The sequence below is a fragment of the Thamnophis sirtalis genome, unplaced genomic scaffold, assembly GCF_051295495.1.
Source record: "Thamnophis sirtalis isolate CommonGarterSnake01/CBP01778 unplaced genomic scaffold, rThaSir2_p1.2 scaffold_10, whole genome shotgun sequence".
Lineage (NCBI taxonomy): Eukaryota > Metazoa > Chordata > Lepidosauria > Squamata > Natricidae > Thamnophis > Thamnophis sirtalis.
In genome coordinates, this window is record NW_028261390.1 from 55,228,119 (window position 1) to 55,329,058 (window position 100,940).

Consider the following 100,940-nt stretch of genomic DNA (forward strand, 5'->3'; position numbering starts at 1 on the left):
GAGTCCAGCAACAGGACTAGTCCAAAAGCATTTCTTTAGAATTACTCACATTTTGATCTAAAATGTTTGAGTGTATTATTATAATGTCTTTGAAGAGATTCCTGGCTTCACTGTACAGTGTTTTCCCCAAAATAAGACCAGGTTTTATTTTTTTTGGGGGGGGGAAACCAAGACCCATTAGGTCTCTTTTTTGGGGATGTCTTATTTTGCGGCTGCCTGCTCAGCCATCCACTCCTTCTCATCTCCTTGCCCGCGGTCACAACAGCTTACGGGGCGTCCCAGGGGAGATGCACTTTTCGCCTGGACGAAAAAATGGCAGAGACTGGAAGCTTCATTTGTTTGTAAATGGGGTGATTTGAAATGGAGAAGTTAGCTCCATCCCAGTGTCTCTTGGCTTGCTCATAGCCACGCCGGAGCAGGTGCCCAAATGGATCACCTATCTCCCCCTGTGACTCTCCCTCTGCCTGCTGCCGGTGTTGCCACACAAGCCTCCTTTGAGCCAGGCAGCTGTGTATGTCTGGATTGTCTCTTCTCTCCTCCCCTACCTCTGCCTCTGCACTCAGACTTATCTGCACTGTGCCAAGGAGCTGGCAGGCTGCAACTACTGCCAGACACCATTGCCCCCTGCATACTCACTGCCTCTTGTGCTGGCCACACCCAACCCCTAGGTTAATTTGTGGGGTAGGGCTTATATTAGGCCCACCCCAAAAAATCAGGACAGGGCTTATTTTCAGGGTGGGTCTTATTTTGGGGAAAATACGGGAGTAGCTTTCCTCATATTACTAAATAAGCCCTGTTCTCCATATGGGGTGGACATATTATTGATGACTGGGGGCTACCTTGAATTTTCTGTCTCTCTGTCTCTGTCTGAGAAAGGGGGGAGAGAGGGGGGGGAGGAAGGAAGGGCGGAAGCAGTGGTGGGTTTCAAAAAATTTTGGAACCTCTTCTGTAGGTGTGGCCTGCTTTCTGGGTCCACTGGTGAAACCTCTTCTAACCGGTTAGGTAGATTTGACGAACCGGTTCTACCGAATAGGTGCGAACTGGTAGGAACCCACCTCTGGATGGAAGGAAGGAAAGAAGGAAGAAAGAAAGAAAGAAAGAAAGGAAGGAAGGAAGGAAGGAAGAAAAGAAAGAAAGAAAGAAAGAAAGAAAGAAAGAAAGAAAGAAAGAAAGAAAGAAAGAAAGAAATGCAGCAAACATGGTTGTGATGTAAGGAGGTCAGATGTCTGGAATAGATTTATGAATTTCTATTTTGTGGGGGGAGTAGGAACATATTTCTGCAGTTCTTTTTAGGTTTTGATTTTTTTTTAAATTTCCCACTTGTTGGTGACAAATAGTGATACAGAGACAATCTGTGCAGATGTCATTTGGCAGAGGCCTACTGGTTATCCACCATTTGATTGATAGGTTATAAATGGGCAGAAAGAGTCCAGGATATTTTAATGCCTGGAAACAACGGAGCTTTTACCACCTTCTCATTGGTGTTTATCACAATGATTTAGTCCCAGATCTTGATTACTGCCTGACCAATAATCTGCATAGATTACTGCAGTAATGTTTCTGTAGAAAATGTTATGTTTGCAGTATGTCTTGATAAAGAACTACAAGAAGCAAATCCAACACAACGATGGTTAATGTATCAACTGATTCTACATTAAAATGTACCTAAGCCTACTTAGTTTGCAACAAGGATCTCACCATTTTTATATTCAGGCTAAACCACAATAGAAACATAGGAAGGTATGCATGGCAAGCAAGAGAAGCATCTGTTATGTTGGCAATTGCAAACTAAAAACAGAAGGAAGTCTAAGTACATTACTTTCATTTGGTCCTCTCCAGTCTGAGTCCTCCAGTTTTCAACTTCCGTACAACCTCTTGTCTATAGACTGGAAATTGTGAAAATACAACAAGGGCTGGAACAGATGTTCCCAAACTAGCTTTCAACTCTTATTCTTTGATTCTGTGATCTGAGGAGCATTGGGCTGTGGAAGTGTAATGCAAATATTTCAAAGCCTATATAAAGGACATGAATCATAGAATTGGAATATACATTATAGATCATCTACTCCAAGCCATTGCTCAGATCTGCCAGATCCTTTACAGTTTCTCTGGCAGATGAGTATCCAGCTTCTGGTTTAAGATAGGAGAACTCATTATATCATGGAGTGTTTTGTTCCATTGGCTGGCTGCTTATACACTTAAAAAGTTCTTAATGTAGTAATGCAAGTCCTATCTACTTAGTAAAGTTTCCAGGTGATTCCCTTCAATACGACAAGATTTAGTTTCACCCTAGTTAAGCATTTTTACATCTCATATTTAGCAGATGTTCTCCAAATACTTAACCTTAATCATATTCAGCATCTATTAACAAACAATGGTTTGCATAGTTTTCCACCTCTTTTTTTAAAAAAAAACCTGTTCATGGGCATAATAACTCATATATCAGTAGATAAAACAATTTAATAAAACACATCTACCATATTCTTTCAAATCATCAGCCCTGGACAAGTAGATATCATTCTCTCCATTCCCAAAATATCCCCATATATTAGGTTTATAATTACATTCATAATCTTTGTGCTTATACAATCACCTAAGATTCTTTTGCATCTTCTTTGACACAATTCATGGAGAAAATCGATATGGTTGCTAGGAATCAAAAACGACTTGACAGCACATAATTAGTCATCATTCTGACACAATACTCTGCTTACTTACTGGGAAATAAACTCATTGACCCTAAGGAAGGCTTGCTTTTGAACAGTTAGGTATGAGATTGTGCTACTAATATATTTGTTAAAGGAAGATCTGTAGTAACAAAGATCTGGATGAGCATCCAAGTGACAGGTACCACAACTCACACTGGCGTGGCAAAATTAAGTAATGAAAATATAGATATCTACTTATCAGTATACAAATTTAGAAAAAAGCAGAGCATTTCTCACAAATCTGACTTTAATAGCCCATCTCTGTTCTTCTCCATGGCCCAATGTAGTTTGTTCATACAAAATGCCCTTTGTAGAGAGCCTGGAAGACACTATTTATGGCCTCCCCAACTTTTGCTGAGTTAAAATAATCTAAGAATACCTGCCCTTCACTATGAGAAAATGAGCCCAGAGGTTTTGTTTACAAAATCAGTGTTGAGACTCCATTTTTTTTTAAAAAAAACAAAATACTTTTAAAAGAAGAAACTCTGCATCCATACATGTTCAGAATAAACTGTGAGGAGAGGGAGAGAGAAGATACTACATAGCAGCAGGACTACAATAGATTTTTAGTTTTTTCCATGGTGTCCTTGGAAAGATAAACCACCCAGTAGACCATGTTAAATGCTCCAAAAGTGACAGGAAACAAAATGCGTGCATATTTGTCTATCTTACTGGTGCCAGAGCTGCAGGCTGATGGAGCAGGAGGAGAACTGAGGCATGGGGATTTTGTGGGCACTCCCAAAGCATTTGTGGTAGTCTGAATCTCCTCCAGTCTAGATCCAAGTAAATGATGAATGGACGGGGATTCCATGGTGCCCTGTTGGGCAATGTAACCTGTTAAAACTGGGGTGGATGGAGGAGCTGAAGGAGTTGCTCTTGCAGAAGCCAGTGTTTCTGATATATTAATTCGGCTGAATGGGTTTGGACTTGAAGCTGAAGGCGATCGGGGCGTAATGTCCAAGGGCCCCTGAGTTAATGTAGAAGAAGGCAATGAATGATTTCCTGGGTCAATTCTTTTGGCAGTCTCCAAATCTGGTTGTACTACGGTGTTTGTTCTTTTCCTCACATTTGAATTTGAGTCTGTACACTGCAGTATTAAAAGAACATCATCAGTGATTTTGAAAATCAATATTCACACAGAAGCCACAAAATAACAACTATGATTCCCTCCCCCCCACCCCACCCCCCAGCTCTCCTGGGTAAACAACTAGGAAGCACAACTAGCTGAGCTAATAGTAATTTATCATAAGGCTACATTGAAGGAGGGACGCGACAACCAGGATGAACAACTAACTGCTTTATTAACAACAACTAAGACAGCGATTCGAATGGGCGCGGTGCGCGCCAAGGTATTTATATAAACGGTACAACCAACAGGAACCCGGGACTTGGGCAGCAACTGCTGTCAGGTCCCGGTCCAATCAAATGGTAACTTTCGGCCGGCAACAGCTCCTGCTGCGTCCCGGCCAATCAGGAAGCAGCAGGCTGTTGCTGGCCTCCAAGAAGGTGCTGAACTTGCCGAGCCTAATTTACATGGCTCATTAATATTTAACATACATGAATAGAAACTATACACTTTCTACCATCACTTTTAACCATCTGATCAATTAAGGCAGGCCCTTCCTAAATTTCTTCCTTCGACTGCCCTTGGGGATTCCTGCTTCTCTTGTCTGTTTCCTAGGCAGTGTCCATTATATCTGACAATATTCTTTAATAGCAAAAATGGCATAATTTTGATAACTTAGAATAAAAAGGCATTTAGCTGTTCAATGTAAATCTGTTGCTTATCAGATCCAATCTGATCAGTCTCCAGGACCAGAGGTTTCGTCTTCCGAGCTTTCAGACTTGTGCTGGAGTACATCCTCAGCAGAGGTGGGTTCCTACCAGTTCACACCTATTCGGTAGAACCAGTTCGTCAAATCTACCGAACCGGTTAGAAGAGGTTCCACCAGTGGACCCGGAAAGCAGGCCACACCTACAGAAGAGGTTCCAAATTTTTTTTGAAACCCATCACTGGTCCTTGGATATGATTATTCTATACTATCATGCTCATATTTATAAAATTCAGTGCCTCTGTGAAAGGTAAGGATGACTACTGCGTTTGTGGTGCAATCAGAACATTGCGTGTGTTGAAGTTGTTTTAACGCAAACCAAAGATGCCTTTTAAAAAACAAGTATACATCATATTCTTACGCATGCCAGTGCTGTGTGTGAGGTAATTTAAGGTGGTTCTGACAAGTGTCGTCGGCATCTTCATATCCGGTCACATGGGTGGCAAGCCACTCCCATCCGGTCACATGGGTGGCAAGCCACTCCCACAAAAGAGGCCACACCCACAGAGTAGGTTCGAACAATTTTTGAAACCCACCACTGATCCTCAGGGAACTTCTGTCTACCAGAATGTGTGCTTTGGGCTATTCTATGCATAGTATTTATGTGGTGCCTGGTTGTGTGTGGCTTTTTATTTGTTGATTGTGGTGTTGATTGCAAGCTACTAAGTCATTGGCTGTTGTTTTCCTTGGTTCCTAAGTACCTGATAAGCTGGTGGTAAATCAATACTCCTATTGACTGACAAGGGACCCATTTCCTATTTTTCTATTGGTTATCACTAAATCTCTTCATTTTACTACATAAGGGCAAAAAATGCTGTCTTGTTGCTTCCCAGGCCTATTTTATTATGATAATTCATTTGTTTCTAAGAAGTATGTAAGTCACCTTATCACAAACAGAGATATATAATTAAAAATACAAAATCTACACACATCAAGCAACAATTACAGTGGATATACAAACTTTACATGCAATTGTTGCAAACTTTAACAGCAACTAAAATGCCAGATTTTTCAGATTTTAAAAAACCAGAGAAAGATAAATCACTTTAGAATTTTGTCCATCTTTAATATAACATATAACCTATAGAATTCATACACACACACACACACACACACACATACACACACACACACTAACATAGTTGCATAAATGTGCATTCCCTCTTAAAAGTAGGGATGCGGCTATGTTCAGAATTAACCAAACACATTCAGACTAATGTTAAATAGTAGTCAGTAGAAACCTGCCATCAATTAAAGTGACTTTGATCAAAGATAAAGTTAAGCAGTTCTAGTAGGATTTTTCTGATGTTTATTCAGTTGCCTCTTACAGCAACAGCCACGGTCTGCAAAGAGTTTACAAAGCATCAAAGAGTTCTCATATTGTGTAGGGAGAATCCCCACCACCTTTTAATATAAGAAAGCCCCCATATAAGCAAAGAAATACCCCCCCTCCAGTAAGAGAAAAGGCTTCCCTGAAGCAAAATCATTCACATCTCTTCACCATCAGAAAGTGCTCCAAGCAAGTCTCTCTGGAGGCTAAGTTTATGAATGAAATACTTTGAATCCATTCAGGAGACCGGAGCACTCCACTCAAATGGCCAGCCCCTGTGAATGGATATTTAATTTCCCTTTGTAGGAAGTTATCACCCAGCCCTCTCCAGGAAAATGGAATATCCTAGGAAATATTGAAAAGGCAGAATATTTCTCTGGGTGTGAAAAGAAAGAAATATGTTTCAAAAGACAGAATAGCTGCCTATAGCTTCCTGCCCATCCCCACTTTGTCAAGAAGGCCGATCTAGTCCCTTTACATAATAAAGACTTCTCCACTTCAGCTCCAGGGGGATGGGATTAAGGCATGATAATATTGGCCCTTTACTCAACTGACTACATGGCATCTGAGAACTCAACCAAACCTGGATTCAAAACGCAGCCTAGAGAGTTGTCCCTGCATAGCCCCATGGGAGTCTGACAACCAATCAGAATACAAGCTCAAGATCAAAGGCCAGAGAGAGGATAAAACCAGGGACTCAGCGTCTCAGTCCTTCTTTCTCTTCTTCTCCACCAACATTGAAGCATGTGATCACCTTTTCTGTTCAGGGCTCAAGCCATGTGGTCCTGTCCACCAATAAACCATCTTTCTAAACAGCCTCCATGTCTCCAGTGTCTGTTTCCCCACTTGGGGCCGAACCCAGAAGGACATTTCTTTCATCACCTTCACCAAGACAAACTATTTGATTCATAAACAAAATGCTTTCAGCTACAGCTCCACTGAAGGCTGGAATTGACCAGATTAAAAGCAGAGAGACAAAGGAACCTAAAATTCCCTACCCAGCTCCAAGGACAGGGCTACAATAGGAGTCAGGCAACAACAATTAGAATATTAAAATTAAATATTAAAAACACACTCTTGTACAGATTAAAGTTCATTTCGCAATGAACCTGGACACCTAAATCACAAAGTTCCCAATTTTTTTGCAAAAAATGGGCCATAGCTCCCAGGAGCACTATACAGGCCTTCCCCACCCTCTGCATACCCTGTTTTTGCGAAAAACAGGTCTGTATTTACAAAAAATGGGCCTGTTTTTCATGTCCCCAAGCCCCCACGTGTCACATTTTTGCCTTCCCCAGCCCTAGAAGCAGTTTGCAGGCCTGTCAAAATCTCTGAATGCCCCTTTTTCACAAAAAATGGGGCATACAGATGGTTTGGGAGGGCAAAAACTTTTTTTTAAAAAAATTACCTCTTCAAAATCTTGGTGCGTGTTATCCTCTGGTGTGTCTTTTTTTTTTTTACTTCCAAAAGTTTTATTTTCTTTTAAAACAAACATTTCATCATTCCTCAATCAGTGAGACATCGGAGTACAATTTTTTGTGTGTGTGTCAAAATAGTTCTAGTTTACCACCAAATTCTTGTCTAGCCTAATGTATACCCCTCCCTCCCTCCATCCACCCTCCCCCCAGCCCCCCTCCTCCTCCCCCCCCCGACTTCCCAGAACCCGTACACGGTATGGATTTTTAACAAACACAGTCTAAAATCTATTGAGAAAAAAGAAATAAAGAAATTAATGACATCTCTACATTGATCTTAGCTTCTTCTTGCTGAGCTAACTTTAAACAATTTAAATCATTTCTGATCTTAAGCATAGGCTAACTGGAATTTCTTGGTCCCGTATTTATTTTGTATATAGTCACCTCTGGTGTGTCTTATAGTTCGAAAAATACAGTAATAAATGTATCTCTGCCTCCATATACTAAAGAAAAGAATCTAAAAGCATAGTTGATTTGATTGACTAAAACAAATACTGAATGATGCAGAGGTGATGAGAGGTTCTGAATGTAAGACAAATAATTTTGGTAGTGTCAAGAGGTGGTATTGGAAAAAAATTAGTGTGAAATGAAAGCAAGAGAAGAAACAGGAGAGAAAATAGGACGGAAAGGCAAGCATGTCATGTATAAAATGGCATTAAAAGATACTGTACTTGGAAAAGATTGAAAAGAGGAGCACGTACAGTTCATGGGAACAGTTCATGGGAACTATCAGAAGAGCTGCTTGGGGAAATGAAGTGAAGAGACTGAATTTAAAAAATATAACTGCAGAATAACTGCTACAAAATATGAGGATGAAAGATGTTCTGTAACTTGCATATGGAGAAGAAGAGCTGTGAAGAATATAATCAAAGAGAGCAAGGGATGATTAAAGTAAAGTAAAAGAACATTGGAAAATGGTTAACATGATATAACTGGGAAAATGTTAAAAATAAGGATGTGGATGGCTTATGGATTGGTTGTGTTTAATGTACATTTGAAATCTGCTGATTGGAAGAAAACTGGTATGGTTATCATGGGCAATGGAAAAAGAAAAAAAATTGAATGAAAAAAATTGCAGATATGTTTAGGTGTTGGGCAGGTGTTGGACAGAATTTTACTTGAAAGATTAAAAAAAAGACACATAGAACAACATTTGGGGAGTGTTGAGTGGCTTTTTACCAGGCCAAGAGTGCTTTGTTCTTCAAATGTTAAGTGTAAAACCTATTGGGTCGGTAGGTTGAATCTTGTTCTATCTTTGTTGGTTAAGAGAAAATGTATCTTAAACTAAATAGATTTGAATCATGGAATATTTTATGTAAATACTGAGTTGAAATTTGCTAAATACAATTGGAGCAATATACGGTATTAGATCAGTGGAACATGAGGATGTGTCATGTCCTCTTCATTGTTCATATATTTATGGATTGGTTATGACTTTTTATGAAATAGAATCTATACTATTATTAATGTTTTATTGGTTATTATAAGGATTGGTTATAGTGATATTAGACATATTTTTGGTGTGCATATTTGGCGTATATATCTGTTTAGTTTTGTATGATTTGCAACCTTGAGAGACCACCTGCTGCCAATTACCTCCAAAAGACCCGTTAGATCACACAGGGTCGGCCTCCTCCGGGTTCCGTCCACCAGCCAATGCCATCTGGCTACCACCCGGAGGAGGGCCTTCTCTGTAGCAGCTCCAGCCCTTTGGAATGAACTCCCCGCGGAGATCCGGACCCTCACCTCTCTCCAGGCCTTCCGGAAAGCCGTCAAAACCTGGCTGTGCCGGCAGGCCTGGGGTTGATGAGTTCCCCTCCCCTCTCAACTTGTATGGCTGTGCGATTTTCGTGTATTTTAACTACTTGTATTGTGTTTTATGTCCCCTTTCCCCCCCTGAGTTGTTCGCCGCCCTGAGTCCCTCCCGGAGAAGGGCGGCATACAAATAAACTAAATCAATCAATCAATCAATCAATCAACCAATGTTAGATTGTATGCAGTAAGGAATATGGATCTGAAAAGTAATATGTTGCTGTCTGAGATAACTGTATTTGATGGAGGACATAATTCCAAGTAATATATAAATAGCAAAAACTAGAATAGGCCTGTTGTTTTCAGAGGGAAACAAATCAGAGGTGATTTGTTCCTTCACCACCGCCATTATGGTTTTTAGTGACTGCGTATGTGCAGTTCACTGTAAAAGTTTCTGCGCATTTGCGAAGAACAATTTACATTGAACAGTGCACACACGCACATGTGGTTTGCGAACCGGTGCTAAAACCTACAGCAACCCACCCCTGAAACAAATCTTGTTCTCCACTAATCTCCAGAGCGTGAACGGTGAAATAACTTATGGCACATGTTAGATTAAAACATCCAGCAAAAATAAAGGAAATTACAACAAATCAAATATTGTTATGGAATGATCAATCATTTTAGGAACTGAAAAATGGACAATATTACCTACATTGATAACCATAGTAAGACAGGTAAGTATCTGATTTAAATGCAGGTTACCAATTCTCAGATTTAGCTATGGGTTTGTTGATCAGGTAAAATTAGTTCAAAATAATTAAGAAAACATAACCCAAAAAATTCAGAAACAAACTGCAGAGTTTAAATTAGCATTAAAAAGACAAATCCTAATCATCGTAAGCAAGTCTAAAACAATGAATATACATATTATGTTGGTTTTTTTTAAATGTTGATGCTAGAACTATTTTTAACATTTATATTTATATAAATGTTATTATATAACTTGCTCGCAATAACTTATATTGTTGTTCTGTGGAAGGCTCCTATGAAAGTGGGGATTACATCAGTGGTGGGTTTCAATTTATTTTACTATTGGTTAGCTTGTGCACTTGTGTGATGCTTCTGCACATGTGCAGAATCCTCCGGGCGGGTGGGCAGAACCTCCCACCACCACTACTGGTTCTCCCGATCTGGGGCGAACTGGCAGAAACCCACCTCTGGATTACATGCTGAGATCACGAGGAAACAAAAATACAACTATGATATACTCCTTTAGATAAATCTCAGATGTAACTACTTTTAGAATAGTAGCATTGGCAATTGCACTTCAAAGCAAATAGAACTATATCGACAACAAAGAAAAGAGTGTGACCTGAAGATATAGAGCAGTGTTGGCAAATCTTTTTGGCACCAAGTGCTGAAACGAGAGCGCGCATGCATCTTTTCGGCAAAAGCAGATGATCTTCCAGTTTCCAGTGAACACATACCTGCCGGCCATTTGCTCTTCCAGTTTCTGGTGCGCATGCACATGCGAAGTCCAGCTATCCAATGCGCATGCACCAACTCTGCCTGGCCTTTTGGGGGTCCTTGCCTTTTGGGGGTCCTTGCGTCTCCCTGCCCGCCCCATGCCCATCCCCTTGCCCACCCCCCTGGTCCCCACTGGAGTGGTGGGACATACCCACTGATAACATGGTCCGTAGCCCCGGACAAGTAGATGAATGCCACCGCCCTCTGCTGGAAACCCAGAGCCCCTTTCCAGCCTCAGAGGTAAGGGGTGTTGGTATTCCTGGGGCTCGGGTTGTGGGGCCAGTAGGCGGGAGAACTTCACCCCAACTCTGGCCGGGATGAAGTACCCACTCCAACTCACCATCAAGAACAAGCCAGTGCAGCCCCCCGCCTTCCCAGTCATTTCCTGGCCAGCGCACCTCTTACCCCTCAGTGGTATTTCCATGCTGCACTCTTCTCTGGCCCTCCTGGGGCAGCTCGCCTCCCTGACGGCAACTCCTCCTTTCCTCCTGGCTTCTCCAGTATCCCAGCTGGGAGTGGTAGCACAAGAACCACTGCTGCCCAGCCAGCAATCCCTGCCCCACTGTCCTGGGCGCCTGAGCTGGCTAGGTGCTCCGGACTGTGGACGCATGTCAGTGTGCCACAGGCTGGAGGGTTGGGGCTGTGCAAGAAGCCCGCTCAGGCAAGGAGGGAGGGAAGCCCCGGCCCACCCATCCTGGCTAGCAGCTCTGCTCCCCTTGCTCTTCTGGGTTCTAGCACGCCAGCCAATTGGTCTTCGCATGCACATGCGCATGTGCACCAGAAACCCAAAGATCATGTTCCCGGCACATGCATGTGCACCGGGCACATGCTCATTCAGTTTCTGGTGGTTCTGCATGCATGAAGACCAGCTTGCCAGCGCACTGGAACCCGGAAGAGCAACAGGTGATAGCTTTGTGTGCCCGGAGAGATGGCTCTTCATGCCACTTCTGGCATGCATGCCATAGGTTCACTATCATGGATATAGAGAAAGGAAACATTCATCAGTGATGCCCAAAAGATAGCAAAAAAAGGTGATTTGTTTGGCATATTTCTTTAGTTCACTATTTCTGTTTCTTGCTTATTGCTCTTTTTTGTCTCTATTTTAAAGAATAACTTTAGAGTGTTATTTTTAGAGTGGAAGGAAAGAAAAGCCAGTAATAGCATAACAGCATAGGTGGTTGAACATGGTTATGAACACTGCAGTCATATTCCACCACAGGTAACAAAGGTCTACAGTACCAATGTGTGTAATTTATTAAGCCCTAAAACATTTATGATCTGTGTTCATCCAGATATTATAGCACCTTGAACTATTTCAAGGAATATACAAATATACTATGTATTGAACACCTACAAATTAAAAGCAAAAGTATCCTGGGTAGGAAACTTCATTGCTTTCTTCTTCCTAAGTTAAGAGAGTGACTGGCACAAGATCATCCAGTTGGCTCTGTGCTTAAGGCAGGATTTGAACTCCCAGTTTCTAGCTCAGTGTCTTAATCACTACACCAAATTAGCTCATATATTATTTAAAGGAAAATTAATCTTGTGAGAATCCCAATAACCTCCATGATTGGATTTGAGGTCTCTATTAACAGTGGCTTTAAAAAGAAAACATATGAAGAAACCTAACAGAAAAATCAAACAGCTTCAACCTGTGATCAACAGGCAATCATGGAAGATGAGACAGAAACTCACTTCTGGCAGAAATATCCTGTTTCCCCAAAAATAAGACCTTCCTGGATAATAAGCCCAATCAGGCTTTTGAGCGCATGCACTAAAATAAGCCCTCCCAAAAAATAAGCCCTCCCCAAAAATATTGCAACATAGCAGCAGCCATGAGGTGACCACGCTTGCCCCCTCCTGCACCTCAAAAATAATAAGACCTCCCCAAAAATAAGGCCAAGCACCTATTTTTGGGGGTCAAAAGAAAATAAGACCCTGTCTTATTTTCAGGGAAACACAGTACTCACCCTTCATGTAGCAGAGTTGTTGATCTCTGTTACAGTTTCTCCACATTTATAGGTTTAGAATGTTTTCTAAGCCAGAAGAAATCTCCCCGGGAAAGGGGAGGCTTTGGAACTTAACCCTTTTGCTCCCCTGTGTGACAGCTTCTTGAAGAAGAAGAAGTAGTAGTCAGGTGAGTCCATGGCTGGGGCAGGGCAACTATGCAAGTTCACTGTGGAAGAACCAGCTGTTCACAATGACAATAAAGGCAGCTAACTGCTTCTTAGGCACTAGTTTTTCTGCATATTTACCTTTCATGCTGAAAGAGGCTTTCTCTGGTTGCAGCTTGCTGTTTCCTTTTTGTAGAACTATCATCATTTTTGAAGCTTTGTGACTTTAAGATGGTGAGGAGGGAGTAGCTGGGCTGTCTGAGCCAAAACAAAGAAGCTGGAAACCGTGACCCGACAAAAGCGCAAACGTCAAAAGCGCGCTGACAAAACCGCGGCGCTAAAACCGTGATGTCAAAAGCGCGCCGACAACAGCACGCCGACAACAGCGTGCCGACAGAAGTGCGATTTAAGTTAAGGTAAGGTTTAGGGTTAGGTTTAGGGTTAGGTTTAGGGTTAGGTTTAGGGTTAGGTTACAGCGCGCTTCTGTCAGCGCGCTGTTGTTGGCGCGCTTCAGTGCTCATTTGTCGCACGGTTTTGTCGGCACGGTTTTGTCACCGCGGTTTAGTCAGGCGCGCTTTTGTCGTTCGCGCATTTGTGGTGGAACCGCTGGAAACTACTAGAAACTAACACATAGTGGAAAATATTTTTGAATCTTTTGGATTTAATTTTTTTAGAGGATCTTATACTGCTAGCTGGCTCTGCAGAAATTTCTTTTTGAGTTTAAAATAAGTACTGCTCCAATGGTGTTTTGTGCTTGCCATGAAGAGGTGGTGAAATAGTTTTGATTTTAACTGTGTTTGATTGGACTAGCTGTGTGAGCTCCTAAAAGAAAGAGGCAGAGTTTAAGCTTTTTGTTGACATGCCTGCAAGCCATCTTTTCTTTTTGGACTTCAGCCCTGCCACACTTTCTACTGTGGGAAAATGGGAGGGGGGATTATATGAATGGGGTGATATCAGTGGTGGGTTTCAAAAATTGTTCGAACCTACTCTGTGAGTGTGGCCTCCTTCGTGGGAGTGGCTTGCCACCCATGTGACCAGATGGGAGTGGCTTGCCACCCATGTGACTGGATATGAAATTATGAATTAGTATTTAGGTCGGTCCAAGTAGCTATTCAGAAACTCTGGCATTGAAGCATGCAGGTCTTAAAGCTGTCAAGTTACAAGATCCTTGCACCCCTAACCCTTTAGGAAAAAACCTAGGGGTCTTCAAACCTGACAGCTTTAAGACTTGTGAACTTCAACTCCCAGAATTCCTCCTCCAGTCATGTTGGCTCAGAAACTCTGGCATTGAAGCACGCAAGTCAGTGGTGGGTTTCAAAAATTTTTTGAACCTCTTCTGTAGGTGTGGCCTGCTTTCCGGGTCCACTGGTGGAACCTCTTCTAACCAATTCGGTAGATTTGACCAACCGGTTCTACCGAATAGGTGCGAACTGGTAGGAACCCACCTCTGGGTGATATGTACCCATAATAACATTCTTCTTAGAAACTCAATGTCATTTTTGTCTCTGCACTTGGCCAGAACTGGATGGAAGGAATCTATCTTCGTGTCACTGGAAGATTGGACCATGGGATGAATTTATGGGTGTTGGGGCAGGATCTTGAACTTTCAACTGAGTGGGAACCTGGAAGCTTTCAGATTTGGGTTTTCCCAGATGTACCAAGATGGCTCTTTTAATAAATTGGAACTTTGAGGACTATCTTGCCCCGAACTATGATTTTATATTGGATGCTATTTGGAATCCTGACTTCTTTTCGTGTTATAGCGTGATTCACCACAAAAGGGAACCAAAAGACTATAGTATTGTTAATTCTTTTTAATATCTCACTAGCATTATTAAACCAAGTGGATTTTATGCTATAAATCTATAACCCTAAAAATCTATAACTCTAAAACTTTTAATTTAAATTTAAATTTCAGCTACATACCGTTGTGGCCACACATAAGAAGACAAAAATTAGAGAGATTATCAGCAGATATAAAACTTCTAAGGCCCTTTATGTATGAATATACAGCTAAAACACATGAATTAATTCAATCTATGGGAATAAATGTTCTCAAAGATTGCTGCTCTCGCAAGGGAACTCTGGGAGGAAATCCAGTGTCTGAATGGAGATGTCAAACAGATGAACCAATATACCCTCAGATGAAACTACAATCAGGAAAATACTCGAATGCGCAGAAATGGATAAAATGACAATAGAACTAAAAGAAAAGAAGACTTCTATAAAGTATGGAATAAAATGTACAAGTGGCTAGAAATCAGAAGCCAAAACAGAAAACAGAGAATACAAATATATGGAGATACAAATAATGAATATTATTATAAGTGTTAATATTTTGTTTGTTACATTATAGGACAAGGTTATAGTGATAGGAAGGCAATGCAGAAGGGAGAATTATAAAAGCTAAGAAGGAAAGCCGATATAGAAAGCTGTAAAATTACTGTATATTGTTATGTATGTTCTGTGTTTTGTTTTGTCTTATTTTTTTCCTTGTTGTGTCTTCCTTACTGTTTTTAAAGATTAAAACATTCAATAAAAATATTTAAAATAGCAAACAGATGAAGGTTAGAGTGGATCTTATGGAGCACAAATTGGAGAAGACAAATACTTTCTGTGAAGCTGAATTGGACGAGAGAACAATTTTGGAAGCCCAGATTAAGGAATTTCAATTAAGATTTCGAGCAATTCCTAAACAGCCATGAGAAGATATTAGACCAAGGCTTTGGCTCAGTTAATTAATAAAGAAGAAAAACGTCTTGTTATATACCTAGGCAAAGTATATAGAGTAAAGTCTAGATTTGCCACCATGAGAAAGTTACCAAGGGATGTTGTAGTTCACTTTGCAAGAAGACTAACAAGAGATTATGTTTTGGATTGCCATTTTAAACCTAAACTGAGAATGGAAAATGTGGATATAATTGTTCTGAAGGAAATTCCAGCTAGAATTTTGAGAAAAGGGGAAGCTTATATTTTCCTTACTGACATCTTGAAGAAGAGAAAAATTCTCTTCCTTTGGGATAAACTGGAAGAAGTGATACTTATCAAGAACAAAGATTTAGACTGAATTCTATAGAAAAAGCGAAGGATTTCTTGATTAGACACAAACTAATTTCAGATCTAGGTGAAGAAACGGAGATAGAAAAGAAAGCTAGAGGTGGAACAATCTCAAAAAGTTGGTTTGAAGAATAAGGCAAAGCTAAGATAGTTGTACAGAAACCTACTATTTTGTCTAAAAATGGAGATTAAGTCTAGTACATGGAATATTAATGAGGCAAATGTCCCATCTAAGTGTAGAAAAAATATTTCATCACCTGAGGAAACTTAATGTTGACATAACCCGCCTTCAAAGAACACATATTAGAAACAAGATAAGAAATACTTAACAAATAAACGATTAGGCGAGGAATTTATATCTGCTGGCTTAAAAAGATTAATGGAGTTGTTCTATATATAAAATCTCAATTTAAACCTAAGCTACTTAATAGCAGATGAATATGATACGTTTGTATTAGTGGAAATTAAATTTAATGGAATAAAATCAATAGTGTTTGCCATGTATAGGCCAAATGATAATTTTTTAAACATCTAATGGATCAATTATTGCCGTTTTCATATGAAAACTGGCTTATGTTGGGGTATTGTAATGGCTATACCAGTTTCGGATAGATCATCTACTACGGGGTTTAAACCCTTCCAGGGTAAATTACCAAATACTTTTTTGGGGATGATGGACAATTGAACACTACTAGATTCATGGAGATATAAAAATGGGTTCATCCAAGAATATACCTTTTTTTCAGAAAGACATAAGTCTTTTTCAAGGATTGATATGATATTGACTTCTAGAAATCATGCAAATAAAATTTTAAAAGTAGATTATTTACCTAAATCTTTTTCTGATCATAATCCAATGATTTTGCTACTAAGAGGAAAGAGTTTGAGCTTTAGATGGAGATTAAATGAATTTATTCTGCAAAAGGAAATGATTGTAAAAGATTGTAAAAATAAACTACCTGAGTATTTTGACAATAATTTGAACAAAGGGATAAGTTTAACAACTGTGTGGGATGCTAGTAAAGGTGTTATGAGGGGTTATTTTATACAATACAATCACTTAGAAAAGAAAAAAAATCCAGGAAAAGATACACAAAAGATACTGAATAAAGACAGAAATAAATTGAATTGCAGAAGGCACCTAAAGACTCCAAAACTTTACATCAAATTAAATTGCTAAGACAACATCTGTCCATGTTAACTGTACAAGAAATAGAAACAAAACTGAAGTATGCTAAACAAAGACACTTTGAATTTGCAAATAAACCAGGGAGATGGTTGGCATATAAATTAAGTAAGGAAAGGGAAAAGAGAATGATTGAGAAAATCTGTGAAGGCAGCTATGCAATAATAGATAATGAACTTATCAAAAAGTCTTTTCGTAACTTTTATTCCAATTTGTATAAAAGACAGGAGTTAGATATATCCAAAATAGATGAATATCTTTTAAGACAATAGCTGTCTAAATTATCTAAACCTCAGAGACAACTTATGAATGATCCAGTAACTGCCTTTGAGATATCAAAAGCCTTTAAAAAACGAAATCAGGTAAAGCTCCAGGCCCAGTTGGACTTACAAGCCAATACTATAAGTGCTTTGAACTTCTTCAACCACTAAAGGATACAACGCCCTCTGGAACGATCTCCCCGTGGAGATTCGGACCCTCGCCACCCTTCAGGCTTTCCGCAAAGCCGTTAAAACCTGGCTGTTCCGGCAGGCCTGGGGCTGATGAGTTCCCGGCCCCACTCGAATTGTTGTGGCTGTTGATGAGTTCTTAATCTGTTCTGTATTTGTCTGTCTTTTCGTTTTCTGTACTTCCCCTTTTCCCTATTTAGTTTGTTAGCCACCCTGAGTCCCCTCGGGGAATAGGGCGGCATACAAGTTCAATAAAACTAAACTAAACTAAACTATGTCAAATGTGGAAGGCAGCTAATATTGTGTTGTAACCGAAGGAGGGACAAGATGTTACAAAGATGAAGAAATACGGACCAGTTTCATTATTAAACAATGACCATAAACACTTTGCTGCAGGTTTGGTAGAAAGACTAAAGAAGATTTTACAAGCATCTCTGAGTTACAGTTCACTTAGTGATTGCTCAAAGTTACAATATAGCCTCCCAAGTACTTATGACCCAGTCTAGAAGTTATGAATGTTGCAGCACCAAGGCTGTCATTCATCCTCATGAACAACCACAGAGGCACTGCAACTTTCATCCTGCCTGTTCCATCCCCTCTCCCCCCTGGCAGGTCTCCACAGGCCTGCCTGTGGAGACTCGTGTACCTTTCAAAGATCTATGAGTTGTCTCCTCTCCAGCCTATTTCTTTGCCTGCTCCTGGTGAGAGCAGAGGAAGAGCAGGACAAGTGTGTTTCTTGGCGTCTCTGACTCACCAAGGCTGCCTGCCACTTCTGGAGCGGAGGGCATCCTCGATAAGTTTCCTCCAAAGGCTTCCAGGCTTGGCATGGAAAAGCATTTGCATACTGAAGTGAGGCTTTGGGACACAAACTCGCATTGCTTCAAGCCTCTCATTAGTGTGCAAACACTTTCCCCCCAGAGGGGGAGGGTGTTGATCGGATTTCGTGGAGCGAGTTTCAACTTGTCGCTCCTGAGGAAGTGGACAAGGCCATGGGAGCGGTGAGTGCCTCCACCTGTATACTGGACCTGTGCCCCTCCTGGCTGGTCTCGACCAGCAGGGAGGTGACACGTGGCTGGCTCCAGAAGATTGTTAACACCTCTCTCCAGGAGGGATCCTTCCCGCACCCCCTAAAGGATGCAGTGGTGAGACCCCTCCTTAAGAAACCTTCCCTGGATCCAGCCATCTTAAACAATTATCGTCCAGTCTCCAACCTCGTGTTCGTAGGGAAGGTTGTTGAGAAGGTGGTGGCCTTTCAACTCTGACGGACCTTGGATGAAGCAGACTATCTGGATCCCTTTCAGTCGGGTTTCAGGCCTGGCTACAGCACCGAAACTGCTTTGGTCGCGCTGATCGATGATCTCTGGTGGGCCAGGGATAGAGGACATTCCTCTATCCTAGTGCTTCTTGACCTCTCAGCAGCCTTTGATACCATCGACCATGGTATCCTTCTATGACGGTTACAGGAGGTGGGAGTGGGAGGTACCGTCTTACGGTGGTTCTCCTCCTACCTCTCGGACAGGTTGCAGTTGGTGTTGGTTGGAGGACAGACATTGACCCCTAGGCCCCTCAAATATGGGGTGCCGCAGGGTTCGGTCCTGTCCCCCCTCCTATTTAATATCTACATAAAACCGCTGGGTGAGATCATACGCTGGCACAGGATCAAATATCACCAATATGCGGATGATACTCAATTGTATCTGTCCGCCCCATGCCAACTCAGCGAAACAGTGGAAGTGATGTGCCAGTGCCTGGAGGCTGTCAGGGTCTGGATGGTTGTGAACAAACTTGTACTCAATCCAGACAAGACCGAGTAGCTATTGATGTTGCCTCCCAAGGATAGTCCAGACATTCCACCTCTTAGCCTGGGAGGTGAAATTATACACCCCTCAGAGAGGGCCCGCAATTTGGGTGTCCTCTTGGACCCGCAGCTGATGTTAGAACACCATCTGTCAGCTGTGACCAGGGAGCTTTTGCCCAGGTTTGCCTGGTGCACCAGTTGTAGCCCTACCTGGACTGGGAGGCACTTTGAATAGTCACTCATGCCCTCGTCACCTCAAGACTGGATTACTGTAACACGCTCTACATGGGGCTGCCCCTGAAGAGTGTTTGAAGACTGCAGTTGATCCAGAATGCAGCTGCGCGAGTGATACTGGGTGTACCTAGATACACCCATGTTACACTCACCCTCCACAAGCTGCACTGACTCCCTATTGGTCTCCGAACGCACTTCAAGGTGCTAGTCATTACTTTTAAAGCCCTACATGGTTTAGGACCTGGCTACCTGTGAGACCACCTCCTGCCACATACCTCCCAACGGCCAACAAGATCTCACAGGTTGGGCCTCCTCCAGGTGCCATCGACCAGACAATGCCAGCTGGTGGCCCCCCGGGGGAGGGCCTCATCTGTAGCTGCGCCGGCCCTGTAGAACGATCTACCCATAGAGATCCAGACCCTTACCACTCTCCCGGCCTTCCGTAAAGCCACTAAGACCTGGCTGTTCCGGCAGGCCTGGGGCTGTTGATTAATGTCCAGCCCCACTTAGACTGAATGGATGGTGTGTATTTTAACAATTGTATTCTTACTTTTAAATTCTTAAATGCTTTTTTATCTGTTTGTAAGCTGCCCAGAGTCCCAAGGGAGTGGGCGGCATACAAATTTTATTAAATTGAAATTGAATTGAAAGATTGGAACCTTCTGGGTGCCTTGATCTCGCAGGACTTCAGGCACTTATTCTCTGCAAAAGTGGATGGGTGCCTGAAATCAGGTGACACCATGGCCCCCAGAAGTTTCCAGTATTTGTCCAATCTCCATCCAGGAGAAAAATGTTTGAGTGTCTATGGGGCACTTGAAAATGGAGTGAATTGCTCGACTTCCAAGTGTCCCATTTGCATACAAATGAAGTTTCCAGTTTCCATCAGGTCTCCGTTCTGGTGAAAAGTGTTTGAGCACCTATGAGGTTCAAACACTTTTCACCCAGTTGGAGACTGGACAGAGACTGGGAGCTTCTGGGGGCCACTCAACTTCAGACACCCATCCACTTTTGTAGGGAATGAGTACCTGAAGTCTCACAAGATCAAGGCACCCAGAAGGTTGCACTCACTGGGGAATGCCAATGACAGACTTGAAGCAAATGAGTTCACTTCCTAAAAGTGATACTGCCATTCAATTGGGAGGAGGGGGGCCTTGGAGTCGATTTATTAGCAGTGCCTGTGACAACTGATATTTTACAACTGGTTTCCAGGTGCCAAAGTGCCTTGAGATCCCTCACCTTTTGGGGGAATGTTTATGATGGCCATGTGGGATGTTTCACTTTAATGTCTAACAGAAGATGGCAAGGGGAAGCTGAATGCTGGAGGGAGACATCAACCACCACCCCAACTAGAGGCCTGCTTCATGTATCCTGTCAGTGAGGATGAGGTGGACCTGGAGGACTCCAAAAAGCCCTGCTGGTGAATCGGCATCAGGATGAAAGATGGTTGGGATGGGAGGACCAGAGAAGTCACCCTCACCCATGGTAACCGAAAACCGAGGGGGGCGACTGCAGGAGGAACCATACTCATTCGGAAGCGATTCAGAGGATGAACCACTGGTAAGCAAACCAATTAAACCACTTACCCTCCCCCTAAGGCTTTATTCCCAACTGGGAGAGGGGAAAAATATATCCTCTTTAGTGGACTCAGGGTGCACCCGCTGTTTGATCAGCCCAACCCTGGTAAGGATGTGGAGGAATAATGTAAGACAGCTGAAAAGCCCCATAGCTTTTTGCCAACTAGATGGATCAATAGCAGGGGGGAGCCAGGTTCATTTGCCACTGAGCCTCTACAGATAGGCAACAGGAGCAATGAAGAAATATTTACATTTATAGTAGCGCCTGGCGTGGAATGGCCACTACTTTTGGGCCTTGCATGGCTGAAAAAATGGAACCCCAAAATTAATTGGAAGCAAGGCACCATAAAAATCCAGATGCATGTGACTTTTGCTGAGAATCCATACAAAGAAACTAAGGGGGCAGAGCACCAAGAAATAGCAATGCCTGCTTACACTATGCCAAGCCAGGGCATACCCAAAGAATACAAAGACTAGGCTGAGGTTTTTAGCGAAAAAGCATCTGATGAGACACACCCCCCCACTCCAAAAGAAATCCTAACTGGTGCCAAACTCCCTAAACCCAAGATGTACAGTATGTCCCCGAGGGAGCTGGAAAACTGAGAGCATTCATTGAGAAAAACCTAGCAAGGGGTTTCATTGAGCCAACCTGATCAAAAATCACAGCCCCAGTGTTATTTAGAGAGAAAAAAAAGATGGTTCTAAACGCCTATGTGTCAATTTTAGAAACTTAAAGATGATCAGTGTGGAGAACATGTACCCCTATCTCCCTTATGAAAGACATGCTTGCACATCTTGCTAAAGGGAAAGTTTTTTTAAAGTTGGATTTAAGGGAGGCCTAATTAGCGTATCACAATTAAAGTGGGAGATGAATGGAAAACGGCATTTAACACCCCTCTTGGATGCTACCAATTCAAAGTGCTCCCATTTGGGTTACAAGGGGCCCTTGCAGTGTTTATGCAATTAATAAGCGAAGTGCTATGTGAGCATTTGTATAAGGGCTGTTTCGTATACTTAGATGACATTTTATTATATACTGAGACCAAAGCAGAACATGTAAAACTAGTCCAGATGTTCTGAACAAACTCCGCTCTGCTAAACTTTATGCTCAACTCTCTAAAAGTGAATTCCACCAAGAAAAAATTGATTACTTAGGATACCGCATTTCACACCAGGGCTTAGAAATGGATACTTTAAAAGTGCAGGCAGTACTTGATTGGAAAACACCCAGAACACGTAAACAGTTACAAAGCTTCCTGGGATTTGCCAACTTTTACCGCCAGTTTATCCCCGCTTTCACCCAGATTGCTCTCCCCATCACCAAGCTTTTAAAAATGAAGGGGGAGGGTAACCTAAAACTGAAACAGCCTTTGAACTGGACAATGGAATGCCAAGCTGCATTTAAAAATTTTAAATGGCTGTTTTCAGCAGAGCCAATTCTAAAGCACCCAGACACAGAGAAACCATTTATCATACAAGCAGATGCCAGCAATGGAGTGGTCCTGTTTCAGAAAAATGAGCAAGACCAATTACAACCATGCACTTACACATCCAAAAAATTGAATGAAACTGAGCAAAGGTGGGCCATTTGGGAGAAAGAAGCTTATGCAGTTCAATGGGCACTTTTAACTTGGAGGCATTTCCTAGAGGGGAGTAAGATCCCTTTTGAAGTCCGGACAGATCATAAAAATTTAGAAGCCCTAAAGACCCCAAGAAAACTCTCCCCAAAACAAGTACGATGGGCTCAGTACTTTAAACGGTTGAATTTGATTTTCTGGCAGACGCACTATCCAGAAAACCACAATACAATAGTACGAAGCCAGACGTAATAAAACCCATGATACAAAACAATCAACTAGCCATTAAAGTAATCACCAGATTCCAGGCAAAACTAGAAACATTGATGGACAATTACATCACCCAAACTTTTAAACAAGCTTTAGCCAACGATGAATGGTTTTTGAGCCACAAATCCAGCTGCCTGATGAAAGATAACTTAGTTTGGGTGGGAGGGAAGTTGTATATTGCAGCTAGCCAAAGATTGCGCTTAATGGCAAGGTGCCATGACTCCAAATTAGCTGGACACTTTGGTTTTGTGAAAACTTTACACCTAATTAAAAGACAATTTTGGTGGCCATCACTAAAAAAGGACACAAAGAGCTATGTAATTAGCTGCCCTATTTCTGTGGCAGCTAAAGGATGCCAAGGGAAAATCCCATGACTGTTACAGAAGGTAATTGAACCTTCGGCATCCGGGAAGGAGATTGTTATGGACTTTATTGTCGAACTACCAAAAAGTGCAGAGAATACTGTCATTTGGGTCATAACAGACCTGTTTTCAAAACAGGCACATATTATACATTGCCAAATGTTCCCAACTGCCAAAAGTGTAGCCAAGTTATTCCTGATACACATTTATAGCCTTCATGGAGCCCCACAGAGAATCATCTCCGACAGAGGGGTCCAATTCACCTCAAGATTTTTGAGGGCATTTTTAAACTTACTTGGGACCACCCAAAGATTGAGTTCCAATCACCACCACCCCACTAATGGTCAAACTGAAAAATTGAACTTGGTTCTAAAACAATATCTAAGATGTTTTATTAATTTTCAACAGGACAACTGGGTTGATCTTTTACCTTTTGCAGAAGTGGCCTTCAATAATACTGTGCACTCAAACATTGGGTTCACCCCTTTTAGAGTAGCAAACAGGCCAGGATTCCAACCCCATACCTGAAGTACCCACAGAAGAACCCACTATCCCCTCACTTAAGGAGTGGAAAGACATGTTATAAAACACTTGACTAGTAGTTAGATTAACTTTAGAGGAAGCTAGAGTGGCTTTTAAAATTCAAGCTGACAAGAAAAGAGTGGAATCCAAACCTTTCCATGTTGGAGATAGTATATTTATCTACAAAATTCCTGAGGTCATTGCAGCCATCAAAGAAATTAGGGCCAAATTTCATTGGACCTTTCCCTATCACTAGAGTCATCAACCCAGTAACAGTAGAACTACTCCTTCCAAAGACACTCAGGCAAGTCCATCCAGTATTTCACATTAGTTTACTCAAACAAAAAGTAATCTCACAACTCAGACACCTGCACTTACACCACCTGTTCCTATCATCATAGAAGGTGAACAACATTTTGCAATTAAGGAAATCCCTGACTCTAGGACCCACAGGGAGAAAACCCAATACTTAGTTGCTTGGAAGCATTTACCTACATCCCAAAATGAATGGGTAGCTAAACATTATGTTAGGGCCCATACCCTACTGAAAAAAATTCACTCCCATTACCCTGACAAACCTTGTTAAAATACTATGATGGAATTTGTTTCTATCTTTTCATAGGTGGATCTCTCTTTTTTCTAAGGACAACAGCATGTCAGATCCCTAAAAGTGATACTGCCATTTAATTGGGAAGAGGGGGACCCTGGAGTCAATTTATTGGCACTGCCTGTGACAACTGATATTTTACAACTGGTTTCCTGGTGCCAAAAAGCCGGAGATCGCACCACCTTTTGGGGAATGTTTGTGATGGCCACGTGGGATGATTTACTTTAATGTCTAATGGAAGATAGCCATGGGAACAGAGGTGGGTTCTTACCGGTTCGCACTGGTTCAGTAGAACCAGTTGGTCAAATCTACCGAACTGGTGAGAGGAGGTTCCACCGGTGGACCTAGAAGTAAGTTCCGGAATGCCTGCCCCGGGCTTGTCGCTCGCTCACTCGCCCCTGCCCGTCCGGAAGCCGCTCCATTGCTCACTCTCCCACCCGTCTGCACTATCCTAGCCCTGCCCACCACTCACTGATTGGCTACCTCACCAATCTCCCACCTCTAAGAACCCTATCTAAACCCACTTATCTTTTTTCCTGTTTGGCTCTCTATTGCTGCCTTCTGACTCCGAGGAGGTAAGTAAGCTGCAACTAAGCATGGGGCCGGGGGGGGGGGGGGGCTGCCGTGGCACTGCACTCTAAGTGAGTGGATCAAGCAAGAATCACGGGCTTGCGTATAGCACAGGGTCACATGGCCACCAGAAAGCATGGGGGTAGGGACGGCGGCGGGAGCTTACGTGACGCACCTGGCACCTTTGACAAGTTTGGGGACCTCGCAAGGCCTTTGCAAGGTCCCCGGACTTGCCTAAGATCCCTTGCTGCCAGAAAGCAATGTGGTGCCAGGCTGCAATAATGGATTCAATCAGCTCCTGCTTTGGATGCTTCCTGCTTGTTTCGTAACCAATCTTGGCCTACAAATTCTCAATTGGGTTCAAATCCCAGCTCTGAGCTGGCCAATCCATGAGTCGAACACCTTCATCACTACTGGACGGACTTCTTCATCACTACTGGACAGACTTGGCTCGATGACAAGGAGCATTGTCATCCTGTAAGTAAAAGTCTTTCCCTACAAGTTGCTGGGCTGAAGGAAGCATGGTCTTTTCCAGGACTTCAACCTACTGCTTGAAATTCATGATTCCCTGCATTATTTGTATCTGACCAATACCAGAAGCAGTGATACAGCCCCAGATCATCACATGCAATGGATGCGTCACAGATTCAGGTAGTATGGCCTAAATTCTTCAGCTGGAACTCTTCTGACATACTTATTGCACTCATTCCCAGTCAAGTAGAAATTGCTCTCGTCACTAAAGATGACCTTGGCCCACTGTTTGTTGATCTACTGGGCATACTTCTTAGCCCACGCACATCGATGAGAGCAGTGAGCATCTGTGAGCAAAAGTTTACTTCGAGCCCTGCAGTCTTTGAGCCTTCTGGTAAGCACCCTGAGATGCACTGTGCTTGTGCACACTTTTACATCACATGTTTCACCCCAAATTCTTGTAATCTGAGGTGAGGTGAGCTTCCTGTCAGCCATCGAATTGCATTGCAGAGCCCGATCTTGCTGTTTTGTCGACTTTCTTGGTCTTCCAGAGCGGAGCCTGTCATAAACTGAATCAGTCATTTGGTATTTTCAACCACTCTGCTCACTGTGGTGTGATGGCATTTCACTCTCTTGGCTATTTCTGTACAGGAGTAACTCTCTTCATGAAGCACAATGATGCCATACCGCTGTTCAGTACTGGTGAAAGCAAAGGCCTTCATCCTTGCCCGCAGCCAGAGCTAAATTAAATTTCTCGATACTTTTCATGCCTATTTATAGTCAGAGAGTATGACAACATTGATTGGCTCATAGGTTTAGCCTCTGTGCATTTTGATTGGTCAGCCAAAGCTCGCAGCTGATTGGCTACTTTTGATCCTAACAGTCTCAAAAATTCAAGTTGTGTTTGTTTTAGCACATAAATTCACTCAAAACCTTAAAAAGACTTTGGTTATATTAATAAAAATTATGCATTTCAATCCGACTACAGAAATTTTCATCAAAGTACTAATTTTGCATGGTTTCTATGAGTGAAATATTGATTAAACATGTAAATACAGCTTAAAACTGAAAGCATGCAGGACTTTTTCACAGAGCTGTAATTTGCTGCAAATTGGGCTAAACTATTGTTCAATAGTTCAGTTAAATAAAGGCTATGCAACTCACCTTCTGAAACAAAACGTTGATTTCTGGGAATTGAAAACAGTTCATAATTTTTCTCTTAAAGAAAATAACACAATGATCCATCTGTGTTTCCAGTGCCACCTTGCAACTCATTTAAGATGAGGCTTTGTAATAGGCTTTGCCTATTACAGACAGCTGTTCATCAATATTGCAAAATTTTGAAAAAGGAAAAAAAATCCTTTGAATCTATAATCCTCCATTTGAGCCATAAAAGAAAGTATTTGATTGCTTTCAATGTTTTACTAGTTTATTATTAGCAGACAAATTTTTATATTCCGCTGAGTCAAACTGCAAATATAATAGGGGCTGAAAATATGAATCCTAACAGGTGAGATTTACATAGTCAGTGCAGTCACACTTTCTAAGGTGATAAAAGTGTCCACTAACAAGAAAACAAACCAAAAACACAATTTACAATACAAACATAGATGAAAGTAGTTAGTCTTTTAAGCTATATTCTACACCTTACAATGCTCCCTTTTATAAAAGGGAACATTGAAGTGTCCCAACTAATGATTTGATTTGGTGTAATCCAAATAAGAGCATAAATATCTATTTACTTAATATCATCTGGTCCCTTATTTCTTTTTTCCACAGCAGCCAGCCATGATACCCATGAATATAATATTTTTCCATATATCTAATACTCAATTAGCTTTATTGTTTAGCAGGGAAATTTCTGGTCCCAATTGTGATCATAAATTGAGGATTACCTGTATTCAGGAGAGAATTACAGAATAATAAGAGTTGGAAGGGACCTTGGAGGTCTTCTAGTTCAACCCTGAGCTACTGTATTTCATTAAATAATGGTAGCCTTGTCTTCCAAACTAATACAGATATATATTAAACAGCTGTGGAATGTTCAAACAAAATTTGCTGCCAAGTTTCTTCTTTCTTCGTTAATCTGCAGGAAATACACTAACAGTCAACAACACACCACTCTAACAATCAACAAACAGAATGATGCAAGATACAATTGAGAGAAAGCTGTGTGAGAAGGATGGAGCAAGATATAGCCTTATAAAGGAAGCTACAAGTAAAAACTATTATGGAGTGGAGAGAATCATTATTAAAAAACTTGATTTAGGGTCTGAGTCATTTCATATCTTTTTAAATACAAGCATGACAGTTTCTTTTAAAGCCAGCATTTTCATGAAAATTTAAAAAGTCTAGTGACTTTTATAATATTTATACGAACAAGGAGGGACATCTGGCAATGCTGACAAACATGTTTTCCAGAAAGCTATATAAGGAACATTTTCAGGGTCAAATTTAGGTGCAATGTAAAACCAGGTGATTATTTCTTGCCTAACACTATAGGGTTCTCAAATGATTTCTTTTTCTCTAACATAGAGGATTATAGCATGAGATGGATGAACAGATAATAAACCTTAGTTTGTTGTTTTGTAAGCAGTAGATAATTTTTCAACAAATTCTGCCACTCAAATAACCTAGAGCAGAGGTGTCAAACTCACGTTGTCATGGCTGCATCATGTGATGTGCTTTCCCCCCATTGCTAAACTGGACATGGGTGTAGAAGAGCCGAGGTGGCGCAGTGGGTAGAGTGCAGTACTGCAGGCCACTTCAGCTGACTGCTATCTGCAGTTCAGCGGTTGAAATCTCACCGGCTCAGGGTTGACTCAGCCTTCCATCCTTCCGAGGTGGGTAAAATGAGGATCCAGATTGTGGGGGCGATATGCTGACTCTGTAAACCACTTAGAGAAGGCTGAAAGCTCTATGAAGCGGTATATAAGTCTAACTGCTATTGCTATTACTATGACACATGTGGTTCATGGGCCACGAGTCTGACAGCCCTGACCTCAGGTCTCCACAGTAAAAAATACAATCACACACAGAGAAGCACATATACTTCTATATTTCTCCTAAAAACTCGCTTGAATTGGATTACAATGAATCCAAGTACATATTGGCTTGGATCAAAGGAAGTGTCAACAGTTAAAATGACAGGTGTCCACTGGTTTCACATTAGGGTGTTCCTATCTTCAACATACAATAAACCAACACTATGTGAGGAAATACTGAAGGCATATTATCGAAGGGGGAAGAAGATGCAGTATAGGAAAGGTCAGAGGAATTTTAATGAATCCCTAGTTACCTTCTTTGTATTTCTGAACTAGTTTCCTGTAATTCAGCAGCCCCCAACTTTTGAGCCCCAGGGACCGTTTCAGTGAAGAGTGGTTTTTCTGTGGATTGGAAGGGGCATGCTTTCGCATGTTGCCTTAATACCACAGGGGTTTCGCTTGTTTGCATGGGCCTGTTTCTGGCATGTCGTGTCTGGTGCTGGTCCACAGACTGGGGGTTGGGAATCCCTAATCTAATTTATATTCCAATAAATTACCCGCTTTTGATATACATTTTCTTAAGAAAATTCTTCTGAGTTTCATTGTGAATCAGGGTCAGAGCAACACACTTATTTTTCTAGGACACCGCTGATTTTTATTAGCATATTTAACTCTTGATTATGTGCCCTTTAGAAAAAGACATTTGAGAAAGCTTCAAATAAACCATCTTTTATTATTAAAACTACATTTTAGATTTAAGGAGTTTGTTTTTTCCAGAGCAAAAATTAGTGGAAGTTCAAAACAGCTTGGCATCCAGCCTTGCATGAGCCAAGGTGGCGCAGTGGTTAAATGCAGCACTGCAGGCTACTGCTAGATCAGCAGGTCAGCGGTTCAAATCTCACCGGCTCAGGGTTGACTCAGCCTTCCATCCTTCCGAGGTGGGTAAAATGAGGACCCAGATTGTTGGGGGCAATATGCTGACTCTCTGTAAAACCGCTTAGAGAGGCCTGAAAGGCCTATGAAGCGGTATATAAGTCTACTGCTAAGTCTACTGCTATTGCATTAACCATTAAGCAAAATAAACATAGGCTTAGGACACTAAAGGGAGGGGACATCCCATTTTTCTCTTATCATGTCCTTATTTTGACTTATAATTATTGGGGGAGTAATTAAAAATAGTTTTCAAGAAACTTTTTCCATTTTATTTATCATATTTAAGACCTGTCCTCTGAGCAGTGCCCAATAAAATCTAAAAGCATTAAAAAGTACGTAAAATTTTAAAGAGGTGATGAATGTTAAAAATTGATTAAAAGCCAGGGGGAGAACTTTCAGGGTGATAAGCATCCCCCCACCCCATATTCTATTGCATGCCCGAAGCAAGGCTACAATGTTTTTATGCCTTTAGATTGTGAGTTCTAACTTTGGACCGCTCACTCTCTCTCAACCCTAGAAAGCAGGCAATGGCCAACCACTTCTGAAATCTTGCCAAGAAAACTGCAGGGACTTGCCACGCAGTCACTTGTCCAGGTAGTCACTAGGCATCAACATTAATTCAAAGTCACATGCAAACAGAAATCTCCATAGCTATTAGATATACCATGTGAAAAGCTAGGGGTTTGTCCACACTGGCTCTTTTATGCACATCAAAGATTCACCATTGAGCTGTCTCTTTGTTCCTTGGGGAAAAAAACCCTTCTCTGCAAGTACCATGTTTCCCCAAAAATATGACCTACCCCAAAAGTAAGGCCTAGCCTTACTTTTTTGTGGGTCTAATATAAGGCATATTCCAAAAATAAGCTCTAGTGAAGGGGATGGGCATGGCCAGCCCAGGAGGCAGCCCTTCCCTTCCCTGGTCACCTCATGGCTGCTCGGCCTCTTAATCATGGCCTGTGGATCAGCTGAGCAGCAAGGGCCAGGAGTTCTGTCTCTCTGGGTGCCTGGAGATGTTTCCGGTGCACTCTTGCTAGCCCCAGCTCTGCCCATGGCACCAGGCAACCTTGCAGCTGAGGAGCCCTCTCTTCTGCAGCTCACCTTGTGGCTCTAGAGCAACCATGGTTTGTTCTCCGCCAGGCCTGGTACTCGGGTATTGCTCAGGCTGCTGCTACGATGAGGCAGAAAGCCATGCGGTCTATCAGAATCAACTCCACCTCCCACCTCTACTTGGCTGCTCTGCTTGAGTAAAGGGTGATCACCAGAAAAATCCACCCTCCCCATTTTCCTTTTTTTTAAAAAAATTATTTTATTTTTGTTACATAGACAACACAATCACACAACAATGGAAAAAGAAAGGCAGAGGGAAAAAAACAAAACCCACACACACAAAAAAAGGAACAAAAAATCCATCATCCCATACAGTATGTCATTTGATTACAGGTGCATCCCTACTACGTTTCCCCCCATACACACACCCCGTATCTCTCTGTTATATATTTAATAGACACCACAATAACCTAGGGTTTAAAAAAAAAAGGCGAAAAGACCCAAAAAGGGGAAAAGAAGAAAAACAACAACAACAACAACAAATCATCATCACATGCAGCATGTCGTTTGGTTACAAGTGTTTTAACATCTGCATCTTCAAATAATATTTACCGTCTCAAATGTTTCATCTAATATAACTAAAGGCCTCATTTTCATTCTACAATATATATTCAGTTAACATTAGCATTATTTTCCCCCAGAAAGTATACTTATATTTATTGTTAACCTTGCATTTCATACCTTCAAACAGAGATCTTATTCCTTCATTTTTCAAAAAAACATCGCTGCCTATATATACCAGTTTTCATTTGTTCCCCTATTAGAATTGCTTATCAGCAGCGAAATATCATTATAATAAGTTCCCCTCCCCATTTTCGTGTCGATTGTCAAAAAGGCTCCATCCCAAGCCTTCAGATTTGCACTACTGGATGTGCATCTGTGCTGGGCTTGAGAAAAGGATGATAGGAAGGAATATTCCCCTCCCCATTTTCCTGCCAATCACCCTTTTCTCAAGTGACATCTGATCATCTGAAAGGGACAGGCTGCACTTTGCTTCTATCATAAGCACGTGCTTCCCACAATCTTCCATAATTGCCCTTCACCATTTCTCATCAAGTGTGTGTGTGTGTGTGTGTGTGTGTGTGTGTGTGTGTGTGAGAGAGAGAGAGAGAGAGAGAGAGAGAGAGAGAGACCTTTCAAACAGCGTTGCGTGCAATTCTCCACCATTTCTCTTTCTCTCTCACACACACAGAGACATTTGATTGCTTGAAAGGAACAGGCTGTGCATTGCTTCTACTGTAAGCACACACTTCCCACAATCTTCCAAGAATTGCCCGCAGATCGCCCTTTTCTCAAGCAGCAGCAGCCGGGTAGAGGCGGGGGGAGCAATTCCGACAGGCCATATAGCTTTCTGCCTCATGGTAGCAGCAGCCTGAGCAACACCAAAGCTCCAGACCTGTGGAGTTCAAACCATGGTCGCTGTTTGCTCCAGCCCACAAGGTGATCTGCGGAAGTTGCCTGGTGCTGTGGGCAGGGCTGGGGTTAGCAAGAGTGCACTGGAAACATCTCCAGGTGTCCGGAGAGACAGAACTCCCGGCCCTCTCTGGTTCAGCTGATCTGTGGGCCATAATTAACGGGTTGAGCAGACATGAGATGACCACGTTCACCACCTCCTGCACTTCAAAAAAATAAGACCTCCCCGAAAATGAGCTCAAGTGCTTATTTTCAAGCGTAAAAGAAAATAATACCGGGTCTTATTTTTAGGGAAACATGATATATTCTACCACAGGATTACAAGCCAATGGGACTAGAGTCTGAGGCTGAAGTAAACATTGAGAAGGGTCAGAACTAAAAGCAGATTGAACCCCTTTTTCCCCCTTTTCTGACACTCCTTTCTCTTTCTTGTTCTTTTTCTCTTCTTGAAAAGCTCTTCTCTTCTCTCCCAAATACCTAGGAAAGTAATCCGTAGCTCAGTGACGTGCGGTGAGGTTTATGGCTGGTGAGGCAGTCTTCTCCCCCAACATCCCACTGTCTAAAGCGCTTTCTTTCTTTCACCCGCCTGAGTTCTGACAGGAAGGCGAAAGAAAGTACCAGCCCGCTGCTGGCTTTCTTTTGCCCGCCTCTATGTCAGACATAGCGGCGGGCAAAAGAAAGCCAGCGGCAGGCTGGCACTTTCTTTCTTTTGCCCAGAAGCGGGCAGCTCAGGCAGGCTGCTGTCTCTGGGCAAAAGAAAGAAAGCGTGGGCAAAAGAAAGCCAACGGTGGGCTGCCTGAGCTGCCTGAGCTGCTGCCTGATCCCTGCTGCCTAGAATAGCTGGTTGGCTGTATTTTGGGACGCCGATCCAACCGTCAATCAGCTGCATGGCAGCAAAGGCTTCAGCATTCCCCAGCAGCGGTAAATGTCAGCAGCAGTGACAATCCCCCTCCCCCTGCCACAATATTCACTCTATAAGATGCACAGATATTTCCACCCACTTTTGGGGGCGGGAGTGCATCTTATAGTGCAAAAAATATGGTAGGTACTATATTTAGCAGGATACTGTGTTAGAATTTTGATCTATATTTGTCAGTGCTTATTAGTTTAGCACTACTGTCTTGTTTTTCCTATCATTCTAGATAAGTAAGACATTCTGCATAATTTCAGAATGTTTTCCAAACTATTTGATTTCTTTTAATGAAAATTAATTTATTTATAAGTATAAATATTGTTCTAGACCAATTATAGCAGATCAGCACCATCTCATCTACTGAGCACATGGGATGTATTTGTTCAAATCATTTCATGCAATATATTATATGATTCTATGTATTCTCTTAACTATAGTTTTATTTTCTTTAATTCTTACAAGATTGGTTTTTCTGCAAAAGTGTAAAAGAATTAAAATTCGGCAGAGGAGATTTGAAGCTCCAGCTTATGTTTTACGTGCCCAGCCATGCTGCTGTAAGTTATTTACCAAAGATGTCACAACTGGGTCCAGGTTTCTCCATTTTTAGTTCTGAATGAGGTTATCCCTCCTAGATAAAACTGATGCATAAGTTGAAAATTGACCTGGAACATTAAACTGGCTCAAAACATTGGTAGCATCTGTGGTCATATTATCTTGTGGATCAATTGTACTAGATCTTTCTCATGGTCATTCATGCCTTGGTCATCTTGCAGGTTGATTGATGCAATATGCTCTATATGGGTAGACTATTTCAAGTTTAGCTGGCCCAGAATGCAGCAGCATGAGAGTTGTGGGCAGTGGTGGGTTTCAAATTTTTTAGAACCTATTCTATAGGTGTGGCCTGTTTTGTGGGAGTGTTTTGGTGGTCATGTGACCAGGTGGGAGTGGCTTGACGGTTGTGTGACCGGGTGGGCATGGCCAACTTGGAAAATGTGGTGAAACTCACTTAACAACGCTCTTGTTTAGCAACCAAAATTTTGGGCTCAATTGTGGTCATAAGTTCTCTTTCTTTTTCTTTCTTTTTTTCCTTCCTTCCATCTGTGTCGCTCTCCCTCTTTCTTTCTTTTGTCTCCCTCTCCCACTTCCTTTTTCTTTCTTTCTTTTTTCTTTCTTCCCTTCTTCCTTTCCTTCTCTTTCCTTCTTTCTCTTTCTCTTTTTCTCTCTCTCTTTATCTTTCTATCTTTGTCTCTCTCTTTTTTTTCTCTCTCTCTCCCTTCATTCCTTCCTTCCTCCTTTCTTGTGCGTATCTCTCCCTCTTTCCCTTCCTTCCTTCCTTCCTTCCTTCCTTTCTCTCTTACTTTCTCTCTCTCTCTCTCTCTCTCCCCCCTCTCTCTCACACATACTTCCCTTCCAACTATATTCATAGATATATTCTATGAACTAAAACCGGTGCCCAATAAATCCTATGATCATGGCAATCTGTGTTCTACAAGCCAATTCACAAAGCTCCCAATTTAGTCTCTTACTGCTCTGGGGATTAACCAAATGTGGTTAGTTGTCCTTTTCTCTTTGCCTTGTTTCCCACCTTTTTAGCAGAGTGGCTAATTTCCAATGGTTTTTTTTCTTTTGCCGAAGCCAGATTTCTCTGCTGCTTGGTGGGTGACCTACTGTCCGAAAGTGTTGGGCGTGCCACAGAAGGCATGCATGTCATGTGCATGCACACATGCACACACACACACACACACACACACACACACACAAACACACCACTTGCTGCAATGCAAGGCACATGTGTAAGGGGGACTGGATCAGCTGGGAGGCTGGCAAAAAGAAGCCACTGTTTCTCCGCTGCCAGGGCTCACAGAGAAAGGAGGCAGGGATGCTGGCCGGCACTCTCTTCACTTACCGCTTGCTACTGCTGCCTCTGCAGCCCACCAGCTGCAGCCCTGGCTGGCTGGCTGGCTGGCTGGGAAAGTGGCAAGGGGGCGAGCACCCCCCATTGGAAACTAGGTGGCTGTCAAAGAGTGCATGCTACGTGGGCTTCTTCCAACAGCCAAAGAAGGAACAGGCGGGGAGGATTCGGCTGTTGTGAGAAGACCATGTGGCATATGCTCCCTTCTCTTTGACAGCTGCCTGGTTTCCAATGGGGGGGGGATCCATGCAGAGGGAGGAAAAATGCATGGATTTCTTCCCCACCCCCATTGGAAACCAGGCAGCTGTTAAAGAGAAGGGAGTGCGCGCCATGTGGCCTCCTCCCAACCCTCTGCTCCAGCAAAGGAAGTGGGTGGGCGGGGCAAGCCTGGTGCAAACAGACAGGGCGAGCAAGCAAGCAGTGACTGGGTGGGCAGGCGGGGGGAGCGAGTGAGCGGCGACTGGGTGGGGGAGGGGAGCAAGGTGGTGCAGGCCAGGGGAGTGAGTGTTCCAGTACGGGGCCTCCAGAAGCTCAGATATGGGAAGGCACGCTAAATTTCATGAAGGGGTACCCATGAACCAGTGCGTACCATCTGAAACCCACCCCTAGTTGCGGGGCTACTCTGTTTAGGTGCTCAAGTAAAGATGCTGGTCATTACCTATAAAGCCCTACGTGGCATCGGACCTGGGTACCTGAGAGACCGCCTCCTGCCGATAGACCTATTAGATCTCACAGGTTAGGTCTCCTCCGGATTCCATCTGCCAGCCAATGTCGGCTGGCGACTCCCCGGGGGAGAGCCTTCTCTGTTGCAGCTCCAGCCCTCTGGAATGACCTCCCCGTGGAGATCCGGACCCTTACTACCCTCCCAGCCTTCCGCAAAGCCACCAAGTCCTGGCTGCTCCATCAGGCCAGGGGGCTTGTGAAACATCCAGCCCCACGGAAATTGTGAATGTTGCATTTTTTAAAGTGTTGTCTTTGTCTATTTATCCCCCTTCCCTTGTCTATTGTGAGCTGCCCAGAGTCCTTCGGGAGTGGGCAGCATACAAGACAAATAAACTAAACTAAACTAAACTATATATGGCAAATGGCACATGGTCTAATTATATGTGCAACTGTCTCTCTCATGCTGTTTTGCCCATCCTGTAGAATAATACAGAGATCTGGATCCAAACCATTATGCAAGGTCATTCAAAGGCAGGATTTTTTGTCTTCCCACCATCGCAAAATTCAAATGGCCCTAATTCTGGTCCCATATACATGAGCTTTGAACAGCTCCAACTTTTTCTAGGGCTCAGGCTAGATTGGGATGTGGACTGCCTCTGGAAGGGGGTTTTACAGGGGTTTTAGTGAATATTTTTTCCACTGGAATCATTATCTTTTCTGTTCTGTTTGATGTTTGCATCTTTGATTTCAATTTCTGTATACTCTCCAGACTCATCAAGAAGTTCGTCATTCTTAGAAACACAAATAAAAAATCAGAACACGAGAGAGGGTAAAGCTGGAGTCAGCAGCCTATGTGTTCAAGGCAGGGGTGAAATTGTATTGGTTCAGACTGGTTCGGGAGAACTGGCAGCGGACATTGGGCCTGGGCTGCCGAACTGGTAGGGACTGCTGGATGGCCACGCCCCCAAACTGATCTCCCGGTCACCGCTTGCTCGCCCTGTCTAGTCTCTGCTTTCCACCATCCCAGCCTGCTTTCCCTACTCCTTTCCCTGCAGCCCTGCCATGCTTGCCTACCTTTCATGTGGCCTTCCTGGTGGTCCCCATGCCTGCTTGCCTTTCAAGGTCAGCATCCAGCCTGGTTGAGACACTACCACTGCTCTGGGGCTGAGAGGTGCAGCGGTGATGATGGTGGTACTCTGGGAGGCAAGGTGCCAGATGGATGTCCTGGGACTGCTGCACATGTGCACCACCTGCCCTCCCGGAGCACTGCTGCTGCCCCTCTCTGCCCCAGAGCAGCGGCTGAATCCCCACTCACCCACCCACTGGCCGGACCAGGCTGGACACTGAACCTGGAAGGCAACCGGGCATGTGGGAGCACTGGGAAGGCAGGCAAGCATGTCGTGGCCGTCCATCCATGGGGAAAGGAGCTAGCAGCCTACTCCCTTCCCCGCAGCCCTGCTATGCTTGCCTGCCTTCCATGCAGCCTTTCCGGTGTCCCCGTAGCCAGTTTGCGAAGGCAGGCAAGCAGAAGGCCATGTGGAAGGCAGGCAAGCAAGCATGTCGAGGCCGGCCACAGGGAAGGGAGCTAGCAGCGCATGCTTCTTTTCTCTCGAGGCTGAATGGGGAATCCTTCCCACCAACCCCTGCCAAAAGGAAGGAATCCACCCCCGCACTCCCCCAGACAAGCCAGGAAAGACCCCAAGGTTGGTGGGATTCACCTTTGGAGCCCGCCACTTTTCTGCACCAACTCCATGCCTTCTGATGGCTCAGCACCCTCCTGCTTCCTTCATTCTTTCCTCTTCCATCCCCCCCTTCTGTTCCCCATCCCAAAAGCAAATGACGAGTATCAGGGAGGCCAAGAGTTCCTCAATGCGGGGGGGAAGAGAAGGAGTAAGTGGTGGAGTGCTGTCTCCTCAAACTGGTGGGGGGGGGAGGACAAATCCTCTTAGCTCCAAAGGTAACAACTCTTGGCTCTTAGCATCTCCCTTGCAAGCCAGCTGCTTCCATCTTCCTTGCTCATGTGAAGATAGGGAGGGGGTGGCAGGGACGGAGAGGGTCACACACTGCTTTTGAAAGAAACACACAGTCTGGCACTCGCTGCCGCAGTGGTGGCAAATGCAGCTCCGGAGCCTCTAGGTGCCAGAGGAGCAACGCTGGCTGCCGAGGGGAAGGGAAACAGAAGCTCCTTCTTCTTCTGCACTTCAGGCTGGGAAGCTTCCTGAGCGCTTAGCACAGTGCCCCGCAGGCAAAGTGGGTGGGCTGCACTGAAGCAAGATGTGAAAATCCGCAGCAGGAAGCTTGGGGTGAGTGAGAAGGGGGAGCCAAGCACTTTGTTTCTATCTCTCCACCCCCCTCTGTCATCTCCCAGACTTGGTGGCTGAAGTGGAAAGGCAGGCAATCTTTGGGACTAGAAAACATTGGGTCTGGCTTGGCAAAGGGGGTCAGGCTGGTCAGGTGCTGATCATGGAAGCGTTATTTTACTTTTTAAATCACTTTTTACTAGTTAAAAAGGTTTAAAAAGTAAAAAAAAAAAAAGGTTGGCCATGCCCACCCAGTCACATGACCCCCCCAGAAAGCCATGCCCACCAAGCCACGCCCATAGAGCTGGTGGGGAAAAAAGTTAGATTTCACCACTGGTTCAAGGGCACAAAATCCTTTCTTTTATTACCCAGAATTCCTCTCACCAGGACGGCTGAACACTGACACCACAACTTTCTCTCATCTTTAACCAGGAAATAGGTGAAAATTGCTTTCAAGACCTCAAATAGACATGCAAGACTTTTCCAAGCCTTGTGAGGTCCTGACACTCTACAACTCTCACGCCCTCAACAACTATTCAACTTGGTCCCTTATGTTTCAAATGTCCACCTAAGATAAAGCCACACCAAATGCTCAACTAATCTCTCCAAACACCTTTTAACGTGCTATTAGGGGTCATTTTGCTAGCAATGGGTATTACCGTGGATGTCTCCTCTGTACACATTTCCTTCTGTACAGGTGCTGCTGAACATTCAGGGATGGATTTCACTCCCTTCCTTTTGGCTTTTTCTGTCTGAATGTTCGTAAAATAGTTGACAGCTGCAAATTCAATCAGTGCAGAGAATACAAAGGCAAAGCATATCGCTATGAACCAATCCATGGCTGTGGCATAGGAGACCTTAGGTAAGGAATGCCTGGCGCTGATGCTCAAAGTTGTCATGGTCAACACAGTGGTTATTCCTTGGGAAGAAAAGAAATACAGTAAAGGTAATTGGTATCTTTATGAAAGGAAGAAAAAGAACCAAAAGCATAATCTCCCTTCAATTATGAGGAAAAACTGAATATAAAGTGTGCTATTTCATGTTGTGAATTAACATGAACTATGAAGTTGTGGGTGCTCCATCAGTAGAGATTTTAAAGAAGAGATTGAACAGCCATTGTCCAGAATGGTATACCATCTCCTGCTTGTGCAGAGTTCTAGGGTTGGACTAGAAGACCTCCAAGATCCCTTCCAAGATCCCTTCCAATTCTGTTGTTCTGGATGTTATTTTCCATGAAGAAGGTCTTTGAACAGAGCAAGTGGCAATACAAACTTGACCTTGGCTGATCTTGGAAAGGCTAAGCAGGGTCAGACTTACTTGGCTGGGAAACCCCCTATTGTGGCCTGTTGGCCGCCAACTCCTTCCGCAGCCAAATCAGATGAGGAGGTGATGTGGGAGTCAGGGCCAAATCAAGGCAATCCGAGAACTCGGAATGGGATTGTCAGAGATAGAGTCAGAGGCGGAGCCTGGGCTGTCCATCAGCCCTCAGGTGGAGAGTCAATAGCTCCCAGGTCTGATGAGCAGTGGCTGCTGAGCAGTGGATGCGCAGAAGGCAGAGGAGTGCAGTGGAAATCTATGGGCCAGTCAGAGGTGGGTTCCTACCAGTTCGCACCTATTCGGTAGAACCGGTTCATCAAATCTACCGAACCGGTTAGAAGAGGTTCTACCAGTGGACCTGGAAAGCAGGCCACACCTACAGAAGAGGTTCCAAAAATTTTTGAAACCCACCACTGGTCCTTGGATATGATTATTCTACACTATCATGCTCATATTTATAAAACTCAGTGCCTCTGTGAAAGGTAAGGATGACTACTGTGTTTGTGGTGCAATCAGAACATTGCGTGTGGAAGTTGTTTTAACGCAAACCAAAGATGCCTTTTAAAAAACAAGTTTACATCATATTCTTATGCATGCCAGTGCTGTGTGTGAGGTAATTTAAGGTGGTTCTGACAAGTGTCGGCATCTTCATATCCAGTCACATGGGTGGCAAGCCACTCCCATCTGGTCACATGGGCGGCAAGCCACTCCCACAAAGGAGGCCACACTCACAGAGTAGGTTCGAACAATTTTTGAAACCCACCACTGGGGCCAGTCCTTGGGATGGAAGAACCACCACTACTAGCAAAGCCCATCCTAGCTCTGGGGATAAAAGGCAGAGGGTGGAGATGAATATGTCACAGAGAAATATTCATCTCCCTGCCGGTAAGCCACTGATAGCCTGCACTTCCTGTCTGGAAATTATCAGAATTCTTCTTGGAATCTACAGTGCTTTCTGAACGTCTGTGTGTGTATGCGCGCATGCGTGCATGCACACTGCTGGAAGAAAGTGAGCGGTGCGGATTTCCTCTGCAAGTGTGGGAAGAAAGAGAGACTCCTGGTGTTGGGGCAGTTCAAGGGGAAAGAGAGCAAGTGTCACTTTCCGCAGGACTTAGAGGCTTCGTAGCCTGCTATGTGCTCCTAATAAAGGGAATATTTCGTTAACTACAAAGGGCTTGTCGTGTTTTGGAGCTCGGTCAGAACATCCCCATGGTTTCCCAGGACTATAGGATATACTGAGAAGTTTTAAAAAAATCCTTATAGAAGGCAATGCCAACCACTTCTGCACTGCTGGAAAGAAAACACACACACACACACACACACACAGAGAGAGAGAGAGAGAGAGAGAGATGCGCTTCTGTTATTCTACAGTTTGTGTGATTATATTTATTCTGTGCTTCTGTGAGTTCTGGCTGTTCTGGCTTCTGCTGCATGGGTATTGTATACATGCACCATACTTTATATTATTGTATATAAACAAGTTTCTTTTATATATTGCTGCAAACTCTAATGGTTCAGATGCAAATTTGGGCTGCCATGTTCTTTTTAGACAAAAAAAGAGATTTTCTCCTGGCAAACCTTCCAAACAAACCATATGTTAGGCCTGCAGTGATATTCCTTTCTGGATCTTTGGCCTGCCACACTCTCTCTTATTTTACTATGCTGGTTCATTAGTGGGGAATTGGGAGGAGGAAGAGTAAGGAGTAGAATGTGATGTTGTCAAAATAAAATTTCTTTCTAGAATCCAAGGTCATCCTTTGTCTTTACACCTTTGCACCTGACCGGAACTGGATGGATGGAACTGCCAGCATGGCAGTGGAAGATTGGACCATGTGATGGACTTGTGGGTGTGGGGGCAAAATCATGGGGAAAACTGGGAAGCTTTCAGATTTGGGTTTTCATAGATGTGCCAATATGACTCTCTTAATAAATTGGAACTTTGAGGAATACTTTGCTTTGGACTCTGATTTACTTTTGGATGTTATTTGGAACTCTGACATTAACCTGAATCTCCATTAAAATACTTCATCAGCTATCCCAAGCTTGGGAAGCTATTAGGGGTAATGAATTCCAGTTCTGACCTAACAAAATTTCCTTATAGGTCATCTAGTCTTATCCTTCCACACTCAATCAGGAGACCCTACACCATTTCTGACAAATGGCAGTCCAATATCTTCTTGAAAGACTCAAGTGATGAAGCCCTCACAACTTCCAAAGGCAAGCTGTTCCATTGGTTGATTGCTCTCACTGTCAGAAAATTTCTCCTTATTTCTAGGTTGAATCTCTCCTTTGTCAGTTTCCATCCATTATTCCTTGTCCAGCCTTCAGGTGCTTTGGAAAATAGCTTGACCCCCTCCTTTCTGTGGCAGCTCCTCAAATATTGGAACACTGCTATCATGTCTCCCCTGGTCCTTCTCTTCACTAGAGTAGCCATGCCCAGTTCCTGTAACTGTTCTTCATATGTTTTAGTCTCCAGTTCCCTAATCATCCTGATTCTCTGCACTTTTTCTAGAGTCTCAACATCTTTTTATAGTGTGGTGACCAAAACTGGATGCAGTACTCTAGGTGTGTTTATAGAGTGGTGTTAGTACCTCACTTGATCTTGATTGTATTCCTATATTAATGCAATTTAGGATTGGAATTGGCTTTTTTGGCTGCCGCTGCACATTGCTGGCTCATATTTAGCTGGCTCATATTTAGCTGGTTGTCCAGTAAGACTCCAAGATGCCTCTCATAGTTACTGCTATTAAGCCTAGTTTCACCCAGTTTATTTGTGTATTTTGGTGTTTTTTTTTACTCAAGTGTAGGACTTTACTTTTCTCTACATTGAATTTCATTTTGTTAGATAGGGCCCAGTGTTCATGTCTGTCAAGATCCATCAAGATCCATCTGGATGGATCTAACTGGGTGTTAGCTATTCCTGCCACCTTAGTATCATCGGCAAATTTGGTAAGTCCCCCTTCTAATCCCTCATCTAAGTCTTTATGAAGATATTGAAGAGTACTGGGCCTAAGATGGAACTTTGTGGTACCCCACTGTTTACTTCTCTCCATGTAGACTTGGACACATTAAGGATTACTCATTGAGTACAGTTTGTCAGCCAGTTGTGAATCCATCTGGTGGTGAAGCTATCTATCCCACTTTTTTCTAGCTTATAAAGTAGGTTGTGGTCTACTTTGTTGAATGCCTTGCTGAAGTCTAAGTATATTATGTCCACAGTATTTCACTGGTCTACTAATTTAGTCTCTATGTTGAAGAATAAAGTAATATTGGTTTGGCATGATCTGCTTTTAACAAACCTGTGCTGGCTGCTAGTTATTACTTTACTCATTTCTAGATGTTGGCTGATCTGTTTTTTTATTGTCTTTTCCAGTATCTTCCCGGGTATTGATGTTAGGCTGATTGGTGTGTAGTTTCCTGGGTCTGTTTCATTGGTGGGTTTCTACTTTTTTTACTACCAGTTCGCTCGATCCGGGCCAAACTGGGAGCAACCCACCTCTGGTCTGTTTTTTTTTCCTTTTTTGAAGATGGGAACCACATCAGCACTTTTCCAGTCCTCTGGTAGTTCCCCAGTGTTCCAGGATTTTTGAAAGATGTGGTGCAGTGGTTCTGAGATGACATCTGCTAGTTCCTTTATAAGTCTTGGATGTAATCCATCAAGTCACGGTGATTTGTAGTCATCAAGATCAGACCGGTGTTCTCTTACTGTTTTTTTTTGTTTTGTTTTTTGCTTATTTTAACTTTTATTTCCAGTCTGTTTTTTTACAATTATGTTTGTGGTTGGTTGGGCTATGGTTTCTTTTTGCATGAAGACTGATGCAAAGAATGAGTTAAACAGCTCTGCTTTCTCTCTATTGCCTGCTACTTCCTTGCCGTCTTCTCTCTTTAGTGGACCGACTGTTTCCTTGATTTTTTTTTCTTGTTGTTTCTATGTTGGAAGAAACTTTTTTTTTATTATCTTTGACTTTTGGTGCAAGTCTTTTTTCATTCTGAGCCTTTGCTTTCTTGACTTCATCTTTGCAGATTCGGGCTATCTGCTGATATCCTGCCTTAGTTATGTACAATTTTTTGTACTTGTCCTTTTTTTTTCTTTCAATTTGTCAGCGAGATCTTTATGCAGACATGCTGGTTTCTTCTTGGATTTGTTGTTTTTGTTTCTCAGCAGTATTGTGCTGGTGGGCTTTCATGACCATATTTTTCAGAGATTCTCAAGATTCTTGAGTTGTTTTCCCTTTTAGGATTTTCATCCAAGGAATCTTTCCCAAGTTCTCTCTGAGTTTATTAAAATCAGCTCTTTTAAAATCTAAGATTCTGGTGTCACTATGTTCTATTGCTTGTGTTTGTGTTATGTTGAATTCTAGTATGACATGGTCACTCTCACCCAAGGTTCCTGCAGTTTCAACTCCCTGTATCACTTCTTCTCTGTTTGTAAATATTAAATCCAGTATGGCTGTCCCTCTAGTTCCCTCGTCCACCTTTTGGGCAACAAAGGTGTCAGCTAGGTTGGTTAGGAACCTATTTGATTTCTCATTTGGTGCAGAATTAGTTTTCCAATTGATATCAGGGTAATTGAAGTTCCCCATTACTATTGTAGCGTGTTTCCTACATATATGTGTTAATTGGTTAGCAAAAAGGAAATCTATTTTTTCTGCTTGGTTGGGTGGCCTATAGGATACACCTATGGGGTGAGAGAAATCTACTGTGGCATGCCAGGTCAAAGAGGTATCCTCCCCTAGCAGTGAGGGAGAGAGAACTCTGGCTGAGGAGGACCAGCAGCCAATCCCCTACAAGAGTGAGGATGAAGGGGAAAGTGACCCAATGGTGTGGAGCCATCTGGCCCTTTTCAATTCCAGTGAAGATTATAGCATCGAAGTTGGGAGCCCAGGGAGAAATGGAGGCACTCATAGACTCAGGCTGTACCTGGTGTTTAATGAACATGTCAACAGTGCTGAAACTAGGAACACGAATGAGAAAGCTGCCCCAATCCATGAGATTCAAGCAGGTGGATGGCTCATGGATGGGGGCTCTCTCGTGACTCACTTGACAGAGCCCATGTGGCTAGAGACAGGCCAGAATCAAGAGACCATCTAATTTGTGACAGCACCAAAAATGATGGAGACGGTAATACTGGGGCTATTCTAGCTAGGTAAGTGGGGCCCTACCATATGGTGACAAATGGGAGAGAAAAAGATGGGCTCTTCCCTCCAATGAGAGCCCTTGGAGAAGAAGCAGAAGAGCAGTGAGCAAAGGGGTAGACACCAAAGGTTTGAAGACTGTCTTGGAGCAGCCGCCAGGATCTCTGCTCATTCCTATAAAGTAGAGGAATGTGGAGGAGGTTTTCTGTGATAAGGAATATGATGTCTTACCTCCCCACCGCCCTACTGACTGTGCTATTGAAATCCTTCTGGGGGTGAAGTTCCCCAAACCAAAGATTACTCTATGACCCCAAAGAAGACAAAAACCTAGTCCAGGGCTTTATTCAACTGGCCAAATCCTGTGTGGCAGTCCTGGTACTGTTTAAGGAGAAGGATGGGACAATGAGACTGTGCATAGAATGTGCACAGGGATAAACATAGTTTATCTCCCTTCTCCTAATGAAGGACATGTTAGGCCATTTGGCCAAGGGGAATATCTTCACCAAGCTAGATGCATGAGGTTCAAAGAGGGCGATAAGTGGAAAACAGCCTTAAAATGCTTGTTAGGAAGATTCCAGTTCAAAGTAATGCCATATGGGTGCCAAGGGCCCCCTACTGTATTCATGCAGCTAGTTAATGAGGCACTGCATGATCACCTGTACAAATGGGTCCTAGTGTACCTGAACGACATCCTCATATTTACAGAAATGATGGAGGAGCATGTAAAATTAATACACCGGGTTCTCAAGAAACCCTTGAGTACATCAAACTATCCAAGTGCGAATTCCATAAGACTCACTTAGACTACCTGGGCTAGCAAGTGTTGTGCGATGGCGTATAGAGGGACCCAGGGAAAGTAAAAGCCATCTTAGAATGGCAAGCCCCTCAAACCTGAAAGCAACGGCAGAGCTTTTTCTGGGGTTCACAAACTTTTACAGACAATTCATTCATTCCTTTGCAAAGATCGCCCTGCCAATCACCAAACAGTTAAAAATGGGAGGAAGGAGAGGAAAACCTTGGCCAAGTCAGCCACTAAACTGGACGATGGAGTACCAGTGAGCTTTTGAGGAATTGAAGACATTGTTTGAAGAGGAGCTGGTCCTAAATCACTCAAACTCTCAGGAGCCCTTTGTCATCCAAGCAGATGCCAGCAATGTGGCAGTAGGGGAAGTACTCCTCCAGAAAAACTGAGAGGGTAAGCGGTAGCCATGCACTTGCACCTGCTGAAAATTCAACAAAACTGAGAGGTACTGGGCAGTGAGGAAAAAGAAAGCACTCTCTGTGAGATGGGCTCACAGCTTTACTCCTCAAGTGGACTAAAGTGCCTTTTGAAGTGTGGACTGATCACAAGAATTTGGAGGCACTAAGGGCCCCCTGAAAACTTTAGTTGAAACAAGTGCAGAAGATGCAGTACTTTGATTGGTTCAACTTCATGCTGACGTACATCCCAGAGGGGAAGAACTTTTTAGCTGACGACCTTTCCCACATGACACAGTACAAGAGTAGCCAAAAAAGTGATAAATGCCATCATCCCCCCAAACCAGAGAGCAGCTCAAACAGGCACACACAAGGCAGCAGGTCAGAAGGAAGTCATTAGACCCCAGTGGCAAGCTAACCCAACAACTAAAATGGGAGTTACAATCTTAGCTGTGGTTCAGAGCTCATGGGGGAAAGCTGATGTCAAGAGAAGGACTGGCATGGAAGGGATACAAGCTGTATGTCCCTAGTAGCCTATGAGACCAAGTCCTGCACTGGAGTCATGACACCAAGCAAGCTGGCCACTTCAGGTTCTTAGGGAAAAGTTCAGATCTGCTACAACAAGTGGTGGAGATGACCCAGCCCTGGGAGGAGATAGCAAAGGACTTTATAGTTGAACTCCCAGAAAGTGGGGGAAGCACTGTCATTTGGATGATGATACACCTTTTTTCCAAACAAGCATACTTCATAGCCTTCCCAAGCCTCCCATCTGCCCAGAAACTTGCCAAGCTGTTCCTGCAGCATATATACTGACTGCATGGGGTGCCAAAGAGAGTCATCTCAGACCGGGGGAGGTCCAATTCACTGCTAAGTTTGGGAGGAAGTTCATAAGGCTGATAGAACTGTGATGGTGAACCTATGGCATACTTAACGGAAGTGGCACCCAGAGTCATCTCTCTGGGCATGTGAGCAGTTGTCCATTTCTCTTCCAGGTTCCAGCACACTGGCCAGCTGGTCTTCACACGTATGGAAACAGCAGAAACTGAAAGAGCAGCTGCCTAGTACCCATGCGTACACCAGGAAGATGATCTTCCGGTTTCTGGGATGCATGTGTGCGCAAAGACCAGCTGGCCAGTGCACATGCACATGCCAGAAACCAGAAGATCAACTTTCTGGTTCACACATGTGCACTGGGTGGCTGCTCTTTCGGTTTCTGGCACTCCCACGCATGTAAAGACCAGGTGGCTGGTGTGCTGGAACCTGAAAGAGCAAGGGGAGCAGAGCTGCCAGCCAGGATGGATGGGTGTGGGCTTCCCTCTCTCTCCACCTGAGTGGGATTCTTGTGTGGCCCCAGCCCTCCAGACCACAGCACTAGCACATGTCCACAGTCCAGAGCGTCTGGCTGGCTCAGGTGCATGGGGCAGCAGGGCAGTGTTCGCTTGCTGGGCGGCTGATCACCTCGCCTGCTGCTCCTACAGCCACAAGGGGTTAGAGGGCATCGGCAGTTCTCATGCTGCTGCTTCCGGCTGGTATACTGGAGCAGCTAGGAGGAAAAGTAGGAACTGCTGGGGAGGTGAGCTGCCCTAGGAGGGCCGGAGGAGACCGTAGCATGGAGGCACTGCTGAGAGATAAGACGTGTGTGGGGCCGGCTGGGAAGCAGGAAGGTACCATTTACGGATAAGAGAGGGGCTGCGCTGGCTTGTCCTCAGTGGCGGGATGGGGGGTGCTTCATTCCAGCCAGAGTTGAAGCTCTCCCGCCTGCTGGCCCCCCAAGCCAAGCCCTGGGAATGCTGGCACCGCTTACCTCTGAGGTGCTAGGCTCCCCAAAAGAAAAGGCACAGCCAGTGTATGCACATTGTACAGCTGGTCTTTACACCTGCATGTGTGCCAGAAACTGGAAGACCAGGTGGCCAGCGAGCATGTGTATGCTGGAAACCAGAAGATAATCTGCTTTTCCAGTTTCTGGCACATGCATGCATGCAAGATGCCAAAAAGGTCTAATCTATCAAACACTGTGATAGGATCAACTCAAGGGCTTAGTTCTACATTCCATCTGAGTATGAATGGGGCCAAGGCAATGATTGAGTAGTACTTCAACTGCTATGTCAACTACCAGCAATCTAACTAGATGGACTTCCTGCAGTTTTGCTGAAGTTGTGTACAATAATGCTGTACCTAGCAGCACAGGGCTTGCCCTATTCAAAGTAACTACAGGGGTGGAATTTGTACCTATGCCAGAATACCTTGGGAACCCCCTTTCTCAGGGAACTTGACTGAGTGGGTGAGTTATTTGCAAAATGCATGGGGAAATATAAAACAAGCGCTGGCCAAGGTGATGGAGACTCAGAAAGTGCAGGTAGACAGTAGACAGTCACCCTGAAACTGTTTCACACAGGAGAGAAAGTGTATTTATCTACAAAGTATCTGAAATTGAAGCTGCCCTGCTGAAAGCTGGGTCTAAAGTTTGTAGGGCCTTTTCCAATAGTGAAAATCATAAATCCAGTTACAGTAGAGTTGAAACTGCCATGTCTAGTGGGAAAAGTGCACCCCGTGTTCCATTACAGTTTGCTTAAGCCGGTGGTGGGGTCAGCACTAAGGCTAGTAGCCAGGGTAGCTCCAGGTCCAATTGTAGTGGAAAGGGAGACACGCTATGAGGTTAAAAGGATCCTGGATTCTAGCCTATACAAGGGGAAACTCCATTACCTGGTCCAGTGGAAAGGATACCCAAGGTCAGAAGCTGTGAAAGCGCAGAATATGAAGGGAGATTAATTGATAAGGAAGCTTCATCCCAGAAACCAAATGGGTCTCCCTGGAGACCTAGGGAACCCCTGGCTTTATTAATGTGTGTGTGCGGGCTTGATGTTTTCCAGGTGCTTCTCACTTTCTAAGGGGATCCGATTGTCAACTTCGAAATGGAACTAGGCTGTCACAGCTATCTTTTCATTCCTTAGTTTGCCACACAGTATGGGAGAGGTTTTGAATGTCAAACCAGACAATAACAACAGATGGTCCTGTAGGGACCAAGTTCATCTCAACAGATGCTGGCCAGAGACTAGAAGGAGTTGCCAGGAAGACGCCAGAACACCTAACTGGACAATGTGACCTGTGACAAGGAGTGAGGGAAATATCTATTCTTTAATTATACCGAAACCACGGGAAATAGTTAGAGTTGGTTTTGCTTTCATGCGTGCCGAAATGATGCACTCAATCAAACAATTCTTTGAGAAAGTTGATTGTCTCGGAGTGCTGAATTGGTTGGGTTTGCCAGTTGGAACCTTTTCATTAAGGATGAAAGCCTCCTAGAATGCATATGGGTTGATATAAAAGAAAAAAAGAATGACATTGCCATAGATGTATACTACAGAGCACCCAACCAAGCAGAAGAAATAGATGAACTTTTTGCCACTCAGTTAACAAATGTATCAGTGGTGGGATTCAGCCGGTTCGCACCTATCCGGGAGAACCGGTTGTTAACTTTCTAAGCAGTTCAGAGAACCGGTTGTTGGAAGAAATCTCCTTTTGTTTTTTTCCCCACTTTACAGGGCTAATCCTGTAAGGAAGGCAGGAAGGAAACATTCTGGTGTTGTTTCTAGCCTCATCTTTATTGCCCTGCTTACAGAAACTGCCTCTCCGGTTAACTCTTATGACATTGTAACAACTAAAGCAAAATGCCCATTGATGTGAGTGACGTTGAGTTAGCCATGGCCACCGAGCCACGCCTACCTAGCTGGTCATTAGAGCAGAGAACCGGTTGTTGAATTATTTGAATCCCACCACTGAAATGTATGTAGGAAATAAGCCATAGTAAAAAAAAAAGGAGGACTTCACTCTCGCATCAGCTAGAAGACAAATACTGCATCATGTGAAAGATTAAACAGGTTCCTGATTAATCTAGCTGACAACTTTGTCATCCAAAAGTTAGAGGAGAGAACTAAAGGGACAGCTATATTGGACCCAATTCTTACTAAAAGAGAAGAAAAGGAAAAAAAAGGGGGTGGAAGTTAGGGGAACCATGGGGGAGAGTGACCATATCATACTGGAATTTGATATAATGCATGCAAAACAATAGAACATAATAAAACCAGCTTCTTACACTTAAAAAGAGTTGATTTTGACAAACATAGAGAAAGCTTGGGAAGGAATCCATGCATGAAAATCTTAAAGGAGAAAACAACCCAAGAAGCTTGGGAAACACTAAAATATATAATTACAAAAGCCCAGTCCACCACAATAACAGAAATAAGGAAATCCAAGAAGAGGCCAGCATGATTGGACTCTCTGATAAACTGAAACACAAAAAGGGTAAGTATAAAAAAATGGAATGAGGGATACATAACTGAGGCAGAATACCAGCATATAGCCCAAATCTGCAAAGATTAAGATTAACTAAAACTTGCAACAAATGTAAAAAAAAAATCTGAAAGCATTTATTTCAACATATAAAAAACAAGAAAAAAGTGAAGGAAACAATCAATAACACTAATGGGGGACAATGACAAGGAAGTTGCTTAATTGCTTCTTAGCATCTGCCATGATGCAAAAGGGGGGTGGAATCTTATTTTTGAAGATTCAATCTTTTGAAGATTCCCATCTTCAAAAAAGGGAAAAATGGAATCTACAAACCAATAAGTCTGACATCTATATCTAGGAAGAGCCTTGAAAAGATAATCAAGCAACAGATCTGCCGACACCTACAAGCAATTGCAATTATTACAGTTAACTGGTTACTATTTCTATTTGGATTTTGCTCGGAAGACAGACTAATTCTGGAGATTATTATATTTAATTAAGCAAACATGGATTTTGCTTCAGGATGAACTATTTATAACTTTTGGGATGACTTGGGATAGATAAGATGCTCTGGGAAATTTTCTACAAGTGGATTACAATAACAGTTTGTTAGTTTTGAAACTTTAATTTTATTCTTATTATTCCTGTTAGGTACTTTGTCATTAAAATAACTTATAGAAGACAGGTCAACAATTTGTAAATAGATGTAGTAGATTAAAATGCTTGGGACAGTCAGTTTGTAAGGGGAGGGTACTAATGTTGTAGTAACCTATTAATCAGTATTCTAGAGGGGATGTTATATGTATATGTAATAGAGGGGGTTGGTCTTTTTCTTTTTAAATTGGTGTGTGTGTGTGTGTGTGTGTGTGTGTTTCCTTTTGGATACCTTTTTTGAGTTCTGTATTTTGTATTCTAATTTTATTTTGAATAAATTAAATTATATATTTTCTACTCATGATGAGTGACTGCTGATGCATTCCTTTCCCCACTCTCTCCTCTACCAGAATCACCCAGTTGATCTCATCCAGTTTGACTGGGATTCGTCTCAATGAGAAAGTTTTTGTCCGCGTCATCATTAGCACTGGTTTGGGGCTTGGTGGTGGGGTCACATCCTATTGTTATATGGAATGTAACAACTCACCATGGCCAACTTACTGCAGGACAACTTGCCATGGCCAACTCACCACAGGACAACTCACTGCAGAACAATTCAAAAACTCAATGTAATTATTTAAAATAGTTAAAAATATTTTAATTTTTGTCATTCACATTTCATTTTGTCTCTCCTTTGGCATCCTATCTTTTATGATTTTATTCCACTATTTCCTTAATATTAGTGTAACTGTTGTCCTGCAGAGAATTGTTCTGTGATGAGTTGGCCATTGTGAGTTGGCTTTGGTGAGATGGCCATGGTGAGTTAGCAATAGCAATAGCAGTTAGACTTACATACCGCTTCCTAGGGCTTTCAGCCCTCTCTAAGCGGTTTACAGAGTCAGCATATCGCCCCCAACAATCCAGGTCCTCATTTCACCCACCTCGGAAGGATGGAAGGCTGAGTCAACCTTGAGCCGGTGAGATTAGAACCACTGAACTGCAGATAACAGCCAGCTGAAGTGGCCTGCAGTACTGCACCCTAACCACTGCACCACCTCGGCTGTGGCATATTGTCATAGAGCCATTGTCATATGCTGTGGACAAGGAACGGAGTTTTCCAGATGGAAAACTGGGAGCAGTCATATTTATTCTGTACCTCAATGCTTCAGTTCAGATTTTGAAGTATATCTCCATGTAAATAAAGACTGGTCCTTTGTCAAAGGACCAAAATAATAGATTTTGTTCTTACTTGGGTAAACAACAATAGGAACACAACGTACTATTTAACTGAAGCACAATATACAGTATATTCCTTAGGTTTCTTCTATTTTCAATTTTTTTCCATCATAACTCACCTAGTAAAGGTGTTAGAAAATATTTTAGAACATATCAGAACATAGACAAATAGAATTTGAACAGACCTTGGAGGTCATCTAGTGGAAACACTCTGTTCGAGCAAGAGACCTTATGCTATTTCAGACAAATGGCTGTCCAGGGCCCTTCTTTAAAGTGAAGGAGCACCTGCAACTTCTGATTTTCTATTCTATATTAATATAAATAGAATAAATAGAATAAATAGAACATTAATATTCTACTTCTCTAAGCTTCACTCTTTCACTAAAGAGTTATAGTGAAGTATATTATGGTATAACAGATATAATCGTCACTACTAACCTCGCTTTTCTTTTTGTGGTAATCTTTCTTAATACTTTTGCTATACTAATATTGATTTGAAAAGAGAAGACACAACATGGTTAAGGCAAGCATAGTCAATGGTGACACTTACCAAAAACAGTTCTGGCAGGAACGGACTCTTTGTTAATCCAAAATGACACCTGGGAGAGGATCACAGTCATGATGCACGGAATATATGTCTGTATCATAAAATATCCCATTTTCCTTCGGAGATGGAAGTGTACTGTCATGACCACATATTCACCTAATAAAAGCCAAAACAACAAGAACAAAACCCCAACACTTCACTTCATATATCTTAATTTAAAAAAACAACCCATCAAACAGTGAATCATGAAAAATCAGAAAAGAAAATCTCTAGTTTTTTCATATCTTCCTAAAATCACAAGAAGCTAAAGTAAAATAGGTCACATCTTATATTGCAGCCTTTCTGGAAGCCTCAGCTACTTTTATCTCTGTGAAGGAAATTAGGAGTAGAGAATAATCCAGGAATGACAAAGTAAACCCAAGAAATGGTAATAGATCTTAAAACAAAGAAGAAATCAGTACCATTTGATTTTCCTCAAGTTGGCCTTCCAAAAGATGGTGCCTGCCAAATGTTTTGAAATAAAATTCTCAGGTAGATCCATCTAATTATAATGGGCAATAAAGAGAAGGAAAGTCCTGAACTATGCTGTTTAAGGATTCAGAAAGGTTGTTTAGGGCTTTAAAAGGCTGCTTGGGGAGTTGTAATTCTTCAGAAAGCTTGTCATACCTGCCCCAGTTTGATCCCTTAGGAAAGAAAGACCCTCAACTCCATTGGGTTGAAGCAAAAGTTTCTTTACTAAAAATATATTGGCTGCAGTAAAGTCAGACTAGCTCTGGGTTTCCCACCTCACAAGATACAGAAAGGTTTCCCCTCATCCCAGGCCTACTCTATGACCTCTCGTTCTTCAGCCAATCAGAATTCGCTTAAGTGTTCTGAAAATGCTAAAATGTTTTTGGGGTAATTCACACTTGTTCTCAGGATGCCTGGCCTTGGATGATGGTACAAACTGGTTCTGAAGTTGTCTGGTCTTTAACCCCTGTCATTCCCCCCTCCCTATTTCCCAACACGTATACATAGAGCTTTATTGTCCCCCTCCCTCTAGCCTTTGATGTCAGGATGCCTATGAGGCAGCAAACTGAGCTTGGCAGTCCTGACATTTTGCCCCCTTGACAGAGATGCTAATCATGTAAAGGAAAAAGAAGAGGGGAGGGAAAGACAAACAGAAATTTCTAATTAGCAGATAATTCAATGAAGTTTATCTGGGTACTGTTCATGGGATTTTTTAAAGCACTCTGGAGGCTTTAATATGGAATCAACCCATTCAGTCTCTGAGGGAGGGGAGTCTTCCCATGCTACTAAGTACTGGGTTTTCCCCCAATATATACAGGAGTCCAAAATGTCTTTGACTTCAAAGTGTTGCTTTCCCTCAATCATAATGGGCTCAAGTGGTGGTTACGACCCAGGGTGTAGGGAAGACATAACCTCTGGTTTCAATAAGATGCAATGAAACACAGCTCTGACTAGTTTTACATGTCTGCCTTTGTCTCAGTATAGATTAAAATATCATTCAGGTAGACTAGCACTCCCTTGTACAGGTGTTCATGCAGCACTTCATTTATCAGCTGCACGAGGACAGCAGAGGCCTCTTGCAGTCTGAAAGGGAGGACTTGGAAACATCCTAAGGGAAAATTGAAAGCCATTTTCCACTCATCCTCTGCCATGATTCTCCCGCACATCCAATTTGGTCAAGACCTTCCCCTTGGCCAAATAGGCTAGCATGGCCTTCATCAAAGACATTTTCCCTGCTGACAGCATTAGGCCCCCTAAGCATTAAGGGCATAGATAAAAGGACCCATCCTTCTTTTCCATAAACAGTGACAGGGCAGCCACCCTTGGGGCAGCTACTCTCAGTCTGGCAGGCTAGATGAAACCATCAGGTATCAGGTATTTGTATATAAATTCTGCAGTTCCTCCAATTCTCTAGGAGTCATGGAATGGGTAGTTTAGGTTTGGGTAGTTTGGCTCCCAGTAGGATTTCTATGGAATACTTGGTCGGCTGGTTGGGTGGGAGCGCATCTGACCCCTTTTCATTGAAAACATCCCATAAGTCCTAGTACACTTTGACGATCCAGGGATCGCCTTGGAGCCAGTCTTTGATGGCTATTCTCACCTCCCTTATTGACTTCAGCCACAGCAGTTTAAGGGTAGCCTTTCATGGTTCTTCCCCTACCCTCCTTCCTCACTGGCCCACCAGATCTTTAGCAACCCCCTAGTTCACATAAGGCAGCGATGGCGAACCTTTTTTGGCTCACATACCAAAAGCAGGGGGAGCACAGGGGGGTCATGCATGGGCATGCCATACCAATAATGCAATGTGTGACCCCCCCCCCAGTGCGCATGCACGCATGACAGGCACACACACACCATTGTTGCATGCTTTTTTCACCCTCCCCAGGCTCCAGAGGCTTTATAAGAGCCCGGGGAAGGCGAAAACAGCCTCCCCCACCAAGTACCTTCTTAAAATATAAGATGTTCCAAGTAGCGCAGTTTTTTGCAGTTCCACTGGTGTTATTGCAGGAAGCTGCAATTTGTTGATGTATCTTGTAAAATTCTTGGACATGGTGCCAAGTGCCCCGATGACAGTGGGTATCACTGTTACATGCTTCATCCATAGCCGTTTTGACGGATAGCTCATGATATTTCATGATTTTTTCTAGTTCTTTTTCTTTGACTCTGGCATCTCCAGGAACAGCGATATCAATAAACTGTACACTTCAGCCCTCTAAACCGTGTTGTGCTCCAAATGACGATCCGTTTGTATTCGAAAGTCCCACAACATCTTCACCTTCTCATTTTCGATAACTTTTTCCACTTTATGTTCCCATGACTTTCAGGATACAGGTAAATCATATTTTTTACATAATGACCAGAGGATTAATTTAGCAACTCGGTCATGTCTAGCTTTGTAATCAGTTTCTGCGATTTTGCTGCATTCACATATTAAATGTGAAACAGTTTCGACTTTGTTATTGCAAAGTCAGCAGTTTGGGATGTCAGTAAATTTTTGTATCTTCGCTTTCATGGCATTAGTTTGTAGTGCTTGTTCTTGTACAGCCAGTATTAAGCCTTCCATTTCTTTCTTGATAATTCCCATCTTAAGCCATGTCCATGTCAAGTTGTCATCACATTTTCCTTCAATGTTTTTAAAATGCTGTGCATTCAAAGCTTTGGTTTTCCATCTATTTAATCTGTCATCCAGCCGTTTTTCCTTATATTCTGCCTTTGTTTCTGTTGTTTTTATGCTGTTCTCCCTTTTCACAGTCTGCAGCAATTTTTCTGTACTTTGGTTCACATAATCATTCAAACTTTGTTTTTTTCTTCTACAGTTTGATGGATTTGCAATAGCCCCCTGCCCTCTATTTTTCTTGGCAGATACAACCTGTCGATGTCACTTCGTGGATGTAAAGCATGGTACATATTCAAAAGTTTGCGTGTTTCCCGGTCCAGGTTTTCCAGTTCAGCCAGAGTCCAGTTGATGATTCCAGCTGAGTAGCGTATCACTGGAACTGCCCATGTATTAATGGTTTAAATTATGTTTCCAGCATTCAGCTTTGATTTTCATATTTTGCGGACCCCCCTGATGTATTTCTTTTGCATTGACTCTTTGACTTTTCCATTCAAGATGTTATCTGCTTCCAATATGCCTAGGTACTTGTAACCATCATCCTTTGCTAATGCTTTCAGTATATTTCCATTTCCCAGTTCTATTCCTTCTGTTTTTTCCATTTTTCCTCACCGCATGGATAATATAGCACATTTTTCAAGTCCAAAATTCATTTTGATGTCACTGCTGAACAGTTGAACTGTGTTGAGTATTGATTTACTGTACATTCGGTGGGGCTTTTCGCATACATTTTTAAGTCATCCATGTATAGTAGATGGTTTATCTTGCCATGTTGCCTTGAGATTTGGTATCCCAGTTTTGTGTTTCGTAGGATTATTGTCAGTGGAATTAATGCAATCTTGAACAGTAGTGGTGAAAGTGAATCCCCTTGGAAGATTCCTCATCTAATATTGACTTCACCAATGTTCTCCCCATTTGTTGTTAGAACTGTTTTCCATTTTTGCATATTTGCTTTCAAAAATGTACAGATATTTTTGCTGATTCCAAAGTTTTCCAGACAGGTGTTAACCCAGCTGTAGGGTAATGAGTCAAATGCTTTCTTGTAATCAATCCAGGCCATATTTAAATTTGTTTTTCTTTGTTTTGCATTTTTTAGTACCATTTTGTCTATGAGCAGCTGATCTTTTGTTCCTCTTGATTTTTTATAATTTCCTTTTTGTTACACAAAACTGTGATACAAACTGTTTTCCATCAGATGATTGAATACTGAATTTGCCAGTATCCTTATAAAAAGTTTGAACATTGTTGGCAGACAAGTAATTGGGCGATAGTTGCTTGGTTCTGTGCCTTTTTCTGGATCTTTCATTATCAAGTATGTTCAGCCAGCTGTTAACCATTCTTCGCTTGTTGTATTTTGAAGCATTTGATCAAGTTGAGTAGCCATGCGATGATGGAGGCTGATCAGGTGTTTTAGCCAGTATCCATGTAGTTCATCCAGGCCAGGTGCACTCCAGTTCTTGACCTTCTTTGCTTGTTTTGCCACCACGTCAGTTTTTATTAAAATATTTTCCATCTTGTTTTGTGTTGTTTGTTGCTGAATATCTTTGATCCAGGAGGCAGTGTTGTTGTGTTCCACTGGGTTTTCCCACAGTTCTTTCCAAAAGTTCAAAGTTTTTTTATACATGGGTGAATATTAGTTTGGATTCGATTTTCATCAAGGGACCAGTAGAAGAGGTGTTGGTTTTCTTCTCAACTGGACAGTTTCACGATATTGTTTTATTCGTCCTTCGCAATTTTCTTTGCTGTTGCTATTGCACGTTGTTTTAGTTCTTCCATAATTTCCATTATTGTTTTTTCCTCCAGGTTGTATTTTTTGTGTAAACTATTTTTCAGTTTTTTGTTCTTTAGTTTTCCTTCTTTCAAGAACTTCAGATTACTGATATCCCCTTGTAGTTTTTTAAATTTTATTTTCAAGTCGAATTTCCCACTTTGGTGTTTCAGTGGGTTTCTTTTTTGGCATTTTATAACCTAGTTTTGCAGTTATAACGGTGGCTGTGCTATACATTAATTGGTTGGTTTCATATAGTGTGCTTCATATAGAACTTCATATAGAAGTTAAAATGTTGTTCAGCAGTTAACAGATCTTTCACTCGTTTGCTAGGCCCTTCATGAATGATAGGTAGTCTTTTTCTTTCTACATTTTCTTGTGGTTTTAAATTTTTTCTTTCAGCATTTTAGCTCTACACTTTCAAGTTGTTGCACAGGAGGGTCTTCATCCTGTATGTTCATTTCTTCCACAGGCTGGCCAATTTGTTCAGGTGTTGGAGCAATTTCTTCAGCTTGTTCATTGCCACTTGTTGTTTTTTTAGCCAATATTTCTAGATGTTGCATATTATTATCGTTACAATGTCCTAGGCCCCTGGGTGGGGCCCGACTAGTAACCAATGCCAAATCCGGCGAAACAACTGGCCGCTGTGATACAATCATTATTATACAATTGTATCACAGCGGCCAGTTGTTTCGCCGGATTTGGCATTGGTTACTAGTCGGGCCCCACCCAGGGGCCTAGGATGTTGTAACGTATTTTCGTAATATGCGTGCAGTCCCAAGCAGTGCGGCTTTTTGCATTTGACTGATGGCAATTTTGTCAATTTTTAACTGTTTTAAATGTAATTCCAGTGCTTTTGGAATAGCACCCAGTGTGCCAATTACCACTGGAATTACCACTGCTGGTTTGTGCCATAGTCGTTGAATTTTGATATTTAAGTCCTGGTATTTTGCGATTTTTTCATGTTCCTTCTCGGCGACCCTGCTATCACCTGGTATTGCGATGTCTATGATTGTGACCTTATTTTTCTCAACCAGTGTGATGTCTGGTGTATTATGTGCCAGTATTTTGTCTCTTTGTATGCGAAAATCCCACAAGATCTTGACCATCTGATTTTCAGTGACTTTTTCAGGCTGATGTTCCCACCAGTTTGTTGCTGTTTTAATATTATAATTTTTGCACAAATTCCAATGGATCATTTGCGCTACTGAATTGTGCCGCAATTTATAATCAGTCTGCGCGATTTTTTTACAGCAGCTGAGTATGTGATCAACAGTTTCATCAGCTTCTTTGCAAAGTCTGCATTTGGCATCATCAGAGGTTTTTTCGATTTTGGCCTTAATGGCATTTGTGCGGATAGCTTGTTCTTGCACAGCCAGGATTAGTGACTCTGTTTCTTTCTTTAATGTACCTGTTGTTAACCATAACTAAGTTTGTTCACTGTCCACTTTATCTTTTATTTTTTCCAGAAATTGGCCATGCAGTGCTTTGTTCTGCCAACTCTCCATTCTTGATTTTATCACATCTTTTCTGTATTCTTGTTTCGTCTGTTGGGCCTTCAGTAGATTTTTGTTCTTTACTTCGATTAATAGATGTTCTTGACTTTCTTTTAAATAATCAGCCGGTGCATGTTTTTCCTAACTCTGTTGGTGTACTCTTGCCTGACAATAGTTTTTACTTCTCCATGCTTGATATTATCCAACTGCAGAATGCCTAAGTATTTGTAGGCTTCATTTTCGTTGCATTTAATTAGTTGGCAATAATAATAATAATAATAATAATAATAATAATAATAATAATATTTTGCTATTGCTGTCAAGGAAGTATTGACAAGGCCATTGATAGAGTTAGGGGGCCTCCTGTGAAATTTGCACAGATTCTGCACACACCTAGAGCATCTATTGCTGAAACTGGATTGCACCAGGACCGTGGCACGACAAAACCGCGCTACGCAAAATAGCGGAGATTAAATCGCGTCACTAAAGTCGCGACGTCATCATCGCGCGTCATCACCGCGGGGACAACAGCGCGGTGACAGAAGGGCGTTCTACATGCTTCGTTCTTTGCCTCCAAAGGTAGCCCTCCTCCTCCAGCTGACAGCGGCAGCAGGCACGGGGCAAAGCGGGCTGCCCAGCAGCAGCAGCCCGCGGGAAGGGTCCAGCTCAGCCGCGGGGGGCAGCAGGAAGCCCGCGGGGGGGGCGAGCAGGGCCGCCGACGCTGGCGGCGGAGGAGGACGCAGCAGCGGCAGCGGCTGAGGCTCTCCCGGGGCCGGCGAAGCGGGCTTGCCTGGCAGAGGCAGGCCGCCCTCTTCTTCCTCAACAACATCTCCTTGGATGGGCGGCCGCCGCCACCGGGCAAGCCCGCTTCGCCGGCCCGGGAGAGCCTCAGCCGCCGCCGCTGCCGCATCCTCCTCCGCTTCCTGATGCCCCCCGCGGCTGTGCTGGACCCTTCCCGCGGGCTGCTGCTGCTGGGCAGCCCGCTTTGCCCCGTGCCCGCTGCCGCTGTCAGCTGGAGGAGGAGGGCTACCTCTGGAGGCAAAGAACGAAGCATGTAGAATGCCCTTCTGTCACCGCGCTGTTGTCGCGGCGGTAGGGTCGTTTTTTTATTAGCGCTTCGGACGCCGCGGATTTGCCTCCGCACTTATGTCGGCGCGGATAAGGGCATCGCGGTTTTGTGGTGGAACCCACCAGGACACAGTGCAGAAGATTCTCTTGATCTTATGTTATATCCTGGTATTATGTTACATACATTACATACATACATACATACATACATCAAGAAAGCAAGAAAAACTTGTAGGAAAAATATACAAATTGATGAAAGGATGCTATCAAATGTCTGGGTGATACTTGTATCTCCTCAAATAAGTATTTTCTTTTAGGCAACTTGTTTTTCAGGTTCAGTGTTCCAAATGACAAATGATATTTTTTCAGAACAGAAAATAAATGAATCAATCAAGGTAAGTTATATTTTTTTAAAAAAGTAGAATGATCTCTCACCCCCGTTATAGGGAGGTAATTAAGAAGTAATTAAATATATCATAGAAAAATAAAATGAATTTCAAAAGTATGTTGATAAATAAGTTTTCTTAAGTTTATCTCATATTTATATTAATTCATAAGCTCTTCCAAAGAAACATGGAAGAAACAAAGCAAAATAATGCCGCCTTTGGCAGCAATGGAAAAAAGTTTATTGAACCTTCAGAGAGCCTTTGATGATCACAAATTGATAGAATAGGATGCAATTTACTCAATTCTTATCAAGGTACATCAATGAAAAAATTAATTTACTTCTACATAGTTAACATTTCTTGCATGAAATAATTAGTCCAATATTGGCTGCTATTGAAACTTAATTTAATAGGATGCAAATTTAAAGGCACTGGGTTAGAAGATTGTTTTTAAAAAGCCTCAAATACTGAATAGAAAATGTGTGAAGATTTGATTGTTACCCCTTGATAACTTCTTTGTATAAAGTCTTTCTGAATGAATCCATAAGGGATCAATAGTGTCTCACTGACTGATAATTTCCACTTCATTATGAAAATATTTTTTCCTCTTGCTATCAATAATGCCATTCAAAAATATGTCAGCTACATCTTCTCCCTCCACTACCTAATTCTGTCCTGAGTTACACTACAGGATTAAAATCTTCATATAACATAAACAACAAAATTAATGTTTAAAATTGTCACCCACAGACCATCAATGTTGTCACTTCTCTTGCTGTTCTGCCTATTGCTATATTCAAACATGACTTTAAAAATCATCACAAACAGTAATAATTGTTACACTTGATACATTTGCTCTAGCAGCTTTTTAATATGAATTTATTTGGACTATCTGCAAGTTTTTATTGTACGCTAAGTCACAATTAATGATTAGCATTGACAAACATGTAGCTATGAAACATGTCACTTGCTGCAAACTCCCATGTTTTTAATTGCCTTTTCAACCATTTTCACTTTGTCTCCTAAAGAATTACCCAGCAAAGAGCAAGCACATTTATCTAAACCTGAAATGGAAGAATCTTACCTGTGATAGATTTAATTGTGTCAGTAGATGCTGTATGTCCAAGTAGGTCATATTGAACTAAACTAGAAGACTCTTCAGGGACTTCCACTGAATTTTTTGGCCCTTTTGTCCAGGTGTAGATCATTTCGCTCTTTGGATATGCATCTGAACAAGATGTATTTAGAAAAAAAATAATGGACAAAATATTTGTCTTAAGAACTTATCTTAAAACCCAGTGAAAGCATTCCTGTTGCTTTCAGGGGCACCAGCTTTCTTTTTTGACAAAGATACAAGCCTGTGGCTATTCACTGACCTGTTTCTTACAACAAGAACAAAAATTGAGCTTTAGTACCATAAGTAAAATGTCAAAATGGGGACTTACAGCTTCCAAATTTTAGCGGACAGGCATGTCCATCCATTGGGAAATCCACCAATCTCATGGGACATTCAGCACTTATGGTGAGCCTATAGGAACCATGTAAAATTAGTCCTGACATAGGATAGTACATCAGCAATTATTAAATCATGTAAATGTACAGAATATATAAAGCAGGTACCTCATTGTATATAGAATGGTGCCATTTCTCATAATTCTAAATAGTTTATTTGGGGCTGTCATGTTATGAGACACAGATTTTTTTCCATTCCGAAAGAAAGTATCTGGGGTCCACACTTTGTTAACCATCAAGTTGTTTAATCTTAGAATTTCAATGGGACTATCATATTTTAATCTCTTGTCAACCCATGTCTGACGAAAGAAAACATCCATTGTATATTCCTATAATAATTGGGAAGCAAATTAAACAATGTTATACAGTACATGCATTTTCCCAAGAATAAATCAGTGATAGGAAACTACAAAATCCCTAAATACATTTCTATCAATTCAATAGAACTATGTACATCTTAATACTTTAATTTTCTACATTAGTTATATAAATAAATTATTAAACATACTAAATCAAAATAATTACTGTAATCTAATAGAATGGCAAGAAGCATGTAATTAAACTTGTTCAGAATTGGAAACGAAATGATAAATTCACTAACATATGTTATTGATTTTATATCCATGCTATTTTGTTTTGTTTTTTACAAATGATTAAAATTTAAACTGGGAATATATTGTATGCTTATAGCAAACAAATGAAAGAAGTGCTATTGAATTGCAATCAGTAAAAACATCATAGGGGTAAACAAAAAGTGAATATTTCCCACAAAATAGTAGATCTTCTAACTTCACCACCATTTATATATAAGATACATATGGAAGTTTGTAAATCTTGCAGAATCGTTTTAACTGGGCCCTCAACATCTAGGTATACTGCTCACTAGGGAAGACTCCTGCATTAAGACATTCACAAAAAGTCTTTAAAAATCAAGATGGTGGCCTGATCAAGGCCTTCCCCTTTCTTAAAATCTGTCAGGAGAGGGGGTTCGATCTTATAATTCTGGGCACCATTTCTATCTCTATCTGGGGATGGTTACACAACTATTGCAATGTTTTACAAGTGTCAAAACTGAATTAAAGTGCATAGGGTAGAATGCAATTTCTAAAAAAATCAGCTCTTCCTTTATTATTCTTTTAAAACTGCTATTGCAAGAAAATTGCTTACACATACAGTATATAAGTAATGCTTGGTATAACTGGAAATTTAAGTGGTATTTCTGAACTAAATATCAAGGAACTGGTACACAGGATCAGGCTATTTCTTGCCTTTCTTCCCAGGCAAATGGATGATTTCACTTAATTATACAGATTGTAGTATTCATCATATCTTGATTGGCTTCAGTCAAGCCCCTATCTTTACCAAGACAATTTTTTGAGGTTTTTCCTTTTTTAAAATATGGAAAGACCAGAACAGAAGCTGTGATAGCCATATGTTAAAAAAACCTGAAAATAAATTTCTGGTAATCTGTTCTTTTTTGCATGAATAACAGGTGAGTCCCAAAACCCTTCATTTCGTCACACACTTAGTACTAGGTTTAATTTTTTTCTTCCTCAAACCTATCATAATACTCATACTTACCATTTCTACATCAGAAACAGGTCCAAAACTTGTGACATAGATATCTGTTTTGACTTCAGTGACAGGACCTAATGTATAAAAAGATAGTAACCAAGGAGAATTGAATTGTTCCACATAAAAAAACCAGGAAAAACTATGCAGACAAATAATGCCAAGATTTAAAGAAACAATTCATTGGCCTCATTTTAGGAAAATGAAGCACTTATATGTGGCAGCTGTATTTACATATTCCTGTGTAACATTGATTTCCATATACTTTTATATATTTTCCTTTGTTTATGCAAATACAATTCATTTTGTAGTTTCTCTCTGTGTGTCTCTCTCTGTCTCTCTCCCTGTATGACTCTCTCTTTCTCTCTGTGTGTCTCTTGTCTGTCTGTCTGTCTGTCTGATTCTGATTCTCCGGCACCTCATCTCTGGCTGGGCAGTGGAGGGCAAGTGCCCAGCCCAGCCCTCAGGTTCCCAAGGCACCAGGATCCAGCAGCCCAGCAAATGGTGGGATTCAAATAATTTAACAACCGGTTCTCCTGAAGTGGTGCAAACTGGCTGAATCCCCACCACTGAGCCCAGCCCAGCCCAGCCCAACTTCCCTGAGGGGGCACCAGGCCACACTTACCTCCTCCTCGAGGCTGCTGCTATGCTTGCTCTCCTTGGCCGGGTTGCTCATGGCTGATGTGGGATGGCAAACCGCATGGGTCAAAGTGAGACCCACTCCCTCTCCATGCAAGGAGACCTGGCTTTGTAAGCAAAGCATCCTCAGTGATAGGCTGGAGACTACCAAGTGTGGCCAGGAGGAGGGGGAAGTGGGTGGTGAGGGCAGTGGTGCTGACCCTCTCTCCCTCTCATTCCAAACTCCTTCCTTCCTTCCTTTATTTCATCTTCTTCCTTCCTTTCACCAATCCACCCACCCACCCATCCTTCCTTCCTTCTTTCCTTCCTTACCTTCCTTCCTACCTCTTTACCTCCTTCCTGCCTCCCTCCTTCTCATTCCCATATTTCCTCTCTCCCTCCCTCCAGGAGCGGATGAAGGGAGGGGGAGATGGCGGCAGCACTGCTGGTGGCTGTGGCTCTCCCACGTGAGGTGGGAGGTGGAGCTGTCCTAGTGAAAGAAGTGCTTGTGGGCTGTAGGGCCAGCAGGTGAGGCTGGGCAGCAAGCAGGCCATGGAGACAATGGAGGCCCTGGTGGGGCACAGTGGGTGCCCTGGAGGCCCAGCGCTGCTGCTGGAGCTCTACATGCTCTCCTACAACTGGAAAATGGTCAGTCTGTGGGGCAAGACGGTGCTCATGACAGGTCAGCTGTGTGTCAGCTCTCACGTGGTCGCCACATCCTGTGCACATGCCATGGGAGAGTGGCCGGCCAGACTGGGGTGGGTCAAGGCCAAGGTGGCGGGGGCCAACCCCTTGCCATCTCCAGGGCAGCCCCATGGACAAGATCTAACCATGTAATTCAGAGCATTCAAGTATGAATTAGCAGAAACATTTGAAGTTTTTAAACTATTGAACTTTTGCTGGGCATCTATCTCAGAGCTGCAGGTTAAAACAGGCAAAAAAAATTACATGAAGTTTTACAAAGATAGGTAATCAGAATTCAGGATTCCATTAAATAAACCACTAATTTATTCTTGCATCAAGATTTACAAAAATTATGCTCATCAGATAAGGAATATCAGTTGGGCTCAACTATTACAGTCTTCTCTGAAGCCAATATGAAATGAATCAAGATACTTTGCTTCCTCCACAATTGCTGATAGTTGTGTGGTCACCATATTTTAGAAGTTGAAAATTATTCTTAATACTAATATTATGAAAACCAGAAAATATACTGTATAGCCTGAATGTCATCTAAGAACTCAAAATAATTGTCGTATAATGGTTTCAGTTAACTAGTTTCACAAGGGCAGACATACTTAGCTTTAGTACTTTGTTTCTAATTAAAAATCTTGTATCCTTGTGATTAAAGAAAGGGAGGAATAGGTTATTGCAACTAAAAATAGCAGTGAAACTGAAGAATGGATAACAAAGCATTCCAAGCCTCATTGTCTAAATGTCCAGAATCCAATTGTTACTATACTGATGAACCTACTTTAATGGCTTTACTGGTCTTCCAAGTCTTGCAAATTAGCAGTTCTACAATGATGGATCACCCATTAAGAAGCAATACATCCCCATCTTAGGAAAGATTACAAATTTAGAAGAATGCAACTGTGCAATGTGTCAGGGAGAGACGAAGGAAATGTAACAACAGGTACTCAGAGAATAGGTAGGGCAGAGAAAAGGCAGGAGGAGAGAAGGTTAGATAGATTACTTGTGAGGAGAAAGCCTCAGGCTTCTTGATGGGCTGTACCAGAAGCTGGCTATTTAGCACAGCAGATAGATGGAAGTGATGATGGAAACAATGTGTTCATTTCCTAACTGCGTTTTCTGGTCATTGTGATTCTTGTCTTGCTTTGGATCGTGCCTTTTGGACTCTGGACTTTTCTTGCCTCATGAAATCTCTTGCATTGTGTATTTAATTTTGCCAAGTGGACTTATTTTGATTGGGAAACTTTCAAGTGCCTTGTGGACTCATTGGCCATTGCTCTGAGGACTAGCATTGGTTTGCTTGTGGCTGGACTTAATAGGGACAGTTCTGGGTTTTTGGTGAAAGACGTTGCTGGGGAATATTAATAAATCCACGAAACCACAGTTAGGTGTGTATGAGACACCCAGCCTGCAGGCCGCCAATTTGGCATCCCTGCTCTAAAAGAATGCAAGTAACCTGCTGTCTGCAAGGAATATAAATTCTTCCATTCCCCACCATCTACTCAGAGCTGAAGCAGCTACTTGAATGAGAAGTGAAACATGTCAGAATATTCATGAACTGGCAGGACATGGTAACAAGATCAGCCAATATATAGGCATGGCAACTGAGTCAGCCAATGGAAACTATTTGATGACTGAGAGCTATGCCAGATGGCTCGGGTGGGGATCTCTTCCAAGCTCTTTCCCCTCGGTACTGGTTTCTGGCCATGTCAATCTCCACTTCTTTGGCCAGGATGTACCAGTCATGTAGGTGGTCTGGGGCCCCTCAAGCCAGGCAGGAATGGTAGAGATTGTCATTCAGGCAATCTTTGAACCAGATCACTAGGATGTCTTCTGGCCAGTCCACTCTGCAGGTGAGATCTTAGAACTCTTTAGTGTATTCAGCTACCAGCCAGCACCCGTTTCACAGTTCTGATGTGATTGCAAGCTAGCAGAGAGCCATCATGAATCGTCCACAGTTCAGGGGTGTCAGCATTGTGGAGGGTCACCATTCAGCGGGCAGCTGCCCCTTCCAAGGTGAAGAATTGGACCTGAGCACTCTGGGTCTGGAAATCCTTCCTGTACTCCTGCCTATACAAGAGGACATGCGCCAGGAAAAAACCCAGTTGCTGCGGGTCGCCATAGTACTTCACTCTAAAGTGGGGGTTTTCCTCTCTAGTTGTGGCACTCTGGGCTGGCCAGGAATGATTACAATGGCTGGTGGTCTGCAGGGTGGGTTCACCTGGATGGCTGCTATCCCCACTGTCATGTCTGCTTGTCCTGCTGCTGCTGGATCTGCAGCAGCGGCCCCAGCCTCGTTGGTTGCTGCTGCTGCCTTGATTCTGGTGTTGATCTAATCCCCCCCCCTGGTTCTGATGTTTTCAAGAGCCTCCATCACGAGGTACATAACATTTCTCTTGATGTGGTCATCTCCTCCCAGTTCTTCAATCGGCTCTTCCTGATTGGATAGGGCTTCTAGAGTGATCCCTCGGATTCTTCCATCCCAGTTATCTTTCTTCCCCACTCCAATCAACCATCAGGGCTTTGTGGGGGCCTCCAAACTGGACTTGATGTCTTTGATGGGGCAGAAGGAGCTGGCTTCTGGCTGGGGTTTCACCCCAGCATTCTCCCTCTCCTTGCTCTCTGCTTTGCTTGGACAATGTATACAGGGTCCCTTCAGAAGAATGTTGGCTTTTCTGGGTTGACCAATTTTTCAGACCCTGCTTTATGTAAGGTCCTGACTCTACTCCCCAATCAAGAAAGTATGAATTCTGTGATAGCAGTATTTCAAAATGAACCCTTTATTGAAAGAGAGTGATTGCAAGACAAAACCAATTCAGGGTCTGAGTTCTCCCCAGGCAATTCCATTAGGATAGAAACCCCTCAGTTCAATGTTGAATGAGCCAATCCACAGGCGTGAAGATGTTGTGGAAATGGACATCTTGAGCAAGATATAAGGATTCGTTCCAATGCATTTCTTCTGTGAAGCTTCCAAACTGAAAGAGAACAGATGACGCTCTCCCCTTGTACATCCGCCAAGGTAGTGGTGAAATCTAAAAAATTTCCTACTGGTTCTGTGGGCATGGCTTGGGGGGGGGGGTTTCATGTGACTGGGTGGACATGGCTATGTAGTCATGTGATTGGGGTCAAAAGACAGAAACTCACTTTAACAATGTCCTGTGAAGCAGGAGGTTGGACTAGATGACCTCCAAGTCCCTTCCAGCCCTGGATTGCTGTGCTATTTCAAGGTATCATCTGAAGTTGCGTCTAGTGCCAGGTTTGTGGTCCTTCCTCCCTCTCCTTTTTCCCTCCCTCTCTTCCCTCCCTTTTTTCTCCCATCTTTCTTTCTTTCTTTCTTTTGCAGCAATCAGAAGAAAAAGAGACACACTAAGATGAAAGAAGATGGATGGAAGTAGAATGATATGAACAAGAAAGGCGCAAAAGCAAGAGTACAGAGAGAAACAAGGGCAACTAGAAGACTGAGAGCTACATATAAAGAATAAGATGAAGGAGGAAATTAAGATGATTTCAATCAGTATCAATGGCTTGAACTCACCAGCACAAAGGAAACAAACACTAGTAAGACTACAAAAACAGAATATCGACATAGTTTATCTTCAAGAAGTCCACATCAAGAAGCAATATGGTAACATACTAGAATACTCCAAAATTGGTAAACTCCACCTATCCTTAGCACAACAAAAGAAGATAGGAATAGCCGTATATATTAAAGAGTGGCTAAATCCCAAACTAACCTATAGTAATGAGGGAGGAAGAATACTATTGACAGAAATAGTAACAAACCCAAAAAGATTGCAATATATGCACCGAATAACAACCAGAAAGAATTCTATCATAAATTACATGAAAGAATAATAGAGACAGAAAATGAAAATATATGTTTAGTAGGTGATTTCAATGCAATAGTAGATATCAAGAATGACTACAGAAGTAACAAAAAGGATAAGAAAAAAAGAAGAACACTGCAAACTACATTTTTCAAGATGATACAAGAATTAAATGTACAAGATGTATGGAGATAAATTCAAAGAAAAACCAATACACTTTTTACTCAAGTACACACAATTCATGCTCAAGAATTGATATGGTATGGCTGAACCCGAAATTGAGAAGAGACATAGAGGAAGTCGAAATAATGACAAATACGTGGGCAGACCATAATCCCCTAAAAGTGATCTGGAAAGGACAGAAAAAGAGGCGGAGATGGATGATGAATCAAAGGATCTTGAAAGAAAAGGAATACATACAAATGATGGAAAAAGAAATGGAATTATATACAAATGATGGAAAAAGAAATGGAATTATTCCTTAAAGAAAACAAGAAAAAGAAACTTCATTGCAAAATCTGTGGGATACGACCAAAGCATATGTCCGGGGCCTAATGATAGTATATGGCAAGGAGAAATAAGGAAAAGAAAAAGAAAACAAAAAATATTACAGGAAGAATTTAAAAAATTGGAAATCAGCATTACAAAATGAACCCCAAAATAATAAAATAAAAGGAAAAAGAGATTTGATAAAACAAAATAAATTTAATGATACGGCACAAAGATACGAAGAAATGGCACAAAATGTTAAATTGGTGAAACAATTTTTTTTGAACATGCAAATAAACCAGGGAGATAGTTGGCATATAAAAAAAGAAAAAAAGGAGAAATTAATACAACATCTGCAAGATGAGAAAGGGAATCTACACTATCAGATAGAAGACAAAAATATATAATCCCAATTTTTTTCAAGGACCTATATAATCTAGAAGTTATATTGGAAGAAAGTATTAAACAGTACTTAATGGAGAGGGGTCTAACTACAATTCCAAGTACAAAGAGAAAAATGCTAAATGAGAAAATAACCTTGATGGAATTAATGGAGGCAGTTAAAAAAAACCACAACAACAAATCACAGGGACTTGATGGACTACCCACAAAATACGAAACAATACAAGAATCACTTGAGACAATAATGCTGGAACTATACAATGAAGCATTAGCAGAAACCAAATCATGAATAGAGGCATATATTATATTAATACAACAGAAGATACAGACCACTAGCAATTAAAGGCCTATTTCATTATTAAATGTTGATTATAAAATATTCACTTCCATAATTGCAAAAAGGATTAAAAAGCTATTAAATGAAATTATCCATCCAGATCAAAGCGGGTTCCTACCCAAAAGACAGCTGAGAAACAATACCAGAATGATCATGAATGTCCTGGAGTTTTACGAAGCCCATCCAGAAAAACAAATAGCACTAATTTTTCTAGAGGCGCAAAAAGTGTTTGACAATCTAAATTGGCAATTTATTATACAACAATTAAAAATTATGAACTTTGGGGAATTGTGGGGATGATAAATGTAATTTACTCCATTCAAACAGCAAAAGTGATAATAAACAGAGAAACAACAGAACAATTTAGTATACTTAAAGGTGTGAAAGGTATGCCCCCTGTCACCCTTACTATTTATTTGCAGCCGCGCGAGGGATTATGGGTGTACCTAGATACACCCATATTACACCTATCCTCCGCGAGCTGTACTGGCTTCCGATCGGTCTCCGCACACACTTCAAGGTGCTGGTCATCACCTTTAAAGCCCTACATGGCCTAGGACCTGGATATCTGGGAGACCGCCTCCTGCCACATACCTCCCAACGGCCGATAAGAACTCACAGACTGGGCCTTCTTCGAGTGCCATCGACCAGACAATGCCGGCTGGCGGCTCCTCGGAGGAGGGCCTTCTCTGTAGCTGCTCCGACCCTGTGGAACGACCTACCCGTAGAGATCCGGACCCTCCGCACTCTCCTGGCCTTCCGAAAAGCCACTAAAACCTGGCTATTCCAGCAGGCCTGGGGCTGTTGACTTCAGGAATGAGGTCCAAGCCCACCCAGATTGAATGTATGGTGCATTGTTTTTAAATTGTTTCTTTTTAAATTGTTTCTTTTTAAATTGTTCTTTATTTTAACTTCTTATATTAACTTTTTCTGTAAGCCGCCCGGAGTCCTACGGGATTTGGCGGCATATAAATCTATTAAAAGTTAAGTTAAAGTTAATCTTTAGAATAATATACCCTAATGTATTTGATTTAGATAAAATAGTAAGATACAAAGATTTATTAAATGACTAAGGAAATTTAAAAACAAATCAAGAACTTTAATACAAAAGAATTGATATAGATTGGTGGCTGTATTTACAAATTCAGTCAAGACACAAAAAAGATGTAAAAAATTATGGTTTTTACAGGGAACAAGAAGAACTTGATAAAATATTACAGGGGTAAGGAAAAAATGATTTAAAAAAGCATATTGAGATTTAAGGGGGAAGAAGAAACGGTTAAAGAAGAAATAGTTAAGGAGGAGGAGAAGAAGAAGGGAAGAAGAAACGGTTAAAGAAACTATGATAATTTGTGCAAAAATTTTTGGATACACCATTGAATTGTGGGGGGGAATTATAAACTAACAATGTCAGAAGTATATAAATAAAATTTATATAAAATGTTTTATCGTTGACATTTGCCCCCAGCAAGAATAGCAAAAATGTTCCGCAAAAGCTCAGCAGAATGCTGGAAATGTAAACAGAAGCAAGGAACATATTTCCACATGTGGTGGACATGCCCAGGAGCAAAGAAATTTTGGAAAAAGATAAGAAAATGGCTAGAGGAAATTACCAAACGACAAATAGATGTAAAACCGGAATTATATTTATTAGGTATATTAAGAGGAAATGATTGTAAAAAAACCATAATATATCATGTTGCACATAATAATAGCAGCCAGAATCATATATGCGCAAAACTGGAAAAATGATAGCATGATGGAATGGTGATTAAAAAAGTGTTAGACTGTGCAGAGATGGATAGGCTAACAATAGAAATAAAAGAAAGAGGAGAAACAAAATACAGTTTGATTTGGGTCACATGGTATAATTGGTTAGCGAATAGAAGTAAAGATCAAGAATGTTAAAGTAAATTAAGAAATGACAAAAATGTAATATATAGTGATATGGTGTACTGTATAAAATAGATACATACATAGAAGGAAGAATAATGTAAATAAGTTGTATGTACATATGAGATATATAGATATTGGAGTATTGTAAAGATTAAAATTATGATACAAAATGAATAAACCGTGTTCCGGTTTGGGCACTCAGTGCTGAAAAGGTTACCATCACTTTGTATAGGGTCTCCTGCTTGAACAGAGGTTGGACTAGAAGATCTCTGAGGTCTCTTCCAAATCGTTTATTCTTGTTTTTTTTAATATTTATTTAAAATATAACTTGCTGATTGGAAAATTCTTGAAGTCTTAAAGTCTACATAATCTTCTGGGCCCGTTACTCCATTTGCTGTCTCCTGCCAGTGTTTTCCTCAAAAAGCGATAGTACCACTCTATACTGCAGTAGTTAAGCCACACTTGAAATACTGTATGCAATTCTGGTCACCACAAGACAAAATATTTTGAGACTTAGAAAGAGTGCAGAGAAGAACAATGAAGATGATTATGGGGCTAAACCAAATCAACACAAGAATATTTGAAAGTAACCAGAACAGAAACATCTTTCTTATTCCTAACTTAGGAAGGTCATCTGTAGAAAATAGAGGGCAAACTGCTTTTTCAATCTTCTTCACTCAGCTTACCATCTGAAGATAGAAAGAAAGATGGTAATGAGCCAGATTCATGATTAGGACACCTGTCCAAAGAGGATAGTGCTAAGAATAGCAGCTGATTTTGCCAAGGTTTCCAACCAAGAGACAGATGGTATTGATTTCTGTCACTGTCAACATGAAGAAGGCGTCAACTTGCAATTAATACTTCCATACTTGTTTTGCAGTCCCTTGACTCAGAGTTTGGCAGGCTGGATAGCTGCCCGAAAGAGTGATCAACCTCATTTCATTTTTCACATGTTACTCAAAATTTTATTTTCTGTCCACATTAATAATTAACAATTATTACCTTGTGTATCTACAGATGATTTTTTTTACATTGCATTATCCCTGATCTATGAAATCACAAAACCCCACATTCTTTACATGTACACTGGCTTGTAAAAATCAAAAGAAAAAAGATGACAGAATAAACATTAAACCAGTGTTTTTCAAACTTGCAACTTTAAGATTTATAGACTTCTACTGCTGACTGGAGAATGTATGAGTTGAAGTCCACATTTCTTAAAGTTGCCAAGTTTGATAGACACTGGAATAGACTATATAACAGTCTATTGCAGAGGCTTATTCTTACAGTATGTTCTTAAAATGGCTCAAATCAAAAGTATTAGTACCTCACATTTGGCCACCTAATGAGAAGGAAGGACTCACTGGAGAAGAGCCTAATGCTGGGAAACATTGAGGGCAAAAGAAGAAGGGATAACAGTGAATTAGGTGGCTGGATGGAGTCACTGAAGCAGTCAGCATGAGCTTAAGTGGACTCCAGAGGATGGTAGAGGACAGGAAGGCCTGGAGGAACATTGTTCATGAGATCCTGATGGGTTGGACACGACTTTGCAGCTAACAACAACCTCACAATATTTATGCTAAGAGAATCCAGAATTACACGTTTAAATATTTCTGGAGGTAATATTTACTTTACTGTTTAAATGTCCACTTGAGCTGCAAAATCCATAGTTCCAAAGTACAGAAGCTGAACACAATAATGAGAATTATTTAGGAGTTTAGGAGAAAGCAAGAAAGTCTTCTAAATATTCTTGCCAAGTAAGGAATATAATTGCTTAGCTATTTTACTTAATACTCACTTATTACATTTCTCTTATTCTTCCAAACATAGCTGATTCTATAATTACAGTGAATAAAATTTAAATGTATGGATGGATACTAATGTACAAAAATATTTTTAAAAACCAATTAATATCATGAATTTGTTTCAGCCAAACTATTTGTTCATCCACTTTTATGCTGGCACCTCTGTAAATATTTCTGTTTATCCTGCTGGCCAATTATAATTGCAACTGTCTGTTTTAGACATTACAAAATACAGAATAACAGAGTTGGTAGGGATTTGCAGGTCTTCTAGTCCAACCCCAGCTCAAGCAGATCCCTAAAAGTGAGCTGTTGGTCTTGTGTTTAATACAGTTGACGTGGTAGTCAATGTATAGATCAGTCTCTACATGATCCAGGCATCTTTTGAGCTCTGTGCGGAGGTCATAGGAGCGTGCACATTGTAAAATGGATAGCTTGGGCTGCAAACACAGTTTATTATGATTTATATTTATATAAATAGTTATATATTCTGATATATCAGATCTTCATTCTGATCTAATAAAAAAAATGTTGGCTGGGTCCATCTCTATCCCGTCATTTGGCATTCAGTAGTCTAGGTAATCTAGCCATAAGCGGTGAAATATGCATTTTGATAGCTTGGCCTATAGGTTTACTGCCAAAAACTTTTCAAGTACATGACAGACTAGAGCCATGATGGCGAACCTATGGCATGCGTGCTACAGGTGGCACACAGAGCCATCTCTGAGGGCATGCGAGCTGTTTCCCTAGGTCAGCTTCAGCGTGTACCGTCCAGTTGATTTTCAGCCTTCAAAGGGCCTCCAAAGGGCATGGGGAGGCTGTTTTTGCCCTCCCCAGGCTTCAGGAAAGCCTCCGAAGCTGGGGGAGTGTGAAAAATAGGTCTACTGAGCTTACTGGAAGTTCAGAAACAGGCCGTTTTTGTCTTCTGGAGGGCCTTCAGGGAGGCCAGGGGAGGCCGTTTTTGCCCTCCCTAGGATTCAGGAGGGCGGGGTGGTCATGTGCACATGTGGGGGTATGGGGTAGTGTGGGGGTAACGCATGGGGGCAGGCACAGAGGGGATTGAATTATGGGTGTGGACACGCACTTTTGGCACCCGAGCCACAAAAGGTTAGCCATCATTGGACTAGGGGTATGTGGTCCTCCATGGTCTCGGTAAAAATGAGAATGTTGTCCAAGTAGACAAGAACCCCCTTGTAGAGGTGCTCATGCAGCACTTCATTTGTCAATTGCATATACACCTCTGGGGGCCCTGCAGCCTGAAAGGCATGACTTTGAATTGGAAACTTCCTAGGGGGCAGTTGAAAGCTGTTTTCCATTCGTCTCCCTCTCTGATTCAGATGCAGTAATAAGCTTCTCTGAGATCTAGTTTAGTGAAGACTTTTCCTTTGGCTAAGTGGGACAACATGTCCTTCATGAGGGTGAGAGGGTACACTCAGTTTATTGTGCAAAAGTCCACGCACAATCTCATAGTCCTGTCTTTTTTCTTTGAACAGGACTGGGGCAGCGATTCGTGGCTTTGCAGGCTCGATGAACCCCCTTGCTAGTTTTTTGTCTATGTATTTGTGCATTTCTTTCATCTCCTGGGGTGCCATGGCATACAGTTTGGGAAGTTTGACCCCAGGGATGATTTTGATGGTACAGTCTGTTGCACGGTGGGGGGAGGTATGGCATCGCACTCAGTCTCACTGAACACTTCAGTGAGGTCCTGGTATTCCCTAGGGATCCTTCCAGGCTCTGGAGTCTGTTCAGAGGTGGCCACCAGTTGTTCTGGTGGGGCCCTGGGGGAACCTTCCTGTGGGAATGAGGCCTCTGTTTGCTTGTGGGGAGGAGGTTGGGGGCCTCTTGCTATTCTTAGCCTCCAGCTGCCTCCTCTCCACCAAATGGTGGGGCCCCACTTCTCTAGCCAATAGAACCCTAGTATGACCAGCTCTGTCATTTGGGGAACTATTACAAACCTAATTGATTCCCAATGGTCTGCTAGCTCCTGCCTCATTGGTTTGGTTAAATGGGTGGCATGGGCTCCCCACAATAGGGATTTGTCAACTTGTTCAAGCCTAATCAGGTGGGTCAATTTCTTTGCTTCACAGTCCCTAGCTTCAGGACTGTGGGCACGTTAATCAGACATCTGGTCTGAGTCTATTAGGGTTTGAAATGTGCCCTGGGTCCCTGTTTTTGGGGCAGTAAGTCATATTGAGAAGGTGAAAGATGGATAGGTTCATGAACAGGTTCATTCACCATAGGGTCCTTTCCCCCCTCATTGTCACTGTCATAGGGTTCCAGGGATTGGTCATCATTGGCTGTGGGCCCCTTCCTCTGGCTGGGTAGGAATGGACCTCTACAGTCTGGTGGTGGAGGGATTTCAAGACTTGTCAGCAGCATGCCTGGGACCCCATTCTGGTCGCACCCTGGGTGGTGGTTCTGGCTTGGGCTTCGGGGTTGAGGTTGCTCGGGCCAATGTAAAGTGGCCTACCCCTCCACATCTGTAGCATTTTAGCTGGCCTCAAGAGAGGGTTGGTCTTGTGGCTGGCTGGGCTGCCACAGCTTCCCATTGGCCAGATGCTCTCCCATCTGGTTGTTCTCTCTCTCTCTCTCTATGGCTTGGCTGCCTCCACATGTCATTTGCATGCAAGCCTCTGTCAACCTTAATCACCACTTGAAACCAGTCAGAGAGCTGGTTAGGAATGTCCCGATTGATGGTGATTTCACTGATCTGCTTATCCAGGCTCTCTCTGAAAAAATGGACTAGTAGCTCCTCTGGGCAGGGCATTAGCTTCCCTATGACCCTTCTGAATGCATGAATGTGTTCTTTAATGGGTCACCCTCTCTGCTTTAAACTCCAGATCTCATTCCCTGCATACTGGTTATCCTCTGATTCCTCAAACCTGGTTTCCAGTTCTTGCAGGAATTCATCTATGTCTTGCAGCTGGAAGGCTCTTCTCTTATGGAGGGCTGTCAACCACTCTTTTGCTTCTCCCTCCAGTCCCATAACAATGGCATTCACCATGGCTCTATGAGATGGGTAGAGGTGCCCATAGCAGTCTAAATGGACCCCAGTGGAGTCAAGGAATAGAGCCAGTTTGTCTGGGTCCTCACTGAACATTCCCCTAAACCAGGGTAGCTCATTCAATCCTGCGACTCCCCCTTCTTGTTGTGCCCCATCTGCTTGTGCCTGGAGTACTTTGAGGTTTCTGTTGGCTCTGGCTTGTGGATCGGGGGCTTACCCTGCCTGGGTTGATTGTCTGTGGCGTGGGGAACCACCGGCAATTGCCTGGGGCTCAATTCTCTTCTGGTGGGTTGTAGAAGTCACTCCCTTCCAGGCCTTGCTGATATCCACGGAGATGGCCTTGACAACCCAAATACTTGTTATGACTGAGGAGTACATTCCTTGGTGCAGCTGTGAGGCATGATTTCCCATCCCCGTGCCTATGGCAACTTGGGAGCAGGTCAGAGAAGCTTCATGAGTTGACAGGATGATTAAAAAGTCAACTCCAAAAAGATGAAGAGATTATGGATAGTGATAAAATATATTAATAAAATGAAAAAGTAGAAAATACAAATAGGGAAAATAGTAGCATATATACTTAATAGAATTTATTATAATTAAAAATAAGCTAAGAGAAGATGAAAGTTGAGGATTAGTTAATCTAATTGTATTATTAGTAACAGTGTGTTAAAATATACCGTGAACATAAACTTTTAAGGACTAGAAATTGTGGGGACTTTAAGATATAATCCTGGGATTGATTAAATTTTGTTAATATTTGGCCTTATTAGTAATCCTAGACATTTGGGATATTGAAATTATGGTGGAATAATGAGTATTTTTAAAATATTAAACATTAGTGACTTAGTAGGGGAAAACAAATACATGGTGCAAAGAAATGTTATTTAGGTTTAAATGAATTAATGGGAAAAATGATAAAGAATTATAAAGAGAGAATGGTATTGTTGAAGTTGGAAGATTAATATTATGCATACTTCTTTGTATTGTTATTGTTAGCATTTTTTAGAAAGGACATTGACCCAGTCAATATACTGTCCACAAAATATGTATGGTATGAAAGTGAAACTGCAAATAAAACATGAATTAAAAAAAATAAAAAAGACTGCTCTTGACTGACTTGCCACCATAAATTTGAATAAGTCCTGCATTAAAGTCATTCAGGCTGGTGGGTGTCACAATGCCTGGTAGTAATTCATTCCACAGATAAGTATGAGCTATGTGGAATAATTTTTATGTTGTCTTTTCTATATCTTTTTCCAAGTAGTTCATAAGATAACCCCTGATTCTACTGCTTTGAAAGAGAGGGAAATGATTTTAAAGGCTTTCCTTTTATGAGATTCCATAGAATTAACCTTCAATTCTAAATTTGAATATAAATCAGGTCACATTCTGTAAACCCTGGTTTTATAAAGTTCCTAGGTGACAATTTGTTTCACATACTATATACAAACTTCCCTAGAGCTGGAATCAGTGGTGAGAATCAATTTTTTTTACTACCGGTTGGGTGGGCATGACTTGGTGGGTGTGTCAGGGGAAGGATACCAGAAAATCCCCATTCCCTACCCACCCCACTAACCTGCTGTGAGAAGGAATTGCCCCCTCCCTTTATTTCCCCAAATAAAATATTAGTTATAAGAAAAGGCTCCCAGAAAATCAAGGAAAAATCAAGCTGCTAACGAAGAAACCTGCCTGAGGCTCATTCCAGATTCTGGCTGCCTGCCTAAAGGAAACTTTGTAACAAGAAAACAGCTACCGGAGCTTAGAAATAATGAGCCTATAGAAAGTGGAAGCTGGACGTTCGGCTCCATTCACAAGCAGGCAAACAGATTGGTAGTAAACCCATTCAAGAGAGGATATTTCAAAATCTCCCCATGGCAAGATTTGGCAGCTAACAAAATAGAGTAGTAGAATCAGAATAAGCAGCCCCCATACTCAAGACCTGACACAGGATTAAAGTCATTTAGTCACAATGGGAATCACTCAAACCCTTTTAGAAACACAAAACCCATATTGCACAAACCCCAGAACTTCAAAAACATAGAACCAGGGGTGGGTTTCAGCCAGTACACACCGGAAGGGGAGTTCCAGTTGGTGAAATTTAGTGTGCCTTCTCGTACCTTAGCTTCCAGAGGCCCCGTACCAGCACACTCCCTCCCCTGGCCTGCCCCTCTGCTTGCTCCTGAGTAAATCCAGTGGGGTGGTGATGGCAAGAAGCAGCTGCAAGTGATGCTCTCAGTGATGGCAAGAGTCCTGCCGCCATGCCAGATTCAGCAAAAGCGGCTCCAGCAGCAACAGGACTTGCTTGGGGAGGGGAGAGCCGGAACTGACTGTCCAGGATTGTGCTTTAGCCGCCACTGTGAAAATATCTGTTTTGCCAGCTGGGAGACTGGCAAAGAAGCCTCCATTTCCCCATCGCTGCCAAACTCTCTGGGGCAGAAGGTCGCTCCCAGCCAGGAAGGATCTCCAGGAGAAAGGAGCAATGGGACGTGAAGGAGCGGCTGCCAGCAGAGCCAGGGGCTGGAGGCAACAAGAAGGCAGGGGTCGAAGCTACCCTGGGTGGCTGCAATGTAACGTGGCAGCTGCCAGGGTGAGAGGTCGCCATGGGCGATTTGGGTCCTGCTTGAAGGGACCACCACTTGAAGGAACGGGTGCCAAGTCTTCTGCCACTGAGCACACCACCGCCGGGAGCATCTGCACAGAAATCCCCATTGCAGTTGATTCGGCTGGGAGAACGGGCCCCTGAAGGCAGGGTGTGCTCTGCCGCCACTGCTACAGCTGCTGCTATCAGGCGCATCCATACAGGAGAACTCCCCAGCACGGCACAGTTCCAGGATGGCAGAGAGCCAAGGCAAGCCCTACCACCACTGCCACTGACTATGTGCCCAGACCAGGTGTGTTTGTGTGTGTGTGTGTTTGTGAGAGAGAGAGGGGGGAGGGAGGGAGGGAGGGAGGGAGGAAGAGAAAGAGAAAGGAAAGATAGACTCTTTGGGGAAATATAATTGATCACAGGATCCTTTCTGTATATAAGATGATCAACTATAACAACTAATTTTTCTATAATGTTGACATATTAAAGATTGTGAATGGTGTCCACCCTGTAAATATCAAAGGTATTTTTGGGTCCACCTTGATTCATTACAAAATTTCGAAGAATATTTCCCATGCTGCAAAATGGATTCAGAAGATGGAACTTCCTCCCTCCTATCTATCTATCTATCTATCTATCTATCTATCTATCTATCTATCTATCTATCTATCTATCTATCTATCTATCTATCTATCTATCTATCATTATCTATCTCTATTTACCTAGCCAGCTAGCTAGCTATCTCTGTCCAAACAGTATTAAACCTGATAGGGTACCTGAGTTGATAAAATGTCTGTTCCTCTCAAGCTGTTCTTTTTATCCAGACAAATAAGGCACCTGCAATAATGCCTTTATATTGCATGGATACAAGAGACAACATTATTGGCCCCTCACTTCATTCTTTTCCGTCACCACTTCAGAATAACTACTGTTTCACCAGCTTTGGATGAAAAGGAAAGGTAAAGCTGGCTGTCCCCTCAGATTAACAATGCAGCCCACTTCTGCCAGTTGATCTCTCTCTTCTCTTATGGAAATAAATATGTTTATAAAGCCTATAAAAGGTGGAATATTATGTAAATACAAAGAATATTTTTTTCACAGCAGTGAAGTGTCTGTTGTTCAGTTGGTGGGTCAGCTTTGTAAACTGCCATATACAGTAGGTTAGGTCCACCTATTGTGTTCCTTTGGAAAGAAAGAAAGAGAAAGAGAAAGAAAGAGAAAGAAAAAGAAGGAAAGAAAAAGAAAGAGGAAGGGAGACAGAGAGACAAGAAAGGAAGGAAGGAGGGAAGGAAAGAAAGGAATTTTGGACACAATTAGGACCAAAATTGTGGTTGCTAAGCAAGAGCATTGTTTAGTGAATTTCACAACATTTCACAAGTTGGCCATGCCCAGCCAGTCACATGACTGCCAAGTCACTCCCACCCAGTCACGGTTCCACCACAAATCCGCGAAGCGCTAAGGAAAAACGCGACCCTACCGTGATGACATAATCGCGGAGGGCAAATCCGCGCAGTACCCTAAACCTAACCCTAAACCTAACCCTAAACCTAACCCTAAACCTAAACCTAAACCTAACCCTAAAACAAACCCCTAAACCTAATCCTAACCCTTACCTTAATTGAAATCGGCTTTCTGCCACGGTGCCATTTTAAAGCGCCCTTCTGTTGCCGCGCTGTTGTCGCGGCGGTGATGACGCGTGGTGATGACGTCGCGGCTTTAGCGACACGATTTTATCACCATTTTGACAAGCGCGGTTTTGTCGTGCCATGCCCAGTCACATGACCACCAAGCCACTCCCACCCGGTCACATGACTGACAAGCCACTCCCACAAAACAGGCCACACCTACAGAATAGATTCTAAAGATTTTTGAAATCCACCACTGCATAGAACCACATAGGAATCCCCCCTCTTATCCAGTTTGTTGTTCAGCTGACCCAGAAATAAACTGCTGAATGTCTGCAATTAAAAACCTCCTTCTGAGCAGCTGCTTCTTGGCTTTTCAATTTAAAGCAACGACGGCATCTTAGGTTTTTTTTTCTTCTTTGCCAAGCGATGTCCCGGCTGATTTTTTCCTTCTAGCCGATCAGCTAGGAGGCTGGGAGGCAGCGAATAAATCGGGGGCGGGGCCAGCCAGAGATGATATTTTCCAGTTCTCCGAACTTCTCAAAATTTCCACTACCAGTTTGCCAGAACCATTCAGAATTGGCTGAATACCACCTCTGGCTGTAATCAGTGGACAATTGCAGGCTTATTCTATAGGTTTTCAGTGATTTTGGAGTGGAGAGATATTATTCACATGTCATTGCTACCAAAAGTATTCATATCCTTTTTATCTGTTAGTCCTATAAGCCCAATCAGGAGTAGTAGCTTTAGCTTTATTGTAAGGTTACATTATTATAAGAATCATGTACAACTGAAAATATTTCTCCCCTCCTTTCCTTTACTCTGCAGAAAATTACGACGGGTCCCTTCTAAAATACTTCACACATCCTCTCTCTTCTTTGCCTGAGACATCTTTTAGAGGTCTTATCCAATATGAAGGTTTTCCTCTTGTCTCCCAAAATTATTCTCACATATCAATATAGCCCAACATGTGACTTTAACCTAAGTCATTATTACTCACACAACCCAGTTCCGAATAGGCCACAGCCTAGTAGTGGGCCACGGCCCGGTGGTTGGGGACCCATGATGTAAGACATAAGCCATCTGAGACCTTCCAAAGCTTTGGATCTCAACTCTCATAAACCTGATTATGGGATTGTAATATTTAAAGTACACCAAAAAGTAGCCAATTTGACTATGATGACCTGTTGTAATGAATACTAAGATAAATACTAGGGAATACCTATACCTGAGATTATGACATTGTCTTCTCTTACTTACTTAATCTGCTTCCATTTTTACATAGCTGCTGCCTGCCACCTGTTCTTTCCCCTGAATCTGTTTTTAGAATCCAGACTCTCAAATCTGTCCTTTGGCTGTTTGGCGCTACATAAATAAACACTAATTTGATTTTGCCACCAGAGATACAATATACATTCAGCACCTCTCAGATTAATTTAACTATATGAAATAAGCAGAGGAAGATATACGCCTATAATTATGAAGAGAAGCATAATATCAGCATCCAGAACCAGTTTTTATAGCCACATCCTATCAGTGTCAATGCTGCATAGTAATGTCTCTTTTCAGGAATCGGAAATATTTTTTTTAGTCTTTGATGGCTACTGTGGATATTTTCCTAATGTGGTCTTTGGATAGATGAAGACTTTTTACAACCCCTACACAGTTTAATCTAAGCAAACTCCATTATCTGGATTGAACTACTGTTGACAAGCATACCAGGCATTGTCTGGAGATTCTCAGTCATCCAGGTCATAGTTGTGTAAAAAGTGCTTTTTCAACTGGACTGTTTTTTGTCTTCTACCTCAAGGAACAAACAGTCCAGTTGCCTTTCGAAAAAGCACTTTTTAGATATACCAAGCAACAATTGCAAGACAATTCACAGTATAGGTGGGGCTGACCTCTTTTATCACAGGCAAATCAAACAGGATGCTCGATGTGCATCCAGCAAAAGGTTACTGGGCATTCAGATGGCAGATTTAAGCTTTCTATTTTTAAAATTTTCCCTTAGGTATTGTATCCTGCAGTGAAGCACAGGAAGGCAAGCCACAGCTTCAGACAACATCTGAAGTAATGCCAAAACTAGACAGGAATTACTAATCTAAATAGTCCTGAAACATCTTCAGGATATCCAAGTGTAGAAAACAGTTTTATATTTATATGGGAAAAATAAATTAGAAGGAGAGAAATAATATCTAAATAGTTGGGTTAGAAGCACTTCCTATTATTCCAAGACCCTAGGCTGTGATTATTAAAGAAAATATGTATGTCCAAAGTGATTTTTAAAAAGTACTTCTGCTTACACTGTCCTCTACCCAACTTAAATTTTAAAGTCTGAGTTGCCAATGCACCTGATCGTGACCCGTCAAAACCGCGCTAGACTAAACCGCGCCCGACTAAACCACGTCGCTGACATCATCAACAGGGCGACAACAGCCAGCGCGGAGAAAGAAGGGCGCTTTAAATAGCGCTTTGAAAGCAAGCCGATTCAACTTAAAGTAAGGGTTAGGTTTAGGGTTAGTTTTAGGGTTAGGTTAAGGGTTAGGGTTATGTTAAGGGTTATGTTAAGGGTTAGGGTTAGGTTTAGGGTTAGGTTTAGGGTTAGGTTAAGGGTTAGGATTAGGTTTAGGCTTAGGTTAAGGGTTAGGTTTAGGGTTAGGTTTAGGGTTAGGTTTAGGGTTAGGTTTAGGTTTAGGGGTTAATTTTAGGTTTAGGGTTTACAGCGTGCTTCTGTCTCCGCGCTGTTTTCGCCCTGTTGATGACGTCAGCGACGTGGTTTAGTCGGGCGCGGTTTAGTCGGGCGCGGTTTTGTTGGTGAACCGCACCTGATTTTGTTCCCTGTGCAGATGGGACTTCTCTTTATGATCTACATATGGTTTAGCTTACAACTCACAAACTGACCATTTACTCACTAGCAATTTCTAACATAATCTAGCCCTCATTATGGAGATATAAAGTCTGTCTCACTAATCTTACATAGCCATTGACTGAGTTGTAATTTACAGAACTGGCAGGCACCAGTTTGAGAATCAGAAAACTTTTCACCCAAATGTAATTTCAACCGAAGTCAGCAGGGACCCTTTTCCAGTCCATCTGGATAGAATGGCACTCTTCCTCTGCACTTGGACCAAGTAGCAATTTTTGCTTGTTTCCTCTTCATTTCCCCCAGTCATTTTGAAGTATCTTCTACATTGCATAACAAAATGTTTTTAAAATTCTACTCATATTTGCCAAGTCAATTTATCATAAGATACAAGGAACTGCAGTTCCCAAAACTATAGATGCAAATCTCCTTTCCTTTTAGACTCAAAAAATAAATGACTTATATGTTTCAGTCCTGGCAGCATTCCCTTCTTCCTGCTAAAGAGGTTTCCCTAACTTAAGAAAGTGAATTTCCTTCTCCAATCAAAAAGCTTCCAGACTACAGTTCTCATAACTCTGAATCAACATGAGAATTTGTAGACTTAATCCATTAGGATATTAGACTGGAAAAGACAGTCCCACTTTAATAGAAGCTGGTAAAATTAAAGGCATCACATCTAGGATAAACAAATATGTTGGTAAGCACAGAACATGCAAAAATACACAGAAGACAATAGAAAAGCCCAACTGAATTTATGGAACCAATTCTCTATGGTGTTTGGATAAAATTAGCTGTATCTATTCTTCCCATCCTTAAATGGATGAAAAGGAAAGTCCAAGTCTCTCAAATAATCTTGAAATAAGCAGGTGATACACAGTTTCTATGGTGGATAACAGGATGTGTATATGGAAATTGGCAGCATACTTGGTTTTGTAAATGAGTCACATGTCTAAACTAAACGCTCAAAGAAAGAAACACAATTTTTAGGGAACAAGCTTGGACTAAATCTTCTTACAATGTCAGCAAGATAGTTCCCAGGAAAATCTTTTCATGGCCTCCTCCTACATTTTCACAGATACCCATCTCTGGTGAGATAGAAATGCTCATCCCAACCCCTCAGGACGTAATCATGAATGTAGAAGGGTGGTGGAGTGATACTACAAGCTGTTAGTCCCTCTTCGGGTCGTAACCCAAAATTGTATCTCTTCTATCCATAAATCTGGCCCTGGGTCAATTTTGAGTTAGTCACAAAAACTGTGAATTCCAGATGCTGGGCAGTGAGAGTGGCAGAGCAGAAACATCTGGGAGGAAACCAGTGACTGTGATACATGGAGAGATAGATAAGAGATTCTTTCAATTTCCCTTTATCCATGGAGAGCATGATTGTTACTAAAAAAAGGGCAAGTGGGGGTGCTATACAATTTCTGCTGCTATAAACTGCAAAAGATGGGGGTTTTAAAAGAATATGGCTGCCAAGAACAGATCAGATGCAGGTGCAAGATCTCAAGCCTTGGGTTGTTTACATATTTCCTCCCAGCTGTCACTAATGGAGCACTAGAGCATGCGGGTGTGTTTTTCACCAAGAAGCAACAGCTGCACTTGTTCTACTTTGACAGAATGTCAAGCAATTGCTGCTCACAAAGTGGCACAATTCAGACAACCCACTCCCGACTTCTCCCTGCACCCAGTGGACGACACCCACAGGATGGGCGGTGTTTGAATGTGTGTGTGTCAGAGAGACAAGCAGACAGAGAGGCAGAGATGAGGCAGAAGTGGAGAGGAGGAGGAGGAGAGTGGTATGTGGATTGGCATCAAATCTGCCTGGTAGTTGGGAGTCACTTACTGGGCTTAGCTCGCCAAGGGGGTGTGAGGTGGAAGAGGAAAAGTTCATCCTGGCATTAAATGCATGGAATTCAGTTCAATGCCTAGCCTAATGTACCTCAAAATCACAGAGAGGGAACTAATCAGTTATGTGTATGCCCTTACATTGTTGCTCACTATTATCAAATCAGATTTTAATGACCCAAATAATTTGTATCATGCTTCCCTTCAAGGTATTCAGCAACCACTTTTTAAGAGAGGGAAATGATTTTAAAGGCTTTCCTTTACGAGGTTCCATGGAATTAACCTTCCATGGATGCCCCTGGCTTTCCAGGCATTGGAGGAGCAGTGGGAGGTTTTTTTTGGGGGGGGGGAATCTAGCAGGATCTCTGTTTATCTTCTTTTTTCCCTCCCCCCATGCCCTCCTCAAACTCATCAGTGGGAGCAAGAAAACAAAGGTTCAGCCAGCCCCCATGTCTGCCACAACTCAATAAGGGGTGTGGGGAGAAACGTAAACATCATAATTACTTTGGGTTCTGTTTTCAAAGGCGCTGAAGAATCCCTAAGGCACATTTCCCTCACAGTTAAGGCACAGAGGCAGACTCATCACAGACAGCAAGGACCGCAGGCATGAACCATACCCCCAAATCCAGGACGCAGCCTGTTGTCATAGCCATCCAAGAGACGGTCCAGGATGCGCGTAAAATTCTCCGGCCATAATTTCTCTTGTCCCGGGAGCGCGGTGACACTGGAAGCCAAAGGAAAGAAAGAGTGAATCCAGGGGGGGCAACATATGCGAAATTAGGAAAGAGAGCGCGATCAGACCGCCACCATCGGGGAAGGGGAGATGGAGCCTTGGTTCGCGCCCACTCCCAATTTTCTGCCCCCTCCCGTCCCTAATTGTGGGCATCAGGTACAGGTGCAAGGAAACTGGAAGAGCAGCGGCGGAGGCGAAGAAACGAAGCGAGGACTAGAGTAGCTTACCAGGTCGCCCAGCACAGGAAAAAGATGATCGACAGACCCGAAAACATAGCGATCGTTGGCTCCTTGGCAGAAACCATCTTCGCTTGCCATACTTTAACCCTGGTTGCGCGTTTCCCCGTCGCTACACGCCTCGTCCAGAGAGGAGATCACCCGGCCACTAAAGGGGGAGGGGGCGGGGGAGCGAGCGGGGTGGGGAGGGGGGAAGGAAAGGAGGGGCGGACGATCCCGCCACTGGCACGCACGATCTTCCAGCCGGGAGCCCGCCTAGACAACGATCCGGTACACGCCGAAAGGCAAAAGGAGGAGGAGGAGGAGGAGGAGGGCGAGGAAGTAGGGCCCGCTCCTCAGGCTAAGCCCACGCACAGCCCAAAGCTACATCTTGTCGGAGCCGGAGCCGAGGCACGTTAGCTAGTCCTTTCCCTTCACTCTTTGGGGATTCTACGCTTTCAAACCCCACCTCTTCCTCCCCCCCCCACTTCTCTCCTTCCCATTCCCATTATTCCGATTCATCTCCCCTACGCCTCGTTTTTGCTTCGGTTTTAATTTTTCTTTCTCCGCTTTAGCATGATTGGGAGTGAACTTAATTTCTTGGAGTTCTCTGCGCGGATCGGCAAAACCATTCTCGACATAATAGCCAGCCATTAATAGCAGTTAGACTTATATACCGCTTCATAGGGCTTTCAGCCCTCTCTAAGCGGTTTACAGAGTCAGCATATTGCCCCCAACAACAATCCGGGTCCTTAACACTGATGACGTTCCCTAGCTGGGTCCTGAGACGTCTCCAAAGCCACCCATCCACCCCCGCCGCCCATCCACCTCAAAAGGCCATACCTCAAACCCCCCCTCCCCAAACATCCCCCCTCCACCCTCCCCATCCCCGCCTCCCAGAGCGCAGCACCCTCCCTTCCCCGCCCCCCCCGGGTCGTGCGAACGGCCCGACACGCGTCCTCCCCCGGGACCCCGTTCAGACGACCCCTCCCGTCCCCCCCCTTTCTCCTCATAATGTATCTCCGAGCATATGCAGAGTGCCTCGACGATTACCCTTAGAAAGATAACAGCAGGTCCTGCTCCTCAGACTCCTCTTCTGCAGCCAAAAGTACAGTATAAGTCTAATTAATGAAATAATAAGGAAAAAGTATCTATTAAGTGTGCCTTATTTCCTCCCCATAACCAAATAAGTCGCTAGCACCAACACAATCTGGAATTAGGAAGCTTCTTTAAAATTACCAACTATTCAGGAGAACTCTTTTCCTTAACTAGAATTGAAGAATTAACTAAAATGAACATTACTTTAACTAGGAGTAAGATGAAATGTTAAATATAAATTGCTAGTGCATGTATGATGTGCCATACACTAAATAAATAATCGAGATTAAATGTCTATGGAGATTCGCAGTCATCCAGTTGTCACAAAGATTCTTTTTCAAGAGGCAACTGGATTTTCTGTTTTTTCTTTGTGATGAAAGAACTGTCCTTCTGGGTTCGGCTCCAAGTGGGGGAAAAGACACTGGAGACATGGAGGCTGCTTGGAAAGATGGTTTATTGGTGGACAGGACTACATGGCTTGAGTCTTGAACAGAAAAGGTCACCACATGCTTCAATGTTGGTGGAGAAAAGAGAAGGAAGGACTGAGATGCTGAGTCCCTGGTTTTATGCCCTCTCTGGCCTTTGATCTTGAACTTTTATTCTGATTGGTTGTCAGACTCCCATAGGGCCATGCAGAGGCAACTCTCTAGGCTGCATTTTGAATCCAGGTTTGGTTGAGTTCTCAGATGCCATGTGGTCAGTTGGGTAAAGGGCCAATATTATCATGCCTTAATCCCATCCCCCTGGAGCTGAAGTAGAGAAGTCTTTATTATGTAAAGGGACTACCTTGGCCTTCTTAATGGCCCATTGACAAAGTGGGGATGGGCAGGAAGCTATAGGCAACTATCCGTCTTTTAAAACATGTTTCTTTCTTTTCACATCCAGAGAAATATTCTGCCTTTTCAATATTTCCTAGGATATTTCATTTTTCTGGGAGAGGGCTGGGTGATAACTTCCTACAGAAGACATTTCACATCTCAACCAAGAAGCTATAAACTTCTGAGCTGAGTTCAAGAATCTTCTTGGATGAGAAGCAAAACAAACCTCTTTTTTAAAAAACCCAGAAAGTCCAGTTGCCTCTTGAAAAAGAATCTTCGGGACAACCAAGATTAAGGATAAGTTTTGCTTCCAATATAAAAAGAGCAAGACTCGCTCCAGTCCTACCTAATTTGTCTTCTACCTTTCTCTGCTTCAGATGCTGCAGACCTCCTTGAATGGCATTATGGGTGACCACATCTGGCCTGCAGGTGACCACAGATGGCAGCAAAAACTGAAACATCTAACTCTTGGCTGCCATGAAGCTTTTTATAGTCCAGAGTGGAAAGCCTTGGTGACATCCTCTCTTTCATTTCTTGAAAGCCTCTATAGTCCATAATATACTAAATTGCTGTCACCTCTCCTCACTAGCTGGTTTGCAAAGTTGTCTTTCTCATTTTTCTGGCTGAGATCAAGTTGATGAATTCTTCATTGGTTGTGGGGGGGGGGAGGGAGGGATTGCCTAGAAGACAGTAAAATCAGAAGAGAGAAATAAATGACAGATTGAATTACAAGGTGGATTCCCCCCTTCCTAGAAATCATGGAAAGCTGCAGAGAAAGGGGATAGTTGCAAATTAACTGCTTTGTTAAAAACTATCTCTCAATCCATCAATGTATGCAATTGGATTAATTGTCACTGAGCACAAAACACAGAAATGTCAAAATCACAGAACTAATCAGTTACATTTGTGTCCTTACATTGTTGCTCGCTATTATCAAATCAAATTTTGGTGACCCAAATAATTTGTATTACAGTTCTTTTAAGGTATTCAGCAACCACTTTTCAAGAGTTTGGAAATATTTTTGTTCAATCAGAGCTTGCTAGATTTCTTCAGGCATAATTGCATTTGACCCAGCTAGTAGAAAAGACTCCTCCAATCAGAAAGCCAGACTGTTTTATCTGGGCCACTAAAAATACTATATAAAGATTGAATTTTTATTGCACACTCTCATACAAGGCCATTCAGAAATGATACCCATTGAATTAAATAGTGCTTACTTCCAAGTAATATGTGTGACAGTGTTCTGCATTCTTGGGCCTTCTAAACACACTGTTTATACCACATCTTAAAGTTGCCAAGTTTGAAAAATGCTGGTTTACACATTATATAATAACCACTGAACTCATGGACTTTAGGTTCAGGTTATCTGGCATTGTAAGAAAATATACCATGAGATATATTAAGTTGCCTTCAATTCCAGCATATGCTTGAATGCTTCCAATTTTTCTTTGAGGTATCCATCTATATGCTTTCTGAAAATAGCTTGGGAGAGCAAATATATAATGATGCTATTTCTGAAATTTACTTCAATTCTGTTCAGATCTGGATGTCTTCCATCTAACACTCTTTGTGGATTCTCTGACTGCCATGAAAATAATTATTTATTCAGGATTGCAAACTAAGACTGCTGGCTTTATGGGCTCTAGAACTGGATATTCATTATTTGGAATCAGCTGGATGAACAACAGCCAGATTTGGCAATTGGAGAATGCAGTCTGTTTGTTGCGATCTCTGAGCTGAGAAGTCTTCGGAGAGTGTTCATTCTGGCAAGATGTTGGAGTTGACTTTGGGAAGAACTAAGGTGAATTCACCATCTGTCGCTTTCACCTCTAAGTGGTCCATAGCTACAACTTGCTATAAGGTAGGAGCTCCGAGTGTTTTGAATTAAGTGGCAGGAGGAGAATGAATTGGTTAACAGCATTTCTCATTCTAATCTCTCTAAAACAAAACAAACATTTTCATCTGTTGAATTAAGGTAAAGGTTTCCCCACACATGTGTGCTAGTTGTTTTCGGCTCTAGGGGCAGTGCTCATCTCTGTTTCCAAGCCAAAGAGCCAGCGCTGTCTGAAGACATCTCCGTGGTCATGTAGCTGGCATGACTAAATGCCAAAGGCACACAAAGCACTGTTACCTTCCCACCAAATTCAATTCAATTCAGATAGCTGAATTCAGCTCTTTTTCCTGTTGCTTACTTCAACATAGAGGGACATAGTGGCTCAGTGGCTAAGATGCTTAGCTTGTCAGTCAGAAAGCTCAGTAGTTTGTTGGTTTGAATCCCTAGTGCCACGTAATGGAGTGAGCTCCCATTACTTGTCCCAGCTTCTGCCAACCTAGCAGTTCCAAAGCATGTAAATATTCAAGTAGAAAAATAGGGACCACCTTGGTGGGAAGGTAATAGCATTCCATGCGCCTTCGGCGTTTAGCCATGCTGGCCACATGGAGACATCTTCAGACAGTGCTGGCTTTTTGGCTTTGAAATGGAAATGAGAACAGCCCCCAAGAGTTGGAAAAGATTAGCACATATGTGCAAGGGGAACCTTTACTTTTACCTTACTCCAACACACGGTCTCTCTCATCTAACAAACAAATCACAAAAAGAACAGCAATTATTTGGCTTGTAGTCTGTGTTCAGGGCTGACTCCTAGCTATATGGGCATAAATCTTAAAGGTCAAAAAATGCATGATGACAAGGCTAGAAGACTGTGCAAAGCATGTACAGTTGTGTGGGTATATTTGGCTGGATTTGGATTGGATTGGATTTTATTCAATTTGTAGGCCGTCCTATTCCCCAAAGGGACTCAGGGCGGCTGAACAAAGCCAAGGGAGGGGAAATTACAAAAAGTAAGACAAAGACAATCAGACAATACAAACAGTTTAAAAGCACAACAGACACAGCAAATTCAAGTGGGGGGGGATTCAACCCCAGGCTTGCTGGGACAGCCAGGTCTTCACGGCCATCCGGCTGTGGCTATATATGCAAATTTACTATAGGGTAACTAGTATTTGGCCAGAAGTTCCAATGAAAATAGTGGGGTTTTCTTTTAACCATACAAATTCAAGTTGAACTTTCACAAAATAGCTTGAGATGGCTAAAATGGATCCTTTTCGTTGTAGTTAGAAATTCAAATAATAACTGCAAGGAAGCCAAAGTAATGCATGCTGAGAAGAGACTGACAGTAGCCCACCTGAGAGGCTACCCAGCAATTCATCAACCCAGCATCGCAGCCCAGGAGCCTGGAGATTCATGGCAGTTGGAGGCCAGATGAGCAGAGGTGAACTAGTGACCCAACCAGGTAGCCCAGGTTCCCAGCTGAGTGGAGGTAAATCATCAACCCAGCCCAGTAGCCCAGGAATCCAGAGAACCCAACCAAGTAGCCTAGGAGCCCAGATGAGAGATGGCACTGAGTGGCAGTGAACCAGCAATCCAGCCCAGCAGCCCAAGAGCTCACCCAGGAGCCCAGATGACCAGTGGCAAATAAACAGCAAACCAAAGACCCTACCCAGTAGCCCAGCAGCCTAGCAGAACAGCAGTGACCCAGCCCACCTGGCGATCTCAGGTTCAGCTAATCAGCATGGCAATAGCAATAATAGCAATAGCAGTAGACTTATATACCGCTTCATAGGCCTTTCAGGCCTCTCTAAGCGGTTTACAGAGAGTCAGCATATTGCCCCCAACAATCTGGGTCCTCATTTTACCCACCTCGGAAGGATGGAAGGCTGAGTCAACCCTGAGCCGGTGAGATTTGAACCGCTGACCTGCTGATCTAGCAGTAGCCTGCAGTGCTGCTTTTTAACCACTGCGCCACCTTGGCTATTAGGGAGAAAGCAGCCCTTATCTTTGTTCACAGCAACTTCCTTCATCTTACATCAAATGTACTCTTAACTTTTTTCTTTTTTCCTGTTAACATCAAAGTGCATTCTTTTACATACTTGTACACTAACTACAGTGATGGGTTTCAAAAATTGTTCGAACCTACTCTGTGGGTGTGGCCTCCTTTGTGGGAGTGGCTTGCCGCCCATGTGACTGAATGGGAGTGGCTTGCCGCCCATGTGACTGGATATGAAGATGCCGATGACACTTGTCAGAACCACCTTAAGTTACCTCACACACAGCACTGGCATGCATAAGAATATGATGTAAACTTGTTTTTGAAAAGGCATCTTTGGTTTGCGTTAAAACAACTTCAACACATGCAATGTTCTGATTGCACCACAAATGCAGTAGTCATCCTTACCTTTCACAGAGGCACTGAGTTTTATAAATATGAGCATGATAGTGTAGAATAATCATATCCAAGGACCAGTGGTGGGTTTCAAAAATTTTTGGAACCTCTTTTGTAGGTGTGGCCTGCTTTCCGGATCCACTAGTGGAACCACTTCTAACCGGTTCGGTAGATTTGACGAACCGGTTCTACCAAATAGGTGCGAACTGGTAGGAACCTACCTCTGACTAACTACAAACTGATATTACATTTATATAAGATACATTCTTCTATAAAGAACATAAAATACTAAGTTACAGTCAGCATGTTGACTGTCTCACAAGAGGCAAGAATATTTTAGACCATTGCTACTCTACAATAAAAGATGCCTCTCTCTTTCTACTAAGAGTAGCTGTGGGACACTCTGATCACTGTATGATTCACCTTGTACCTATTTATAGACAAATTCTTAAAATGATAAAACCAATTAGCACAAGTTTTGATTCCCCTTTTGATTTTAAAAGATTCATAATTGGCAATGCAATGCTAGCGAATGAGGGAATAAATTGGCGGTAAAAGTTAGCAAATCCCAAAAAACTTTGCAGCTTTTTGCGGGTGCAAGGAGCCGCCCATTCTGTCACAGCTTGGACTTTCTCTGGATCCATCTCGATACCTTCATGAGAGATGCGGTACCCCAAATAGTCAATTTTCTCTTGGTGAAATTCGCACTTAGACAAATTGGCATAAAGTTCAGCAGCTCGGAGTTTTTTCAGCACAGAGCACACAAGTTTTACGTGTTCCTCAAGTGTTTCCATGTACACAAGGATGTCAACCAGGTAAACTAACACCCCTTTTTACAGGTGTTCATGTAGCACCTCATTAATCAACTGCATAAAAATGGCGGGCGCCCCCTGTAGTCCAAAGGGGAGCACTCTAAACTGGAAACACCCCAGAGGGCAGTTGAAAGTAGTCTTCTACTCATCTCCTTCTTTTATTTGGACCCAATAATAGGCCTCCCTTAAATCTAATTTTGTGAAAATTTTCCCCTTTGCCAAGTGTGCCAATATGTCCTTCATGAGGTGCAAAGGGTACACGTTTTCCACGCAAATGGCATTCAAGTTTTTATAGTTCACACATAAGAGCAGAGGAGCCATCTTTTTTTCTCAGAATAAGACCAGTGCGACCACCTGTGGCCTAGTGGTTGAATGAACCCCCTGTTTAAGTTTTTATCAATGAAGTTGCATAATTCCTCCAGTTCGCGTGGGGTCACCGAGTAAATCTGTGGTTTAGGGAGTTTCCCTGGGAGGATCTCTATGCTGCAATCTGTGGCACTGGGGGGGGGGGGGAGCTTTTTAGAAGCTCTTTCACTGAATGCCTCTTTGAGGTCCCAATATTCTTTCGGAATTCTTTCTTCTCCCACAATTTTCTCATGCGTGACAACTGCTAAGTCCGTTGCCGCTCTGGCTAGGTGGGAAGTCTTTCCCTCCCTCTCTGTTGGCTTAGCCGAATGGATGCATAGCCACCCTTTCCACCAGTTCACATGAAAGTTCCATTTCTGCAACCAAAGTAATCCCAGTATGAGGGGCCGTTCCGTCCCTGGTGCCACAATGAAACTCAGGGATTCTTGGTGGTCCCCCATCCATATCTCCACCAGTTCAGTTACAAAATGCCCCCCCCAGCAATTGACCCATCCAGCTGGCAAAAGGCAATGGGTACTTTCATAGTTCTCAATCTTAGTCCCATTTTCTCTACCACCTCTGGGCTGATTGCACATCAGGTGCATCCAGAGTCTAAAAGGACCAGCATCTTCCCCTGGGCTCCCATTGAGGGTACTTTTGATTCTACTGGAATGGTCATGGGTCCCGATCAGGGACTTACTAAGTGGTCATCATCTGAATCAGTTTCACTTACTCCTGTGGAAAAGGAGGGTTCCTTCTTGTCCTGGTCTGGAGGAAGGACATCAGCACCTTCGACGCCTTCCAGGGTGGTTTCACAGTGTCTCCCTAGCTGCCAGCCAGGTTCCTTCCCACCATCTGGGGTCAGTTTTGGGCCATGAAACTCCTGAGTGTACTCAGCTTCAGGCCTCCCCTTCTGGCTTAAGGGTTTCATTCTGCTTCTTGCCTTTTGATTTAGGAGGGGGTCATCAAAGCATTTCGGTGCCCAGGGTTTTTCCCCCCTTCTTGGAGGAGCTTGAACTGCTGCTGCTGTGGCTGCGGCTGCTGTGGCTGCATCTGAGGCTGCTGCTGCTGCTGCTGTGGCTTCCTGAACATGGGGTAAAGTGTGGGTCATCATGAGATCCTCTCTTTCAGCTGCCTGCCAGTCATCCTCTGGTTGTCAGCTGGTTGTAACCCTTGCCACTGTCTTCTCCTGCTCACTTCAGGGGTTAGACATTTGGGTGCTCCCCCACTTTTAACTGCGGGATGGGTGCGAAGTGAGATCTTGCTTAATGTCAGGCATGTCTCCTTCAATATCCAAGAAAGAAAAACCTCAACTCCATTTGAATAGAGATAAAATACTTTTACTAGGTATGAATTGAAAGCAGCGAAAAGGAAACCAAGATCTGAGCCAAAAAGGCGCAAAAATGTACATATCAAACATTTACCCTGAACCCTCCCCCCAATTCCCCAACCCAATGTCCAATCTGCAACTCCCTAAGGTGTCATGTGGGGTGCATCTTCAAAAAGCTCATCAAGTTGGTATGCGAGACGATTGGCTTTGACCAAGTCCAAACACAGGCCACCAGCATGCACAGAAGATGGTGAGAACAAAACTCCCTTCTTCATGACTCATCCAGCACCAGTAATTCCCCCTCCCAAATATCTCAAGCACCGTCCTTCCCCGTTTCTATGGCAACTGATAGCAAGCAAGGAAAGTAGAGGCTGACACCTGCACTTCCACAAAAATGCTAGGGGGGAAAATGTATGTGTCCCAGAGCTGTTGTAGAGTTAGGTGGCCTTACAATTTTCTAGGAAAATATAATAGAAATAAATTTTTAAAAAATCTGGAGGCCCAAGAGAGTAGCACTATTTTTTATGGGCTCTGTTGCTCGTCTGCTATTTGCTTTGTGGTATTATCCTCCTGTGAAGCTTTTACTAGTGACATAGTTTGGTCATTTTATTCTCTGCATTTAGTCTCGTGGGAGGATCATATATATTACTCCACTGACATGAAACCACAGTGAAGCAAATTTTGTTGCATTTGGGACTCTCTTTCGGATTTTCTGGGGCCTTGACATCTTTCAGTCTTGCAGGTTTTACTCTTACGCAGATCCATTTGTGGCCAAATTCACGTTTGAAGACATCTTGGCCTGTATCTTCATCTTGGATTTCCTTTCAGATCTAAGATCCTTTCAGATCTACCAAGCAGAAATGTATGAGAAATTGAGGGGTGTGCTCAACACTGGAGATTGTTGGTGTACTAACTGAGAAGATACTACTGCCATATTGATCTTGCCTTTTTTGCTTCTCATTTTGTACTTTTTGTAGTTTTATTTTTTACATTTTTATTATTATTATTGTAAGCTATCCAGGGTTGTTTTTCATAATGAGATGGGCAGCATATAAATTTAATAAATAAATAAATTCAGAGCTTGAAGCTGTTTGCTCCAGGCTTCGTTTGTGCAAAGGCTTTGGAAAAATGGGAGGAAACAGAAGAATGGAAGGTTGCTTACAGACTACAGCTTTCTTATCCCTTGCTTGCTCCCAGCAATTTACACAATGCTGATTTCAGCTCCTATAGCCTACAACAACGGAGGCCTAAGCCTCTGTTTGGCTGCTGGGAGAAGTCTTGGGGAGAACTCTTCAGCACAAAATGTTCCCCTTTGGAACATTATGATGCAAAGCTGATCATAAATTCCTGTTGCCCTGAGCAACCATAACAGTCCCTTTGCAGTTTTCACACATTGCTGCAGGGCTGGAGAAAAGTGGCTGGCAGGCAGCTCTGAAGCAAGAAAAAGAAAAGATCCATGAGAAAAGGACTGAAGGTGAACGCTACAGGGACTATGTCTGATCAAGTCCTAACCAGCACAGGTAGCTCCAGCTTTCCCACCCTTTGCCTGCTTTTCCTGGTCATCACAATACAAAAAAAGATGTTGACACCCTGGAAAAATGTGCAGAGAAGAGCAACAAAGATGATAAAGGGTCTGAAGGTTAAATCATATGATGACTGGTTGAAGGGCCTAAGTATGTATCAGTGGTGGGTTTCAAAAATTATTCGAACCTACTCTGTGGGTGTGGCCTCCTTTGTGGGAGTAGCTTGCCGCCCATGTGACCGGATGGGAGTGGCTTGCTGCCCATGTGACCGGATATGAAGATGCCAATGACACTTGTCAGAACCACCTTAAATTACCTCACACACAGCACTGGCATGCATAAGAATATGATGAAAACTTGTTTTTTAAAAGGCATCTTTGGTTTGCATTAAAACAACTTCAACACACGCAATGTTCTGATTGCACCACAAACGCAGAAATCATCCTTACCTTTCACAGAGGCACTGAGTTTTATAAATATGAGCATGATAGTGTAGAATAATCATATCCAAGGACAGTGGTGGGTTTCAAAAAATTTTGGAACCTCTTCAGTAGGTGTGGCCTGCTTTCCGGGTCCACTGGTGGAACCTTTTCTAACCGGTTCGGTAGATTTGACGAACTGGTTCTACTGAATAGGTGCAAAATGGTAGGAACCCACCTCTGGTATGTATATTTCTTATCAAAGAGAAGAGTCAAGGAGGGGGGGTTCATGGTAACTGTCTTTTAGTACTAAAAGGGCTGCCATAAAGAAGAGGGGATTGACTTGTTCTCCAAAGCATCAGAGGGCAGGACAGGAAATAATGGGTGGAAGTCAAAGAGAGATGCAATCTACAGATAAGGATAATTTTTCTGGCATTAAAAACAATGTCAATGGAATAACTTGCTAGAGATTATCAAAAATAGACTGGACAGCCATTGACTGGGATGGTATAAGGCTCCTGCCTTGAGCATAAGGTTGGAATGGAAGTCTTCTGAGGTCCCTTCCAGACCTATGATTCCAAGCTCTATGTTTATCCCCAACATAAAGGACAGTTTGAAGCAAAATGTTAAGAATTCATTCATAAATACAAGCCACTTCCTCAGGAACAAAAGAGGATACAATTTTGAGCTAAAACCATTGCTTCTACTACTTGCACAAGCACCTTTGCCAGTATTCACAAAAGATCATAATGCCACCACCTATTTCACTGCTAGGCCATCTCAACTTCAGATCCAATGAGAAATCAGTCATTGGACTTCAGTAACCAGTGAAACACTGGAAGAGCTACCTGATATTGAACTGCCTTACACAGAAAACCCTAGATTTGAAAGAATAGTCCTAGCCAATATTTTTCTCCTCAGGATTACTGTCATGACTGAACTGCTTTGCTTCTTTCAAACCTAATGCTTTTCAACTTGCCAATGAACTGGGTGGAGGGAAATGAAATGTGGAAAATGTATGCAGAAGATCGTGAGATCATGGTGCCAGCAAGGTCATCACTGTAGATGCTCAAGAAAGAGATAGACCGTTCTCATAACAAAAGACTATCTCATAATGGGACAATGTGATCAACCAGGGGTGGGGAGAATGAGAAAGTATTGTTTAACAGGGTGAGCATCTGTACGGCCAGAGCTAGTTTCATTTTTTCAGTACCAATATGCTGTATCCAATAATGTTTTACTTTTGGGAATTCAATTCTCCTGAGAGTATTTCCTTGTTTTGGGTTCACTAGTTGGATAATTGACATTAAACCAGCTCTCTTAAGTCAGCCTACTCAGATAACCCTGAGAAAGCTGTGACTTAATGCTGTCTGGAAAATAATGAAAAGCTGATGTCACAGAGAAGCCTGGATTGCTCCTTCCCTGAGACGCACCAGTAATCAGCCAAGCAGATGCCAGGGCACAGACAGTAGTAACCCAATCCAAAGTGAGAGCAGAGAAGATGGAGCAGCCCCTGGTGTGTGACTGGATCCATTTGCCCTGACCTGAAAACGCAATGACCAAGCAGAGTGCGGAAAGCAACCAAGTTGGATTTCCCTTGGTTCCATTTGGATTTGCCATGACTCAAAGTATCAAATAGAAGGCACGGAGGGCTGCAGACTGGGAAGAGCCTGGGCAGTGGAAATTCTTGACAGCATGCTGTAGCATTCTTGACAGCATCTGTGGAGCAACTGCATGAGTAATTTGTCAAAATGGAGATGCTGGGAGCAGCACTGGTGAATCTGTTAGTCCCAGGGGCGGGACTTGGGACAGGCCAAGCATCAGCATCCCCCTCTGCTTCTCCACCCCAAAGAGTGAAACTGGGCAGCATTGTCCAAGGATTGGGGCTCCCTCAGCAGGGCTGCCATTCCCCCTCCCACAGCTGCAAGGCAAGCCTAGGGAATCCCTGCAGCAGCAGGAGCCCAGACTCAAGCATCCCCAGCAGTGATGGGATTCAAATAATTTAACAACTGGTTCTCTGCCCTAATGACCAGCTGGGTAGGTGTGGCTGAGTGGTCACATGATTGGATGGATGTGGTCAACTCGACATCACTCACATCAAGGGGCACTTCACCTCACCCAGCCTCTCATGACCATGGGGAACCTACAACGGTTGTAAGTGTGAAAAACAGTCACTTTTTCCAGTGCAATTGTAACTTTGAATGGTCACTAAATGAACTGTTGTAAGTCAAGGATTACCTGTACAAAAATACAAAAAAGCTTCTTTGCTTGCAAAAAGTAAATACCAATCATTAGATTAGAAATATCTCAAGCCGGAGTTACAAATCAGGCAGGGTGCCAGAGTACCTTGAGGAATTAAAATACCGTATTTATCGGCGTATAACACGCAGTTTTAAAACTAAAATTGTAAGCTGAAACCCTGCCTGCGTGTTATACGCCGATACTGCGCGTTATACGCCGGGTCCACTGTTCCCTCTAAGGTGCGCGGCCGCAAGAAACCCCCGCGCAGAGGTTTCTAACTCCCGCGCAGAGGTTTCTTTCAAAGCAAACGTGGGAAAGTCCTTTGCAGGCAGCTAGAACTGGCTGCCTGCAAAGGACCTTCCCAAACTTGTTTCAGCGGCAGCTCTCAGCCTGGCGGCAGCGTCACACAGACTGTGGAAGGAGGGGGAGGAGGAGGGAACTAAAGAGAGCTTTTACCGAGTCTGCGCCCCACAGCCAGGACTGTCCTTGCGCCCCTCAAGCCGCGTTTCTTCCCCGCAAAGCCCTTCGGGCAACCCGAGAGTTCCGCTTGACGCCAGAAGGGCTTTGCAGGAAGAAACGCCGCGTTTCTTCCTGCAAAGCCCTTCTGGCGCCAAAAGGAACTCTCGGGTTGCCCGAAGGGCTTTGCGGGGAAGAAACGCGGCTTGAGGGGCGCCAGGACAGTCCTGGCTGTGGGGCGCAGACTCGGTAAAAGCTCTCTTTAGTTCCCTCCTCCTCCTCCTCCTCCTCCTCCTCCTCCTCCTCCTCCTCCTCCTCCTCCTTCTTTCTGGAGCCCCTTCCTCAAAGATTTGGTACCAAAGCAATGACGGTGAGGAAGTTGTGTCTTTTGGATTTTGCACTGTTGTCTTTTCAATGGTTCTCAGACTGGTTGAACCTTTAGCAGCTGGGGTGATATTCTTTACTGTTAAGGTTACAATTGGATGTGTTGGACAAATCTTAAAAGATGAAACTTTTATTAAAACGTTTGACTTAACTAAAAACGTCTTCCTTTTTCTTCTTCTTCTTAAATATGATTTATTTATTTATTTTTACTTCAGAAGTTTGATGACCATTGTACAAACTAACCCAACCTAAATGTAGAGGAGGAGAAGAAGGGGGGGGGATTTAAAAAGAGCAGAGGAAAAAGAAAAGAAAGCATGAAGAAAACATAAAGAAAGGGGAGGGAGGGAGGGAAGGAAGGAAGGCACTTTATGTTGAAACAGAAAATATTATATAAGGAAGAAAATGGAAATAACTTAGGAAGGAAGGAAGGAAGGAAGGAATTGCACTTAATATTGAAGGAAAAGAGAATGAAGGAAAAAGTATTGGAAGGATTGAAAGAAGGAAGGAGGAACAAAGAATTACACTTAATATTGAAATGGAAAAGAAAATATAATGAATGAAAGAAGAAGTATAGGAAGGGAAGGAAGGAAGAAAGAAAGAAACAAAGACTGTTGAAACAGAAAAGATAATATAAGGAAGAAAATGGAAAGACGTATAGGAAGGAAGGAAGGAAAAAAGGAAGACAATGTTGAAATGGAAAAGAATATAAGGAAGAAAATGGAAAAAAGTATAGGAAGAAAGGAAGAAATGTACTTAATATTGAAACAGACAAGGGAATGAAGGAAAAAATATTGGAAGGATTGAAAGAAGGAAGAAAGAATGGAAGGAACAAAGACAATGTTGAAATGGAAAAGAATATAAGGGAAACAATGGAAAAATGTTAGGAAGGAAGAATTACACTTAATATTGAAACAATTGAATATAATGAAGGAAAAGGAAACAGGAATAAGGGAGAGACGGAGGACTTCAGCTCCCAGAATTTCCCTGGCTGAAGAATTCTGGGAACTGAAGTCCACCCCTTGTAAAGTGACCAAGGCTGGGAAAAGAATCCACACTAGTAGGGACAATGCAAGCTATGCTTCACCCCGTCAGTCCATCTTAGCGTGCAAGAAAGACATCAGACAACGCCATAGTTGCTATGGTAGCATTTGGCTATGCGCAGCGATGCTCTCCTGGTCTTTATGGGTGGGAGGGGGGCAGTTGAGCTATGATGCTAATCCCCTCGTGGGAACACAGAGGGTGGGAGAAGAGAACCAAAGAACTTCAAACTCCAAGGTTCTGGAGTGGAGAATAAGGGGATCAACTTTGTCTAAATGATATTGACATATAAAGAACGGTTGTAGGAACTGGGTATGTCCAGTTTGATGAAAAGAAGGACTAGGGGAGACATGATAGCAGTCTTCCAATATCTCAGGGCCCAGGGTTGCTCCAAAGAAGAGGGAGTCAAACTATTCTCCAAGGCACCTGAAG

General features: G+C 42.6%; 1 protein-coding gene across 2 annotated transcripts; it reads right to left on the reverse strand.

The window, feature by feature from the left end:
* Positions 1-1,185: 1,185 nt before the first annotated feature.
* LOC106547394 (gamma-aminobutyric acid receptor subunit alpha-4) lies at positions 1,186-85,986 on the reverse strand. 2 transcript variants are annotated; one of them, XM_014064540.2, is made up of 9 exons: positions 85,834-85,986; positions 85,491-85,597; positions 62,895-62,962; positions 61,422-61,642; positions 61,247-61,329; positions 60,886-61,029; positions 51,963-52,115; positions 38,303-38,562; positions 1,186-3,795 (listed from the first exon to the last, which is right to left on the reverse strand). In XM_014064540.2, exons 1-9 carry the CDS (start codon positions 85,908-85,910, stop codon positions 3,262-3,264), a joined length of 1,647 nt encoding a protein of 548 aa, XP_013920015.2. In that variant the 5' UTR covers positions 85,911-85,986; the 3' UTR covers positions 1,186-3,261. The 2 variants fall into 2 exon arrangements, with proteins under 2 accessions (XP_013920015.2, XP_013920016.2); XM_014064541.2 differs by lacking the exons at positions 85,491-85,597; positions 85,834-85,986 and adding an exon at positions 85,378-85,451.
* Positions 85,987-100,940: the final 14,954 nt, after the last annotated feature.

Excerpts from the sequence above, each read along its gene's own strand:
- LOC106547394 (XM_014064540.2), bottom strand. The coding sequence starts at position 85,910 with ATGGTTTCTGCCAAGGAGCCAACGATCGCTATGTTTTCGGGTCTGTCG. Across the intron at positions 61,030-61,246 it reads TCCGCTAAAATTTGGAAGCT|ATGCATATCCAAAGAGCGAA; the intron begins GTAAGTCCCCAT and ends CATCTTGTTCAG. Across the intron at positions 38,563-51,962 it reads TCCTGCCAGAACTGTTTTTG|GAATAACCACTGTGTTGACC; the intron begins GTAAGTGTCACC and ends TTTCTTCCCAAG.